The sequence below is a fragment of the Erigeron canadensis genome, chromosome 5, assembly GCF_010389155.1.
Source record: "Erigeron canadensis isolate Cc75 chromosome 5, C_canadensis_v1, whole genome shotgun sequence".
Classification (NCBI taxonomy): domain Eukaryota; kingdom Viridiplantae; phylum Streptophyta; class Magnoliopsida; order Asterales; family Asteraceae; genus Erigeron; species Erigeron canadensis.
Window position 1 is genome coordinate 27,784,360 of NC_057765.1, and position 132,177 is coordinate 27,916,536.

The 132,177-nt window shown below is 31.7% G+C and overlaps 11 protein-coding genes, 2 long non-coding RNA genes, 4 other non-coding genes and 1 pseudogene across 18 annotated transcripts; 9 read left to right on the forward strand and 9 right to left on the reverse strand.

Annotated features, from left to right (window-relative positions):
* Nucleotides 1–12,237: 12,237 nt before the first annotated feature.
* On the reverse strand, nucleotides 12,238–12,384 carry LOC122602468. The gene has a single exon (XR_006324285.1). It is a non-coding gene; the product is annotated as a small nucleolar RNA snoR136 (small nucleolar RNA).
* Nucleotides 12,385–12,432: 48 nt separating this feature from the next.
* LOC122602446 lies at nucleotides 12,433–12,518 on the reverse strand. The gene has a single exon (XR_006324265.1). It is a non-coding gene; the product is annotated as a small nucleolar RNA SNORD25 (small nucleolar RNA).
* Nucleotides 12,519–12,804: 286 nt separating this feature from the next.
* Nucleotides 12,805–12,896, reverse strand: LOC122602462. Its single transcript, XR_006324279.1, has one exon. It is a non-coding gene; the product is annotated as a small nucleolar RNA U30 (small nucleolar RNA).
* A 4,067-nt stretch (nucleotides 12,897–16,963) lies between these two features.
* On the forward strand, nucleotides 16,964–20,882 carry LOC122602064. Its single transcript, XR_006324150.1, has 8 exons — nucleotides 16,964–17,043; nucleotides 17,158–17,324; nucleotides 18,965–19,091; nucleotides 19,178–19,347; nucleotides 19,427–19,723; nucleotides 19,878–20,041; nucleotides 20,218–20,613; nucleotides 20,723–20,882. It is a non-coding gene; the product is annotated as an uncharacterized LOC122602064 (long non-coding RNA).
* A 3,218-nt stretch (nucleotides 20,883–24,100) lies between these two features.
* On the forward strand, nucleotides 24,101–27,192 carry LOC122599412 (phenylcoumaran benzylic ether reductase Pyrc5-like). Its single transcript, XM_043771917.1, has 5 exons — nucleotides 24,101–24,399; nucleotides 25,609–25,743; nucleotides 26,092–26,329; nucleotides 26,414–26,617; nucleotides 26,739–27,192. The coding sequence occupies exons 1-5, from the start codon at nucleotides 24,139–24,141 to the stop codon at nucleotides 26,903–26,905; spliced, it is 1,005 nt and encodes a 334-aa protein (XP_043627852.1). The 5' UTR covers nucleotides 24,101–24,138; the 3' UTR covers nucleotides 26,906–27,192.
* Nucleotides 27,193–28,941: 1,749 nt separating this feature from the next.
* On the reverse strand, nucleotides 28,942–32,261 carry LOC122599545 (protein RER1B-like). 2 transcript variants are annotated; one of them, XM_043772070.1, is made up of 4 exons: nucleotides 32,141–32,261; nucleotides 31,228–31,602; nucleotides 29,780–29,960; nucleotides 28,942–29,297 (listed from the first exon to the last, which is right to left on the reverse strand). In XM_043772070.1, exons 2-4 carry the CDS (start codon nucleotides 31,575–31,577, stop codon nucleotides 29,241–29,243), a joined length of 588 nt encoding a protein of 195 aa, XP_043628005.1. In that variant the 5' UTR covers nucleotides 31,578–31,602; nucleotides 32,141–32,261; the 3' UTR covers nucleotides 28,942–29,240. The 2 variants fall into 2 exon arrangements, with proteins under 2 accessions (XP_043628005.1, XP_043628004.1); XM_043772069.1 differs by having other exon boundaries at nucleotides 31,228–31,597; nucleotides 32,141–32,260.
* A 14,041-nt stretch (nucleotides 32,262–46,302) lies between these two features.
* Nucleotides 46,303–47,208, reverse strand: LOC122601482. The gene is made up of 2 exons (XM_043774238.1): nucleotides 46,735–47,208; nucleotides 46,303–46,650 (listed from the first exon to the last, which is right to left on the reverse strand). The coding sequence occupies exons 1-2, from the start codon at nucleotides 47,206–47,208 to the stop codon at nucleotides 46,303–46,305; spliced, it is 822 nt and encodes a 273-aa protein (XP_043630173.1).
* A 5,041-nt stretch (nucleotides 47,209–52,249) lies between these two features.
* LOC122599512 lies at nucleotides 52,250–56,141 on the forward strand. The gene is made up of 4 exons (XM_043772040.1): nucleotides 52,250–52,476; nucleotides 53,167–54,460; nucleotides 54,623–54,648; nucleotides 55,228–56,141. The coding sequence occupies exons 2-4, from the start codon at nucleotides 53,278–53,280 to the stop codon at nucleotides 55,996–55,998; spliced, it is 1,980 nt and encodes a 659-aa protein (XP_043627975.1). The 5' UTR covers nucleotides 52,250–52,476; nucleotides 53,167–53,277; the 3' UTR covers nucleotides 55,999–56,141.
* A 1,883-nt stretch (nucleotides 56,142–58,024) lies between these two features.
* On the reverse strand, nucleotides 58,025–61,208 carry LOC122599380 (isoflavone reductase-like protein). Its single transcript, XM_043771884.1, has 5 exons — nucleotides 60,897–61,208; nucleotides 60,178–60,312; nucleotides 58,952–59,195; nucleotides 58,638–58,841; nucleotides 58,025–58,535 (listed from the first exon to the last, which is right to left on the reverse strand). Exons 1-5 carry the CDS (start codon nucleotides 61,086–61,088, stop codon nucleotides 58,297–58,299), a joined length of 1,014 nt encoding a protein of 337 aa, XP_043627819.1. The 5' UTR covers nucleotides 61,089–61,208; the 3' UTR covers nucleotides 58,025–58,296.
* Nucleotides 61,209–77,859: 16,651 nt separating this feature from the next.
* On the reverse strand, nucleotides 77,860–77,932 carry TRNAE-CUC. The gene has a single exon. It is a non-coding gene; the product is annotated as a tRNA-Glu (tRNA).
* A 1,007-nt stretch (nucleotides 77,933–78,939) lies between these two features.
* LOC122601483 lies at nucleotides 78,940–83,529 on the reverse strand (annotated as a pseudogene).
* A 5,863-nt stretch (nucleotides 83,530–89,392) lies between these two features.
* On the forward strand, nucleotides 89,393–90,172 carry LOC122601484 (putative cysteine-rich receptor-like protein kinase 20). Its single transcript, XM_043774239.1, has one exon. It carries the CDS (start codon nucleotides 89,393–89,395, stop codon nucleotides 90,170–90,172), a length of 780 nt encoding a protein of 259 aa, XP_043630174.1.
* Nucleotides 90,173–91,459: 1,287 nt separating this feature from the next.
* LOC122601486 (cysteine-rich repeat secretory protein 38-like) lies at nucleotides 91,460–92,242 on the forward strand. The gene has a single exon (XM_043774240.1). It carries the CDS (start codon nucleotides 91,460–91,462, stop codon nucleotides 92,240–92,242), a length of 783 nt encoding a protein of 260 aa, XP_043630175.1.
* A 304-nt stretch (nucleotides 92,243–92,546) lies between these two features.
* LOC122601487 (cysteine-rich receptor-like protein kinase 29) lies at nucleotides 92,547–93,335 on the forward strand. The gene has a single exon (XM_043774241.1). The coding sequence runs from the start codon at nucleotides 92,547–92,549 to the stop codon at nucleotides 93,333–93,335; it is 789 nt and encodes a 262-aa protein (XP_043630176.1).
* Nucleotides 93,336–95,520: 2,185 nt separating this feature from the next.
* Nucleotides 95,521–96,522, forward strand: LOC122599201. Its single transcript, XR_006323883.1, has 3 exons — nucleotides 95,521–95,860; nucleotides 96,082–96,140; nucleotides 96,286–96,522. It is a non-coding gene; the product is annotated as an uncharacterized LOC122599201 (long non-coding RNA).
* Nucleotides 96,523–103,763: 7,241 nt separating this feature from the next.
* LOC122599200 (glucose-1-phosphate adenylyltransferase large subunit 1-like) lies at nucleotides 103,764–107,832 on the reverse strand. The gene is made up of 14 exons (XM_043771661.1): nucleotides 107,278–107,832; nucleotides 106,764–106,886; nucleotides 106,348–106,518; nucleotides 106,106–106,198; nucleotides 105,872–105,955; nucleotides 105,726–105,781; nucleotides 105,545–105,638; nucleotides 105,279–105,464; nucleotides 105,124–105,204; nucleotides 104,950–105,036; nucleotides 104,760–104,864; nucleotides 104,545–104,651; nucleotides 104,399–104,459; nucleotides 103,764–104,199 (listed from the first exon to the last, which is right to left on the reverse strand). The coding sequence occupies exons 1-14, from the start codon at nucleotides 107,521–107,523 to the stop codon at nucleotides 104,098–104,100; spliced, it is 1,596 nt and encodes a 531-aa protein (XP_043627596.1). The 5' UTR covers nucleotides 107,524–107,832; the 3' UTR covers nucleotides 103,764–104,097.
* Nucleotides 107,833–121,858: 14,026 nt separating this feature from the next.
* On the forward strand, nucleotides 121,859–122,959 carry LOC122598824 (defensin-like protein 1). The gene is made up of 2 exons (XM_043771311.1): nucleotides 121,859–121,958; nucleotides 122,645–122,959. The coding sequence occupies exons 1-2, from the start codon at nucleotides 121,877–121,879 to the stop codon at nucleotides 122,824–122,826; spliced, it is 264 nt and encodes an 87-aa protein (XP_043627246.1). The 5' UTR covers nucleotides 121,859–121,876; the 3' UTR covers nucleotides 122,827–122,959.
* Nucleotides 122,960–127,881: 4,922 nt separating this feature from the next.
* LOC122601488 lies at nucleotides 127,882–128,415 on the forward strand. Its single transcript, XM_043774242.1, has one exon. The coding sequence runs from the start codon at nucleotides 127,882–127,884 to the stop codon at nucleotides 128,413–128,415; it is 534 nt and encodes a 177-aa protein (XP_043630177.1).
* The last annotated feature ends 3,762 nt before the right edge of the window (nucleotides 128,416–132,177 follow it).

Here is a 132,177-nt window from a genome sequence, read left to right on the forward strand (position 1 = left end):
GCCTGTTCCGAATCATAATGTGTAAGTTCAACCTACACATGTATAAGTTATGTGTAACTACCAAAAAGAAAACAAAAATTAAAAAGTCGTTAAAAATATATCGAATTGGATCTTTAATGAGAGATAACATAATTTTAAGACTACCCATGCTTTTTGTTTTGTCTAACGATTTACGGTTTGTGAGTTAGAACATTTTGAATGATTTTGGTGAATTTTATTATTTAATTGAAGAGAGAGAAAGACGAAAAGAATGTGTGGTTCAGAATGGTTCTTGAGTTCTTTTTTTTTAGGAGTTTTCAAAATAACTCACCCCTATCTTTTTATCATCATCATCATCGATCAGCAACTTTAAATTTTGAGATCTCACATGTTTTATCTTTACATACATATAATATAATATCCATATATGTATACACAGAATATAAACACAGATTGCAAACGTTTTTTTTTTTTTGAGTTAATTGCATAAATCGTCCCTGTGGTTTACCAAAATTCGCGGTTTCCATCCCTGTCAAGAATTTTTAGTCTTTTTCATCCCTTTCGCAAGAATTTTTAGCGATTTACGTCCTTATTATTAACGCAATTACCTTTTTGCCGTTAAAAGGAAGCACGTGCCTCCCACGCGAGGACTGTTCTGTCATTTTGCTTGTCAGAGGGATGTTTTCTACCAAAACTCTTACATTATGAAAAGACCCTTTATATTCCCATTTATCCCCAAATTTTCCTTAATAAAAACCCTAAAACCCACAAAACCCAATTAAACCACCCCGTTCAATCCCTAAATCGACAACCAAATCATTCAATGAAATTTTAGTGTTTATAATTCGATATTTCACGATGGCAACTACATGGAATATACAAACAAACAACAGATTCAATCCAACCAGAGCTTATGGTAATTTAGGTTTTTTATTTCCACCTTTTTGATTTATTTCCCCCCGTTTTCCTTTTTTTTTAAAATTAAAAAGCAAGGTGATGTTTTCTAATCGATTGTTCACTAATGTGTTCCTTTTTTTTTTGTAGGTTCTAAACTTAGTTTGTTTTCTTTGAAAATTAATCATGGTGGGATGTTGAGTGAGTCTCCTGAAAGGTCAAACATGAATGGAAATGTCAGTTTTGTCGACAACATCGATGGAGATGCTTTCAGTGTTCCTGAACTAGAGTCAATGATACACGACTTAGGGTATGTCTCCAAAAATCCAATGTCTTACCATTTTAAGGTACCTGACACTTACCCTTATATGGAAAGAAATGTAATTAAGACATTAGCCAATGATAAAGATGCATTAGATTTAGTCAGTTATTCAGGCATGTCAAAAGTAATAGAGGTGTTTGTTAATCATGGGAAACAACTTTACATGCTAAAAAGGCTTTATTTAATGACCAAAACAATGCCAATTTGTATGAAAATCCCTTTGATGATCCTTTCTTTAATGAATTGGTTAATAATGACTATGGGGATGGAGATGCTGGTATTAATGTAGAGGCAAGCAATTTGCGTGCAAATGAAGTTGGGTAGGGGGTATTGATACTAACTTGCATGAAAATGAAGTTGGGCAGGGGGGTATTGATACTAATTTGCATGCAAATGAAGTTGGAAAGGCTGCAAGTAATATAGAAATTGAGAAAGACATTGGGCAGGGGGGTACTGGTACTAATTTGCATGCAAATGAAATTGGAAAGACTGCAAGTAATATAGAAATTGAGAAAGACATTGGGCAGGGGGTATTGGTGGTACTAATGTGAATTCAAAGGAAGTTGGAGAGGGAAGTGGGAAAAAAAAGAATGACATTGAGGTTGTGCCATGTGATAATGAGAGTGAGGGTAGTGAGAGTGGTAGTGACAGTGGTGATGATACTGGGGAGGATAGTGACTTCATTGCTGAGGATGTGGTGGACAAGGATGATGTTCAAGTAGACATGACTGATTTCAAAATGAACATTGATGAGGGTGTAGAATGGATAGGTTGTTTCAAGAAACTAACTAATGTAGATGAAGGAGAAGCAATGGATGTTGAAAACTTAGAGCTTGATGATTTTCAGAGTGGGACAGATTCTGAGGATGAAAAAGCTAGGAAGGTAGCATTGGAACAGTTGAGGAGAGATCATAACACCAACCCAAATAAAAAAGCTCATTTCTATTTAAGTCAAACTTTTGGGACTAAATCAGAAATTAAAGACCTTATAACTTTACATGTTGTTGAGACTAGAAGGAATTTACATATAGTTAAAGATGATAAAACAAGAGTTAGGGTTATATGTAGAGGCACAATCCCAATCTTTAGTGATTCTACTCAACCAAAGCCCATTGAACCGATGCTGCATGAAACCAGTCAATCCAGTCAGCCCACTAAGCTTTCTGAACCCTTAATGGCTGAGTCCAGTCAGTCCAGTAAGCCCACCAAACCCATAATGACTGAGTCTAATCAGCCCAATAAGCCAAAAGAGCCCACTGAACCCACAACTCCAAAAGTCAAAGGCATATTACAGCCTATTTCGTCACCAACAGGAATAAATTGGGTTAAAAGAAAGCAAGTTGGTCCTGCAAAAGGCAAAGGGACAAAAGTGATTGAGAAAATCAAGAAAGTGGGTGAGAAAATTAAGAAAGTAGATGGCAATAAAGAAATTACTTGTCCTTGGGTACTGTTGGTGTCAAAACCTATTGGAAAATCAACTTGGCAGGTCAAAACTTTAAAGGAAGATCATAGATGTAATCAAACTAGGATAATTAAAAAGTGCACTGCAGGTTTTTTGGCAAAAGAAATTCAGGAACAAATTGTTCCAAACCACAAAGTTCAAGCTGCTACAATTAGAGACCAACTACAGAAAAAATATCAAGTAGGTGTTTCAAAGCACAAGATTTACAAAGCAAATCAGAAAGCAAGAGGAAAGATAATGGGGGATTACTCTGAGCAATATGGGTTGTTGAAAGATTATATCTTATAATTGAAAGCAAGAAACCTAGAGACCACTGTAAAGTTGAGCTTTGAAAATGAGCCTAATCCTGATAGTCAATCAAGGCAGTTCAAAAGGATTTATGTTTGTTTGGGACCTTTAAAGAAAGGGTTTAAAGCATGTAGCAGAGATCTTCTAGGTTTAGATGGTTGCTTCATGAAAGGTGTGTATCATGGACAGATGTTGACAGCAGTGGGTGTTGATCCAAACAATCAAATCTATCCTCTAGCTTATGGGATTGTGGAGTCTGAAAGTAAAAGCTCATGGAGTTGGTTTCTTAACTGTCTTGGAGATGATCTTGACCTTAATGAGAGGTCAAACTTTACATTTATCAGTGACAGACAAAAGGTATGACTTCTTAATTATATAACTTGTTAATTGTATAACTTTGGAAATTATATAACTTGTTAATTATATAACTTGTTAATTATATAACTTCTTAATTGTATAACTTGTTATAGGGAATAATTCCTGCTTTAGAAGATGTGTTTCCTGCAGCAGAACATAGATTCTGCTTAAAGCACATATGTGATAACATGAAAAGTTCTTGGAGGGGACAAATGTACAAAGACTATCTTTGGAAATTGGCTACAACAACTACTGTGGAACAGTTTAACAGGGTGATGGAAGACTTCAAGACAGTAGATAAAGATGCTTATGAATACTTGAAAAAGATACCTCCAATGCATTGGTCTAGATCCCATTTCTCTGGTAATTACATCCCTTGTTTGCATTTGTTTATACATACAAGTATAAAATAGACAATTGGTTGCATTTCTCAGGTAATTACATCCCTTGTTTGCATTTGTTTATGATCTTAATAGGTAGACCAAAGTGTGATGTGCTATTGAACAATATGTGTGAAGTTTTCAATAGACAATTGGTTGATGGAAGAGAGAAACCAATTATACTTGCATTAGAGTATACCAGGGAGTATTTAATGAGGAGGCTTGCAATTGTGCAAAAAGATATTGATAAGTGTAGAGGGCCTTTGACACCAGTTGCAACTGGTTTGTTTGAGATTATTAAGAAATAAGCTTTTAAGTACAGGGTAATAACTTTGGTTCACTTACAAATCATTTAATTGTTTGTGTTATTTCATAACTGTCACTTTTTATATTGAATAGGCAACCTTTAATGGAGATGCCAAATTTGAAATTGTTGGTCCTTGGATGGATCAGTGTGTTGTCAACATGGAAAACATAACTTGTTCTTGTCGGAAATGGGAACTCACTGGGATGCCATGCAAGCATGTTGTTGCTTGTATCTATGACATGGTAGATAATCAACAAAAGGTTTGTCTACCTGAGAGTTATGTAGATCCATTTTATTGGCTTAATACATGGAAAAAGATGATGAATTCAAGATTGGTCCTGTGACTGGAAGAAACTATTGGCCCAAGTCTGATTGGCCAATTTTGGTAAAACCACCTAAGCATCATGTTCAGATAGGAAGACCCAAAAAGAAAAGGAGAAAAAGCAAGGCAGAGTTGGAGATTGTAAAAAATGGCAAACTTTCAAGACAAGGAAAACATGTCAAGTGTGGAAACTGCCAAGAACATGGTCATAACAAAAGAAAATGCTCAAAACCTCCAAAAATTCCAGTTGGGAAATCAAAGAAGCCCAGTCAAGGTTCCAAAGCTAGAAAGACCAAGAAGGTAAAGGTGGAGTAGTTTTAATTTGTTGTTACTTTTAAAACTGTTGGATGGTGTATTTTTTGAAACTTGATGTGTTATGCCTCTTTTGAAACTGCTATTTTGTAGCAAATGGTATGCCATTTGAAACCTTTAATGTGTACCAGTTTGGTATGCTATGAAATTCCAGCCAATGGTCGTTTTCTTTGTCATTTGGTTATATGCTCATTTGGTATGCAAATTGTTATGCTATGGTCATTTTGTTACATGGTCATTTTCTTATGAAACTGCTATATAGTCATTGTGTCATATGGTCGTTTTTTAATACTAGGCAGATTGTCTTTTGGTAATTTGGTTATATGAAACTGCTATATACACATACAAATTGGTGCAATTTTAATACTTCACTTAACCAAAACCTCTAAAATACACATACATTCATATTCATTAGATTGTCTTTTGGATGCCAAATTGTGTCACAGTAAACAATTGGTGCAATTTTAAAACCTTCATTTAACCAAAACCTCTAAATTACACATACATATTCATCAAATTTGTTACATTATTGATCAATAAAACATCATGTAAACAATAAAAAAAACCCAACTAAATCCGAACATAATCTTATATCTTCTTGCTTCCTTTGATTTTGCTCTAGCAACTTCTTCACTTCGATTCATTGACCGTAGAAAACCGGGTATATCTTCAACAGCCCTTGAACACATTGGTGGGTCGTGCCAACGAATGAATCCACACCTTGATCCCTAATCTCGAATAATCCAGCCATGAACATCAATAAGACGAAAATATGTTCATGATTAATTATCAATAAAATTGAAAAACCGAAACTAACCTTTCTTGAACAGCAGTAGAACCTTCTTCCTGGGTTATTAGGTGTCCATGATGTGCGTATGATGGAAGGAGATCCACATGATGAACAAATCACCATAATTTTTGATGATATGAAAAAGGGATTGATTAATTTAGGGTTTATAAGAAATTGGGGGAAAGAGAAAGGGAAAAAGGGGGAAATTAATTTAGTGGGGGAAATGAGAAAGAATAAGGACGGGGTGGTTTAATTGGGTTTTGTGGGTTTTAGGGTTTTTAGACTTTTGGCAGAAAACGTCCCTCTGACAAGCAAAATGACAGAACAGTCCTCGCGTGGGAGGCACGTGCTTCCTTTTAACGGCAAAAAGGTAACTGCGTTAATAATAAGGACGTAAATCGCTAAAAATTCTTGCGAAAGGGATGAAAAAGAATAAAAATTCTTGACAGGGATGGAAACCGCGAATTTTGGTAAACCACAGGGACGATTTATGCAATTAACTCTTTTTTTTTTTCTAATCAGTAAGTTCATAAATTTTCTTTCTATAATCTTTAGTTTTTAGTAACTCTTTAGTATAATTCATCACACTGATTGGGAGTAGCAGTAGCGCTAACACAGAGATCATTAATTTATAAACGATACGAGCCTTTGTTTTAATTTTGGTGAGACATAAATCAATTTATAGAGTTAATTGCACAAATCATCCATGTGGTTTTCATATTTTTATGGTTATCCCTCTAAGTTTTTTTAGTGAATTTCGTCTTCATAGTAACCTTTTCTAACACTTTACATCCTTTTGAGGGATAAAAAACACGAAAAATGTACAAACTTTGTACAAACACTTTTGGCACTATACATCCATCAAAAAGATGTAAAGTGCTAAAACTGTTTACTTTAAGGACGAAAATCACAATAAAAAAAGGTTAAAGGGATGAAACCACAAAAATGTGCAAACTAGAGGAATAATTTGTACAAATAAATCCAATTTTTATTATCAAAAGCTTATGGAATCATGTGTATCTTGGTTACATCGAAGTCGACTAACAAATTAACAAAAAGATACTCGTATATATAAGCAACATAGATCAGTGATAAACACTTTGACCTCTGGTGATAATGGAAGCAGAGAAAACATTTTATGCAAGGTTGGAGGGCCTTTTCTACCATTTAGGTAGAAAATGGAAGCAGCCGCTCTACTTAAGTAGAGGTAAGGTCTGCCTACATTTTAACCTCCCCCAAAACGCAAAACGCAACACTGGGCAGTTCTTGCTTTATATTTGTGTGTGTATATATATATATATATTAACTTGGCGTGCCCGAACTAATGTTATAGCCTAACAATTCGGTACCAAATAAGTATCGAACCGAAAATCTCGGCACCGAAACCGGTACCGGTTTAGTAGATTTGGTACGATATCGAGATTTGATTTTTGGTATTTTCGGTTTCAGTAAAGTTTGATACAGTTCGGTACACGTACCATACCGAAACCATCCCTACCTTAGACTAGGGATGGTATTAGTACCAATACCGTACTGAACCGTACCAAATATGCCAAAACCAAAACCCCCAAAACGCTTTACCGAATACCGTACCAAACTCTCGGTACCAATACCGGTTTAGGTTCCATACCCGGTTGGTACCGAATTTGCAATAATTAACACAACAAATAAATACGTTAGACCTGACTTTAGTAGAACGATCAACATAAATAACCTAAATTTTAACATATTCAAAGATTTTTATCATAATTCATTTCTTCATCTTTCCTTTTAGTGAAATTCATATTTAACTCTTTTATAGAGTCGTGTACTTCTTTTTCTTCATCATTCCCTTCTGCTTCAAAATGTTTTGAGTTTGTTGGTTTTGTTTCACCAGCATTGACCAAGTTCTTTTTTTCAGTATCAAAAGTTTTCGTATATGTATGTCAAATTATCTATATTATATAAGGTAAGGTTCACGTGAAAACTATTCACATATAAATATAGGTGATTTCAATTATAATTTGATTTATTAATATGTGACAAAATAAGCCACATACACCATTCACATACAAGTTATAATTTAGAGATTCTCATGGTTCTTTCAATTTAAATAGTTCTCAAATGAACATTTTCCTATTATATTATCTATATCTATATCAGTGTGTTAAAGTTTTCATTGGCTTCTAAGGTATTATATTATATTATATTATATACTACAATAAATGAAATGGTTAATGAAATGGTTGTGAATAGTAACTCGACACAGTAATTCACTTGGTGTCGAGTTACTATTCGTCCATGTTATAATGCGCACTATTATTCGGTGGCAAAAACATCCGTTCAAGTTTTCTAATATGAGTTACTTCTTGGTTTTTCCATATGTTTTTCCTTTTTTCTTTCAAATAATTATATTGAAAACGTTTATCCTTTTTTTTGTAACAATATTCAGATTTTATCACATTGAATTCCTTTCAGATTTTATCACATTGAATTTCTTATTGATGATTTTATCATATTTTTTTCTTTTGGGTTTTCAAATAGTATATGAAAACTATTTTTTTGTGGTATTGCCTTTGAATAAATATTTATTTCATATGTCAAAATTTTTAACAAACATATATAACAACACATTATCAATAACAGAACATAATCGTGTCCAGGTTTTCAAATGATATATTAAAAACATTTTTTTTTTGAATTGTTTTTGAATAAGTATATATTTTATATGTCGAAGATTTTAGCAAACATAAATCATCAATAAGAAAAGTAATCGAACTAATTGAAACCGCCCAACACGCAGACGACAACTATTGTGGTTTTGCCCTTAAATAAATATATATTTGATATGATAAACTTTTAAACAAACCTATCCATAAAAGAATGTTTATCAATTCAACTCAACTATACTAAATAACACAATCGTTTCAACACGATAAATAATGCCCCGCAATGCGGGGCCGGAAATTTTCTTGTTCATAAATATAATTATAAGATAAACATAATTATAAGACCAGCAAACTAATTCGAGAACAATACTAAAATTCGGTACCAAACCGATTGGTACCAAAACCGATTTCTTACCATGTTCAGAACCGAAATCGAATCCCCATCAGCACCGATTTTCAGTATCAGTTCGGTTTCGGTATTTCGCTCATCCCTACCTTAGACCTTCTAAACGGAGATAACTAAAATCTCCCCCCATATCTCACACGTCTCCCTGCATAACATGCTATATTAACAATTTCATGCTATCCTTATTGTTTATATTGAACTATTCCACTATATCAGATCAATTATGAAATATCTAAATATATACAATAAGGTTACGATATATCTATGTAAATATGGCCTATTACATGAGATCATTAATTTACCATATCACACAAGAAAACATGTGAGAGATATGAGAAGAATTTAGTTATGCCCATTAGGGTAGACAGAGTGCAGTTGTTAGGGAATAGGTACCGGTCTGGTATTGGTTTGAACACTGCCCCATCCAACCGGTACCGATGGGGGTGGGGAGGGTTGTGCCGGTGTGGATTCGACCATCACAAAAAATAAAATAAAATTATAAAAAATAAAAAATAAATGAGGCCCAATACGCAACGGATCATTCTCTCTCTCTCCCTTCTTCTCTTTTCTTTCTTCTTTTCTGTTCTTTCTGCCGATTTCTTTCTTTCTTTCTCTCTTTTAATTCTTTCCAAAAACAACTAAACAAATTCAAAATTCACTAAAATGAATCAAGGGAAGCTTATATCAAAACAAAAAACCCCAGTTTATTCAGAACTTTCAAGACGTCACAAAAAACCACCACCCCTAAACAATCGCGATGTTATGCCACCTCCTCCAACCAAAAACCCACTGCCGAAAATGTTCATAGACCGCAACCCTTTGATGAATTCTTGAGTCAAATGGATCCCTTGTTTTTCAAAAAACCCACCAGGTTTACGCAATTTGCGAGTGAAAATCAACCTGGGTTTTCGCAATTTGTGGGTGGTTCATCACAACATTACGAAGATGTTGAAGAAGTCGAAGAAGAAGCAATACCCGGGACCCAAGTCCCGGTTAAAGGAAAAAGAGAATGTCGTGTATGGGGGAAGGATGAAGAGTCGTGTTTGGCAAAAGCTCGGTTAAACGTTTCCTAGGATCCATACACCGAAAACGCCCAAACGGCCGGATCGTTTTGGAAAAAGGTGAAGTTTGAGATGGAAAGATACTTGAAGCGTGATTGGGGCCATACCCTGGAAATGCTTCGATTGAAATGCAAGGATTTGAAACATAAGGTTTCAGGTTTTTGTAGTATTTACAATGTTAAAAAAAGTAAGATGTTGAGTGGTCAAAACAACGAGTATGTATTTAAAGCGGTCGTGGCATTGTATATGCGGAAATACAATAACAAGTTCGGGTTTCCACATGTAGAGACGTGACAAGTTTTAAGAACGGGCCGAAACCGGCGAAAGTTCTTACATTGGAGAGGATAGAGGATTCGGGTAACAAAAAGGCAAGAACAGAAGGGTCAATTGTCAATGTCCGTTCATCCGGGGAGGCGTCGATCCATATTGTCTTAAACGAGGACCTGTGATCAAGAGGTAGAAGGTGGGAACGACGTCGATACACCACCACGACCTTCTAGACCCGTGCCCCCCTCCCCCACCCCGGTGTAGAGGTATGCAACCAATTTTATCCGCCTCCACTACATCCGAAGAAATCTTGAAGATGGTCGCCGAGTTGAAATGCGACAATGAAAATAAAAAATGAGTTCGGCAGTAAAAGCTTCATATTCAGAAGGCGATGATGTATAGTTATATGGCAACGTAGGATTCTAGGAAAACACAGGAGGAGGAGATGACAGGTATGGTCCAATGTCAACAGCTGCAGAAATATATGAACTTCATCATCAGGCCACACGATCACCTCACGGGCCTTTGTTGGTGATGGTTTTGGCGCATAAACACGCCATTTGTGAAAATATGGATGGCTGATGACTTAGTTTATATGGTTAAGTTGTATGTTTTAGTTGTTTTGTGTGTTTGAATAAAAGATTGTGTTTTAGTTGTTTTTGAAGTTGTATTTTTAATTTATTAAATAAAAGTTTTACTTATTTGAATAAAAATAAATAGAAAGTAAATTAAATAAAAAAGGGTTGGGAGGGGCGGGGTGGGGTAACCCTTTGCTTGCTTCTCTCCCCGCTTTTTCTCCTCCACCCCGCCCACTCCCTAATGACACGGATTGTTTCCCCGTCCCTCTCACTCATATTAAAACAAATTTCACCAAATATTTTTATATTTATAAAGTTAAACACTTTATAAACATTTGAAACCATACTAAAATATCAAAAATAACAATAATATATAAAAAACAAACAAAAGCTAACATTTTAAGCCACTTTAATAAATTATAAAAAAATAAAGAAAGGTTAATTCGTAAAGTTGGAGCCCTTTTGTGTGGCCTTTTTGCTAATGTTATTTGTCTTCTCCACACACACACCTACAAAAAACACACACACATACAACATATATATATATATATATATATATATGGGTAACATGGTAAGAAGAGTCTTAAAATAAAAACATTAAGGACACATAAAAACATCATTTTGATGCATTAAAAACTCATAAAACCAACATAATGCATAAGTAATTATCATTATTTAAATGTTTAACAATACATTCCATCAAAATAAAAAAAAAGCAAGTTTATTGTTGGACAGTTTGATAAATATGCATCCAAAATGAATGTTCTAAACAAAAAACATTATTTTCTCGATTTTGAAAGACAAATGTGTTGTTAGACACTAAAATAATGATAATTATTTCTAGATTACGCTAATTTTATGGACTTCTAATGAATTAAAATGTAGTTTTAAGCATTCTTGTGTTTTTTTATTTTAAAAAAGTTCTCATTTGATTGTCCCCTATTTATATATTGTATATATATATATTATATTATATTTCTATATATATATAAAGAAAAATAAGAAAAGAAGAAAAAAGAGAAACCAGCAAGGAAACTTGTAACTTTTGAAAATTGGCAAGGAAACCGGCATCACCCTCCTCACTTCGCCCCCACGGTGTTAAAATAGGTACCTGTCGGATACAAATTTCCTCCATTGAGAACTCCGTGCACCTTTACACTATGTTCTTGAGTTCCATTATAAAAGAAAAGAATTGAAATGATGAGGACAAAAGATTTCATCATTCTAAATCATCCAAAATATAAAAGGAAGATCTTTAAAACAAAAAGAACTAAAAAATAATTTCAAATCACTATCACTTTATTTCCTTTCTATCATTAAAAAAAACTCAAAAACTCAATTTATCCTAAAATCATTTGGATTATTTTCTTTTATCTAAAAAACGAAAGAAGGATTATTTTCTTTTATCATTTTCTTTTATCTAAAAAACGAAAGAAGGTAGAGGCACTAAGATAAAGCGGTAGAGGCACCCTTAGAAATCTAACGTATATTGATAAATACTGTACATGTTAGTTAATGTATATAATAAACATTTTTATTATTATTAAAATGTAAAAGATTATTTGTGAATCTGTTCTTAAAATTTGTAACAGAATACGAATTATTATCCAAATCTCAAAGCATCCAACCTAATCATTAAATTTCTATGAAATGACAATCGTGGATATTTTTTTGTGAAAAATATTTAGTTGGTTGAAAATATGAGAAACAACAAAAAGAAAATCGATAAATGCAAAGTTCTATTTTGTTATGAGTAGCTAGAGGTGTTTTTAAATTTCTCAATGTCCATTTGTAGAACCATATGAATGTTTTTACCACAAATGTGACTACAAAAACAAACTTAGTAAAAGTTTCCAACCAAAACAAATGTAGTTTCCCAACGTCCAGATGTTAACACTGATAGCAACATAGGATAGCGAGGGGAACATTTTTTTTAGGCTCCATCGAACAAAAACTTACTAAAAATTAATCAGCTTTAGCAAATCATAAACTAATCTTTAAACAAAGCCACAAACATACTAAAAAAAATCAAACCATATAGAAACATATTTTCTTATAATATGACTCAGTCCCTTAGATGTTCATAATAAGTTGCGATCATTTTCGCAAATCATTACAGGTCTGTATTGGCTCATCACTGTCATCTTATAAATTATAGAAATAGATACAAGTGTATAGAAAAAATATATAAAAATACATAAATATATAGCTGCCCAAGTGTACTCCAATAAAAATTAAAAATCAACTGAAGTGTATAAAATATAAAAACAGCACAATTAATATTGCTTCAAGGGAACGAGTCAGGCAGAAACTAATTTATATTCATGCCGACCAGATTAGCGAAGCCCAAATATTTTTTGTACTAAAAATTTATGTTAAATATATACATATACATACATAAATATAGATATAAACGTATAAAGAGAGAGGTGCTCAGAAACTCTATAAAGAATGGATTAGAGAGTTTATCCTCACAGAATAATATATCGGATTAACGAGATTATAGTTTTACTCATCATTGCACCTTAAAACCAAAATATTTAAATGAACGAAAATAGTTGTATTTAGTAACAGGGAAAATGAATATGTTGTTGGTTGTTGATGGCTGCTGCTTGTTTTCTAATTAGGGTTCAAGATATATTTGGGTTTATATAGGAAGGGAAAGAGGTAACAACGACCCTTAGCAAATTATATGGGCTTTATTTTTGGGCCTCGTATTGGTATAGGGCTGTTGGTCTTTAACTTGATAATTTTATATTTTTCAGTCCAATTTTTATGATGGAATAAAGAGTAAATTCGTATTTAACTTTGTTGATTTTTAAATGTAAAGTACTCAACTTTTTTTAATCAATAAAAGATATTTAATTTTTCAAAACATAAAAAAACCCTCTTTTTGACATTTTCTAGCTGTGATTCCGTTAAGTTTTCATATACGGAAGCACTACTAATATGTTCAAAACTATCCCTATCCGAACCCGTAATCTGATCTGGTTTTATCAAAAAACTTGAATATCTTAAGTCTTAGATATCCGAACTTCATATATCTAACTTTTTGGATTTAGATTCGAATCGGATATTGAAATCCATAATCTAAAACTTTAGACATCCGACTTTAAAATCCTCAATAACTATCGTTTTTTTTAACCACCGATACAACTTAAAATTAATAAAAAGTCGAATTTTTGAAGTTTATGATAATGAATTTCAATCTCCGAATATTTGAATCCAAAAGTTGAATATTCAAGGTTTGGATATCCTTGCTTTTGGTAACTAAATTTTCGGATAAAATCAGATCAGATTATGAGTTTGGATATGATTAATTTTGAAGACCCTATTGGTTCCTCCATATACGAAAACTTAACGAAAATTGCGGTTAAAAAATATCAAAAAATAGGTTTTCTACTTTTCTTTAATGATTTGAAAAGTTATAAATTTTTTATTGATAAAAAAAATTAAATACATTAAATTTAAAAATCAATAAACTTGAATATATTTTTTTACAAATTACTCAGGAATAAATAGCACGTTCACTTTTTTCTTTAAAATTTTTTTTTTATCTAGTTTAATTTGTGCTAAGCAATAGTGCTAAAAGAAAAATGTATTTCGGGATAACTTATATGATGTTAACATCATCTTTGATAGATGATGTTACTCTCACAAACCATAAAACTCATAAGTGACTTTTTGACATATGTAAAAATCGATATTAGTGAGTATGTGTGGTAGGGGGGTAAGAAATGATCCGGAAAGCCGAAAAACCAATCTGAACCGCGTGACCCGAAACTTAAAAAACCGAAACCCGAAAAAACTGAAAACAAAAAAACCGATGTGTAGCGGTTCGGTTACGGTTTTCAATATTCATTAACCGCGATTAACCGAACCGATTTTGATATATAGCTACATATAATCATATATATGTATATTTACACATATGTGTATTACATGAATACATCATTTACATATCTATTTAGCTAATTTTTTGTATATGTTGCCTAAAATATTAACAATTTTACTAACTTTCTTTCACTATCTATGATTAATTTTGGATATTCTATATACTCTTTTTAAGAAAAGTTGTTAACTTTGTCTAAAATATTTATCAAAAATATTACTAATATCATATAAAAGACATTTTAAGTAGTAAAGTATGATAATTTAAATAGAAACTTGCATTGAATAAAAATAATGTTAGAAACAAGTAATTCAAAATTAGATGTAATGTATATTTATTTATAAACAAAATATTAATGTAGTTAAATAACTATTATACATAAAAAAATTAATTGATACAATGTAAATTGACTATTATAATTGAAAACTTAAACTTTATATTAACATAACTTTAATAAATGGTTAACCGAAAATAAAACCGAAATTAACCGACTTTTTCGGGTAACTGATTTGCGGGTAACTGAAATTAATGGTTCAAAATTTCTAACTAACCGAACCGAACCGAAACCCAAAAAACTGAAAGGACTGGACTAGATAAACAGAAAAAGACAAAAAAAATTTTATTTATTTATTTTTTTTCTATACCCCCACTGCGCCGCAGTGGGTTTGGACATGAGGAAAGGCATTTCTGAGCCGAGGGATTCCACTGCGCAGCAGTGGGCAAAATCACCCCCACTGCGCAGCAGTGGGCACCAGATCAGCAACCCTAAACTCATTTTGACACTTGATCAAACTTACAACCTTCAAATTTCAAAACGAATTTCTTAAAACACATTTCAGAGATTACCAACAACTATATAGACACATTTTAAACATAATTACAACATCAACTTGTTTAAAATCTCATGTACACCAATAATGGGTCATTTACCCATTTTGACACCATTTTCGCCTAAATGCAACTATACAAACTTCCAAAAGCTCTACGCTTGATCATTTTCAGAAATTTAGCAAAAGTACGACCTTCAAAACTAAAAGTACCAAGAGCCATGAGGGGAGAGATTTCTAAGCCTATAACCGAAAGATTTTCATTCATCCATGAATGACCTAATACCTTCAAGTCTTGCAAAAATCTTTACTTCTAATACTTCAAGCTTCAACCAACAACTAGTTTCTTCTTCCAGAACTACCTATAAAATGGTAAACAACTAAAATATAAGCAAAGGCTTAGTGAATATACTTGCATACATTTACGAATACGAAGGAGGGCAAAGTACAAGGACAATCACATGTAACCTATGACACCGTCATGCCACATTTACATGCTCACCTTGCACACTAACATGCTATACATGGATCCATATAAGCTAAACAATCATATCAATCACAACTATCGGGATTCTTAGGCCCCGGAGGTTCTTAGGCCTCATATCGTATCAACTATCGGGATTCTTAGGCCTCATAATCACAATGCCCTCACATGGACTTATGCCGCATCAATTACCACACATGGATAAACAAACTTCAACATGATGTGGTCAAACACCACACATGGATAAACAAACTTCAACATTATGTGGTCAATTGATCCAACATATACATAAAGGTATGCAAATATACTCACCTCCTCCGCAACAAGGACAATAACGCTAAAACGATAATGCACAAACAAGCTTCAACCTATGATCATAACATAAAAGTGCATAAGCTTATATTCACAAATTGACTATCTCGACCTAGCCATTCTCAACCACTAGCCTTTTCTAAACCCCAAACCCAACCCATTTGTCATTGAGTTACTTTCATTCTCAACAATAACACTAGGTATCTCAATCTACCATCATCATCATTATGTCAAAAACTAGTAAGAACTCAACTTTCTCATAAATCAAAATTATCACAAGAGCTTATCAATTTCATAATCAACTCAACACGTAACTCAATGACAAACTAGGTTATCTAAGGAATTGGGGAAAATTAACCATAATTTAAATTCTAGCAAAAACTCCCAAATTGGCTCACTCCAAGAACCCTAATTTCAAAAGAAAGATAAAAACTAAATTAGGGGAAATCAATACCTCAACAATGGAAGATAATAGATTAGGGTTTTCAATTCACAATTCTTTCCCCTTTTTCTCTCAATTTTCGGCCACCACCACAAAACCCACAAACCCTAACTTTTGAATTCTTGAATGAGATTATATGATGGTGATGATTATTACTATAAATTCTTCCTTGAACTTAAGATAATTTATCTTTGATTTTGAAAGAATGAGATGGAATGCATGAAAGGAGTGTGAAGAAGAAGAAATGGGAGGTGAGTCATAAGCCAAAATAGATGGCTGGCACTCTTTGGAGATGCCACGCCCCATCTCTCAAATTTGTGGGTATTTTACTCGCTATCCGCTAAAGTTTCAACCAAATTAACCCCATAACTAAAAATAATGCTAGGAAAATAATTAAATATCAAAACTATGAAAAAGGGTTAATTTCTTTTACATTAAAAACATTAGGATGTTACAAAAACGGTTCAAATTTTTTAGCTAACCAAACCGAACCGAACCGTTTACAGCCCTAATGTGTGGCAACATTATGTAACAAAGATGATTTCACATCATGTATCATTTTCCCTTTTCCTTTTGTTATACCATTGTGTCTCTCACTCTCTTTATTCTCTCTATATCTTTGTCTGTAAGTAGAAGAAACAAAGAACCCCACGATAGTTATGGTGACTACCCGTCGCAGTGGATACAAACCGCATTCCCCCAAACGCCAAAAAGTAATACTTTTCTTTCTTTATTCATTTCATAAATTCTTTTATATATGTTTGTGTGTATATATTGATTTGCTTTTGTTAATTTTTTGATGATGAATTGTTTTGATTTAATAATAGTAAGGCTAAAAAGAATGGAGGTGTATCGGACAATGTGATTAAGCCAAATAAAAAACAACATAGAGAAAATACAAAAGGATTGAATGTGGATCCGCCGGAAAATGCTGCTGGAACTTCGCAGCTTGAAGACGAAGGCGACGAGGTTGTTAGTGCTACTGTTGCTGAAGGTGAATGTTTTGTTCTTTCTTTATTTTTAAAAATATTAATGTTTGTTAAATCTGATTGATTACTTAGAAGAGGGTAGTTAAAGAATTTGTTATTAGGTTTTAGAATAGATTTATATTAAATAAAAAATAATAATGAAGCAAGTTATAGGACAACAACCACTAGCTTAAGCCCTAGTGGCCATGAGGATCTTTTAAATTCATTATGTGGGCCCCGGGTGAGGTTACTCAAGGTTTGAAGTTCGAGTCAAATGAATTTTCCATGAGGATGGGGTTGGAGGTCCTGAAAATCTCTAGTTAAAATTGTCTTCAACACGTCTGAATTGAAACTCACTTTACCAAAAAAAAAAAAAAAAGTTTATAGGACAACAACTTATTATTCGTTTGACATCATATATTTTTTTTATTTAGTCTCTATTAGTAATATATCTTTTTACTTATTATAAATTTAGGTTCTTGTGGTATAATACAAGAGCTAAAAAAGAGTCCATATATTGGGTAGAGTGGTGTAATTTTAATCTTATGTAAAGGGTCGGTAGTTCGTATTGTTGTATGTGCATTGTCTCACATAATTGTGTGGGATGATTTTATGAATAAAAATTAATTTTCAAAAAAAAAAAACTTATTATAAATCTTTTATTTATTGTAAATCTTATATGAGTTCTCATTAAAGGTTTCAATCCATTACATAATTTTCTTATTCTCAATGTATCGATTCCCCCTGTGACAAACCGGTGCCTACAATGAGAATTCAAATTTTAAAGATAATGCATAAAAAGGCCATTTAATTATCAAGTTTGTTTCAATTAAAGGTGACAGTGTTCTGTTTTGCCTACTGTCGGTGATTTATGGTCATGTAAAAAATTAACTATTGAAAGAAAATAGTTTATTTTTACTGTTGACAATTTGATTAATTTTTAATCTATTGTATATTATATGTCAATGACTATTAATAACTTACTCTTATTAAAGTGTCTTAAAATTTCAAAATTTAAGACATTCCTTTCCTCTTTTATAATGTAGTAGAAAATAGATTAAATCTTCTATCTTCAGTTTACCAAACGTTGGTAACTTATCACCAAAATAAAGACATTATTACACTTCGGTTGTTTTATGATTCATGATGATAATAGATATGTATTTACGAAACTATTTTAGAATGTCCAGGTTAAACCCAGATTTATTAGTTAGTTTATTTAAATATTAACATGTTTTTATAATTATAATGAAAGTTATGTCCTTTTTTTTTGGAAATGAAGTTACATAGTCGCACCCTCTTAATTACACATTTTAGGAAGTTGAAAAGGTTGGCATGTCTGTTTGTTTTTTTAAATCATTAAGTAATTAAATTGATAAAGTGATTGAATAGATAAATAATGTATGTATAGACCAAGTTAATACAAGTGTTTTTTGTTTATTAAATCAAAAAAACAAACACTTTGGATGACTTAATGAATTTAAATAGTTTTGATTAAGTCATGACTTTTTTATTAAGACCTTAACAAACACTATCATAGTCCTTATATACAAGATTTTTAGGAAGTAAATATTGTCACATCCTAGTCTCCTTATATACAAGATTTTTAGGAAGTTGTATTGTCACACCCTCTCACGCATATCTGGTGGGGCAAAAATGTTGTCAGTTGCAATTTCAAAGAGGAAAGATGAACCAGCCCATTATAAGTTGAAGATCGAGTCTTTCTCTCTTCTTGCTGAAGTTACATATATCAAAATTGAATCTGATGTTTTTATGGCCAGCGGTATGAAGTGGTCAGTCTATGCCTAACCTAGTGCAATATTTACATGTTTCTTCATATTAAACTTTAATGAATAAATATCAATTTATATATTTTCAGGAGACTAGATTTGTATCCAAATGGAAATGATGAGAAAAGTGGTGATAACAACATATCTTTGTATCTTGTGATATGTGACACTGAAAGCTTTCCAAAGGGGTGGGAGGTCTTTGTTGATGTTACTTTTTTTGTTTATGATCATGAAAACCATAACTATGCAACTTTTCAAGGTAATATATTCTTTTTTACTTACTTTATCATATCATTTTGCGATATGTATACTTACGAAAAATGTTCGTGTATATATAGATAGCAATGGCCATGGGAACAGGACAAGGTTTAATGAGAGTAAGAAAATCTGGGGGTTTGACCAACTAATATCACTCGAGTCTTTCAAGGAGAGTAAAATGGGTACTTGTCGAATGATGCGTGTGTGTTTGGAGTTGAGGTTTTTCGTGTTTTGAAGTTTACGCAATTTGATCGATGCTTATCATTTATAAAGCCCCCGGCAGCTACCAACACCTACACTTGGAGAATTGATAAATTTTCAAATGTGACGCAGAAATGTATTTATTCAGATGTCTTCAAAATTGGCAATCTGAAGTGGTATGTATCGGCTTTTTACTTTGACACCATATTATATATATATATATATTCGATTTGCCCTTGAATTTTTATGTTTAAGACTTTCAGCACACGATAATTTATGAGATTTTTCAATGATCTAATGTGTTTATATATGGTTCTTTATTGACGGCAGGAAAATACTTCTTTATCCAAAAGGAATTGATGAAGGGAAAGATACTCATTTATCCATCTTTTTACGAGTACGTGACCATGCTCCGTTTCCGCTTGGGTGGCAAATTTATGCAAATTTTAAGCGTCGAGTGAAGAATCAAACTTATAATGGCGATATAGAGGAAGGTAGAGTCCATGGGTTTTACATTACGAGTACATTCTAACTTATGAACATTCTTCAAAACCACATATTGTGAACAATCTTTTCTTTATTAATACAAAGTAATTGTTTATCAGTAAGTGTTTGTTTTCTGTAATTCCTTTGTATCATATGACAGTTTAATGGCTTTTCTTTGTTGCAGATTCTATTGGCTCGTTCAGTAGCTCTGCTGTTGATTGGGGTTCTTCTAGTTTTGCGGAACTGAATGAGCTCCATGAATCAGAAAATGGCTTCCTGGTGAATGATGTTCTTATTGTGGAAGTCGAGATCTCACTGTTGGGTACACTAAAAAGTTTCATCTGATCAAATAATGGTGTTGGTTAAGTATGGTAGTTGTAGAATTATTGTTTTTAGAGATGGATACTGTATTTGTAATCGACTCAAACTGTATCCTAATCATCCAGCGATCTTGATTGCCCTCCACAGTGATTGAACCCAACTGTTGACGCAAACTCGTAGAGTACTAATTAGCTGGCTCTCTTCAGCTGCATCTCATGACGCCACATCGTTCCATCTATAAGCCACAACTCCAAAGTAGGTAACTCTCTGGTTCATAAGGTTTACTTTTTTGGAGCCCAATTGTTCCACCTATAAATATTGGTTCGCTTTTTTGTAAGCTGAAGGAATCTAGTTTGTGTCTTATATAGGAGATCAAATGCACACCTACTGATCCAAACCCGACCAGTTCCTCCAAACCCCACCCAGACCAATAATTTGATGTAACAATTTCGTTTTTTCCTCCACCGTGTGAAATAGCTCCAGGAACAATATAGCCAAGGGTTTTTCACCCATAGATCCGTGTTTAACACGGGATTTACGATATTATCAATATTAAATCTTCATACATTTAAGTTATAAATTATAATTTTGTAGAAATACGGTTTTAAGTGTTATATTTTGCAAGTTATAGTACAATAATCATAGGTTCGTCACTGTCATTATTAGCCTAGACATATTGATTGATATGTTTGCCGTAGTCATTCCACAAGGCACATGTTATATATAATAATTTTTCTATTATAGAATATTTTGAAACCGTGTGTACTCATAAAGTGATATTATTATGAAAAATATTTAAAAAATTAAAATATAAACATATTTGTGATTCTGTACTTGACATTCAAGTATATGTATTTGATCATGATGCGGACCCATAACACGCATAGGTTTATTTTCAATCACATTCCGTATAATAATTTGATAACAATTAGAATTGTTTTTATATTGTTTCATAATAATTAGGACTCTTGATTTGAGTGACAATTGTAACTTTAAACATTAATACGCAAAACTAATATATAAAAAAGGAGAAAATTATGTACCTTCTTGATTGAGAGATAAAATAAATCTTGAATGGAGTTCATATTGATTTGGATTTAGTATTCAATTAAAGCTCTCTTCTAAATCGTGTTTTATTCTGTGATCGTCAAATGTTTTGTAATTCCTATTGTGTTTAAAATGATGTTGTTATATATCGTCATCTGTTATTATGTTTGAGATATGTATCTAGAGTTTAATTTATGTTTATATTAAATATTAAACTAAATATATAATATTTATAATTTATAAAAATCTAATCTAATATATGTTAATAAGTCATTAGGTTTTGAAATAAATTTTTGTAAACAATATTTCATATGTTGAACTTTTTTTAATTAATTAAATGATTGCAAATTTTAAAGAATTCTCTCAAGTTGATGGCTAAAAAGTGTAAATTATTGATGGAAAACAAAAGAGTGTAAATTAATGAGACTTTTTCTACAAATTAATATAAATATAAATATAATAATATATTTGGATAATAATTATCGGGATTTTTAATTTGTAGTTTATATAAATGATGACATCATCAAAAGTCAATTTAATAAAATTCAGTGATTTAATTGATTAATAAGTCATTAGTTCAACTGTCTTATAGTATATATTAAGATGCTGTTGAAAGTTAATGTTTATGTTATTAAATTGTATGTCATGTATCAATCTTATACCAAAATATATCAAATTAGATATTGTTAATGGGGTGTGTCAATTTAAAAATCAGTTTAAAAGTAGTAAGAGAGTGATGCTAAGGCCTCTCCTTATAGGATACTACTTTTACCCACTTCTAACACTATTAATCTCTTCTAGACGCACCAAGGCCCCACATGTGTACCAAGTTCGTGCGTCCAAAAACGGAAGTAAGCACCAAGACGCAGCCAAGACGCGGACAGTGCTTATAGCGTCTGGTGCGTCGGACGAGGCCAAGACGCAGGTCCGATGCTCTATAAAGACCGGCCTAATATAATAAACATGATGAATAGTGAGACATGTGATTGCGAGTAGGCATGTTCACAGGTCAAAGCCGTTCGACTCATGCAAACCTGTGACCTACAACAAAATTGAATCCATGCCAGGCCCATTACCCTTTTGGGTGGGTTCAGTTTTCGGATTCAAAGGACTTTTATTTTTCACTATTCAAAGCCCGGCGTAGCAACAAATCAAATCCGTGACCCAGCCCGTATTAGGTGGATCAGTTCGGGTTTGGACGGGTCTGGGCTAGGTTACGGGTTTTTGGGTTATACTCCCTTTCCTAATCATTTGTGGATTACTCTTAGACCATCCCCATCGGGGTATTTATTTTCCAGTCGGTTGGTTGAAGTAGGGAATCAATTGGTGGGACCCATATAATACCAGTCAACTTGGTTGTTTAACCCACCATTAGTCGGTCACGCTTTACTAGTAGATTGGATGTTGTTTTACTAAAAAGAAAGGGTCGTGATTTCGTTTTTTCTTTTGTTATGTGATTATGTATTTTATAGTTATTTTTTTTATTTACTTTTTTGTTTTTTAAGTTTTTAATTTAATCAATATATAATGTAAAATAAGTTATTTGTTTTTTAAAATATCTTTGATGATTGTGAATATTATTTTTTAAATTTAGTTGATTCATTTTATTTATGATGATAAATAATTTACTTTTTGAAACAAAAAGTATTTTAATTTTTTATAGATATTTAAGGAAATGTAAATAATTTAAGATTATTATTTATTTTAAAAAATAGTTTGGTTGGTTTGTTGATGGGGGTGTAAAAGTTAAGTTTAGTTGGGTTGGATGAATATAAAAAAAAAAAATTAGTTTTTTAATGAATAATATTGGTGGGTTGGTTTGTGAATGGGGATGATCTTGTCTATATACCAAAAAATATGATACCATTGTGTTTACCCACTCATGTATGTGAAACTAAAAAAATAACAACCAAGAAATATGTGAAGCTAACATCTTAGTGAGAAAGCTGTAATGGGCATGGGCATTAGTGCCAGACATCAACATTGGAAATCAATGTCCCACTATTTGGCATCGGCACGCAACACGCAACATTGGCTTGCTAAATCGGTATATGTATACAGTATACTCATGGAAAGAGATGTTGGGAACGTTCATGTGTTCGCTTTAAACAATACTCTTATCTTTATCTTTATTATTCGATTATAAACAAATTACCCTCATCATTTTTTCAAATAAGAAACCAATGACCCTAAAATGTTGTTCTCCATTTGTAGTTTGTTTACTAAATATCTCCAATAACCCTAATTATAATAGTTACAGTAAATTCATTTACAAGATACATCTATCAATTCTTAAAATAAAATATCTATTTTGCATCAATTATTTTTGTCACCTTTGCGATCATCATCATCATCTCCATTGCTACCGCATTGAATGTGTACGCCTCTAGTGTATACTAATATTAGTTGAGACTTTTGACATTTCTTTAGAAAGGAAATACAACAAGCTCAAATGTATGACAGAAAATTTTGTGATTAATACAATTCTCTAGAAAGGAAAAAAGAAAGTAAAATGTTCCACCTCAAAGTAGGTGGGTGAGATAAAATGCAATTGTGGACAAATGGAATCAAATTATGAATCCGGACACATTCTTGGGCATAATGACTTTTTTTCTAAAAAGGATTCAAAAATAAATATTCTAAATATAAAGGACCCAACTATAAATTCACACTTCTTGCAATTATGCTTTCCATCCTATAATAACTACTCATAAGTAACACACTAGAAGTGTCTTGCATGCTTAAAGCACTAGGACGTTGTTCTCTTTTTAAACATCGATCATCAGATAATAAACAAAAAAATTGTAGAAAGAAAATGGCAGAAAAGAGTAAGATCTTGATCATTGGAGGAACGGGTTATATCGGTAAATTTATCGTTGAGGCTAGCGCGAAAGCCGGGCATCCTACTTTTGTTCTTGTTAGGGAATCTACGCTTTCTGATTCTTCCAAATCGTCTTTGATCGATTCGTTTAAGAAATCGGGTGTTACTTTTGTCACTGTAAGTGTATATAATGTTAATTAGATAAAATCCTGTTTTTAATGTTCAAAAAAAAAAAAACAAACAAGTGATACTCCTCCGTATCAAAAGCCTATAATAATAGTTTTATGCATCCGCTCATTAACAAAGTTACAAAACCCATTAAATTATTAATTATAGGTGTTTACATATTTAGAACTTGGTTTTAATGTTTACTTTTACTTAGCTAATCTACATAAAATTCGAGTAAATAATCTACCTATTTACGAAATTTATACTTTACCAACAGTTGTGCGGTGGCGGCAAGGGGTGAGGGTGGCGGTGCTGATAACGATGTAGTTATTAATCTAAAACTATTTGATGGAAATGGTAGTTATTTTATAGTTCAGAGATGTATCTTTTATAAATAATTTTAATTAATGAATAAAGGAGATAGATAGTTTGGATAAATATGGTTAGAAAAAATATTTTAGATATATATATATATATATATATATTGAGTAGATTTAGTGTGCGAGTTAGAGATATGTTGAAAATTATGGGTATTTTTAGTATTTTAAAGGTGGAAAGTTCGAAAAAAGAAAATGGGAAGGGGAAATATGCATTATAAAAGTAGATGAGGGGCATGTATGACATTCTGAATTTTTAAGAAATTTCCATTAATAAAAAGCCAAATGCTTTATATATAGGTAAGAGTTAATTTCATATATATCCCTTCTAAAGCATGAAATGTACTAGATAGATAATAGATAATAGAGTAATAGATTTATACTTTACCAAGTACCAACAATTATTCTAAAATTATAGTGATGTATATGTGCAATTTGTTGCCGATTACAACTTACAAAATATAGTTTGGTTGTTTATATCTGTAATGTTAACGATTTATAAATAGATCGTCTAAAGACATTTAAAAGGAATTTCACAAAAAGTTTTCTATTAAAGCAGGTTTGAGTCATACAGAGGGGGCAGAGTTTTACCCCAATTAAATGTCATGTCTTTGGGCGGTTTAGTTGAGGGTTTCTCCTCCTACTAGGTATTGAGGGGGATGGGGCTCACACCTTTCAAAAAAAAAAAAGTAATAACTACTACTGAAAATATATCTTTTTTAGGTAAAAGGGATTCATTCTGGTACTACATCGAAAATTTTGTTTACATATATTGTTTTGTGAATCATTTTTTTTTTTTTGGGTGATTTTAAGTAGCAAATATGTGGGGTGTGATGGGCAGGGTGACTTGTATAACCATGAGAGTCTGGTGAAGGCAATAAAGCAAGTGGATGTTGTGATATCGACAGTGGGTCATGGACAACTAGCAGATCAAGGAAAAATCGTTGCAGCAATTAAAGAAGCCGGTAACATCAAGGTATTAATAAATCTCATTCTGCTAGACTATGCTATCATGATGCTAACATTTGCCTCGATCATTGCTTGCTATAATTGGTATAATTTTGTTTACTGTCTATCAAGGACGGAACCATAAAGTTTATCTCAAGAGGACAAAATTTAAAACATTAGTCTTATGCTTTGTATGTATCAATATGTTATACTCTAAAAATAAAATAAGTTAGAAAAGAATTACAATGTACCAAATTTGGAGATGAGTCAATTGTCCCCATTTTCGTTATATAAAAGCGACCCTATATGTGCACTGACTTTCTAGCTAATATCTATCTTTTACTGTTACTAATGTGTTCCAAAATCTATTATCAAGAAATTCTACCCATCCGAGTTTGGAAATGATGTGGATCGTACTCATGCTGTTGAGCCAGCCAAATCAGCATTTGCTACCAAGGCTCAGATTCGCCGTGCCATTGAGGCCGAAAAAATCCCTTATACATATGTTTCTTCGAATTGTTTTGCTGGTTATTTCCTTCCAACATTAGCGCAACCAGGAGTCACCGCTCCCCCAAGGGACAAAGTAATTATCTTAGGCGATGGAAATGCAAAAGGTAAACATATTTTTTCTATTATTTATTTTTTGGCCTGAACTATTAAACATTATAATGTACTATATCTAATCATGTATTATGCAGTTGTTTTTAATGACGAACATGACATTGGAACCTACACTATTAAAACCGTGGATGACCCAAGAACCTTGAACAAAGTCGTTTACATCAAGCCTCCTGGTAACATTTACTCATTTAACGAATTGGTGTCATTGTGGGAGAAAAAGATAGGCAAAACCTTGGAAAAGGTTTATCTTAGGGAGGACCAAGTTGTGAAGAACATACAAGGTATAGTAAATTTGTTCAATTACAAAATAAATGAAAAAAAAAATAATAATAATAAAGAAAAATCCCTTTCTTATATCTATTCATGATTGCGGAATTTAACTATTTGTTGATCATCCTGCAGAGTCTCCAGTCCCGCTAAACGTGGTGCTATCAATCTCTCACTCCATCTTTGTTAAGGGAGATCAAACAAACTTTGTGATTGAACCATCATTCGGGGTGGAAGCTTCTGCTCTTTATCCGGATGTTAAGTACACTACCGTTGATGAGTATTTGAGTCGCTTTGTTTGAGATGTCGTGTCTTGATGGCCCGTTTGATGGTGGGTTGAACTATCACAAAAAAGATGTTTGTATCTATAAGTGTGGATGGTTTCTGTTTTCTAAATCTTTTCTATGTGTGCTGGTCTGTTGCTAAAGTTTGTAAGAATAAGGAGACTTAAGTACCATAGTGGACCCTTTGTAAATGTGTGGAATGCACTACAACCTTTAACTTTTAACTTTTGAGTGTTATAATGTTGTAATGCTATGCTATGAAAAGGAATATGTGGTATGCTACAGCCTTTTGAGGTTTTATGGTATTCCTTGGGTGATAATGGTCAAAGGCTTAGAAATCTTTTGTTCCGATGTTTGAAAATTGGGATATGATTCCTTGTAATTGTTTCCTAGATTTTGCTTTTTCCATAGTCCAATGATTATTAAAACATGTATAAAAAAAGATAGCCAGATAGGTTAAGTTGAATCGTTTTGTGAACAGGCCATATAGACCGGAGAATAAAAGCACATAAGAAACGCGTCAAATGGCTTAAACATGTCAAATGGGTAGAAACTCATTTTTGGACAAAACTCATTTTTTGACATCATAATTACTAATCAACCTTGAGACGAACCAATGTATTAGGCTGGTTAACGCCATTGACATTGCCTTTTACAAGTTTTCCTTAGACGAGAAGCATAGGCTACCCAGTGTTTTTGGTTATCAAGTGGTTGTAAATAAATAAGTTCACATATCTTGGATTGTAGTTCAACTATAAATAGTGTAAATCTATTCGACCATATTTTAGAGAGGGAAAATAATAAGGCTATTGCAATGAGATATATAGGTATTTTTTGTTAACTTCCAACAGTTGTTCAGACTTCAAATGGTGTTTCTATAAATGTCTCTACATCACTACATGATACCTCATCATTGGGCTATCAAGTTATTTATGTTTTGTTATTCTGGTTCCAGGTGTACACACCATCATAACGACCTTTTCCATGTTTCATTTTGCCGCTTGGCTGATACTTTATTACCAGTACAGCTGACAATTTCCGACACGAACCTGTTAGCACGACATGACACGACCTGGTTTTTTCGTGTTTCGTGTTTGGCCATAACGTGTTTCGTGTCTTAACAAGTCCGGACCTGTTAAGACACAAATAGTTATCGTGTCTTAACAGGTCTGAACCTGTTAAGACACGATAAGACAAGTAATATATATATGGACATGTTAACGACACGTTAAATACCTATTAAAGAGACGTTAAAGACCTGTTAAAGACACGTTAAGACACGATAAGACACGTTATCAGGTCCCTTAACAGATCCCTTATCGTGTAATTCTTAACAGGTCTCTTATCGTGTAACCTGTTAAAAATCGTGTCGTTTTCGTGTTTGGAAAAACTTACACGATTAGCTATCGTGTCGTGTTCGTGTTTAACCCTATCGTGTTCGTATCTTATCGTGTTCGTGTCGGACACGATATGACAGCTCTAATTACTAGTTTGTGCTAGTTTCCTTAAACAATGAAGCCCCAAGCATTCATGATAGTATACAAACTCCAGTATATAAAAAAAAATGTGTAAAAGGAACTGCCTTCGACAATGCACCACTTTCTCTTTACTGTTGGGTACTTGGGTAGAACAATGGATTCAATTCAACGCAAGTACATGGGGTCGAGTGATCGACAAATGATGATTGCTTGTTGTGTTTTCTAAATATTCTTCAAAAACTATAGAATCTGAAGGCATTAAAAACTAGTGGTAACCGTTTTCGCACTTTTGATTATTTGTCTCCACCAATTCAAGTAGACCCACAAGCATTTGGATGCCTAATTCATGAGTAAAAGATGATTCGCAACTGCAGAATCATTGTTCTAGAAACTGTGATTTGATATATTGAAATTCCACATTTTAAGCTATTGTTACCATGTTGTCTCAACCTTTTTCCTAAAATACAGGAGTAACCCATTAAAGGGGGAGTATTCATACCCAGATTTGTTGCAGGCCCAAGCATCCTCCATGAACCATGGTGTACCTATTCCCCGGAAAAATAGTCGTCAACAATGTTATAAAATCTACATAGCTTCATAATTTTCATATGAAAACAAGCCAAAATAAACACATATAAATGAACACACGGTTGTCATCATTCGTCATCCCATGTTGTACATCAATTGAATCTATCATTATAATCTACATCTATTACCATTTCCAAATGCTTCCAACGTTTTGAATTCTTTATCATTTCTTTCTTTTTCTTTTGTTTCTTCTACATCAAATCATCCCTTTCCCTTTTCTTTCTTATAACAGAAGGATTAGAGAAACCCCACATTTCCCCCTCCCCACCCCGTCCAAACGTTGGCCTTCAGTCTCCACGTGGCCCACTGCTGCTACCTGCTGAGGATTTCTTACCACCGTATTTCTGTTGCCACCACAAACATGCAACAGTAAAAAGAATGTCAGACAAGGGTGAAGGGGTGACTAAGTTGCCATAATATGAGGCAAATTAGGCAGATTGGGTGAGTCAGCCTAATACCTTTTTTTTTCTAACTTTTTGTGCATCTTCATACAAAAGTTATATTGTATATAAATCTAAAAAATATAATATCATCACTAAGACACTAACCTAAGCTTTCAAATGGAATGACTCACTAGGTTATACGTCTTTAGCATACAATTTGGGCAGCGGTGGATCCATCTAACCCATTTATTATTATTTTTACCCATTTGACATCTCACATATAGAGACACAGCCTAAATCAGCCCATTCATAAGTGGGCGGGTTGAAAGGCCACTTCTACATTCTAACCCAAGGGACACATTGTTAGAAGCTCATTCTTCGGGTAAAAATTTAGGAAAGGATAACGAGAATAATACAAATATAAAAAATAATTCCAGGCTTACCTGCTTTCCAATACTGAATGGTATGTATCTGTATTTAATCATGTGCATGATTTGGCGTTTCATTGTCAGGGTAAATAGCACAAACCAGTAACAAAGTAGTATGGGCCAAAATACAGGGACATCAAACATGGAGAAGAAGGTCATCAAGAATGATATGATGAAAGCCTTTGTGATCGCATACCTGGAAGAATAACAGTGTAAGTCGAAGATGGTAATTACAATACTTCAGAGGTTGAAACAAATCACAACATACAGTAATGATATTATTTTGGTAGAGTTAACATTGGACATAAATCCTTATGCAGAAAAATTAAACAAAATACCCCCAAGATGGAGAAGTTAAAAACATGAGTATAAAGGATGCTTTTAAAATGAAAAGGCAAAGTTAATGCTATGCACCTGATTTTACCATTATGTACCAATTTTATCAATAGTTCACAACAACTACCAAGTAAATAGACTTTCACACTAACAGGTAACACAACCCCACCAGCTACCTAATAGCCCAATCCCAACATTATGTATCAGCTTGCATTATTTTTACCATATCTCAAATTAAGCAGAACATGTACATAGAAGAAACCAATATGCATATCTGAATTCTCTTTCAGATTAACATAGTACATACCATGCCCTTGATTGGCCACCAAGAATCTAATTATCAGTTTATTACTTTATTTAACACAGATTCAGTTGCTCAACAGAATCTCTGCAACAATGAACTACACATACTCAAGAATGTAACTGATAGGGATAACTGTTTGTCTGTTTCTGAATCAAGTTCTCAACTTGCTAAGAGAAAATATCCAGATTTTAGTACTATAAAATCATCATTGCAACTCAATCAATAATAAACAAACCCTATCAGATTTACGATCAGATTCTCCACAAAACCTTTGACACAAAGTGGTAGTATTCTTAACACAAGAAAAATCTCAAATACTTTCAGAAAATGATCCTTGCTAAATTACACCCTGATGCACATTAATATGAGCCACACGCCAAAATGTATATCATCTGTCCTATAACTGACTATAACTACCACAGTGTATACTAATAAAGGATACAAATAAGACATACGATAATATGAAATTAGCAACAAAAAATCATGCTTTTAGAACAGTAAAAACATTCTTAGCTAGTTCAGCTGCATGATGCAACAAACGCAAGAATGACTCATGTGTTCCATGTCATCTTTAAGCTAAGCAATGTAACTTTCTTATAAACACACTCCTAAAAAATGGCCAGAGTTACTTGCATACCGGAGTTTAATGTGCAATAATGTACATGATATCTCACTATGATATTAATAAGTGTCTAGCAAGAAGCACCATAAAAACTAAAAACCAGAAAGGGGGACACAGAATCATAACAAGCCAGAAAAGATTAAACTACGACACCCTCACTTGGGTTACCACAAAATTGCAAGAAAGGCGTGAAACTATTACCAGAACTTAAACTCGGGTAGCCGTCTAATGAAAGGCTTGAATTCATCTGAGCCTTTTGTAGGTAGCAGGGGACCATCTGAAGGTTCCAATTCCGGGTCAACTAGTGGCGATAGAAACCCGATCAACAAGTTCAGTATGTAGATTCCGAGACCATAACTAACAATGTAGAACCCTTGCACGTAATAAACCCTCAGTATATAAAGAAACACTAACGCTGCAGTCCCGCTCCATCTATAAACTGCATGTGGAGTAGTTTTATCCAAGTAAAATTGAAAAAGTCTCGAAAACTGTCTCCACTGATCTAAAGTCGCAGCAGCTGATGCACTACCACCGCCTCCAACACCCTCCATGTAAATTTAGCCTTAGATCCCTACACTAACCAAACACAAAATCGATCAAAATAATTACTACACTAATATTCGTCTCGAAAGTCGAAACAAACACGTATCCTACATCAAAAAGAAATCCTTTTTTTCTTACAACGGTAAATGCAGTTCAGTAATTAACTCGGCAAGTAGAATATTAAAATCGAAACCTCATCTTATAGTTACTATCTACTACCTTAACCTACTATACAAGTCATATTTATAACAGTGTCGTTACTCGAACCGCTCGTAACAAAGTTCGACCGAATTCAACATTATAACGTAAACGAATCGAGTTAAATCATTTAGTAACAACAAACTTAACTTCATCCATCATTTAGAATAACTCTAAAATTAATAAATTAATTAAATTTGGAAAACTAATAAGTAGAATAAAATGCATCTAGCTAACTTCTAAGGATCAGATCTGACTAGCTTAATAACTAATTTTTAGAAACCCTAACTTCTAATAACATACAGTTATTATATATATATATATATATAATATAAAATATTGATACAGGAGATGGATTGAATGAAAAACTTACCTCAGATGACGGGGGGGATGATCGGAGGGGAAGTTGTTGGATGAGAAAATGGGATCTGTGTGTGTGAGAGAGAGAGAGAAATAAAGGAGATGATAGTAAAGACGGAATCGGCTGTTTAATTTTAATTTCCGTAAGTTAAATGTGTGAATTGTGAAAGTCGTATCATCCGGGCGGTGACGGAAGTTGACGTCATAAGAAAAGAATATGCTTTGTTTGACAATTTTATCCAACGTCTATGTGATTACAAATTTACAACCCCATAATAATTTTTATAAAACTATTTAGCATTATTTTTAGGTATTTATGCAATTTTAAGATAATTGACAACCTATGTAATTGAATTTTGTAGTTTAATTTTAAGGTAAATTGCAGTGAAAGATATCCAAGTTTGTTACTTTTTAAATTTAAGGTATTCAACTTTTCAAAACATAAAATTAAACCGTTTTATGACATTTTTTAACTGTGATTTTTGTTAAATTTTCCTATATGGAAGAACCAATAAGGTGTTCAAAACTATCAATATCCGAACTCATAATCTAATCCGATTTTATCTGAAAATTCTTATATTTTAAAGTCTCGGATATCCAAACCTCGAATATTCGATTTTTGGAATCAAATATTTTGAATTTTAGTATTTGAAATTTCAAAAATTTAACTTTATTAATTTTAAGTTTTAAATATCCTATTTTATTTTTCAGTGACTATCTATTTATTCCTGTGGTGTCGGTGGATGAAAAATGAAAGCGTTGTTTCCCGAGGATTTTTAAAGTCAAATGCTTAAATTTTCAGATTACAGGTTTCAATATCCGAATCTAAATCCAAAAAGTCGAATATCCGAAGTTCGGATGTCTAAGACTTCGGAGATCCGAGTTTTAGAATAAAATCATATCAGATTATGAGTTCGGATAGAGACAGTTTTGAAAATCCTAGTGGCTCCTCCATGTATGAAAACTTTAACTAAAACCATGATTAAAAAATTGTCAAGAAAAAGTTTTAATTTTATGTTTGAAAAGTTGGATACCTTTTATTGGTAAAGAAAAAAGTTGAATACCTTAATTTTAAAAATTAACAAAGTTGAATACCTTTTCGTGCAATTTACCCTTAATTTCACACTAATTATTATCATGAAAATTGTCCGGCAACCCCAAAATGAAAATCTTGGCTCCGCTATTGTCCAAGATGATGGTTTATATTGGGAGTCTCGATTATGTGTTTAAGATGATTAAGGATATTTTAGAACTGTTTATGAAAAATACTTAATATGTTTAAAATAAAGGCTAATTTGTTTTAATAGATACTATAACGGTACTTATGTGTTGCGTCGGTGATGAAGGTGGTGTTGGTAGCAGCGGTAACATCAACGAGTAGGATAGATTATTAATGTAATTTGATTTTGATGAAATGTTAAAACTTAAAATTATAAACAAAGGTTATTTGTTTAATAATATACTCTAGATTTATTTGTTTATATTACCCCATGGTGTTGGTTCATTTACATCCTTAATTTTCCATGGATCTCAAGGGCTTAATCTTATCCTTTGGATCATTCCCATGAATGGTTGAAATTAACATTTACTCCTAATTAAAAATAAAACACGGAGGGGTATATTCGTAATTTACACTAAAAAAAAGAACCCTATCTTCCATATCTCTTCTTCTCTTTTCTCCTGATCAAAACACACACACACACACACAAACACACACACTCTCCCTCTCTTCCCCTCCTTGGACGGTGACCACCACCACTACAATCTAGATCTTCATCTCAAACCACTAGCAACAACAATAAATTGAAGATGATGTTTTAGATATTATTATAGTGATATTTTATGAAGTTTTATGTTTTTATATAAAAAAAATGGATAAACAAACCATTTTTATCCATGATTTGTAGCTTTTTTTCTCTTATTTTTGTTTTTTCAAATGATAAGAAGTTGTATCGTTGGTTGTTGTTTAAAGTTTTTATAAATAATATTGCCCACAAAGTGTTTGATGAAATGTCTAAACCAAAGTGTTAGTATTAAATCAAATTTGACTATATACATATTTACTAATTGTACAGCCAATCATACTTGATTGTACATAGATTTATTCTAAATTTTGAATTTGTTAAACTTGTGTTTTGTAATTTGATCACTATATATTTTTGTAAAGTGTTAATAGTTAATTCAACTTTCTTAACTCTGAATGTAGTATTTGTTGTAAACAATGTATATAATAGAATGAATATATAGTGATTTAGTAAATAAGCTATTGAAAATCATAATTGATTTTACCTATACAATGTGAAAATCATAAATGATTTTGTGTAGCACATTGAGAAAAAGCAAAATGAGTTCCATAAAAAGAAACTTATTCAAAATCAAAAATGATTTTATGCATACATTAGGGAAAAACTATACATGATTTTGTGTAGCACATTGAGTCAAAACCATAATGAGTTCCATAAAAAGAAACCCGTTTAAAATCATAAACATACAGTGTGAAATACCGATACAAAATCATATTTGATTTTATTCATACATTTATACAAGACAAATGAGTTTGGTATCATTAAACATATTCAGAATCATATATGATTTTACGCATACATTGTTAAGGAAATATCCAAAATCATTTATCATAAATGATTTTGTATAAGACAATGAGACAAAGCGAATGGCTTCCAAACAAAGAAACTTATTCAAAATCAAAATTGATTTTACGCATAAATAGCGAAAAACCAATACAAAATCATATATGATTTTGTGTATCACATTAAAAATCATATATGATTTTGTATATGCTTCTGTACAAATAAACTTATTCAAAATCAAAATTGACTTTAAGCATACACTATGAAAAATTTATTCAAAATCATATATGATTTTACGTATAAATTTGAGACAAGACAAATGAGTTCTATACAAATAAACGTATTTAAAATTAATTTTGATTTTATACATGTAGTGTGAAAAACTTATACAAAATCATATATGATTTTACACATACATTGTCAAGAAAATATACAAAATCATATATGATTTTGTGTAGCACATTGAGTCAAACCAAATGGCTTCCTTAAAAATAAGTTTATTCCAAAACATTTTTTATTTTACTCATAAATTCTGAAAACCTATTCAAAATCAATTATTTAAAATCAAAAATGATTTTACGCATACATTGGGGAAAAACTATACAAAATCATATATGATTTTGTATAGTACATTGAGACAAAACAAAATGAGTTACATACCATGAAACCCATTTAAAATCAGAAATGATTTTAAGCATACAATGTGAAGGGCCCCGTGATCATACCTCCTCCTCGGATTAGCTTTTAGAATGCAACTTTTATAAAATGTATGCATAAAATCAAAAATGATTTTTCATTGGTTTTTAACATTATACATATGAAATCAACTTTGATTAGCAATTAAGCTTTAGTTTAGTTTAAGCTAACCCTACGACTTCAAACCTAAACTAAAGCACGCGTCGCAGGCCCTCGTGATCACACCTATCCCTCGGATTAGCTTATAGCCCCCAAGGGTTTATAGTTTAGGGTTTTAGAATGCCATTTTTCTAAAATGTATGCATAAAATCAAAAATGATTTTGCATTGATTTTAGGGTTTAGATTTTGCAGGGTTTTTACATTCCTAAACCCTTCAGCGTACCGTATACATCTGTCCCCCTCCTGTAGGCTTTAGTATTTTAGGGTTTACATTTTGCAGGGTTTTTACATTATAGCTTAGGGTTTAGTGTTTGAAGTTGTAGGGTTAGCGGCTAACCCTACAACTTCAAACCCTAAACTCTTAAGCGTACCGTATACACCCGTCTCCCTTTTATAGGCTTTAGCATTTTAGGGTTTAGATTTTGCAGGGTTTATACATTGTAGCTTAGGGTTTAGGGTTTGAAGGCTAACCCTATGACTTCAAACCCTGAACCCTTAAGCGTACTGTATACATCCGTCCCCATCCTGTAGGCTTTAGCATTTTAGGGTTTAGATTTTGCAGGGTTTTTAAATTGTAGCTTAGGGTTTAGGGTTTGAAGTTGTACATAAGACTTCAAACCCTAAACCCTTAAGCGTACCTCAATACAAAATCATATATGATTTTACATTGTAGCTTAGGATTTTCACACCGTAAAAGTAAAATCAAATATGATTCTAGGCATAAGAACACAAGTAACAAAAACCTCACTACAAAATCAAATTTCATTGTACAAAACACAAATCTATAAAATCTATATACAAAATCAAATATGATTTTACACATACAATTACAAAAACAGAAATCTCTATAATCTCTATACATAATCAAATATTATTATGAACATAAACGTAAACAATAACAGATACCAAATTGAGTTTGATGTTACTCATACATTTTCACAAAACAAATGGAGTTTATATCCACAAACCTATACACCAAAAAATTTAGTTATAATCTTCAAAGATCAACATAAAGTATTGCACATACATGTAGTTAAAATCTTCAAAGATCAACATAATCAAATTTGATTCAATACATAAACTTTGGTTCAGACATTTTATCAAACATCTTATAGGCAATATTTCATCAACAACAAATTTAATTCAACAGGTAAATAAATCTCCCAAATTCAAATCATATAACAAACATTATTTTATGTTATCAAACTATATTTGAGTATCATCTGATAAGTTCCAAAATTGACATGACAAATGGTATACATTTTAATAACATAAATTCTTATTTACTATTAAAATCTCCAAGATATATTGACGATGACATAGAATCAATTGAGCAGTATTTTTGATGAAGATGAAGTAGAAAAGGGATGAAGATGATGACGATGATGTTTATCAACGGCGGTGGTTGTCGTTGTCTCGATCTGTGGTGATTTTTCAATTAGGAGTATGGAAAAAAGAAAGAATGTGAGAGATATGATTGTTTTGTGATTTTAATATCTCAATGACGTAAATACCCTTCAATGTGTATTTCTCCAATCTAATTTTGACCATAGATGATAGATGATCCAAAAGCTGAGATTTAACCCTTGGGTTTCACTAAATTATTAAGTTTCTTCTGATTACAACTCATTACCCCATAAGTTCATAAACAACAATGTGATAAGGCAATATATGATATCTATATAAGAGGATTTATGTTTAAATTTTTGAAGATAAACTTCTTAAGACTTGTTAAACAAATATCTCAAAAACGGTTACGGTGATATCTCAATTTTGTCACGCACTCACATATATCTAAATCTAAGTATCTTTTTCTCCCAATACCATGAACAAAAAAAATATATTTTGTTTGCTCGTTTATACTACTTCATAATAAGTTTCACCCGCTTATCTATACTCCCTTATAAAGAGAATAACATTAAGGCATTAAGCATATTTTTTCCCCCTCAAAATACCCTTACCTTATCCTTGAAATTTCAAAATTATTTTTCCACAAAAACAAAAAACTCACACATCCTTACACATATTCACAAACAAAAACACACACACATCCTAAAAAAACATAACCCAATCGTTGCCGCCACCGTAGATGATCATATCCACGAACCGCCACATTTAAAAATTGTTTTTTAACGGGTTCTGGTACAACGTGCGGGCACCATGCTAATATAAATATAAACTTGTATTTGTAAATTCAACATTTGTTCCTTACCATATAAACAATGTGGCTCTGTGTCTGGTTGGGGTTGACTGATATGTAGCAATCAATGTCTCACATAGTCACATGTGATATGATTTTGATTTGGTAAAATGGGTGGTCGGCATTCCAATTCTATCTTAGCATAGCCATATCCAAATCTAGCGTATATAGCCTACAAGCATGAGGATTTATTTCGTTACGGTGGTATTTGGTAGAGGGGTTTCACAGGCGGGTTCTATGGCCTGCTCGTGTTAGAACCAATACGGTTCCGAGAATCGGCTGTTTCCTCCAAGATACACCTTTTTTTTGTTAAATACTTTAAACGAGGGCTAACAACGGAATAAAAGTTTTGTTAGACATGTATAAACGGTTGTTTAAATAGAAAAAAAAATGTTAATTGAAGGTACATTATAATAAAAATAATATGTAGTTGACATAGTTTGATGCACTTATGAAGAACGTTGTCAGATTTATGACATTTCATATTTGTTGGATATTGTTAAAATTTTATCCAAAATTGATGAATGTGACTCGATTGGAAATTTAACTAAGAAGTCAAAAACATCATAGAGGACTACATGTGTACATTAGATATTTAGATGCAAGTCATTATAACGAACTTGAAGATGATCTCATAAACCGCAATACCCTTAATTGTCATCAATTTTTATAAACAAAATGAAGGGGTAAATGAACGAGTTGACAAATGGTCAAAAGTTCTCCAACATTTTGCTACTCCAAAACAACTTCAACTCGAAGTCGATACCTTATTTAATATGTGAGAGCACAAGTCATTGCAATGAGAAAAAAGAAGAAGTTGTTTGATCAATAATTTAATATTATGATTTTGTAAAAGAAAATATTAACCATATATCATAAGAAAGTCCATTGATATTATAAAAGTTGTTGCGACCCATATTCTTGAAGCACATTGTGATGATAAATTGATAATGATGATAGTTTCATCGAGTGTCTTTGAGATCTTAATAAGTTAATATGATAACCACTTCATCTTTGAGATATTTACTTCTCATTAGAAATTAGTAATGTATTGATTTGTTGGTATGATAAAGTTACTTAACTGAATTTACGTTAACAATATAAATAATTTGTACTTACCTTATTCTAGTTAGGTACTTTAATTTGGTAAGAAAACTGATAAATTTTAAACTACAAAGAAAAATATCATTGATCTCATTGGTCCAAAAGTAAATAAGAAGGACGTGGACAATTTGTTGCCAAACTGCAAACGAGCGGTAAAGGATTAGCATCGTGGCTATGTCTCATTGGCAAACAGCCTCACTTGATTTCGGCTTAGCTCAAGCCATCTAACCAAGCCATTTACACTTACTAATTTATGAACTTGCTAAGTAACTCTTTACTTTAGATGCATGGTAATTTATGATTGATATTTTAAAAGTTTCAACTTTCAAGTAAGTTCATGAAATTTCAAACTTTATTTATAATAAAATCAAAGGTTAAAATTAAAATAACTTTTTAAATCATTTTAACTTAAATTTAAATCCTCAATTGTCATATAATTAACGTACTAGATTTAAGATCCATATTAAATATACGAGATATTTATGATATATTTAAAATAATATTTAATATATAAGTAACATCAGGTTTACATAATTACCCTAATAATAATTTACACTAGATCTATCTAATTATCTCTCTAAGAATTTCCAATACATAACTTGCATTTAAAAGCAGTAACTTTATTTAGATCAATTAGTTCAAACAATACGCGCGTAACATCTGATTTTACACAATAACCTTTGTATATCAATTGAATACTAAAACTACAAGGTTTTAACTTTTAAGAACGATTGCTTCGGTTCGATTACACTTTGTTTTATCTCTGTCAAATTCATTTTATCTTATCAACTGTGTGTTCGTTTTTTACGTAGTTCTCATTAAAATTAATCATATATTCAACCTAAATCATAACTAAAAAAACACCCAATTATTGCTATATTCTTACCTAGCTAGAAACATATACTCATTAGTAGAGTTGTAAACGAACCGAACGAACACGAACGAGACCTTGTTCATGTTCGTTCGTTTAACTTAACGAACCGTTAAGTTATAATTAAATTTTAACTCTTGACTTATTAATACTAGAGACATTATAACCTTATATGATAGTTTGTTTTTTCATTAATAAATTGTCTCTTTTTTTTCTCAATTCTTCAACTCTTATTACTTATAATAAGTTATTAACATGAGTACTTCAAAAAATTGAGTTTACGATCCGAAATCACAAGGCTATCTGTCGCCATCAACTATGCTTACAAATTGAGCTACCGTATATCGTACGAGTATTAGGACTAGTGTGTGTGTGTGTATATATATATATGTTTATGTAAACGAACATAATGAACAAATGTTCACAAACATAAACAAACTATTGTTCACGAACAACGGTTCATGAGCATAAACGATCGAACGTCCATGAACAGATTATCGAACGTTCATAAACGTAAATGAAAGAACGAGTGCTTTGTTCATGTTCGTTCATTTAACTATACGAACAAACTTCTTGCCGAATGGTTCATGAACTGTTCAGTTCATTTACAGCCCTACTCATTAGCAATTTCTCTTACAAACCATATACTATTTCTATGGAAAAAATATGGCTGAAATCCACGAACTCCAAACTATTTTATGCCATTAATCCATACCCAAAATCTCCCCATTATGTGTATTTGAAGAAACGAGTCATATGTTTGCGTAATGCGGCGGTGATGATGGTAGCGGAGCGAGGTGGTGTTGGCGATGACGGTGGCGGAGGCGGTTTGTGGCGACATGTGGTGGTTGTGATGGGTGGTGGAGTCAGCAATGGTGATAATTGTAAAGGTAATTGATGTTAAAGGATGTAGTATAGTTATTTTAAGGATTGGGAGGTTTATGTTGTAAATTATTTCATTAAAAAATATTATAGATATGTTAGGTGGAAATTTTAAAATAAACAAATAAAGAAGAATAATATTTTTAGTAGATTGAAGATGTAATTTGAGATTTGATAAATAAAGTTGAAACTCAAAGCCTCTGAATATGAGTATCCATGATTTTAGTAGTCTTTTACTGCCTTGATTCTCTTGAAAGTGCTATATATAGTCTCATTAGTCTTTAAGCTCATTCGGTGGACAGATGTTCTCTCTCTCTAAATATATATATATAATATAGGAGAAGTGAGTATAAGGTTGTATACCTAAACTTAGGTATGGGACCCCTTACATACCATTTTTTTTAACCCTTAAAGTTCATGGGGGCCATGTGATTTATTAACTCTACAACAAATATTAAAAAAATTGGTATGTGAGGGGTTCTATACCTAAGCTTGGATATGAGACAACTTTATATTCACTTTTCCATAATATATATATATATATATTATATATAGAGATAGAAAATGGAGTATGTGGCTGTTATACACCCAAGCTCGGGTGTAGAACCCTTCACGTACTAATTTTTTAATATATATGTAAATGTTTGGCTCTTTGAATTTTATGGATTAAAAAAACAAGATGTGAGGGGTTCTACACCCAAGCTTAGGTGTATAACAGCCACATAAACCTTACCCTCATATATATATATATATATATATATCAAAAGTAAATATCAAAATAATAAATTACAGAACAGGTGAAAAATAACAAAATATGAACAAAAAAAATTTAAAAGAATAAACCATTTTGTAGTATAAGACGAAACCATTATCAAACTACAATTGACAACAAACTAAATTAAAAGAGATGAAAAATAACAATTCAATATCAAATAATAGACAAACGCGAACAAAATATCAAAAATAAAATTAAAGTGATAAAAAAAATCATATGTTTTTGTTTGTTTTTTTTTTGAAAATTTACTGAACTTGATTTCTTTATTAAAGATAAAAAAAAAGAGAAAAATAATATGAATGAGAATGATTAATAAAGATTTAAGTTTTATTGGGAAAGTTTTAAGGATATTATATATCTTTAAAATTCTAAAGGATTTGTTTTGATAGAAAAAGATTTATGATGGAGTTTTAATATAATTATCTATTTAATAAGCAGATAAAAAATATAAAAAAATCTAGAAAAAATGAGAGAGCTCTAGAGTAATTGGGAAGGGATTCTCTAAAGTTGTCCCAACTTGACTGATAACTTTAGGGAATCCTTTCCCAGAGTAATATGGATAGAGTTTTAGGTCAGAAAAGAGTTTTAAAAAGTGTCAAAGTATATCACTGACCTTCTTTTTTAGTTATATTATAGATAAAAATTCTCCATGCAGAATGGAACGTGGAGTTTGTAGCATGAACAAAACCAACTCATAATCTAGAAAAAAGGAGAAAGCTCTAGAGTAATTGGGAAGGGATTCTCTAAAGTTGTCCCAACTTGACTGATAACTTTAGGGAATCCTTTCCCAGAGTAATATGTATAGAGTTTTAGGTCAGAAAAGAGTTTTAAAAAGTGTCAAAGTATATCCCTGACCTTCTTTTTTAGTTATATTATAGATAAAAATTCTCCATGCAGAATGGAACGTGGAGTTTGTAGCATGAACAAAACCAACTCATCATATGGAATTTAATGAGTTGGTCTTTAATTTCGCTCTTGGCAAAGTGGCAAATACTTGACAATTTTGTATGGCTTTCCTAGTGCGTTTATGGTTAAAAATATGAAAAAGTTGTATTGAGTACAGTTTTTGACGGCTGAATCCCACTTTTACTCCAAAATGGAGTTCTTTAGTTCCAAATCAAAGCCAACATTCTCTCATGGGGATATCAACTCTCAGAAGACTTCCAACACAATGCAACTCGAAAGTGGGACATTGATGTTCATTCCCTAACGTGCTCAGTTTGTGATGATGATATCAAAACCATGACACATTTGTATATCAGCTGTGGAGTAGTTACCTCTCAGAACCAGCTCAATAAGGTTATTGGGCTAGGCGAAAGTTTAAGACCACCAATTTTAAAGCCTCCCAATTTTACATCTATATTTGGCCCTGGGTAAAACTAAAAGCGTTTGTATTATAATAATTCCTTGTCGTCTCATTGATATACAAAGGCCCTTTAAATAGGCACCATACAACCGAAATTTAGGAATAGATATACAGCAAATATGGAAAAGATAAACCAAGCAATAATTAAGCAACTAATTCACATAAATCTATTCCTATAATAATAGTGGCATTATTATCGGCTAAGACACCCCCGCAGGTTGAACGGGCGGTGGACAGACGTTCAAACTGGACCGAAATGACTGAAAAAATTGCCGAGAGAGTCCCTTGGTGAAAATATCTGCATACTGTAAGGAAGACGGAACATGAAGCACCCGAATATGGCCTATGCGAACCTTTTCTCGGACAAAATGTATATCAATTTCAATGTGCTTAGTACGCTGGTGCTGTACAGGATTATCTGAAAGGTAAACGGCTGAAACATTGTCATAGTACACAATGGAAGCCTGTCGTAAAGGAGTGTGCAACTCAAGAAGTAGATTACGAATCCACGTGGCTTCGGCAACCGCATTTGCAACACCTCGATATTCGGCCTCGGCACTGGACCATGAAATGGTAGGTTGTCGCTTAGAAGACCAAGATATTAAGTTATTGCCAAGAAATACACAATATCCACTGGTCGAGCGACGGGAATCAGGGCAGCCACCCCAATCGGCATCAGAGTACGCGACCAAAGAAGTGGCGACCGACTGATGTATGTGGAGACCGTAGTCGATGGTGCCCTGCAAATACCGAATAAGACGTTTCAAAAAAATAAAGTGAGGTTCACGGGGATCATGCATGAAGAGGCAAATCTGTTGAACTGCGTATGAGATGTCGGGACGAGTGAAAGTGAGGTATTGCAATGCTCCAGCCAAGCTCCGATAAAGAGTAGGGTCATTAAAGGGAGCACCATCTGTAGCACTTAGTTTGGCTGCCAAATCGACCGGAGTTACACATGGTTTACAGTTTGTCATGGAAGCACGAGCAATGATGTCCTTTGTGTATTGAGCCTGAGATAAAAAGAGACCATTGTTACGACGAGTAGCCGTGATGCCCAAAAAGTGATGAAGAGGACCTAAATCAGTCATGGAAAATTCCTTGGACAACATATCTATAATCTGTTGAAGTAGAGCAAGAGACGATGCGGTAAGCACAATATCGTCCACATAGAGCAACATATAAGCTATGTCAGACCCGGAGTGATAGATGAAAAGAGAATTGTCACATATACTGCTTTTGAATCCCCTTGAAAGAATAAAGTTTGAAAACCGAGTATACCATGCCCTAGGAGCTTGTTTAAGCCCATATAGAGATCTCTTTAGACGACATACAAAATCTGGATGACGTTTGTCTACAAAACCAGGAGGTTGATGCATAAATACAACCTCATTTAAATGGCCATGTAAAAAGGCATTTTTAACATCCAATTGATGTATCAGCCAAGACCGAGAGACTGCTAAGGATAAAACCGTCCGAATAGTAGCCGGCTTGACAACCGGACTAAAAGTATCTTCACAATCAACGCCCACGGTTTGAGATTTCCCGTTAACAACCAAACGAGCTTTATACCGTTCCAAAGAACCGTCAGACTTGAACTTATGTCGAAATAACCACATGCATCTGATTATTGGTCTATCAATCGGCCTTGGAACCAACTCCCAAGTATCATTCACCTGTAAAGCAGAAAATTCGGTTTGCATTGCATGTAACCAATTAGGATCTGCGAAGGCTTTGGCATAGGTAGAGGGAACAGGTGAGATGGATGTAGATATAAAGGTTTGGGAAGTTGTTGGTTGTTGTGTTTTGGCTTTGGAGCGGGTGACCATTGGATGGGTGTTTGTAGTAGGGTGACCAGAGGGTGCTGGTCGCTGGGCACTGTTCACGCGCTGGGGAGCTACAGAAGACTGCTGGGCAGCCGAGGTGGAAGGGGCAGGTTTGGCTTGGCGGGTGTAGGTAATGGGAAAAGTTGTAGTACGTGGTTGGGTCTGGGGTAAGGCTACTGTGGGCAGGATAGGGTTGCTGAAAACAAAAGGGGAGGGGATTGTATCATCCAAAAACTCATAAGATCTGGCAGAGGAGGGAATTGTGTATGGGAATGTGTTCTCGTCGAAGGTAATGTGACGAGAAACATGAACTTTACCAGTGGTGGGGTCAAAACACCTGTAACCACGGAAATCTGGGGGATATCCAAGGAATATGCAGCGAACAGAACGATGGTGAAGCTTGTGTGGTTGTGTGGCAGATGTGTTTGGATAGCATGCGCACCCAAAAACTCGTAAATGGTCATATGTGGGATGACGCAAGTACAGGGCAAATGTCGGGGTGTAAAAGTTTAGACGTTTTGTGGGCAAAATGTTGTGTAAATAGGTTGCGGTGTGGAGTGCTTCGACCCAAAAAATAGGTGGTAAGTTGGCATGAATGAGTAGAGAACGGATGATGTCGTTTAGGCGACGAATCATACGCTCTGCTCGGCCGTTTTGTGAAGATGTTTGTGGGCAAGAAAATCTAAAAAGTAAACCATGTTGATTGGCAAATGTTTTGAAAGCATGGTTATCGAATTCACCCCCGAGGTCACATTGGAATGTTTTGATGTTTCTGTTAAATTGGGTAGCAATTAAGCGGTGAAATTTAGTGAAAGTCGGGAAAGTTTCAGATTTGAATTTCAATGGATAAACCCAAATAAAATGTGAGAAATTATCAATTAGAACCATGTAATATTTATACCCACTTTTACTAGTTACCGGTGATGTCCGTAAGTCACAATGAACAATGTCAAAAGGTGAAAAGGTAAAAGAATTGGAAGCAAAAAAAGGAAGTCGTTTACTATTAGATAATTGACATGAATGACAAAAAAACTTGTCTTTATTACATGGAAAATTGAAAGTACGACTAAGAACATCCAAAACTTGAGCACCAGGGTGACCAAAGCGCTCGTGCCAAGGCAAAGACGTAGTGGTAATGAAACAAGCTGCTGGTGGAAGCTGGGGAGCAGTGAATGGGTAGAGATCCCCGATGCTATTATGGCGCGAAAGAATTCGTCCAGTTGTTAGGTCCTTCAAAGAAAAACCAAACGGGTCAAATTCCACAGAGAGGTTATTATCTCGAGTAAAACGTCTAACAGATATAAGGTTTTTAATGATTTTAGGGCTGTAAAGGATGCCGGGCAAGATGTATGTGCGGTCAAAAACGGTGTGAAAACCTGTCCCAGATCCATATATTGGTAAACATTGACCATTGCCCACCAAAATTTTACTACTAACAGGAGAAGATAAAGGTTGTTGAATCATACCTTGGTCCTGAGTGACGTGTCGTTCAGCGCCTGTATCCATGAACCTAGTGGGGTCTGGTTGCTGTAACTGCATTGTTGTAAAGGCTGCCTGGAGATCGGTGGGGCATAAAGCATTGTACCCGGTTGGCTGTTGAACTTGAGGAGCTGTTGGAGTGAACTGAGACTGATCAGGCTGCTGGTACATGAAGTTAACCTGTGGAGATGATGGTTGTCTTTGCTGACCGGGAAGAGGACCCCACGAAGGCTAAGTTGGGTACGGGCAGGGAGGCGTATTCCACCATGCCCATTGAGGGTATCCTGCTGTTTGGTAAGACCAAGGGCTGTTGATAGGCTGCTGAAAACGTTCACCCCCACGCCCGCGACCTCCGCGACCTCGGTAACCTTGCCTTCGTCCCCTTCCTTGACCTCGTTGGTAACCTGAAGGTGGCAAGTTAGGGTGCTGGGAAGGTTGAGAAGGTGGTGGCTGGGTGGAAGGCGGTTGTTGAGTGTTTTGGGCTTGAGGGGTGATAAGGACCGATGAAGGGCTTTGGCGAGCAGCTTGGCGTATGACCTCATCTTTGAGCATAGTTTGAGCTAGATCCCAGTCAGCGTTCTGTGAATTAATAAGAGAGGCAGTTGAGTCAAATTCTGCGGGTAAACCACGTACCAATTATAACACAAGGCGAGACTCGTTCACGAGCTGATCAACGTCTCCGAGTTGATTAGCAAGATCTTGCAGTTGTTGGCAGTAATCGTCAAGAGAAGAGCATGCCGACAGTGTAAGGTTGACAAATTTTGTTTCCAGGGCAGCCGCTCGTGCTTTCTTGTTGCTTAAGAAAATCTTCTCAATCTTGACCCAAGCATCCCGTGCTGTTGAGTCGGTTTCCAAGACCCGAACCAGAAGATTATCTGATATCGTGCTATAAATCCACTGCAAAACCAGGGCATCAATTTCTTTCCAGGATGCATAATCGGCTGATGTCTCAGGTGGAGGTTCGGTTTCATCAAGATGATCACTGACCTTATAGGCCACGGCATGGAGCTTGAAGAGTTTAATCCAGGATGAATAGGTCACCTTGGAGCCGTCGAGGGTCCGAATCTTTGTTTGAATGTTCGTGACCGAGTATGCTGGGTGAAGAGGGACAGGTTTCTGAGAGGGTTCTGCTGCCATGGGATCAGCAGTGAAACAGAAAAGAAAAGAAAAGAGAGAAGAAAAAAATCGGAGGTTTGTGATCTAGGGTTTCAGAACCGAAGCTCTGATACCATAAAAGCGTTTGTATTATAATAATTCCTTGTCGTCTCATTGATATACAAAGGCCCTTTAAATAGGCACCATACAACCGAAATTTAGGAATAGATATACAGCAAATATGGAAAAGATAAACCAAGCAATAATTAAGCAACTAATTCACATAAATCTATTCCTATAATAATAGTGGCATTATTATCGGCTAAGACAAACTACCACACCTTTATATATGTGAGTATATGACTAGAAAACATACTAGTCTTAAATCCAACACTACCAATCACCAAGTTTATGTAACTACTGTCCAAGTGTCCAGCATTTAATTTCTTCTTAAACTAATCTTTATTTGTGTTTTTTTCTCCTTCGAATGGTGATATTAAATTTGTTTCTTTATTACTTCTTTTTAGTTAAATTAATTGAATTAATATACTTATATATTTGTAATTATATTATATATATATAAATACTTTTCAAGTGTATGTACATGCATTTTAATAAACTATTTTTGTTTTTGTTTTTTTTTTCAGTTTTATTTTGCATAAAGACTTAAAAATTTTAGTTAATGGCTTTATAAAAGACCCCCAAATTAGTTTTGCTTAAAGTCTCCAAATATGTTAAGTCGGCCTTGTTACTCTCTTCTTTCTATGGATATATATCTAATAAAAGTTGTAAAGTTAGGCTTATTTGGCTAGACTGGATTACAATATTTCCACTTTTACTTATTTGTATGTTTAACTATTTAAACTAGCATCTTGTTAGTTGTTTTGATACAAAAATTGTTTAATTAAAAAAAAGCCTAAAGTTGCCGAATTATAATAAAAGTTCGATCAAAAGTATAGATATTTTTACCCCAATGTCCAAAAAAGAGCAATTGATTTTTTTTTTCAATACAAGATAACCTTAATTTCATAACAAAATGACTCACATTCTCATCTCATACAAAAGCTAGGGACATTTATAAAAAGAGGAGCCAATTAAGAAATGGAGGTCAAATCTGCAACCGTCACTTTCTCTAATTTGTTTGGTGGATCTAGATGTTGCAATGTTGCATAATATAATCTTTCAACTCGTTAGTTAATTGAATTTTTAGAAAATTTTTATAAACTCCTCTCTTAGTTAGCTTGTAGCTTGAAACTGAAATGTGACTATATCCATTGTTATAAAATTAATGTACCCTCTACTAAAAAAAATAAATTAAATTTGATTTTCTCTTTTTAACCATTTGTCCATTACATGCAATAATGAAGATTTTGGAATGGGATGCTTTTTATTTTTAACCACACAATCTAAAAATATATGCGCAACCTCTACTCACTCAATATATAACTAGACCATGTAATCTCCTCACTTGAGCTTCGTGTCCTATAACTACAGGCTTGATTTGATTTATCTCCATGAAAGCAAGAAACACGTTGGCCCTTGTTAATTTATTCGTGTTGGTTTCAATGTATTTTACTATTTTAGCTGATTGTTCATCATCAATCGATCACCAAGAGTCCAAACATTATATATTGCAATGAAGTTTTTTAATTTAAGTCATATTTCTGAAAGCACTCCTAGTAGGAGTAGAGTGTATTGGGAATGTATTCACTTGAATACTATTAGGAGGGGGTGTATTGAGAGAAATTGTGGAGGTGATCATGGCCTCTTTAGGATTTTTTTTATTCCTTCTCTCACAAACATAGTATTTATTAATTTAAATATTGGGTGTTGGAATGTATGTATGGTATGCATTGAGTGTGAATTGAGGAAGAATGTTTGGGAAGAGGCTTTGCTGAGTTTTTGACGTTAATGTGACAGTGTATTTGACGTATTGTAGAACCTTTGGGGGTGCTTTTATTGTAATTAGTTACAAGTATTTAGAGAAAGGATGACCATTAAGTGGCTAATTAAGGATTCTAGCATCGTATATATGTAATATGTCATGCTAAATATTTGTAATGAAAATGGATTGGTACGTGGCCCATTCGTAACGTTTTAGACCTTGAAAAAAATCCACCCGAGTTCGATAGTTCTGGGTCTCATTCTAGACATGCGTGGTTCGATCTTCGCATACTGCCCAACTTTTTTTCCTCTTAAATATATCTACTTCTCTTTCAGATTAATTATCTTTACATCAATTAACCACATCATTTGTCGCCACCACCATCACCACCACCAGTCAACGACACCACCACACCGCTATTGCCGTTGTATTGCACGAATATCATGCTATTTTAATTATATATTTCAATTAATTCTAATCTTTAGATATATGATTTGCATCTATTTAAATTCTTTTATTACTTTTTTTCGGTGGTAAACTATTAGACTCCACACAATATCCGCACATACTTGCAAGTTGGTCACGTAATCACTTGAGAACCAGGATCAAAACCTTCGGATCGGTCATTTAATATTTTGGCATTTTTACCCTTGGAGTTTGCTTTTCCATTTTTCACTTTTATTTTCATTTTCATAGATGACGAATTTATTTTACTTCTTATTAAACTTTTTTTGAACAGAAATAAAATTATATTAACTAAATGATAAAGTTGACTACAAGGTGCTAGTGATCAATTACAACATTCCAGAAATACAACAATTACACAATCTAAATTCATCTTGAAACTTTAACTGCAAAGGTTGTAAAAGGGTTGAAAAAAACCTCTCGCCAATAACGGGAAACCAAGACAAGAGAAAAACCCATCAACGAAGGCCAAACCATCGGTTTTTCACTTCATGATGTTTTTGATGCCACCCCATACGATTAGTTTCGAGGTCAAATAAATACATGAAAAACTGAGTTACTTCACCATTGGTTTCTTGATCCATTCTTTCCATGTCAAAGTGTTCTTCCCATCTCGATTTGCTATCCAAAGATATGTATAAGAAACAATATCATTAAAGATATCCAAACTTTTTTCTTTACTATCGTTGTGGACTTTATTGTTTCGAGCTTTCCGCATACTCCACCACCACACAAATATACCGCTTCAAGTCTTTTATTGATACCCTTCGAAAGCTTCAGTTTATCACACCAATTAATGATGTAAAACTCCTTATTAAACTACCTTAAATAATCTTAAACTAACGCATATCAATGCATTGGACAGCTTTTTTTTTTTTTTTTTTAATTTATCAACTATCCTATTGCAAAGCACAAATATCATAACTCTTGTCACTCTATTAAAACTTATATTCAGAATCCCAACAGATATTAGATAAATGATAAAATGAACATATAGCTGTTAATACGTGATCCTCTTCAGTCACATTCATTCAACTTGTGATATAATATCTGAATAGGTCCTACAAGTGAAGAATACTTTAAACATAAGAGAAACGAGAGAGTTCATAGGTTCGTATGTATCCATAGTATCAAACAAACAACCAATTAAAAAATTATAAATTTTGTAATGATACTTTAATGACGTGGAAAAGGTTCAACTTGGGCAAGATATTTGTATTTTTATATTAATTTAAAATATCTTGGATCATAAAATAGACATTAGTTAATGTCTAATACGAGTATAAAAATGACAACTCGGCAAAAGAAAAGTGTTGCATTATCTTTATTCAAATGTTTTCCATTTTGTCCCCTTGTACGAGAGGAGATGTCCCGTGTTAGATTTTACTTTTCATTTTCATTGATGAGTTTGTATTAGTCACAAATATTTAACTATGATATAGTGTATTGAGAAAAAACCAACACGGGAATTGAAATACTATACAATTTTGATAGATAAACTGAAAAAATCTTGACCTAATTAATAAAACTTTCTTGTTAAGTTTCATGTTACAAGTTTAATGTGTTATAAAGTTCAATTAAAATATATTTAGTTAAGTTGTCCAAGTTACGAGTTTAATGTCTCAAAGAGTGTGGTCGTGTGGAACTGTGGATACTGGATTCCACAGCCACTGCACAAATCTTGTCAGTTTTTTAGGTTGGTGTCCAAAATCTAGGTTAGTAGGTCTTGAAATTAGTGTAACTTGACCAGCAATTGTGGGTGACAAGTCCAATTTCACTCCTATTGAAAAAAAAAACCCCTAAGCTATGCATCTACACATAGTTGTCAAACTCGTACGAGTCACGAGTCGAGTCAAAACAAAGGGTAAACGAGAACGAGGTGACTTGATGTGATGACTCGCTTTACTCCAGGCTTGTAACATGACTCGTGTTGTGGTGTGAGTCGGTCCGAGTCATGTTTCGAGTCACGAGTCACAAAATAATTTTTAATTTTTTTTAAAACATAACTCTATTATATGCTTTTAAATGTGATTTTATTTTAATAGTATCTTCTATTTTTAGCTTAATACATTAACACATTACAATATGTCTACAATAAATACTTGCACATAATTATAAAAATACCACATTTTCAAATATCCCGACTCTTACGATTCGAGTCACGAGTCGAAAAATCATATTTCGAGTCGAGTCGAGATTTACGAGTCGACAACTATGAATTTACATCTATATCTATATATATTATTTCATTAACCATCTACACTGTGTCTTAAAAATGAAGAATAAATATAAAAATGAGATAACGAGTGTTTATACAATTTTTCGAAATCAATGTTAGACAATATAACTTTCATATTTAAACCATACGAAAAAGTGATTTTATCTCACATTATGAAAAAAAAAATTATTAAAAGTTTTTCCCTATAGTTAAACTTTTTTTTTTATTATTATTAAAACACATATCAAATTATTAAAAAATAAATAAATAATATGATATAATTAAAAAACTATTAAAAAATAAATAACATGAATTAATACCATTACAAAAAGTTTCTTTTATATTAAAATAACGGCTGGGTGTATCAGCTGCTATTCAGCTCGGCTTGATTGGTGTTTGAGATATACTTCCCTCTTTCCCCATCTTTGGTCACCTCCACTCTCTCACCATCAATCAAATTATACAATACAATTATACATATACATATATAATATGTATGTATATGTGTAAGTAACAGGGCATCATGGACCTCAATACACTTTAGTATGGTCACACACACCACCACCGCCACATATATATTTAATGTCTATCCTCCCCCCCGTCTTCTTCTACTTCCATTCGTACGACTTATGATTCACTTTCAACGGAATAATAACATTTATTAATCATATATATATATATACTACCACCCTTCATAATTCATTTTCAATTTTCTCTGTAATTCTCATCATCAATTTCACTTGTAAGTTTTTCATTTTAATTTTTATTTCTATCACTAATAATAGTTGTTTGTATCAATATATTATAACATTTCTGCATATATATGTATATATATATATATAATTGTAATTTATATTTGATTATATAATTATGTGTAGATTTTACTTTTATGCATTCTGTTTTGAGATAGCTTATTTAAAAATTTTTTATTCATTTTTTTAAAGTAGGTAAGCGATAACAAATACTCTATCAGAAACTGCTTATTTTTATAATAAGAAATAAGCATCTTTCAATTAGTACTTATTTTTTTTGAATCAGATATATTAGAAAAAGTCTGTTGGTGAAGGTGGGTCAGTTAGTTAGTTAGGCTATAATCCGAGTCGGCCGCTAGTTGAGCTTGATTTACTAAGGAAGTGAGTTGTAGTTTGTGAAAATCGAGTTTTAGGAACTAGATTTTGTTAATGAAATGTTTAGGGCAAATGAACTGAGTTGGATCAAATGTAGTATGGATTCCGATGTCTAGAGGTGGTAGCGTAATTTAATCGTTTAAAGCTAAAATGGTAAATGATTTGCTCTTTAGATTTCAATAGCCGGGTCGTAATATGTGGAAAAAAAGGGAGCTACTTTGTAACCATATTTGCTAGATTTCGGTTGATGGCATTTTGTTCTATGATTAACTTTTTTCTTTTTGCTGAATATTTCGATAATTAAGGTGGATAAGGTCTGAATTGGGCTGTCCTAAAGTTACTTTGCCGAAAAGTCTAGTTAGCTTATTGTCAGACTTGGAGTTGACCTTGGTGATGTTAAGCGAATTCTGATCGTTATGTCTGGGAGTGGAGCAAAAGTGCATGGGAAAGCGGTAGAAATAAGTCCGCACCAATCTGCGTGGTTGACGCATTGGACAGGAACAAGTAGTACACATGATCAGTTAACTCAGCTAAACGATCATGATATTAAGAAACACAAGAGTGGAGTTAAGAAAGCGGCTGATGAATTTGGTTATTCGAAAGGTGTGGATTTGACCATGAGTTTGAAGAAACCAAGTAGTCAGTCATTTCCATTTTTCAAGATTGGTCAAGAACAAGGAGAGAGTAAAGGGCTGCAAAGATTAGGATCTCAAGTTTCTCACAAGAACTTGACGAGTGATTTTAATGTAGAAACCTTGTCGAGAGAATTTCATCGGCAACCTATTGAGGAGGTGAAGTATCACATGTTTTTTGGTGAGAGTAACTACGCCTGCTCACGACCTTCTGATCAGGGAGAGTACAAAGTTGATAACCACACAACTCGTCGACCTGCAAATTTCCAGTACCTGACTTCTGCTTTTGATTCCAAAGATTACTTGCCAGAAAATGAAAAGTCGGAAATGGCCTCGTTTTTAAGACATAACAACACATCCTATTTAAAGACTGGCCCTTCTACGAGCAGCCATCATTCACCATCTTTGGTTGAAGAACAGTACAAGAGAATGCAAAATCATATCGGGATGGGATTATTTCCTCATCAAACTGGTTCTCCTCAAAAAGCCAAACCAGAAACGATGCATCATGGAGAATGCTCATTTCAAAATGTTCCCCATTTTGTTCATGACGTGGAAATGACAAGAATGTGTTCCCCCATAAATTCTGCTGAAATTTTAGCAGGTGGTATTCACAGTTTTTCTAGGACAACACACAGTTTATTGATCACGAAACAGACTGATGTGAAAGTGTATCGAGAAAGCCAGATATATAGGGAGTCCAGGGTATCCACCCATCATAGAGGGGAAGCTCTTCGGGAGCTTAATCACAGCCCTCCAGATTTTGCTCAGGGTCAACAAGGATTGAAGATTCAACTCTTAGACTCGTCGGATGATCATGAATCACATGAAAACACTGAAGATGTAAAAGATGTTCAGAAAAACGAGTTGTCAGCTGTTGAAAATGTAAAATATGTTCAGAAAAATGAGTCGTCAGCTGATACTGACACCATGGACATGGAATCATTCAAAGATAATCGCCTTTCTGGTAATCCTTATGCTGAATTACATTCTTCATGCGAGTTATTTTCATATGATTTGATGATATTGATGTGTGTATTTCGTAGTTGTCCTGCGGATTGTAGTGTTAAATGTTGTATAATTCAGCTACTGTCATCATTTAACTTATATTTCCAATCTGTTGTGACAGGTGTACGTTTGTCACCGCCAAACAAGGTATATCGTTATGGTGCATCCTTTGTACCTTTTCGTTTCTCTCGGTTTTGCTCTGAAGTTTAGGTGTCACCTTGGTAGTTCAATTTTAGCTTAACTATATGTTGTCAGATCAATGGCCATCGTTCAAAAAACAATCAATGGCTACCTTCAAATAAGTTAGGATGCTAAAGTAGTCAACCCAAGGAAACACATCATATGGATTAAAAGTCGTTAAAAATTCATTCAAATACGTACAACCTAGTTATCTCTTGATGAAGAATAAACTCGAATTATTTTTGTTACTATATAATATAGTTTTTTAATTATGTGTGTGGCATTAATTAACTAGGTTTATAACTTTAACACTTTGATAAGAAGTATTTGTGGTCAGCCCAACTCGGCCAAGCTGTGTTAACCAACACTATAAACTATGTGCTGACCCTGTTTGATCTGTTACCTCCCAGCCCATCTACATAATCAATCTCTGTTGTATTTAGAAGTGACGTATTTGACAAAATTACTAATATAGAACTTGCGCATTTATTGTTGAACTAGAACTCACAATAGAATCTAATACCTTATTTCATGCCAACATCATAGGACCTTATGGTGGAGTCAAATAAACCCCCTCTACCTCTGTTTGGTTTATCAGCTGAGAAAGATACACGCAATAAACGAAAGGTAGAATTACCCGATATGAACATAGAGATTTCTGCTCAACCGGCTGCATCAAGCTCAACTGATAATGCCGAACCATGTACATCAAGAACTCAAAGTTTGGACATGAATACGCTTCAGTTCAATCTTGACCGTACAGGTAAATCAAACTCTAATGAATGTTCTAACAGTAACCTGGGTTCAGAACCAGGAAGCAGATGGATCAAACGTCTCAAGCTAAATGCTTCAAGTTCTCATGCTCTTGGCACTAAATTCTCAAAAATGGCCGAGCCATCGTCTCAGGGTAAGCTCAACAAATTATTTTATGGAGTTTTGGATAAGCGTCATGGTAAAAGGTCCGAATCTTTAATGGGTGAATCCCACCATAAGAGATCAGAAATCCAGATAGGTGAATGTACCGGGAAAGGTGATTCATCTTCAGTAGAGACAAAACAGGAATGTAAAGAGATAACACTTTCGAATTCTTGGATCCAAAGGTGGAGTCATAACCAAAATAGGAAGAATCCTGATACTGTGGAAACTTGCAAACAGGAGAATTCTAAATTAGCAACCGATGAGCTTCAGAAAAAGCAATTTCCAAGCATTGCGGCAATGGCACTAATGGGAAAGGCTATGACTGGTTTCCAACAGTGTAAATTCCAGAAAAGGGAATCATTTGTTGTTTGGAATGCCAAGACTTTTGAAGACTTGTGATGAAGGTACCACAAATTCAGTTTTGTTTTGGATTGGTTTGCCAAATCAAGAATTTATCTGTTATCTATCTACCCTATTATTAGTTTTAACTCTTGCTTGTATCTATCTATCTATCCCTAAGATAACTTGATTTTGGCTTTGAATAGTGTGTGCATGCTGCTTCTATGAAATAACCAGCTCTTTGTTTTTTTGCTATATAACTGTTTATATTTTGACACTCAAACTGACTGCTAATAGTTTATTTTAGCAAAAATGAACAAGATTTTTATCAAAAAAACTATAACTGTGTCATTTTACGTAAAACTATAAATATGGTACTATTGTTTATTCAGGGGCTGAACGAACAGTTGACACACAAATGCAGCTGTTAACTCGAGCTTCATGTATGAACTCGGTGTTGAAGTGTGAATGTGAGATGTGTGAATTCAAGATGTTCATATATTGCAACTTAGTGTCTAGTTATTGTTAAGCTATAACTCTATTTTATTTGTGACATTTATCATAAAAAAAAAGTAAAGAATGTATAACTCTGTTATTATATACAAGTATTAATATGTTACCATCGATGATCCAAATAACTAATTTTTTAGTAGTGAATTTGAAATAAATATAGTAACCCTGTTCACCTATTGCATTTCCATTAGGAAGGTAATGTTAGAATATGAACACCTAAACAAACATAATCACGAGTATGCGCAACAGAAGAAATCGAAACATATATGCAATCAAATTAATTAACAAAGATTAGAATTGAGCCGTGTACCTTATGCAAGATCCAATAAAGAAAATAATAATAAGATTATTATTAATGCTTAGGGTTTAAGGCAAAACCTCTCTACGATCGCACACTAGACACCCCGAATAACGTATGCTAGTACTCGATCACAAACCAAACAAACCTTTTGCTTTAACCTTCAACTTCAAAGTCGAAACCCCTCTTAGAAGAAGGAATTTCGGCCACTTCAAAGCAAGGAAGAAAAAGAAGAGAATTTGCTTATGTGAAAAAGTATGTCTAACAACCAAAACCTAGAATTAAGCTCTCTATATATAAGGGTTAATTAGGTTAAACAATCTTGGAAAACAAGTTAGACAAAGGCTTACAAGGCCTTTGTCATGGCCGGCCCCTTTAGTTTTAGGGCCCAAATCCATTTTCCAAGTTTCACATATTAATCCTCCTTTTTTAACTAATTAAATATAATTAACCTTTTAATTATGTTTAATTAATTATTTCGTGATCAAACTAATTAATATATTACTTTAATATATCAATTAATATTATCGAGTTACCGTGTCATTTCGTGTGACCCCATAGGCTTAAATTATTCCCGGACATGCGATTTATAATAAAATGATCACACTCCAACAGGTAATCCTACACAAACACTAATTAACCATACACAACAATTATAATTAGCTAGACTATTTTACCCTTACATCTATTTTAATATTTGACCCTTCTAATTTTTCCTAATATATTGTTAAATGTTAAGGGAAAATTAAGAGGGTCAAATATTAAAATTAGATGTAAGGGTAAAATAGAGTAGCTAACTATAATTGTTGTGTATGATCGATTAGTGTTGTATAGGAATCACCTTCCTTTCCGTTACAAAAGATAATAACATTGCCTTTCTGTTGTCGTGGCTCTGCTTATCAAATTTTGGTAGAAAATAACCAAAACAACTATTATTATGTATATATATGTACGATACTACTGTATATAAATGATTTGGCATGTGTCTTAAAATCTAAAATTTTTCAAGAACACATTACTTTTAAATAACCTATAACAAAATAAAGTTTTTTAGTCAAATTTATTGTTAAAATTTATTTTACATCACAATTGATGCAGTTAGCACATCCGGCTTCACACCCTTAGTTTCAAACTGTAGAACTTTACGCATTACGTGGGTATACTTCTAGTGTATATATGTGTATATATGCGCATAAGGGATTCTGTTATTGCAATATGTCGGATTGGTAAAAACTTATATGGAAAATTTCTATAGAAAATATAAACAAGTGCATGAAAAACTAAAAAACAACAGTTACATTAATAATACTTTTGGTCAATCTTCTGAATAGTTTTCAAAGCAAAACATGACAGGAATTAGCCCATGTTTCCTTATTCTTTTAAGCAAATGCAACCATATCTAAACATGTGAACATGTAAACAAAATGCAAGACTAATCAAAAGATGCAGGAACTACACACGTGCAATTGGAAATAACTTAATCACTGAAATGGGCCGGCCTTTTGATAGTGCATTTGGGCCTTTCTTCATGGGCTGTGTTTGACTTATTACGTTTCTGTAAAAATGCTCCAATAAGGTGCGAACTTGGATATTGACGTGCTGACGTGGCTGACACATGGCGAAACAAAACCATTCAGGTACTCATCTACGGTAGTGTACTTAACATCCGGATAAAGAGCAGAAGCTTCCACCCCGAATGATGGTATTATCACAAAGTTTGTTTGATCTCCCTTAACAAATATGGAGTGATAGAGTGATAACATCATATCGGTTGGGAACGGAGACTCTGCAGGTTAAACAACAAATAGTAATGTTCTGTAATCATGGATTATAAGGAAAAGGGATATATTTTATTTATTTTTTTGATGTTGAAAAATATTTACTATACCTTGTAAGCTCTTCATAATTTGGTCTTCACTAACATAAACCTTTTTCAAGGTTTTGCCTATCTTCTTCTCCCACAACGATACCAACTCGGTATGTGAGTAAATGTTACCAGGAGGCTTGACGTATACAACTTTGTTCAAGGTTCTTGGGTCATCCACGGTTCTAATAGTGTAGGTTGCAATATCATATTCGTCGTTGAAAACAACTACATTATACAGTAGATGATTAGATATATAGTAGTACAGGAGTATATATATATATTATAACACTTGAATAGTAAGTTTAGACTAAAAAAAAAGAGAAAAATTTAATTACCTTTTGCGTTTCCGTCACCTAAGATAAAGACTTTGTCCCTTGGGGGAGCCGTGACTCCCGGTTGAGATAATGTTGGAAGGAAAAAACCAGACATACAATTCGAAGAAATATATGTATGAGGGATATTTTCAGCCTCAATGGCACGACGAATCTTAGCCTTGGTTGCGAAAGCCGATTTGGCTGGCTCTAAAGCACCATCAGTACAATAATCCACATCATTTCCATACTCGGATGGGTAGAATCTCTTGATATTTTAGATTTTGGAACACATTAGTAAGAGTAAAAGTTAGAAATAAATTAGCTTAATTCATTTAGACAATTAGTATGAAAAATCAAATATGACAAACTGACTTTAAAATTACAAGGATCCTAACATGTACGTACGTCATCATTTTGGTCGTAAACGACCAGAAGGAAAATATTTCGAAATTCACAATGGGTAGTTGGTTCAAAAGGTCATTCAAAATTTTACAATCGTAGAAACTTCAATTCTAGCTTCTATTAAAGTACTATTATTAATTAAATTAATTTAATTTGTTTTCTCATCAGCCTGAAGCAGAAACTAGGCAATCTATACTACCATCCGCACATTTAGAAATTTTAAACTCTAATCAATTAATTACTGTCAAACATGTACCAGGGGCGGAACTATATGGGTGTTAGGGGTAGCCCAGGTTACGGGTCCGCTAAATTCATGTAGTTCAAATTTTTTGAAAAATGATGTAATTTTATATTGGTGTTACGTGTTAGATAAATATGAGATACCGGTTAATTTAAGCAACTTTAAACTTTTGAAACACTTTCCTATAATATAACTTATAAAAACGTATTTATACAACTAAATGATAAAAAAAATAAACTACTAAAAGTGCCAAAAATTCTTAAAATTCATTAGAGATAGCCAAAAATTATTTTAAAAATGCTAAAAATCGTAACTATTTAGTCGTTAACGTTGTTATCGTGACCTTATACCGGTGTAAGGCTAGAGGAAAAAAATTATGTTATGGGTCACTTTTGATTCTGATTCCGCCACTGACATGTACATGAACTCATGAAAGTTATAAGTTATAATTAAGATGACAAGGAATATTATATTGTTTAATTTGTTATAAGCTAATTATCTAAATTTACCATAATCTTGTCGCTCGCGCGCCTATAAAATTTATAACAGATAGAAAATATAATATATATGTCATTTTATAATTACTATAGAGTATATATATTACCTTGACATTACCAGCTTCTTTAATGGCAGCAATGATTCTAACTTGATCCTCGTGATGGTCCTGATCTATCGCTGATATCACCACATCTACTTCCTTTATCGCCTTCACCAAACTCGAGTGGTCATACAAGTCCCCCTACGTACGTACAAAGAATTAATATAAACATACATAATTTAAGAGTTTTCAAGATACTTAAAAAAAAACAATTCTCGAAATAAGGAAAGTCTGTATATTTACAGCAACGGTACTTAATCCCGGGGGATGTATATACATCTTATATATATATATATATATATATATGAGCATGCATGCATGCATGCATATATTACACAAGGAGGCTAGGAATTACTCCTTCCGTCCCATTTTAATTGTCCTATTTTGACTGGTCAAGTCTTATCCTTCCGACTTTGACCGTAAATATTTTTGTTTGTGTTATATATTAGTTGATGAAAGTTATATTAATGAAAAGTACATTTATAAACTCAATCATATCATATATGTTGTATCAAGTGTTATATAACACAAACAAATATATTCACGGTCAAAGTTGAAAGAGTAAGACTCAAAAAGTCAAAATAGGACATTTAATATGGGACGGGGGAGTATATATTAACATAAGATATATTCAAAAAAAAATGTAACGAAATTGGACGTATATATATGATATGAATAATATAAATATAAATATATATATATATTATTAGTACTAAAGTACGTACAGTGATGAGAGTAACGCCTGATTCCTTAAAGGAGTCGATGAGTGACGATTTGGAAGGATTGGTGGTGGGGAGAGTTGATTTTCGGACGAGGATGAAAGTAGGATGACCATGCTTAACACTTGCCTCCACCAAGAATTTTCCCAGGTAGCCTGTGCCTCCAATGATTAAGATCTTGCTTTTTGTTACCGTCATTTTTACTGTAATTTCTTTTTACAAAGATGAATTAAATTTAATTAGGTGATGATGGCAGAATGAATTGAACAAGCTAGCTAGAACAATAGACTTTAACAAACAGCTGGATTTGATTAAGCAAGGATTGTATGCTAACGAGTTTTTATAGGGGATTTGAGGCCCTGGCCGGCTATTCTTTACGGTCAATTTAACGCATTTTTTTATTAACTATGAAAGGGTCAACTAATTAATTTAATGAAGTCTTTAGACGACTACTATTAATTGCTAGCTAGAAGATGAGGGTTGATCAGTAGAGTTTAATTTCTCAAGTCCCAGTCTTGCCGTTACCGAATGGAAAACAGCCACCTATGTTGGATCCTGGGAGTTGGGTCGATCACGGTACCAGGAAATAAGACCGGTACTGGTACCGTGTTTTAAAGATTTTTGGGATTGATACAAGTAGGGATGGTTTTTCGGTAAGGTACTCTACCAAACCGTTTGCTACCAAATTAAGTTGTGGTTTCGCTACTGGTATTTTCGGTACCAATATCGCTTGCAACCAGTTCACATGGAAGTATATTTCAAAGTCAACAAATATAAAGACTAGCTATATATACGTACCTTACAGATAATTTTTCGTTTATTGTATATTCAAGTTTTACTATGACATATGAATGTCTTGTTATAACTTTATATACAAATTTATTTAATATACACATCAAATTAATCGAACTTAATATATATACATGTTAACCATGTTTTATCAATCATTGGTAGATGCAAACTTAATATACAAAATGTCTAAGTACTACGAAAAAGATGTAGATTTTTTTCTTTTACTCGAGTTGTTTAAATATTTGGTGATCATAATAAATTCGTAAGGCTACTAGCTAGGCTAGTGTTGTTGATAAGTTGGAAGGAAACTCAAAGGGGAAAAGAGTGATGTTGCTATCAATGATCGAGGAGTGTATACGAAGGGGCCTGTTTGTGTTGTTTTGGTAAGAATTCTGATGAAATTCGATCTAGAGACAAACCAATTTTGAGTAGGATCTTACCGATGGAATTGTCAATTACTTCATAGCAAATATATGCAAGTAAATTATGAACTAATGTTATCATCATGTTTCAACAATAAATGTTAAAGTTATAAGTTGAAAAGGGATAAAAGTAAATGAGGATTTTAGTCTAGATAAGGTGAAAATGACTCTATGGCCCAAAATTGACAATCGTAACCATATATAGTATAGAAATATATATATTGTGGGCTATAGCTAGAATTTGAAGATGGTATGGTTATGATGTAGCTCACCTCTTTGGTCTTGTATGACCCGAATCGAAATCTGTCATTAAAGATGTCATAATGCTTGAACCGGTCACATATAGAGTCTCGATCTAACTAGTTGGGCACTTGGACCTGACGATTTAACAACATTATTGGTGTTTGAGTATAATAAATTACTCACACTAGGAAGAAATGATTCACATTTTATATATAAACAAAAAATCATGTTTGTACCCCTAGTTAAAATCACGTTCGACAGGGTTTTTTTTTTCTAATCATATAAAGTATAAGTATTAATATTGTCATTTACTAAAGATGAAATAATTAAATTTAATCTAATGGTTCTAAATCACAAATGAAATTCATCCAAAAGTTCCTATTTGTTTAATAATAAATTTAGAACACCTTTATAAACGGTATATAGAATTCTTACGAGTCATTAAGTTTCTTTTCATATAAGTAGATAATCAAGAAGAGTGTTACCTATAGAAAATGAATGTTTTATTGTTAATAATGAATATACATAGATACACATGTTCATTCAAAAAATATTTATGTGATTTTGTAAAGATATAGTTAAAAGGAAAAACAAATTTTGTGATATTTGACATTACATATCTGATCGATCACATGCTTGACTATCTTAAAAATTAGAGTCATTTTAATGGGTAAGTTACTGTTCAAAATACTTTGACAATTAAAAGATATAAAACTATTTATATGTCGGAGTTTGATTATTAAATGAAGAATTATATCCATAAATAGAATTGTAAACTATTGCCTTGAAGGCAATGTTTAGAAAACCATTAACTTTTAGTAACGTCTTTAAGAAAATCTAAAAGCTGCCACCATAACGTCTTTAACTAATACATAGTCTTTTATGTAAAACGGTACTTAAAACGGGGGAATGACTCACATGTGTGTCAGACCACGTGTAATTCTCCTTATAGTTTTTACTATCTATACACCGGCCAAACGCGACGCTTTACATAAAACGTGGCGATAAATGTGACATTTTACATAAAATTGGGCGTTTCGGATATGTTTTTAGGAACAGTTGACGGTGCATCTATAATAGCACACTTAATTAAACAATATATTAAGTTATAACTAATTTATATGTGAGAGTCATAATAATAGTAATAATAAAAAAAAAATAACTAAAATAGAAATAACTAAATAATAACAGTAATAATAATAAAAATAATAATATTTATTATAAAAGTAAAGTAAAGTCATTGGTATATACTAGTAAATAAATGTAAGTTGTTTTTCGTTGTAAATAAATTAATATAAATCCATTAAAAAAAGACGGACAACAAATTTTATGGTACGAAATATACTCTAACTCGAATCTTATTTTAATCTTGAGATATGTATCACCTATTTATATGACATTTAGTTATTATTTAATATACATTGAGCATTATTTAGGGAAAAAAGTATTAATATTAAATATTAAATTAAATTTAAAATATCAAAAATAAGCAAAAATATTATGACATCTTGACAAATAAGTGAAAATCTTATTTGTCATTTAAAAAAGAGTGCAACATAAGCTATTTTATATTCTCTCTTAGTTATATAGAAAGATGCTATTACATAAACTGATAAACATAGCAAATGAGTTGGTTGCCTATTTCTAAGGTCTTAGATCTTGGGGGAATTACCAGAGTTCGAATCTCACTTCCTATATTGTAGGAGTGGATTATTGGTGGTGGGGGGGGGGGTGTTTCGAGAGTTCTGAGCTTCATCCGAGTCAAGCGTAGTTCGAGCTTTACATACTGCCCAGTTGGATATCATGATGATGTCTTAAATGCTAACTATTAACTAATAACTACTAACTTACTGTTAAAAAAAAATGTTATTACATGCATTAAAAAATGTACATTAAATATTAATCCATAGATGGTTATGTTCAATGTACAAGTCATGAATACATAGTAATAACATATTAATACATCTAATAACATATTAAACATAACTCCCATTTCCCTTAGTTTTTAGGGACCAATCTGATAAAACATAGAAGACCGCAATGGTATAATTTCCCATCATGTAAATTGTGAATTTCATAATTGATTCTTATAAAGTATATTCAAGTATATCCAATGACCAATCTTGTCGAAAATAGATCGTAATTTTATATTGTCTTGGCTTTTTATTTTCTTTTAACAATGAGTTATTAAGTAGCAGTTAGCATTCGAAACATCACAGTGATATCCCATTAGGTAGCATGCAGAGCTCAAACCACGTATGCTTGGAATGAAACCAGGGTTATCGAAAACCCCTAATAATCCACTCCTACAAATGTAGGAGGTGAGATCCAAACCATGGTGAATTTTTCCAAGGTCTAAAAACTTACCAATGGGCCACCAAGTTAGGTTTCCTTGAGCTGCAACATCATATCCTTACAAATTCTTACACATCTTTATAAATCCTTCAAATCCTATAAATTTATCTCCAACCATACAAACATCCTTACATATCCTTACCTCCAAATAAAAAAAAATATATTAGCTAAGGACAAGTAAAGACATTCCGTTGGGTAGGGGCATCCTTCAAAAAATCCTCAATTTTGGACAAGCTTCAATGACAAAGGATATCCAATAACACCTAAGGGCGCATAAGGGCAACCATTGGAGATAACCTTAGGGGAAGTGAAATGGTGTTATTACACACCAAGTTGGGTGCAATACTTCTCACATTCTAATTTTTTTTTAAATGGATAAAAATACATCGGGATCAATTATTTTTTCATTTATATTAAATATTAAAAAAATAGGATGTGAGGGGTATTTTATCCAAATAAGTGTTTGATAACATTAGCTTCAATTTTCATTATATATATGAGTAATTCTAGGTTTATATATTATCAGGGACGGAGCCAGAAAATATTTTACAAAGGGGCAAATTTAGAAGTCGTATGTCATATTTATTAGAGCGTAAAACAAAAAAACTTGGGACCGTGTTAGAAAAATTTTTACCCTAAAAGAATTAGCTTATACTCACCACACTGAACCATTTTTAACATTAACACTGATGTTAAAATCTCAATAGATTTATGTCATATTTAATAATTATTAGTAAGGAAGTTCTTCAGTTTTTGGATTTGAGGACAGCCAGGTTAAAGTCTAAGGAGGGTATGGTTTTTCCCCTAATATGTTTTCGTGCTTTACGGCGGACTTTTAAAGAGTTTTTTCTTTAATTAGGTATTGGGTGAAGGTAATCTCTAACGTGGACACATTTCAAACAACAAAATCTAGATCCTCAGTTGTAATATTTGATGGCACCTTTCTAAAAAAAAAAAACTATAAATTATCTAAATTCTTATAATACTTTGTAATCAGTTTATATATACCATGAAACTTCAAGGGCTGAAATAAAACTTAAATAATACATATGCTTTTTCAGTTTTTCCTATGGCATATTAGTCACATGGCTGATTAATTGTATTCACTTTACATATATAAATAAAAATAAAAATAATATATAATACTAAAGAAAGATTCTTCTTCTTCACAGTTTTCTTTCCCAATTCACTACCCACATTTACGACCTGCAATTCTAACCAAAGTAAAATTTTGTTGCTGAAAATTTTAATAATAGAAAAGGTTAAGCTTTCATGATCAATGAATCTTCCTTATTTTTCTCTTTTTTCAGAAATTAAATAACAAATATACCATTAAAAATATTTTTTTTTAAGTTTCTTTCAAAATTGAAGTGGGGGCATCTGCCCGCCCCCATGCTAAATCCGTCTCTGTTTATTACTTTGGGGGAATCATATGTATAGCGGGTTGTACATTTATTTGGGTACTGCAAGGTTATATTCAGGAGACATACATGTATATTTATAAAATATGAAAGTTGATTTTGTAACTTTATTTTTAATTTTTGTATATACATTACCTAATATATAGGTACAACTTTACATGTAGGAGTTAAGAATGAATAACATTATAACTTAGCAGTGATAAACTGATAATAAAATATATAACTTTATTTAGCGTCAAAAATGCAATAATATATGACAGTATAACACCATCCTTGTAATTTCTATAGGTACAACTTAGGTATAACAATATTTTAATCTTTGTAACAGAAAAATATTTGAAATTAATTGATGTAGTTAAACAGAAGCGGTACCAAAAAAAAAAATTCTTAAAAGGGCAAAACTAAAAAATCTATGAAAAATAAATTTTAAAGGGGTAAAATATTAAAAATTTATAAAGAAAAATTAAAAATCCATAAAAATTTTAAAAATACATGACAAAATTTAAATTTTGAAAGGGGCCATTGGTCCTTTTTGTCCCCTTTAGTACCGCCCTTTTAAGTTAAGTGATTAAAGTTATCCATTGAGTGACGTCTCAAAAAATGTGATTGCTTATTAGTTCATTAATCACTATCCAATGTTTTAACATAATTGAAAAGAAAATAGAACAAAATATTTCATGAACATATTTTTGTAAGTTTTTTTTTTTAACGGTAGACCTTTATATCTAATACTTATAATACTATTTTATAAAGCATTTTACTTTATTTTTTAAAAAAGAAAAAATGATTTAAATTACCCTAAATACCCATATTCTTTATTCACTAATTTAACATCTCTATCCAATATATTTATAATAACCTTAAATCTCAACCACTTATTTTTTTCCCTCTCATTCATAAATCATTTTATTCCTCTAATTCATTCAAAAATTTTTATCTCAAAAACCGTATATCGATAAATTATAAAAACTGTATGGGTGTTCTTAAATTTCATGTTCTTTCATTAGAGATGTCATCCGAGAAATTTTTAAATCTGAGGGCGGAACCCAGACGGCTAAGACATTTGGCTATCATACTCTATGATTTGACTTATCACCTCACCATCTTACCGCCGCAACGCGCAGACACAATCTCTCGTCATATCAAAATACACAACCAAATGATAGGTTGAATAGCACTCAACCAAGCACATAAGGAAAAAAAATAAAACATTACAAGAAGAGGGGGTTCTTATCCACTCATTAATCACTATCATATTTTTGTGAGTATGCAACTACAAAAGAAAATTTATAAACAAATTAATATGTGACAATAGCTTTTCAACTTTTTTGTGAAAATGAAATAATTTCCTAACTCAAAACAAAAATATGTTTGTTGTAAAATTTGTTTTATTTTGCAAAAATTTAAAAGCCTTTTATAGTTCAGTCGCTTGCACCAAAAAATCCAGGTAACAACTAGCTTTTCAACTCTTTTTAATTTTTTTTTTTTTGTGAATGAAATAATTTCCTAACTTAAAACAAATATATGTTTGTCGTACAATTTGTTTATATATATAAATATTTAAAATTTAAATTTAAAATCAATTCTATAAATTTTAATTTATAGTCCGGTTGGTTCAGTCTGGTTGGACCGGTTGAACCACAAATCCCTACTTAGTCAGGTTCGACGTTCAATGACTTCAATCCAATTATGAAGACATTGCAATTTACTTTTCTATATTTAGAATGCGTAGCTTTTCAACTTTTTTAATTTACATAATTCAGTTGGTTTTTGTATTGTTGTATGAAGTTAGTTAAGATGAAAATATAATTTAAATCATAATATAAATATAAAAAAACGTATATGTTAAAATTACCAATTGTGAAAACTTCATACATAACAGATGTATTGACGCGAGTACGCTACTACCAAAAGAAGGTTGCTTTAATGACTTAATATTACCCGGGTTCAACCCGAACGTTTTAATAAAAATTATAAAACTATAAAATATGCATGTAATTTTTGTTATTAATTATAAATCGATATGAAGATGATGAATTGAAAAACATAATAATTATAAAAAATTTAATCACATAATAATTATTAAAAAATTTCTTTATTTGTAATAAAAGATTAAGAACTTTAAATAAGTATTTAGTGAGCTATTTTTAATTAAAAATATTGTAAATTATTTATGACATCATAATTTAAATTAAAGACCGTTTTTAAAAAAATATACATTTACCACATCACATTTTTTCTAAAAATACTTTTAAAAGACAATTGTTTTTTATTTAGTATAGAGATAGAGATAACCAATCTCTTTAATTTTCTAACGAGAAAGTAAGTACTTGTGCGTTACGACGGTGAGATGGTGGATGTGATAAGTCATAAAATGTGATAGGTCGTAGAGTGTGATAGCCAAATGCCTTAGCCGTACGGGCTCCGTCTTCAGATTTAAATATTCGTCGAAAGTATATCGAATGACATCTCTAATAAAAGAGCATGCAATTTTAAGAACACCCATATAACTTTTATAATTTATTGATGTACGGTTTTTGAGATAAAAGATTTTGAATTAATTAGAGTAATAAAATGATTTATGCAGGAGAGCAAAAAAATGAGTTATTAAGATTTGGGGAGAGAGATGAAAATGAAAGTTGAAAGTTCTGGGGTATTGATATATCATGCATTATCATGTGTACATTGTTGAAATTGAAAGTTAAAAGTTGAAACCTTAGGTCGCGTTTGGTTCACGGAATGCTTTTGGAAGGAATGAAATCTATCAAAGGAATTGGAATTTGATGGAATGAAATTTGACGGAATGTTTTTGATTTTTTGCAAATTCAAGTGTGTGAAGGAATGAGATTCATTTCTCCATCCCTAAGGAATGGAGATTCCATTAAATGATGTAATGTTTGCATTCCTACATTCCTGTGATTCCTCCTTATCTAAACAACAAAACACACTAAGCAATGGAATTCAATTCCAATTCCATTAAATTCTGTGAACCAAACGCACTATTTGCTTTATAATATAATATAAATATAAATATAGAAGTATAAATAGTAATATAATAAACGATTTTGTAAAAGAAAAATCATGTAAATCATATATAAGACAGTTAATTTTAAGTTGCTATAAACAAAGGGTCAAACTTGTGTATATCAATTTGGATTTTCAAGGGTCTGGTATGAACTTTAAAACTTTTGTCTCTGGCATCATTATCATTATCAACTTATATGCATGAAAAATTATTTATAATTTATTATGATATTAAAATATACATTATATTAGTTGTAATGTAATTTGGCTCACAAAATTTTCTAATTCTTAAATCTTTAACTTATAAAAGCTAGAAATGAATCTACCGTTATAAAAGAAGGTTCCAAATACTTTGTTCATAAACACAAGTCTCAGTAAACGGTCGTTACCCCTGGTTAACTTGTATTAATCACAAATAAGAACATGCAACATGGCTGAATGCCAGTTGATTTAAACATTTACATAGTAAATGCCCTCACGGGTCCTCCCGCAAAAAAAAGAGACCCGTGATGCAAGAAATGAATCAAGTGAGTAACTGGACAGGCTTAAAACACCCAAGAACAATCGAACTAGCAATATAAACAATAAGAATGAAAAATAAAGCTAGTAGTCAATAATTTTAATACGCTAAAATAATTTTAATACGTGTGATAGCATATTTGACTCATTATTATTTATCTATTTTATTCATGAAACTAAAGTTAACTTTATTAATTAAGCTATATGTCATGAAAAAAAAACATAAAAAATAACAACTAAAGAAAAAAACATGCTTATTAATTCAATGTTATATCATCACTACCAGTTATAATCATCATTAGACCATTGTCACCGTTATCATTAACGTATTATATGGACACCATGTAAGTAATTATATTTTACCATTATTTAATTTTTGAATAGTAGAATATTAATTATAGTGGATTTAATTAATTTTTATTGTAATTACATTTGTTAGCATATATCTATGTAGTCTTATAATATAATAAGAGGACTATATTTATAATCACAGCCGGCTTTACTATATTTAAAGGTCAAGTAATTGTTTTAGGCCGCCAAAATGCTAAAACCCTAATTTTTTTGTATAATAGACTTAGTGTTTGAATTTTGAGCTAAGTATCATTATATGATTTTCATTGCAGTAACGCCTTTATTGGTTTTACATCAACCTTTATACCTTTTTTACCAGTAGTTCAACAACATAATTTGAGGTATTTTTGTTTACTTTGAATTAGTATGTTAACTAGATTTTAGACCCGTGTTCAACACTGGACACGAGGCTTACGATATTATCAATATTAGATATTCATACAATTAAGTCATAAAAGCTTATAATTTTGAGGGTTTAGTATCCGAAAGCGTAAGGAAGTTTTACACATTTCCTATTGTATGAATGAAACTTACATTTGGTGCATTGTAGGAAGAAACTTTGTAAAACTGTTCAAATTATGTAACATTTTTATATGCACCAATCAGAAACTTACACGTGGCAGCTCATATCTTTTGTCACGTATACAATTTTACATTTTTTGAACAATTTTCGAAAGTTTTTTCCTACAATGCACCAAATATAAGTTACATTCATATAATAGTAAAAGTATAAAAGTTTCTTTCACTCCTAGATACTAAACCCTAATTATGAATATATACGGCTCCAAGTGTTATACTTTGCAAGTTGTAGGACGATAACCACGTGTTCGTCACTGTAATTATTAGCTGAGACATATTGAAGATATTGTTTGCCGTAGTCATTCCATAAGGAACATGCTACAATACTTCATCCATTGTATATATATTTTTTAAACCAGTTATACTTATAATGGTTATATTATTATGAAAAATAACTAAGAACTAATATATAAACATACTTGTTATATGTACTTGACATTCAAATATAAGTCTTTGATCATGATGCGGACCCATAACACAAATAGGTTTATTTTAATCATATGTCCCTTGATAATTAGATAAAAATTAGGATTGTTTTATATTTTCTGATAACAATTAGGATTCTTGATTTGAGTGACAATTGTAACTTTAAACATTAATACGCAAAACTAATATATAAAAAAGGAGAAAATTTTGTACACTTCCGAGTGAGAAATAGTATGAATCTTGAATAGAGTTCATATTGTACGCGGATTGTTTATAAAATTTTTAAGGATAATATATAGTATTAAATATAAAAATTTTAATGTAAAAAATGTATGTAAAAATAAATTTAAAAGGATCTATGAATATCAGTTAATTTTATAGTCATGTTTGTAGGGAATTGACTTTAATGGGTTTATACATTCATGACATGCAATAGGAACAACTTTATTTTATTGTTTTTGTTTGTTGTACTTTTAACTTAAAAAAAATTCGTTAAGCGTTAAATTATAGTTATATTAAAAGTTTCCCCTCTTCAATTCTGTTTATGTTAAGTTGCAATTGAGCCGAAAATGGTAGCTTTATGTATATAGATTTTATTTGGAAAGAGAAGTTCAAAAACTTTTTAGGTTAGATACATCTTGAGCCATTTTAATTATATTACTCTCATATATGATCTGTTAGATATTTTACATTCATTCATGTATCTATATTTTTTTTTCATGAACTTATTTAAGTTTTATTTACCTTTAGAACTTTTATATACTCCCGTATATTTATACGAGTCTAAAATTTAGTATACTTCTATAACATTGAATACATATATTGAACACTATTGGAAATAATATTTTATCTTACATGAAAGATATATCTATATGATAGAACATATTATTGGATATATATTAGTTATTATTCTGTTTGATTTTTATTGGATAAATATTAGTTATTATTCAATCGGATATATATTAGCTATTATTATTATTTATATTTATTTATTATATTAAAGTTATTCGGTTAAATGTGTAAATTTGTGATGAAAAACAAAAAAATGTAAATTAAAGTCAAAATTGAAAACAAAAGTCAATTTTGAAAATTGAAAGTTGTGATTGGTCGATAAGTTATTAGAGCAACTATGTTTTAGTATAATAAAAGATTTTAATAAACTAGGTCTTAAAGTTGATCTTGTTTAAGGTTATAAAAACTTTAAATTGCTACCGTTTATAATTAGTTCATAGTTTATGTTAACTTAGTTCTATAAATTTCTTTGTGCTTATTTTATAGTTGCAATCAATAAAATAATAATTCGATTCAGTTACGTTTTCGTTCGGCTTCCTATTACGGTGTCTGATTCGAAGATTAATTCTTCGTTTGATTCATAGTCATTGAAATTGCAAATTCATTCAGTCGTTAGATTTTTAAAAAAATTATTTCATCTACATACTCTATTTTTTAGCCGCCTTTGAAAAATCATATTTTTCTTCTATTGCTTTCAATTGGTCAGTCAACATTACTACTTTCTTTTTTTTTTCAATTGTTTATTCTATTTCGTGAGCAGCCACATTCTTCGAGCCTTATTTTTTACTATTATCCTTCTTTTCGTAGATAATTATCTTCTGTACGGACTTTATTCCTATACGATATTTGACTTTTCTATACCGTGGCTCACCTTCAGTTACGTATACTATCTTCACCCTATATCCGTATTTTTTTTTATTTTTTTTTATTTTCTCTTTCTAATAATCAGACTTATATATTCTATTCATATATATGTTTTTCGATTGACACTGTTATTTTTTTTTCAAATCAGCGACGGTTTAATTATTTCTTGATCAGATCCTTGACGGTTTTTTGTTCGCACCAAACTTTTCTTGATTTTAATGGATCCTTGGTATTCAATTCGATTAGCATTTTTTGGTGGAATTAATATGTTTATTTCATTCATTATTGATATCTTACTAAAAAAAAAATCACTTGTTCTTCTACCTTTTTTTTTTACTTCATATTGATGACAAAAATATGCTTCTTTTTTTTTATTTTATTTTTTAATTTTAAATGTTCACATCGTCATCTTCGTTATTCGTTGTTTTTCATCTTCCATGACCGTATTTTAGGGCACCTTGTTCTTCTTGGTGACATCGTCCGGTTCTCGGTAATTGTTGCTCATTCTTGGTGCTTGCATCATTGTTTGTTGATGAGTTGCTACTTTAAGACCACTCCAACAAAAAATTCAAATGACTCACTGTCTTACGGTGGTTCCACACTTATCACATCACAAATTCACATGTTAGTCCAAATTGGAGATGTCAAAATTTTCATTCTCCAATTTGCGGAGGGGTGTTAGTACATATGTCTATAGTATTATAGTAGTAGTCTTAGAGGATTATTATTGTATAATTGATAGTTTATGTTAAACTAGGTCTATATATACTTTCTTTACTGAAAGTGGAAGAATTATTTCATTGATTTCAAGTAAATACAATACAAAGTAGGTATTTACGGAGCTAGGTTAACATCAATTATCATGAAATTACAAAGATAGTCGAGTACGATACCCATACAATGCGACGATGGTCATGGCGGTGACGGTATGGTGGTGGTGGGGAGTGGGGACAACTATTGGTGGTAAGGTGACTTCGAGTGGTGTAGATAATTAATATAAAAGTTAATAGAGATATTTTAAAAGATCTTAATATATACTATAAGACAGTTGAACTAATGACTTATTAACCAATCACATTGTTTGATTTCATCAAATTGACTTTTGATGATGTCATCATTTAGATAAACTACAAATTAAAAATTCTAATAATCATTATCCAAATATATTATTATATTAGTATTTATATTAATTTATAGAAAAAGTCTCATTAAATTACACGTTTTTGTTTTCCATCAATAATTTACATTTTTTAGCCTGAATACTTAATTTATATTTATTTTTAGCCATCAATTTTTTTTAAAATTTGCAATCGTTTAATTAAATAGAAAATTTTTCAACATATGAAATATTTTCTACAAAAAATTATTTCAAAACTGACTTATCAACAACTATTAGATTAAATTTTTATAATTATAAATATTAAGATTTAGTTTAATATTTAATATAAATACAATGTGACCTTTAGATATATATCCCAAACACGATTTACAACAGCGGGTTACTTGAATTCTAAATCCAAATTAATATAAACTCCATTCAAGATTCATTATGATGCATAATTTTCTTCTTTTTTATATATTAGTTTTACATATTAATGTTTAAAGTTACAGGTGTCACTCAAATCAAGAGTCATAATTGTTATCAAATAATATAAAAACAATCTTAATTGTTATCATATTATCATAGAATAAGTGATTGAAAATAAACCTATGCGTGTTATGGACGCGCATCATGATTAAATACATATACTTGAATGTTAAGTACAAAATCATAAATATGTTTATATCTTTTATTCTTAATTATCTTTCATAATAATATCACATTATGAGTACAACTGATTCAAAATATTCTATAATGGAGAAATTATTATATATAACATGTGGCTTGTGGTATGATTACGGCAAACAATTCCATCAATATGTCGAGGCTAATAATGACAGTGACAAACATATGATTATTGTACTACAACTTGCAAAATATAACACTTAGAACCGTAACTTTTCCAAAATTATAAGCTTTTATGACTTAAATGTATGAACATTTAGTATTAATAATATCGTAAAACCTATGTCCAGTGTTGGACACGGGTCTAAAATCTAGTAAAAGACTAATAATATAATTTAATCTTTAAGAGTATCTTAGACAATTCTCTTAATTTAACTTTCAACAAGGAATATGTCTTTTTATAAATACAAAAGATACATATATACAAACAACACTAATATAAAAACCTTTTTCCCCGGTGTATAATAAACATAAAAATAGAGAATAATATAATAATATACCTGATGATCTATACATCATCATTTTCAAATGGTATATCACAAAAATTGTTTTAATGTGTTGTACACTATAAAACACACTTGGTCATAGTGAAAATAAATATACATTTAGTATTCTTCGTGCACAAATTTGAATTGTCTCTATCCTCCGATCGCATTTAGTTATGGAAAATGTTTTCTAGTTTTCTATTTCAAATTTTCTAGAAAATGAAAGAGGTTTTTCATCTCTAGAAAACAAATAAAAATTTTAAAAACGCGTTCAAAACTAAAAAATGGAAAATAATCTCAGGCTTTTAAAATTTAGAAAATGGAAAATGAAAAGTGAAAAACAATAAAAATGTGTATTCTACTTTTCTATAGACTGGAAAACAATGCTTTCTGTTTTCATGAAAAATATTTTTAAGAAAACTATGATTTGAACACGTTTTTTGTTTTCCATATTTTCTTAAAAAACAAAAATGAAAAACAAGGGGTGTTTTCCCTACACCCGAATTTTCTTTTCAAATATCAACGTCTAATTTTTAGCTGGAAAAAATGGCAGTCAGATTGGGCTAACCTGAAAGTCCATTTTCTAGAAACGGTTTAGTCTATATTGGATATGAATCTTAATATATTATGGAGATCTTTAATGTTGAATAACAACACACAATGGCAATTTTCAACCCATTTGACCCAATCGGGTCATTTTTGTATAATCTAAATTCCATTGGTTTTACCCATTTAAGACTTTACATCATTTAGCAGCTTGGTGAACAAATTCAAACTTTGTATTCGAATTTTATGTCAAAGAATTTTACCTGGACTTTCATGACTGCAGCAAACATAGCAGCATTAAGATTTCCTTTTTATTATTTGGAGAGAAAATTACACTTTTGGTCTTGGAACTTGGCACGTTTTTCACTTTTAGTCACTAAACTTCAAAAATTGCAAATTATATACTGAACTTGTCACTTTTTTTTTTCACTTTTGGTCACATCGCCCAGTTTCATTAGTTTTGCTCCATTAAGTTGCCCAGATTCGTTAGTTTTTTTTTCTTCCACTTTTCATCCTTCCCATTATTGTATAACTAAAATCGATAATCGACAAACTTCAGTGATGAAAAGTGTAATTTACCTAATTTTTTTATGTATACCTTATTCGTCCAATTTTAAATGTTATTATTTTGATTTTTTCTTAGTATATTTTTATTTTTAACTTTGACTCCAAACATTTTTATTTGTAATATATAATAGTTGGTGTAAATTAAATCAATGAAAAGTATATTTAAAAATTAGTTCATTATTATATGTTTATAACAAATTTATATAACACAGACAAAAATATTTACAGTTAAATCAAGGCGTTATAGATTATCAGAAAAACCTACAACACGTTACTTCAGATAAACATTACAATATCATTTTTTTATTTTCGTTTATTAATAGTTAATAAAATGAATTAAGATAAACTATATAAGTTTATATAACACACAAAAAAAAAATTACGGTTAAAGTAGACATAAGAAGACTCAAAATTCAAACATAGTCACTAAATAAATCTATCTTTATAAATAAAAATTTCAATAACAATTATTTCATCGTCGTTTAAAAAAAACAATTATTTCATCTAATCAAACTACTATATAACCAATAAATAGTAAACTGTAAACATAAAAAATTTGTTTCAAAACATAATAAATGAATATGTATTTTCACTAATCGGCCAAAACAATATATAAGACCTGAAGTTGGACCGATTATCGATTTTAGTTATGGAATAACGGGAAGGAAGAAAAGTGAAAAAAAATTAACGAATCTGGGCAAGTTAACGGAGAAAAACTAACAAAGTTGACGCAGTGACCAAAAGTGAAAAAATATGTCAAGTTCAGTGTATAATTTGTAATTTTTGAAGTTTAGTGACTAAAAGTGAAAAACGTGTCAAATTCAGGAACCAAAAGTGTAATTTTCCCTTATTTGGAAGATTAAAGTTAGAATGATCAAAATGCTTACTACATGAATGTACAATATAAATGATCCCATTATTTGGAGAACCTAGAGCGAATCTTGATTACTCGTGGTTTCCGGCATTTACCTCTTGAGCGTGTGGATATACGTGTTATCACTCATGTTCTAGTGTTATCACTCATATTGTACAAGAGTGCGCGAGTTCCAACTTCAAACATACTGCCCATCTTAGGCTTCGAATCATTAACATCTAACATTTGTTATTTAAACAAAAATTATCCACTTGTTGAGCGTAAAAAAACTAACAACATTGAGAGGTTATTTTTATAGTTGAGTGTGGCATAAATGCTAAGATAACTTGCATGATTTCAACAGAATCGTACTTGGAATAAGTACTTTGTGGATAAAGTTACTTCTCATGTGTCTTTTTTTGAGTGGACATTCAACATGTGGCTTTAACAATTGGAATTTGCAACATCAACTTGATAATCAAATCAACCGAGATAAAGTTTTGAAATGAATTAATCATCAGTCAAATTAGACTGCAAATGACACCAAAAATGCAATTATGACTTTATCATTCAAACTCAGAATTTTAAGGAAAACTCAAAAACAGACACATACATATAACCAAATGAGCATAATAATATATTTACTTTCTAAAGTTATGTTCAAGTCCTAAACACACTATTTAGAGGAACTACATAAATCACAAGCTGATATAAAATAAATCAACTGATTTCATGCTATTTAAAATTCAGTAATTCACCGATCAATTTTAAATAAATTAACAAGTAACAATTCATGATAACAACAAAACTATATGAAAAAGTACTAAGCCTTATGATAAGGAACTTTATAGAATCAACATGCAACTTATCATTCAACAATTGAGACAATAATTCACATCACCAGTAATCTGAGATCAAATCCACAAAAAAGAATGGAAAAGGATTTCCGTTGCCGGGACTTGAACCCGGGTCTTTCGGGTGAGAGCCGAATATCCTAACCAACTAGACTACAACGGATTTTGTTGATTTTTGTTAGTTGTCTTTCTCTAATATAATCTTCCCACTGAGAGTCATCCTAAATGCTTATATGCTCTTACTTTGTTACTTTTCTTTCATATTTTTTTTATATAGATAGTTATAAATATGTGTCCCAAATTCTGTTTCTTAATCTCATCGTTTCATAATATAATGTCATGTTCAAAGCATAAGGAAAGATACAATAGCAATATACCTACATGATATAATAGTGACAATAACTAATTATTATAATTTCAAATTTGTTTGATATTACTATAAATCAATATATTGAGATTTATATATATTTAAATGTAATTTTAGCTCGTTAATAAATAATTATCTTCTTTCGGTTTCTTACACTGCTCATACACATCGAATAAAAAACATACAGAAGTGTAAAATTCATCCGATGTTATTAAAAACCCAACAAACTATAATTAAGTGAGCATTGTGCTAGTGTATAAAAGACAAATTTAAGTTTCATTTACTTTTTGTGAAGATGTTTTACATCAACCTCATAGTTGTTGTAGGAAAGTGTAGTCGATAAAAGAAGTTACAGTCTATTTACCTTCTTTAATAGATGTCATCGGCCTTGTTCCACTTCGGCCACGTTGCTATAATGAGTGTTAAACGAAAGTAACCAAGTAAAACCCCGTATTTCATCCCAAAACAATAAAGTTGAGATTTGGACAGTTGTTTCTATCTAAGGTAGACTAAAGTTTCATGTTCTAACTAAGAAAGAAAAAGACCTCCGACCTTACAAGGAATAATAACGAACCTTTAACCTATTTCAATTATTTAGAGTTCATCTTTTTTTTTTTTTTTATTTACTTTTTTCAGTGAATGTAAATGTTTACATCACCTCTGCACCCAATTTGTCAAGTTCCTACCATAACGCCACATGTGTATCTAACTTTAAAACAAAAAACAATTACTACAAGAAGTGGTTTGCTTGTTAGCAGTGAACTCAAATTGAACAAAAAAAAAAGTTATAAATATTCAGAATAAAATGGAACGAGCTTAACAGTTGTTAAGATCCTAAATCAGTTGCAGGAATTCATACAAACCAATAAATTTACAGCCAACTGAATTGAAGGAAATGGAAAGGCAAAACATAAAACCAAAATTCTGATGCATCAACTTTGCTTATCATTGTCGTTTTGACTTGTTATATGACGACTTTTTGTTCTTCCCGTGAAACTTTTCGACTTCTTCCTCTCCATCACCCCCTCTTTTTCTTTTATGGCCTCCCGTTTCCTTCATTTTCTACAAAAAAACATAAATAAAGACGAACTTAATAACACCTAAAAAGCTACTCACTCTGAAAATAAAAAAAACAGCTCATTTTTTTTACCATGACTGATAAGCGTTTGGCTTCAGAGACTCGTTTCAGGAATAGCAAAACTTCCTCTTCTTGGGCTGGAAATTCTGGCAACTTTTTTCCTGAACCAGTCAATGATGAAAGTTGTCAAAGTTCAGACATACCAGCCATATCTTCCATGCAAATGGGCTTTAGTAGTGGGTAAAAGTGGTGAAGTCAAAAAGCTGGGTTAAAAAACGTCAAGGTTAGAAGCAGGCATCTTTTATGGCCCATAACTTATAGGCTTTTTAAACAATAACTATTGTCAAATATTATATTATATCAATGATAACATTTTTGGAGAAGTGATCTAAGAAGTATTATGCATTAAAAAAGACACAGGGTGATATTTGAACAAAAATTTCAAGCCATTCTCTTTAATTTTACAAGTTAGAGATGCAGCAAAACCCAAATAAAACGGGTTAAAAATATCATATATTCTAGCAATTTTACCGATCAGTTTCTCAATTTAGATATACCACTCCAGCTCGTATTGATTCACCAATGATATAGCAACCCCGGATCTCCCCGCACGAGCAGTTCTTCCTACTCGGTGGATATAATCCTGAAATCCCGTATAACAATTCAGCAAACATTCCAAGTGTCAATAGCATTCTACAAAAGATCATAGTGCCATATTTACCTTTGAGTTCGTGGGGATATCATAGTTGATGACCACATCAACTGATGGAATATCGAGGCCTCTGCTAGCAACATCGGTACATATAAGGATATTACATTCCCCAGACTTAAATCTAGTCAAGGCACCCAGTCTTTTATCCTGAATTGACAACGTTTACAGATTAGGAAAAAAAAAACAAAACAGCAGAGAGTAACACTTTTTAAATATCAAAACCGTACCTGGGACATCTGTCCAGATATAGGAATAGCCTGGTATCCAAGATTCCGAAGCATCAACGCTAAAAGACGGGTGGCTTCACACGTACACGTTAAAACCATTGACGTACTTCCAGCCTTTTTCATTCATGATATACACAAGATAGCAGTCCTGTACACATAAAAAATTTTATATTTAGAAACACGGTAGAGATGCAACTGTATTCTAGTATCTTGTTACAAACCTTGTGCTTAGCCGGTACAAAACGAAATTGTTGCTTCAAGGTGTCAACTGTAGAATATTTGGACGCGGCTTCAATCTGACAAAATATTAAGAATAAATTAACACAAAAAATAATCAATATTGGAACAATTGCACTTTGTATTAGTGTTCTTTTTCTTTACCTTGACAGGATTTCTTAAGCATGCTCTCTGCAGCTTAAGGTGTAGCCTGGGCAAGCCACAGGCATAAACTCTGTCAACATGTATGTGAAGTGCATAAATCAAACACTTGTATATGTCAAAATTGAGAGGGTAATTTTACCCTGACAAAAAAATTTGCTAAACGTTTTAGTTCTCTACAAAATAGTTATTGGCAAATGAGTACAGAAATTAGATTAATGTGATAATAATATAATCAATTAAACTATTAAAGAAATAAATATTTATGGGGTTTAATAAATTAAGTTACAAATTTACAATTCAGGTTATTTTGTAGCTATTTAAATTTCAAGAATACTATTCAATTTTCCAATTGACCCGTCAAAAATAAGACCTAAAACATACACTTAACATGTGTATCGTATGAAGTAGAAGCAATTGTCATTAAAGGCTTGAAACGACATGAGTTCCTACTGTCTTTTCCCTAAACATATCATTCTTATACTTATTTATATTACACACAAGAACTTATAAGCTAATTAAAATGTCATTTTGGCCGGAAAGATTTGAACTTCTAACTAAAAAGTATCTGTTTTATGTCATATGTTCCTACCGATAACTGGAGTGGTCTTAGGCTTATAACTAGAGAATATCTGTTGGTCCTGATAAGTTATGTTTTAGTTCTTTTTTGTTTATGTATGCTTTTAGTCAACATCAAAGCGTGGCTGCTACATCTTCTATCATACAAATTATATTCAAAATTTAGTAGAGCCTGTTTATGGTGAGCTAAACAATTTCATTAATCAAGCCTTTTACTTTCTACTATCTAACCTTCTAGGTGTGGCAATAAGGGTGGATTGGGCAGCTAGGTTAACCTGTCTAAACATGTAAAGTTTTTAATCTCAATGTGCATAACCAGAATTATTTGAGTGCAAGGGTTAACGAGGTTTTTTACACTACGAGTGCAAACAGATCCGGTTCGGTAAATTGGATGACCTGTGAACAATTTTTGTTCATATAAATTCTTCATTATAATTTAAAGTATCAACTAAGATCAAAAACATTTTTTCCAAATATATTGTAATTCATCTTAATAAAGTGATTAAGTAGTCTTTAAACAATTGATATAGCAACTTCTATTTTAGCGGACTTCTAGAACTTTACAAGTTTAATATATTTGCGGTAAAATTTGATAGTATGCCTTGGTAAATGTGTTTGGGGCAGAATGTGTTTAGGGTAACCAAAGCACTACACACCTAAATTAGTTCTTTAAATCTAACTCGCAAGAAAAAACCCATGGTTTAGGCAGGTGAGTCTCCAAGCCTAGGCATGCTTTCAACAACCAAGACAAAATAATATACCATCCTCAAGCAACACAGAACTTAAGCTAACCATAAAACCGATTTACCAAGACAAAACATATATACAGTATGTCAAGTTCTTACCGAGTACTTAATAGAACGAAGAGAAAATCCTTTGGTATTGGACAAATGATCCACAAGACGTCCAGGAGTTGCAACCTGAACCAACAGAAATTTATATAAGACGTAGCAAGCGAACAATACAGGCAGGGTCTAGTGAACAAACGTTTGAACATTCATATAGTCATTCAACAAGACTAACCAGTATGTGTGAAAATAAAACTGAACGAAAACTAAATATGGATCAATAGCAAATAATGCTTACAATGATATGTGGTCGTTTGCCTAGCAGAATACTCTGCTGTACCATATCTACGCCTCCAACAAGCTACAAAAATGACATACAAAACATATTAACTAATCTTTTTGTCCGACATGGATAATCCTTCGTCATGTAATGTAAAACATTTCCAAGACCTCAAACAAACATAGCGACCCTTTTTAGTAATAGCTCACCACAGCAGACTTCACACGAATGCGAGAACCCAAAGCCTCAAACTGCTCAGAGATCTGAATGGCAAGTTCCATACAAAAATTAAAACATTACATTTAAAGCAGCATAAAAATATATATATATATATATATACAAATGAAAAAGTGCATACCTAGTTGGAGACAAAACTAAAGCAAAGAAGGCAGGAGCAGCTCGATCTTGAGCTTGAGCTTCCCATGATGACTGAGGTATTGGCAGAGCAAATGCACCGGTTTTCCCAGAACCAGTCTGTGCCAACCCAATCAAATCCTTACCTATACATACATACATACATACATACATACATACATACATACATACATACATACATACATACATATATATATACATATATGGGGGATGGGAATATAAGGCTGTTAGGTACCTAAGCTTAGATGCCAGACATTCACATATTAATTTTTTAAACCATAAAAATCATGGGGGCCCAAGCATTTATTCATTAAACAATAAATAATAAAATATTAGTATGTGAGGGGTTCCACACCTAAGCTTAGGTGTCGGACAGCCTTATATTCCCTTTTCCCTACATATATTCATTATACACAACAATTATATATACAGATATGCAAGATAAACAATATATTCATCCTACACAACAATTATACATACAGAAATGGAAGATAAACAATATATTCATTATACACAACAATTATAGATACAAATATGCAAGATAAACAATTTATATATATATATATATATATATATAGGGTCAATCAAATAAGAACACCTTTAAAATAAGAAGACGGTGAGAACACTTAAAAACTTCTTTTTGATGCATTACAAGTCCATAAACTAACATAGTATATAACTAATTATCATTATTGTTTAACAATACATTGATCTGTCAAAATCGAGAGAATCATGTTTTTTGTTTTGTGCATCCAACAAAAAACGTGATTTTTTTTTTATTTTGATGGATCAATGCGTTGTTAAACACTTAAATAATATATTTGTAAGAAAGAAAACCTTGAAGGGCATGAGGAATAGCCTCAGCTTGAATTTTGGAAGGATTTTTCCAGCCTAAACTATCACAAGCTTCAATTAATTCTTCAATTACTCCCAATTCTTTAAATGATTTCACTTCTTCTCTCTCTTCTTCCATTTTTCCTTTTCTTTTTTTTTTCAATCTGAAAAATTTCCAAACAAAGAATAATGATAAGTCATATTGAACAAAAACTATAATTTACAACTTAAGAATTATACCTGACTGAAAGCAGACTAAACTTTTAAAAAGATTAATTTTCGGTTTTTATATATATATATATGTAGGTTTTAGGTAAAAAAAATAAGTATTAAAGTAAAACAAATAAAACAATAGATTTTCCTTCACTAACAATCATTGTGCATCGTCAAAATCATCTTGTATCAATATATATATGTGAATCTCCGTACATCAATTTTATCATGATATAAGGGACAAGACTTATTTGTTTTACTTTAATACTTGTTTTACAATAACTAACCCCTATATATATATATATCCTATCAGAAAAAGGTAAAGACTGTAGTAGTGTAAGAGAAAAGAAGTCTGTAAAAAAAGCTTGAAAAAACCTAAAGAATATAAACTAAACATCTTATATCAACAACAAATTATAAAATATGCAACAAATAAAGAAAATTAATTGAACAAAGAAGAAGAAGAGAAAAACACAGTGCCATAGGTCGAAAGATATTCAGAAACAAATATATATATATATAGATACACACTGGAATACACATTGGTATACACTTGATAAAAAGCGGGACGAAAAGGTTTGGCTGGCTGGCTGAGGATGAAGGCGGTCAGGTTCTGTAGGTGCAGCCGTGCGGTGTGTTTTGTAAATTTTGCACTATGAAAATGTTAATATTTATCCGAGTTACGGTTATAGTCCAAAAAACTTTGTTCCGTCAACAGTTTTAGTCCTGGCCATAAACCTCCGGTTAAAACCAAGTCACGTGATTCACATGTGATGGGTAATTTCGTAAATTGGCTTAATAATACCCAGAGTTAATTACAGAAATCGTCCCTGTTATAAACGGTCTCTTGCAACTTTCATCCCTAACTTTCAAAAAATTACACTTTTGGTCCAAAATTTTTATCCTCAATCTATACGAAAAGAAACATTTACACACACAAAAAAAAATCCTAATTATCCAACTTCTTCTATTTCTATCAGATATAAATTTACAAACGATCCTAACTCACACCCTACTCTCTTTTTGAAAACTAGAGATTTGGACTCTCTTGGATTTAAGTGTTTAAGGGTCTTTAAGTAATTGATATATATTTTTTTTACTTAGTTTTATTTTTGTTTTGAGAACTTATAAAAACAGATGAAGTGCTTAGAATAATAAAGATGGTGAGATTTTTCTAATATTTTTTTGTTTGTGAGTTAATTGTATATAAATAATAGATCTAACATATATAATTATATGTTATGTTTGTATATGTTATGCATTAGAAATCCAAATGATTTTGTGTTTAATTTTATTTTTGATTTTGGACCAAAACTGTAATTTTTTTAAAGTTAGGGATGAAAGTTGCAAGTGACCGCCCACAACAGGGACGATTTCTGTAATTAACTCTGGGTATTATTAAGCCAATTTACAAGATTACCCATCACGTGCGAATCACGTGACCTGACTTTAAACGGACGTTTATGGCCAGGACTAAAATTGTTGAAGGAGAAAAGTTTTTGGACTAAAACTGTAATTTTTGAAAGTTAGGGATGAAACCTGCAAGCTGGGTACCACGACAGGGACGATTTCTGTAATTAACTCTATTTATCTTTTGAAAATGATAAATCCTCTTAACCAAATAGCCTAATATTCTCCAAACTATATTTGTGGAAAATGATAAATTCTCTTAACCACATAACCTAATATTCTCCTAACTATATTTGTGGGCTTTTAAAGACTAATAGGGTGTTTGGGATTACATGTTGAAGTGATTATTTGATTATTACGTTTCTAAAATGCAGATAATCTAAAAAAGTGTTTGTACGAAAAAATGATTATGGACTATAAAAACGCAGTTTTGGAGAAGCATGTCTATACATACTTTTTCAAAATGCAGTCTAAAAACGCATAATTTATTTTAAAAACGCATAATTTGTTTTGTAATCGCAATAACAAACACCCATTAATTAACTATACAACCTCTGCTTTTTAAGGGGGGGGGGGGGGGGGTGAAAGGCTCATCCTCTCATCTCCCTCTAATTATTCAATCAAATTACTCCACCTCATTTTAACCCTACAACTTTTTTTTCAACCTTTTTTTAGTGACAACCATCACTCCCAACCTTTTATTTACATTTTAATAATTTATCCTTTACATTATAAACTTTACATAATTAACCCTTTTAATTATTCATAATAGCTTTTAACCTTTTTAAATTTTAAAGTGAGTTATAAAAAAACTTTTTATTCAACTTGTTCATAATAATTCAAGTTTATCACAAAAATACAAAGTATAAATTTAAGTTATTCATAATGATTTTTTAACCTTTTTAATTTTTAAACGCAAGATAAAAAAAAACTTTTTTTAACCTTTATAAATGGATTATTTATTAAAAAAAAGAAACACAAACACTTTATGATACTTCTTATTAGCCGATTTACATATATATATATATATATATATCAAACAAACAGTGGCTTTATTTTAGCCAATTTATACCTATCAATCTATATAAATAGATTATTTTAGCCGATTTACACATATCAATCTACCAATAAACTAAAAAAGGGTTGAGATGTTCTTGAAACGACATGTGGCGTAATTCTTTGATCGACACGTGTCCTTTTTTAACTTATTTTATTAAATTAGTATTTTTAATTGTACAAAGATTCAAATTTCCTTATTAGATTTAGAATTAAACTCTAACTCTTGACTTATTAATACAATAGACATCATAACCTTATTTAGTTGATCGTTTTCTCACTAATAAATTGTCTCTTTTTTTTAATCAATTCTTCAACTTCTATTACTTATATCTATACTATATTATAAAGCAGATCTCCCCTGTTTACATTTTAAGTTTCAACATTTACTTTCCCAAAATGCCCATATTTCAATTCTATATTTACCTAATACTCATTCTCTCTCCTCAAATCTCAACCAATCATTTGTTTTCCCTCTCCTCCATAAATCATTTATTTATACAATTCATTCAAAATCTTTTATCTCAAAAACCGTATATCGATAAATTATAAAAATTATATGGGTGTTCTTAAAATTTCATGCTCTTTCATTAGAGATGTCATTCGATATACTTTCGACAAATTTTTAAATCCGAGGGCGGAGCACGTACGGCTAAGGCATTTGGCTATCACACTCTATGACCTATCACCTCCATCATCTCACCGTCGCAACGCGCAGGTACTTGCTCTCGTCACTTATAATAAGTTATTAACATGAAGACTGTAAAAATTTGAGTTTACGATCCGAAATAACTCCAACTATGCTTACAAGTTTTGATTTTGATGTGATTTTAAAAATTTAAGGTAAATGTAAAACTCCAACTAAACATATTTTATATTTATTATTACTGTTTATTTATAATTTAGCTTTGATCATCGATTTACTTTAACCTGAATTTATTTCATACTCACGAATCATGTATGAAACATATTCAAATTTCTTTATTTTACAATCTATATAGCTACCGTACATTGTACGAGTATTAGGACTAGTCTCTCTCTCTATATATATATATAGGAAAAATGATCCGTACTGCAGACTTTACCTAAGCTTAGATACTGCCACATTAAAAAAAGTTACCTATTAAACCTTTGAATTTAATAAACATACATAACCCCCTCTGAATTTTACATAAACTCCCCCTAAATCTGCTTAACTAAGATAAGTATTGCATGTTTTACCTAACCTTTCCCCATATATATATATATATATCAAACAGTGGCTTCATCAAAACTATCATATATATATATATCATCAAAACTATCAAGCCACTGTTTGATATATATACATATATATATATATATATATATATATCAATCTATAAACATAAAACGGAAACACAAAACAAGTTCGTGGTAGAACTCATTCGCACAGAACGGAAACAAAAACAATGGAGCTTTGTTTTTTTTATACAAGAAGAAGCCTTGAAGTTTGAAAAATATACAAAACACCCCCCTAAAAATCTTTCACTTCACCCCCTACAACGGTCAAGTTGTGCAGCCTTCACCCATATCCCTGCGAGCTAGAAGCTCGCTCACCCCAGCTCGCACCCAGCTCGCGATCGTGGCACCCGAAGCTTGCTTAGCTCGCTGCAGCCCTCTCCATTTCGCACATGAGCTCGCAGTCGACTCCCTCCCCCCTAAGGAAGGAACCTGTGTTTTTGTAGTGGTTTATATTGTTTTGAGGTAAATTCTATGTTGGGTTTAAATCTGAAACGAAATATGACCGAGATATTGATTCGGCCCATATTGTATTTTAATATTTTAGTACATAAGCAACCAATGTTATGTGGTAAGTTAAACATGTGTTTATTCTAATTGTATTTTTACTTTTTTAGTTAGGAACTAATCAAGGCCGGTGTGAATATGTGATATCATTACTGTTATTATAAGTCAAATTGATCAAAGAGTTCATCACGTTTGTTTTATGATAGACTTATTAAATTCCCACATGTATTTAATCCAAATAATACTTGTGATGCCTTACGCAGTTTGTTTCTTTTTCCACATTCGAAGATCTAATACTGAAACGTCTCAAAAAATTTCAAGAGATTTAAACAACTTGTTAAAATTAGCTCAGAAACTAGACAAAACTAATTGAAAAAAAGGCAGCCCACCACTTAGGTATACAGGAAAATGAAATTAACACTATATACAAGTTAAAAGTATAATTAATTGATTAGTAACTATATATATAGTGGAATCAAATAAAATTATGACACAGCTTTGTAATTTGTAAGTAGGCTATTTACGTGATATAAATTTTTTGAATTGATACATGTAAACTAAACAAGTGTCATCTTAGTTAGGTTGTAGGATAAAAAAAAATTGGTGCAGGATTTTAAAAGTAAATAAGCAAAAGACCCGAAAATCCACACCTGACGCGGAACCGGTGCGAACCGACCCACTGAAAGCCCTAACAGGCCGGGTCACGGGTTACGTTTTTAGCGCATTCGCGGGTCACAGGTTGGACGGGTTAAACCGGATCGGGTCGGGTGAAGTCAAAAACCGAAAAATTATGAAGGAAACCCGTGACCCGACCGAACCCGATCCGAACCTTCACGGGCCGGGTCACGGTTCCATTTTTCAGGCTCTCGCGGGTCACGGGTCATCCCTGTTCGGACTGGGTTTCGATCGGTGAATCACATGACACATTAAGATTGCCTCAACCTTTGTTTTTTTTTTCCTTGAAGATTGTCTCAATCCTCTGTTAGTTTATATTAGTAGATTGCCTATATAGAGAATAACTATAATTTATTATTATATGATTGTAAGTTTACTAGATAGGTGTTCGCTCGTTGCAGCGAACCCATTTAAAATGCGATGGTTAAGTGTGGCGGTAATGGATATGGAAGGCGATGGTCGGGGTGTCGGTGATGATGAACGTTGTCACACCGTCACATTAGACAATGATAGTATGAAAGAAAGGGAGACAAAGAAGTGGTGTGAAGTGAACATGTTACTTATTATAGGGTTAAGGGTAATTTAGAGATACTGTAAAAAATGCTTAAAGTCTTAAATCCAGTTCTATTTCTATTTATAAGGGTTTATAGATTATTATCAAAATTATATAATTGTTACTTTTTTTAGTTATAGTTGTCAAAAGAGACCGCTAATCAAACTCAGACTCCATTTATGAGACGTTTTATTTTACAACTAAAAAGTTAGAATGGTTTAAAACTCCTACTCTATTGTAATAGAGTTGCGCGCGTTTTAAAATCTAGATAGTTTTTGGTTTATAAAACGCACACGCCAACTATTACAACTTATTAATGTGAATTGATCTAATGGAAAAGAGATCCATTTATATATTTCTGTTTCTGTTACAAGCAATCATCCATTGTGTTCATCCCATAATAGCGCAATTACCACGCCCAGAAAATGTAATAACTAGATGCAAAAAGGGTGATTTCAAATCCGACGCTTACAACAAGAACCTAGACTTGGCACTCAATTCCCTTTCCGGTAACATTAGCAATCCGGAGTACACAGGGTTCAAAAGTACCCAGTATGGCAATCCGGGTGAATTGGTGAACGCTGTTGTCCTTTGTCCTCCATATATTAAGGCGGAAGATTGCGCAGATTGTATCAAGAAATCAACCCAGCTTATAAAAAAAGATTGTCCTAAAAAAAAGGAAGCAGTAGTGTTTACTCTCATATCGGACTTGACTTCATGCATGGTGCGTTATGGGGATTATAAAATTGAGGGGAAGTTTGATGATTGGGCTTGGGTAAGCTTCCAAAGTCCTAAGAGCGGCGCAGATATTGGTAAGTTGCAACCAACCTTTAGAGACATGGTTAACTCGATAAAGGAAATGGCGGTTACAGGTGAACATGGGATCCGTTATGCAAAAGTGTCTGCAAGTTATGGGAATAGTGGGCAGCGTGTTTACTTGGCACTTCAATGTACTCCTGATATATCGCAACAGGACTGCTCCAAATGTTTAAATTCAGCAGCATCGGGGCTTAAGAGCAATGGAATTGATCAAGGAAAAATGTCTGCTAGAAGGTTATCTACCCATTGCTACGCAAGGTACTCGCATGACCCTTTTTTTCCAGAGAAGTGATCAATGCTTCACCTAGTGATGGAGCCAAAAAATTATCTCGAGTTGCCAAGTATATTAATCTCGAGTTGGCAAATTTAATTAGATCGTTAATCTTATGATTTGTATGTTTTCACTATATTTATTTTCCCCCCTTTTTGACATTGTACTTCGCTGGTGGGTTCACGGAGTATATAAGGCAAATAATAAATTAATGTAATATAATACAATTAGGAAAATGTTAAACGCAACTCTAAGATTTGTATTTAACGAGCATAAAAAATTTTACTTTCTATATCAAAAGCTCACCCTCTGAATTTTATGGTAATAAGTGTACAACGTAACTATTTAATGTATCTTAATTGCAGCCCTAAGAGCTACGTTTAGCAAAACTCATACACTAACCATAGACTTATTATATTTGGCTTTGTTCCGACTCTACATTGTGATTGATGAAACAACATTAGCAAAGCACGATATGTTTTCTCGAAATCCTTTGGACATCTTGAATTTATCTTCTTTAACGAATGTAAAGATCAATTGAGCACCCCGCTAAACTACATAAAGCGTGTACTATATATAATAGACGAGACGGCATTTTGATCCCTAACCCTTACAAAAAAAGACGCCTTAGCTAAAGTGTGTACTTGATGATGAACAAACTAAAACTTGTTTAAGATTAACAAATTTGTCCTAAATGCTTAATGACTGTAATTTATCAAAAACTAATCACTTAAACTTGTTATATCTCAAAGAAAAAAGTAATGTGGGTTTTATTTTTTTGTGCATGTTGATATATTTTTCTTTACATTTATAAAACTTATTTCATCTTGCTTCACTTTTTTTTTTTATGAGATCCACATCGATATAATGATGTGATTTATTATTAGTTTTGTTACTTAAGATATCAATATTTTTAAGTTTAATCTTTGTGTATTGTATATGTTTTACAGATTTTGAGATAACAAAGTACGTTCTTCTCTAGTTCTTTTGGTTATCATTATTCTACAAAAATTTACAATTATGTGTTTAATATTTTACACGTTGTTTATTATTATGTTTTGGTTTGTGTCTTTTTCAATTCTAAGATCTCGAAAATTATGGAATTCTTATTTAAGGTCTGGTACCACGAGATTAATCTAGTAATTTAGAGAAAAAGATTATGATTAATGACACGTTTTGTTTAACAATTAACACATTAGAACTATCTAAACTCCTAAGCCTGTTCTAATAGAGTTGCGTTTGAAAACATATACTTTTGGTTTATAAAACACACACCAATTATTACACTTAGTGTTGTAAGTTGAACAAATGGAAAAGAAACCTAATTATTTGTTACTGTTTCTTTTACAAGCAATAATCCATTGTGATCATCTCATAATAATAGCGCAATTACCGCGTCCTGAGAATGTAATCACTAGATGCAAAAAGGGAGATTTCAATTCCGACGCTTACAACAAGCACCTAGACATGGCACTCGATTCCCTTTCCAGTAACGTTAGCATCCCGAGGTACACAGGGTTCAAGAGTACCCAGTCTGGCAATCAGGGTGAAATAGTTAACGCGGTTGTCCTTTGTCCTCCCTATATTAAGGCGGAAGATTGCGCAGATTGTATCAAGAAATCAGCCCAACTTCTCAAAAGAGATTGTCCCAAAAAAAAGGAAGCTGTAGTGTTTACTCTTGTATCAGACATGACGTCATGCACAGTGCGTTATGGCGATTATAAAATTGAGGGGAAGTATGACGATTGGGCTTGGGTAAGCTTCAAAAACCCGAAGGATGGTGCTGATATTCGTGCGTTACGTCAAACTCTTAAGGATATGTATTACACGATAAGAAAAACGACATTCACAGGTGCAAATGGAATTCGTTACGCAAAAGTGTCTACAACTTATGGGAGTAGCCGGCTCCCTTTTTACTTGGCTCTTCAATGTACCCCTGATATATCGGAAAGGAACTGCTATGATTGTTTGAATTCGGCAGCTGACGGACTTCAAGAGAATGGAGTTAATCAAGGAAAGATGTCTGCGAGAAGGTTATCTTCCCATTGCTATGCAAGGTACTCACACGACCCTTTTTTCCCGGAGAAGTGATCGATCAATGCCTCACCGGTCACATATATACTTTAGTGTCATCGGGTTAATTAGTTTGGTTGTGTATTGGAAATATAAAGAATTATGATTGTTACATTTTTTTGGCAGTGATAGTTGTTAAATAAGAACCCAATCAAACTCAAACTCCATTTATGACACGTTTTGATTAGCAATTAAGAAATTAGAACACGTACGTACTCTAAGACTTGTTGTTATTATAAAGTTGCGTTTCTAAATAGATCGTTTATTGGTTTATAAAATGCACGCACCAACTATTACAAGCAATAGTTGGTGATTTGAACAAATGGATAAGAAACCCATATATTTGTTTCTACTGTTTTATATACAAGCAATCATCCATTGTGATAATCTCGTAGTAGCACAATTACCCCGCCCTGAGAATGTAATCAGTAGATGTAAAAAAGGTGATTTCAAATCCGACGCTTACAGCAAGCATCTAGACTTTGCACTCGATTCTCTTTCCAGTAGCATTGGCAATCCAGAGTACACAGGATTCAAAAGCACCCAGTCTGGCGGCAATCAGGGTGAATTAGTTAACGCCGTTGTCCTTTGTCCTCCATATATTAAGGCGGCGGATTGTGCAGATTGTATTAAGAAATCAGCCCAGCTTCTCAAAAGAGATTGTCCCAAAAAAAAGGAAGCTGTAGTGTTTACGCTCGTATCAGACCTGACATCATGCACGGTGCGTTATGGTGATTATAAAATTGAGGGAAAGTATGATCCTTGGGCTCGGGCAAGCTTCCAAAGCCCTAAGAAGGGTGCCAATGATCTTCAGTTACGTGGAACCTTTAGAAATGCATTTGACCAAATGAGGAAAACGGCAGTAACAGGTGCAAATGGAATTCGTTTTGCAAAGTTGTCTACAAATTATGGGAATACTCGGCGCCCTATTTACTTTACGCTTCAATGTACCCCTGATATATCTCAAGAGGATTGCAAAGATTGTTTATATTGGGCAGGACATGGACTTGAGAACATCCCAATTGATGAAGGAAAAATGTCTGGAAGAAGTGTTTCTACCCATTGCTATGCACGGTACTCGCATGACCCTTTTTTCCCAGACAAGTACTGATCAATGCCTCACCGGTTATAAATGTGTATGCGAAACTATATATATATATAGAATTATTTTTATATAGAATTACATAGAGTATATAACAAATTAAACTGTCTTAAGCAGAAGGTATAACTGGAGTAGTCAATAATCCAACCTTGAACTGAGCTTGATGATCCCGAAATAAGAATAGAACAAAACGAAAAACCGTGAAAGTAATAATCGGGCTTATGTTTGAGTGTTTGACACAATTCCCAACTTAGACTCGTCTTGTACATATCTGATCTCTAATGGTTTGACGTAACACATGAATATCATCAGCACCATCCTTAGGGTTTTGGAAGCTTTCCCACGCCGAATCGTTATACTTGCCCTCGATTTTATAATCACCATAACGCACCGTGCATAAAGTAGGGTCTCACACAAGAGTAAATACAACAACTTTCTTTTTATGGGGCGGCAATGTCTTTTTAGAGGCTGGCCTGGCTGTTTTTTTAAAACAATCTACGCGCCTTAATATGAGGAGGAAGAAGGAGAATGACATTAACTAATTCACCCGAATTGGCAAATTGGGTACTTCTGAACCTTGTGCACTTTGGATTGCCAATGTTACTAGAAAGAGAATCGAGTACGTGCCAAGCTAGTCTAGTGCCTGTTGTAAATGTCGGATTGCCCTTTTTGCAGCTAGTGACTACATTATATCAAGGCGGAGTAATTGTGCGCGCTATTACGAGATAATGATAAAATTGGATGATCTCTTGTAAAAGAAACACAAGCATATAAATGGTTTTTTCTCCATTTGTACGTATAGTGCGTGTATGTGATTTATTGATGTAGGTCCAAGTGTTAATGAGAAGACTATAATGTATTAATTAGAGATTCAAGATATAGCTACTAAGATCGTTTTTGTTTCACAGAATTTGATAGAATCTGATGGAATTAAAATTGAATTCCATTCCTTAGTGCGTTTGTTTGTTCAAAGAATGAGGAATCTCATTCCGTAAGAATGTAAACATTCCATGGGGATAGAGGAAGGAATTTCATTCCTTCCGTTACTTGAATTCTCAAAAAATCAAAAATATTCCTTCAAATTCCATTCCTTCAGATTTAAATTTCTTCTAAAGATTCTATTCCTTCCAAAAACATTCTGTGAACCAAACGCGCCCTAAAGGTGCATCACTTAAATGGCCTAAAAAAAGTCATTTTCTATGAGTTATCAACAACCTTTATATATGTTTTTTAATTTGGACTTTGTATTTGTCATAACTTTCGACACACTTCTTTTTTTAGGTTAATTCGAATTTTCCACTATTTTATATGTCATTGTAACCCCAAGGAGATATTAAATTTTTAGTTTTAATAAAAAAAATTAATGTTCTCCTTATACGCAAGTTTGTGTTATTATAAAAAGCCCTAATTTTTGATATTGTATTTGAATATGTTTAATTATTAATCTCGAGTTTCCATCTATATCATTAATTAACCAAAACTATCTATATATGCTGGAACGCAACTCTATTCACAATAGAGTAGGAGTTCTACACCATTCTACTTTGTAACGTGCCATAAATAGAGTTTCATTTTATTGGGTTCTTTTTGACAACTACAATAACCAACAAAAAAAAGTTACAATCATAAATTCCTAATTATATCTAAAAGCATAAATAAAACCTAACTAATCTAACAACACTAAACTATTTTTTCTACTTTACACTACAAAAAAATTACTATTTAATGGCATACACTTTTAGTGGCATATTTCTAATGTGTCAGGATTTTAGTGACACTTCTCATATGCCATTATTTATATGACTGGTTTTAGTGGCACTTAACTACTTTATGTCACTAATATTTTTTTTATTAATAGCACATGACTTCATCTGCCAGTATAGTCTTCTAGAATTTGTGGCAAAAATTTCATTTTTCCTGCCGCCTAACATGATTGTAAATTGTTTTTCGTTCCCGCTAGTCTCCAACTTCAAAATTTCTATGAATTAAAAGAGCGAGTCTTTATATAAGTTTTTCCCTCTCCTTTTTTCATATATCCCCTATCTTGTAAACATTCCCCCCACCATTTTCCACTTATCAGTGTCAAGCATATTTAAAAATCAAAATCATCTCCCATGATTACTAACCAGAGTATATATTGAGAAACCACAAATATATTTGGGTTTTACCTCTTAAATTTCGGCCCAATCATTATTAAGTTGAATTATTATCCACAAATATTTCTGAAGTTACATAGATTCTTATGCTACTTTTGTTTGTAACAGAAATCAATTGTCAATGAAGAAATCTTCAAGATAATTATTGAGCAACCCCATTCAGTTTTCAAGCTTGAATTTAACAGATCTATTGTTCATTTGTTTGGATCTACTGTTTAAATTTATTGTTCCAATGGATCTATTGTCAATTGTCAGATTCGTTTATTTTTTTTAATAATTGAAAGATGTGTAAATTTAGGGGTTTTTATATATATATGTATAAACAGATCCAATTATTGGAGGAATTAAATGCTAAGCTCATTGGAACTGTGAAAGCAGGTATAATATCTATATATAAATTAGTATATTTATACATAGATTATACATAATGATTCATTTTTTGGGGTATTTTTGTATTTGAATAATTATCTTTTTTTAAAGTTTGATTACCTTATAGAAAAAAAATATACCATGGTTTTAACTATTTTGTGCAGATTAAAATTTGTTAATATGTTGTCAAATTTGAAACTCAATCTAATGGTTTCAATTACTTTGTGCAGCCTGCTAATTATCTTGAAAATGGAATGGAATTGAAGTGTATCGTCCAAATCACAAAAGGGTATAATACTATAATCTTATTTCCCGATAATAAGAATGGACTTTTTTTAATTACTTTATAAGCTGTAGTTTTAGAGATGGCTAATCAGTGGTGTCCAGTGTCCATTACTATTATAATCTTAAAGTGTCTTTGTTTCCTTTAACAGGATATTGCTGGTATTGTTTATGGAAAATGAGCACACACTATGAAACTATCTTGCATGAGGTGCGGGAAGATGATGATGAGTAGTTTGTTTGGTACTCTTAGATTTTTTGTTTAGATGTTCTAAATGTATACGCAGGTATTTTGATAGCCTAATGTAGTGATTAAGTATTTGTATTCAATCTTTGATTAGGAAAGTGTTGTAAGACTATGATTCTCATTCCCGGTAATAATAAAGTTATACGAGTAATTTTTATACTATGTCTTTTTAAGTTTCTATTGTTTGCATTTGAACCAACATAACAAATTAGTGTTATAAGTTGCTATTATAATTGCTTAATAATGTGTCACCAAATGTGGTGTAATGCTTCAAATGCCAAATAATTAGTGACACAAATTATGTGTTGCAAAAGCTTGAATTGTCTATTATGGCAATAATAAAAGTGCCACTAAAGTAATGAAACTTTTTAATGGCAAAACTAAAAGTGTTACAAAAAGGTTTTAGTGGCAGCAATAATAGTAACACTTTATTTTTGTGTCACTCATTACCCGAGGGGCTTTTAGTGACACTTTTTAGATAATTAGTGATAGATTTTGTGTTCCATTAGATGGAAGTTTTTTTTAACCATTTCAAACTTTTTATCCAAGTTTGTTGTTTTACAAATTACAAAGCACACACAAAAAAGGTAGATTTCGTTGTTTTTATGCGACAACAAAGCACACACAAAAAAAAGGTAGATCTCGTCGCTCAACAGTAAAAGAGATTCTATTAACTTTGAAAGATAATTGACTTTTTGGAATGTTGTCGTTATGTCATTTCCTTTTTAGTTAGCAATTCATTGGATGACAAAATGGAAAAACTTTTAGACTTTTTGCAATGACATTGTCGTTGCTAAAACTATTTTCCCAAAAAATATACAAAGTAAAAAAAAAAAATGCAAGAACTTTTACGACGATATGTCATCACTAAAAGTAATTAACTTGAAAATTAATCATATTATATTACAATGAAAATGTCATCGATAACTAATTAAAGTATATGATTTTCATTATTTATTTGGTTGGAAAATTAATTTATAAATAACTGAGTGAAGACATTGTCATCGGTAAATAACATATTATTCTCATTTTCTTTTTATGGCAAAAGGTGTGCCACACATATTTTCATCACAAAATGCCGTTGTAAGGTACATTAGGAGACGCGGATATAGCAGGACGACAATCGTCGCTATAGACCTGTGCGACGACAAAAGCCACATATGGTGACAATAAGCGTAGTCCCTAAACGATGTTTTTCTTGTAGTGGCCGGTTGTGTTATAACTTTGTTTGAATGGACAACCACAAATTTTAACTCAACAGCAAATAGTCAGTTATCTAAACCTGATCCCGCTAGCACGAGCTGAACAACGGTGTCGAACGAAAACCCCACTAGGCTTCACTAACTACTGAGTTTTAATATATAGAGTATCAACTTACACAAGACATGATTGGACCTCTACCTTATAAGTAAACCTGGGTGTTTCGTAATTTGAACCATATATCATTGACCAAAAATAAATAAAATAAACTATGATTTGATACACTTAATTAAATCTATTTTGTATAAACTAATTACAGAATTTAAAGTTCAAAAGATTAAGGCTTGAGCAGATTTTGTTTTTACTAGCATATATTGTTGACTAGGTATATATAGTTGAATAGAGGCATTTTCGTGATTGTGTTTAAAGTCTTTCGATGGTCATTTCCAAAACATTACTTAAAAAGGTTCCATTAAGAGACTTATGAAGATGTCCAAGTCTTTTACCACTAGAGTGGTTAGATATCACTTTATTAATCATACAAAAATGCTCATTCATATTACTCTATTAATTTGGGTACGGCATACCTTTTATCATAGGGTTGAACAAAAACCGAACCGAAAACGGAAAAAAACCATGAAAACTGAAAAATCCGAACTGAAAAACCAAAACTGTTTTGGTTTTCTAAAATCCGAAAGTTATGGTTCGGTTTTGGTTTTTAATGAAAAACCAAACCATAAAAACCGAACCGAACCAAAAATATATATATTGTTTACTTTGTTTTATATTTATATCATTTTATTATTTATTATTGGTAAATATGTTAACTTATTTACAATTTTAGGAGTATATAATAATATCACTAAAATGTTTTAAGTGAAAATACACAACAAAATTGATTTGTATTAATAAATGTATAATTAAACACGCGTAAAAGATATAAATAGTTATATATATATTTGTTTGAACTTTATACAACTTACGCTTATGGATTTGTTGTCATTGTTGTAGTGTTATTGTTACTAATATTGTTTTGAAAACTTTTTGAGATTAATTATGGTGTAATTATAGGGCATAAACTTATAAACTTTTCAAGCTCAATTTGACCCAAACCACAAGTGGTTAAGAACCGACTAAAGCCGAAAAACCGAACCGAAATAAACCTAAACCGAAAAAACCGAAACCAAAAAAACCAAAACCCAATGGTTTTAGTTTACAAAAACCGAATTATAACGGTTCGGTTTTGGTTTTAGTCAAAAACTGACTCAAACCGAACTATACTCACCCCAACCTTTATGTAATAAGTTAATTGCATTAATATAATACATTTACTAGAAATTTGATGCAAGAAAAAGGGAATGTTGTCGCCATGTTGTGGCCCTTAATTTGTATGGTTACAACCACTAGTCCTTGAGAATAATCAAATGATCCATGGTGCTGCCTGGTTCACCTTGGTCACATGCAGAAACAGTCTGCATTTTTGCATCATCTCATTACTTGTATTATACTCTTCATCTGTCACAAGAAAGACCTGGATTGAGATTCCCTAAAGTTAATATCAATTTTATAGGTAAAGTTGATAGATGTGGTCGAGATGATCCTAACTTTACCTATAAAATTACTATAACTTTGAGGAATCTCAATCCGAAAGACCTTCATATAACAACACCATCATTTATTGTAGCTTTTTCAGTATAACTGTGATCCCAGATCTTATGTAGAGTCCTTCATCTGCTGTAGATGGATTGCTTTGGGTCGACCCGCCAAAACTTTTCTAGCACATTTCGTTCTAATTACATAAAGAACTTTTTTAGTGTTTGACTTATCTAATTTCCTTTATATTAGCCTTTGAACATCACCCTTTGGACCGAGACATATTAGAAATAAAACAACACTTGGCTTACATCTTTCTCCTTGATCATCACATCACATCTGATCTTTGCGTTCTTGTCTACTCCAATGCAGTTTCAAAGTGTCATCAGACCAAATTAAAGACTTGACAGTTCCAATATCTTCCCAATAATCTCTAAATAAGTAGGCCTGCCACAAACATCAAGATTTACATAAAACGATAATATTGGGGGATTTAATATCACCAAAAATCGATTATTTCCTTACTTAAACATTAATTGTGTTCTGTTACAGCCACAGGCAGAATTTCGGATCCAAAATCATTAGATGTCGGGTATCTCCATCTTAGAAGCTTTAACAAGACATCTCTAATTTTGAACACGTAGACTTGCCATTGATGCAATATATGGTGATGCTTTAGCATCTTTTTTGTGATAATTCACAAAGATGATTGTAACTTCTTAAAGAGTTTGGTTGTATATATATGGCTATATAAAGAGTTTATGATTGTTACTTTTTTATTTGGCAATTATAGTTGTGAAATGAGAACCCAATTAATCAAACTCAAACTCCATTTATGGGACGTTTTATATATTAGCAATTAACAAATTAGAACAAGGGTCTAATACTCCTAGTCTGTTGTAATTATAGAGTTGCGTTTCAAAATAGATAGTTATGGTTTGTATATATAATTAATCACACACAAACTATGGAGTACAAATTAGTGTAAATTGATCAAATGGAAAAGAAACCCAATTATATGTTTATGTTTATTCTACAAGCAATTATCCATTGTGATCATCTTGTAATAGCGCAATTACCCCGCCCTGAGAATGTAATCACTAGATGCAAAAAGGATGATTTCAAATCCGACGCTTACAACAAGCACCTAGGTTTGGCACTAGATTCTCTTTCCAGGAACATTAGCATTCCGGGGTACAGAGGGTACAAAAGTGCGCAGGCAGGCAACCAGGCTGAAATAGTTAACGCCGTTGTCCTTTATCCTCCCTATATTAAGGCGGAAGATTGCGCAGATTGTATCAAGAAATCAGCCCAGCTTCTAAAAAGAGATTGTCCCAAAAAAAAGGAAGCTGTAGTGTTTACTCTCGTATCAGACATGACGTCATGCATGGTGCGTTATGGTGATGATAAGATTGAGGGGAAGATTGATGATCCTTGGGGTTGCGAAAACTTCCAAAGCCTTAAGAAAGGTGCTGATATTCGTGAGTTACGTGGAATGTTTACAACCGCGTTTTACCAAATGAGGAATACGGCAGTTACAGGCGCAAATGGAATTCGTTTTGCAAAACTGTCTACAAATTATGGAAATAGTCGGCGCCCTATTTACTTTGCGCTTCAATGTACTCCTGATATTTCGCCAATCTGTTAGTATGTTAAATATTATAAATATATCAAATTTGGAGTTTACCATTTGCTTGTTATACTTTATACAATTAATTATATATCATGATATGAATAGATAAATTAAAAGTAAATCAGCACAAACCCCTTAATCATGTGTATTGCTTTGGTACCCTCACATAAACAAGGTGGGACCCACAAGAAATCGTCGCAAAATGTCGTCATAAAGCACATTAGGAGACGAGGATATAGCAAGGACATGAATATGACGACTATGTCATTGCTATATACTATTTGCAAAGACAATTTAAGGCCACATATAGCGACAACAAGTGTCGCCGCTAAATAATGTTTTTCTTGTAATAGTGATAACGGTGCTATAGTTTTGTTTGAATCCAATATATATATAATTTCTAATCATGCTATAACTTGTATAGTCTTTCCCTCTCCTGGATACCTAAAGCCATCTCCAATGGTACAATCAATTTGCCCAAACACACTAGTCACCTCAACAATACATCAATAAACTGTTCGAGCACACTAAACCAACAAATTAAACTCATTTTGCTTCTAACCCAACGTACTGAAATTCAATTTGCCCATACAAACATTTATATTAAATTATAAAAAATTCAATTTGCCCATACAAACATTTATATTAAATTATAAAACATTTTGCAAGAAAACAAAAAAATGGGCCCACATGATAGTTTGTTCCAAATTTGCTCCCACACAAACTCAATCTACAAATTGTCATACAAATCAAAAGACAATTGGAGATGGCATAAGTGGCAAAGGAATTAATGCCTTTTGTGTGTAGGTCCTTAGCACTTTAGCAGTGTTGTCAAGTTCAGAACTTCTAACAGGTTCAATCTCTTAAAATTATTTTGAGGAGTTTCAGTATTAGATCTTCTAATGTGGAAAACGAAACAAACGGTATGAGCCATCAAGCATCTTTCTAAATTATATATAATGGGGCAGTATTCCAGCATACCTCCTTCTTTCAAAACTAGGGTGGTCCTTTTACTTTTTTAATTTATTTGTTGTACCAAAAAATCAGTGGACCACATGTTCTTAAAAATTACATCTCTTTCTTTCATCACTATTTTCTCCTTAAATTGCATCTCCTTCTTTCATCACTATTTTTTCCTTCCCAAATTTGATATTAATGTAAATGAATAAATACAGAGTATATTTTTGGATAATTCAAATAACCATGTATCCAGATTAAACTTCCCTTGAATTGTGTTTTGATATCTTTTGAAGACAATTTCTAAAACCTTGAAATTAACCCAGTTCATCATCTAATGCCTTCATGCCTCTAATAAAAACCCAAGTTCAGGTGTTGACTGGGTTGCCTCGCTTCCCGTGGCTGATGAGATTTCGTCTTGGAAGGTTTTGATAAATTGAGTTGAGTCCTGGCTCGTCCGAGTCCGACCTGGTTTTCTCTTGGAACTGATCAGTGATCCCATTTTGTTTCTTTTATGTATTAAAAAAATAAAAGAAAAATAATGGGATGTATTTTGTGTAGTTTGAAATTAAGAAATTTGAGAGAAAAACAGAGACAAATAATGGGATGTATTTTGTGTAGGGGAAAGGAGAAGATATGAGAATTTTATGGAGGTACAAGTGTTTTAATATTAAAAAGAAAAATATTTATGGGACTGGAAAGATACTTCTGCTTTTTTGTTTTCCAGAAGAGAAATTGCCCAAAGAAATGTACTCCGTATTGTCTATTTTACTAACTAAAAAAAATTATGGTCATGTCATTAGGGTGGAGGGAGTACTCCATAAGTACTCAACTCTACCCAATCCTTCCTCTAATCAAAATTCTTCAACTCATAGATACCCAATTCTATCCAATTCTTACTTAAATCAATGGCAATACATACCCAATTTCTTTTTTATTTTTTTATTATATAAATGTATTAACTATATAAATATTATCTTAAAACATTTCATTAAATAGAAATAAACATTACACAACACTTTTAAAAAACAAAAACACAAAACAATACATAACAAAGCTATAAAAAACAGGGTATAAAAATAAAATTTCTGAAATTAATATAACTCATTTATCAATGTAGCATTAGTTCATGGGGATATAATGTAAATTTTGCAAATGTGTAACACATCCTCCCTTTCTTCTTCGTTTGTCTGCAATAGAGTACACAACCATAACATATTTTCAGTTTCTTTTTTTTTTAAAAAAATTTTGAACGGCAGATTGGCAAAATTGAGGCACTCCCAACTGTTGGAAGAGTGGGCCCTCCACCACCACGATTCTCTCTCTATTTCGGCTTCACTACTCGAATTCCTACCCGATTTTCCCTACCCGGCTCGTGCCCGACCACCGAGGGTGATGTACCCGATCGTGGTCGGCTTACCCAAGGCCTTACCCGAAGGGTACTCCCTCCGCCCTTATCTATAAACAGGATAGTATGATGGAAGATAGAAAATGCCATACTTTTCACAATTTTCGATATTATTACATAATAGTTCATGTTATATTCATGTGGTCCGGTCTTTATAAAATGTCTAATGGGGGTGTACTCAAATAAGCGCCTATATAATTGGGTTGTAAAGAGGTCTATTGTTGTATCAGTTGACCTTAAATCTAAGTGGTTGAAGTGAAATTCTCAATGACTTTAATACAAAGGTTTTAATCGGTCCAAGTAATAGAGATGATCAAATAGGTTATAACATGTTAGTGATCCCAATTGCCATCAACTTTTTTAATATATATAAAACTATTAATTTTCGTTCACATAGAAAACAATCCCATGAAAGAAGACAAGTTCATTGGTCTAAACTTGTGCATCTTGGGAATGTCATATATTCATCATGTCCATGTTTATTAGGATATATCCATCCTATTGGGAATTTAATCACAGACTGCACACTCTTCTATAAGCACATCAGATCCAATATCTTATAGATCCAAAAATAAATAGATAAACAAAAGAGTGGTTAAATAACTTTTTATTAATCATACAGGAATTCTCATGCATATGATTAAATATGGGTATGGCATACCCCTTATGTAATAACTAATAAGTGAATTGCATTGTCATTTGTAATCACAAATATAATACATATACTACAAATTGTTGCAAGAAAAAGGGATTTGTCACCATGTTGTGGCCCATTGTATGGTTACAAGTTACAACCACTAGTCTTGGGTCCAATCAAATGACCCATGGTGCAGCTTGGTTGATCTTGGTCACATGGAGAAATAGTATGCACTTTTGCATCATATTATTACTTGTATTATACTCTCCATCTGTCACAAAAAAGACCTTCATATAACAACACCATCATTTATTGTAGCTTTTTCCAGTATAACTGTGATCCCAGATCTTATGTAGAATCCTTCATCTGCTCTATCACCTTCTTCAACTCCCTGTCAAAAACTATTTTTATCAGCATGAAATGGATCGGTTTGGGTTGACCCGTCAAAACTTTTCTAGCCCATTTCTTTCTAACATACAGAACTTTTAAAGTGTTTGACTCGTTTCCCTTTTAGACTTCCCATTGGACCGACACGTATTAGAAACAAAATGGAACTCGATACAAATAAGTGAAAACAACACTTGGCTTACATCTTTATTCATGATCATCACATCACATCCGATCTTTGCGTTCTTGTCTATAATGCAGTTTCTGCAACAAAAATGGCAATGTTAAAGAAGATAAGGTTTTATGGTGCTTTGGATTTTGCTATTTGATGCTTTTAACTAAATTGTACCTAATCTTTGTGTTACTTCCGACACCAATAGGGACCTTTCCGTCAGCTAGCAAAGATGCTATCTCGAATTCTGTCTGATAATAATCTGCCCCCAACATTAGTGTATCCTGAAGCAGGTTGTAATCAAGAAAGTGTATTTTTGTTTAGTGTTTGGAATGAATAAGTAATGACAGTAATTTAGGAATAAAGAAAGCTCATTAACTTGTCAAACTCACTTTAAGCTCGACACCAGAGTCCAAACGTGAACGTTCACCAACTATCGAGTGTTCGATATTGCATTCTCTTAAGAAACAACCATGCGAAATAATTGCATTCTTGATCTAGAAATCATGGAAAAATAACCATGTGAAACTATTGTGAATGCACAGCACCTTCTAAAACTACCAAGTTTCAGAGTGAGTTTACCTTGCTTTTTTCGATCTTTGATGGTGGCAAAAACCTTGGAGAAGTGAAAAATGGAGTCTTTGGATCATAAAACTGAAATTTAGGTACCTTCAAAATGACATCGAACCAAATAAAACCTCAATCAAATAACATCAACTTTTACATCAAAAAACACAGCTTTGATGATTAGATCACCTCATCTGTAAGCGCCAAATTTGCATCATAAAAAGACTTAATAGTTCCAATATCTTCCCAATAATCTCTGAATAAGTAGGCCTGCCAAAAACATCAAAATTTAAATGAAACGATGTTAGGTGGTTTAATATCACCAAAATCACTTATTTCCTTACTTGAACATTGTGTTCTGTTACAGCAGCAGGCAGAATTTCGGATCCAAAATCATTAGATGTCGGGTATCTCCATCTTAGAAGCTTTAACAAGACATCTCTTTTGAACACGTAGACCCCCATTGATGCAATATATGGTGATTCTTTAGCATCTTTTTGTGATAATCCAAGTAAAGTTGTATCAACTCGCTGCAAAAACAAAAAACTAATCAGGAAACGACTTTGATATAGCAGTTGTTTCTTGTTTCTCTGATGTGATGCTTGCTCACCATTTCTTTCAAATCATCGCCTTTCGGTTTTTCAGCAAATTGGATGACTTTACCCTTGTTATCAAACTTTAATAGTCCAAAATCAGGTGCCCTACTGTAAAACACAACAGCACCTTTCAGATTTGATAAAAAGACACCGAAAGCAAAATGAATAAGAGTATAAAGATCGACATTAACAGACCTTTCACCCACTGGCACACAAGAAACTGTAATATCAGCATCCCTGTCAATGTGATTCTGTTTGTAAATATCATACAGTTAGCGATAACAAATTCAAAATTATTACCTTTCACTTCATGATGCTTAAAAATTGAAGTATATGCATACCTGCAAAAGGTTAAGATAGTCCATACGGTAAAGATGATCACCAGACAAGATTAGTATATCCTCGATATCCTTGTTTTTGGCATCCTACAGGAACCAAAAAGGTCAACACAGAAAAGATTGAAAGGGTGTTTATAAATACGTCAAGTCAAGTATAGACTCAAGTTAGTTGTCACCAAAAATAAAGTTTTTTTAGACTACATTCAATCAAGAAAATGTAAGAAAGTACAAACTGACCTCAAAAACCCACGTAAATTGTCTAACAGCGTCTGCAGTTCCTTGGAACCAATTCATTCCCGCTTCACCTGGTGTTTGAGTGGCAGCCAACACCTATTGAAACTCAAATGTTTAGTAAATGATAGCTAAGAAAAACATTAATCAGATCTTCATTTCAGACACTTCATATGTACAAACTTTTGAACATATGTATCTTATTAATTTATTAGTATCCAAGATTGTAAAGGTTGCAAGTGTCATACCTCCACAAAACCATCTCCGAAATTCACACCGTTGCCAAAATACGTTCGAGAGATGTGACGATTAAGTGAAGCAGAATTAAACTGAGTCAGAACAAAAATCTTGTTTATGGTGCTATTTATACAGTTGCTCATCGGGATGTCTATAAGCCTATAACATCCTCCTACAGGTACCTGCACAATACAATTTTTAAGATCACAAAAACTTAACCATCGAAAACTAGAGATGGCAAAACAAACTCGCCAGACAAGTCCGGTAACAGGTCAAAACATGTTCGGACAATATGGGTAATTTTGAAACGGGTCAAAACCTGGTAGGAGCAAGTTGAATTTACCCAAAATACTTTTTGACCAAATTTATTCTTACAGAAGCCTGAATCTTTTTATGTATTTAAATTCACAAAAACATTAACACTTACAGCCGGTGTGGCGGTTTTTCTGGTAAGAGGAAATAGTTGAGTTCCTGCACCACCACCAAGTATGATTGCAGCAGCATTTTTCGAATTTAACCTTCTTCTCTCAAATCTTGGTGCTCCCATTGTCTATCAATTGAATTATATCAATTTTTTTTGCAATTAAAGATCCAAGATTAAACATATGAAAGAGAAATAAAATCATTTCTTTTTTTTTTCTTAACATACTTCATCAACAAACTATAATGCATCCCTTTGATGGGTAAAGAATCTTGATGATTTATTACAACAACTTATAGTCTATTTTTCTAAACTAAATTATTAGCAACAAACGGACTTATGCTAAGTAAGCCAAACAATAATAAGCTAATAAGTTCAAAAATAAGCCATCCTTCCCAATTTAGAACAAAAGAGCATGAACTATCTTTTCCATCATCATAATCATAATCATAATAATAATAAATAAATAAAAATTCAATAAAATATTATAAAAAAAAAAATGCTATAATGGAATGTTTACCTCAAGCATAGTTTCATTGCCATTATCTGATGTAATAACAGAGTAAGCAACCCCATGTTTCATAATCTTGCCACTTTTCTTCTTATAACTCAACCTTTTTGCAACATTATTAACCAAAACGGTGCCGTTTAAACTCCCTCTAATCTTTTCACCTCTCAAAAAACCTTCATGATCACCATTTCTAAAACCTCCATCATTTTTTGCGAAATGGGCATTGCTTTTTATTGTTGAACAACAATACTCCATCTTTAATAAAACAAAATTTTTACTAATAATACTAATGATCAAAGATTTTTAAATACTAATAATTACAAAATTTTATATATGTATATGTATATAAACTTTTTATTTTAAATATAGAAATGGAGATAGTATAGCCACTAATCTAAGTTACCAAGTAAAGTATAGATCACAATATCACATGAAGATACTAAATTTCAGGTTACTCATAAACAAAGGTATCTCTTTATTTATTTTTTAAGTTAAACTTTTTATTCTTGAAATGGGCTAATATTGAAGTTACCAAGGAAAAAAAGTTTCTTTTTTTTTTATAAAAACTTTCTTTTAAGAATGTTGAACAGGGTTAGATTTTTGTTAAGAAGTAAGAATTAAAGAAGCCCAGATGAAAAAGATTGGATTTTGAGAGTACCCAATTGGTAATTATGCAAAAAAGTTGGAAAAAGTTTATGAAATCAAGATTTTGTGGGAAATGTGTGATGAGGTGTGGAAATTTATTGAACTTGTGACAATGAGCTCTCTGTTGTCACGAGATATCTGGTGTGGTTTTGCAGGTATATATATATATATATATATATGAGATATGATTGGTGTGTATGTATATGTATATAGACTTTGGAATCAGTAATGTTCATTTTAGATTTTGTTATTAAAGAAAAAAAAATGATAAAGTTGCAAATATGTACGACTACCCTCCCTCCCAAAATAATTGTATTAGATAAAAGTTTATTTTAAAGGGCGCAGAAAATTATTTTGAAACGAAAGATGTAACATATATTTATGGTCTACTAGAGTTCTTTCTATGCCACAAATTTATCCACAGTCATCAAAATGTTTTTTCAAGGGCAAAATTATATATAGCACATAAAAGATTCAGAGCTCAAAACATAAGACGTATTATAATTTTATATATATATAATGAAAAATGATATATAAATGACATCTGATAAAGCAAATGGTGAAATTAAGAACAAGAATAAATAAATTACGTTTGTCATATAATCAAGTGATATATCCACAAGATTTTTGATCACTGTTAGATGTTAATGTTAGAAAATAAATCTATACTCCGCCCCAACCATCACCTTGAGTTCCATGCTTCTAAATTTCTAATTGAACTCCTACCCAAACTAACATAATAGCGCTAATAACACTCTTATGAAAGGACATTACTAATAATTATACAAGAACATAAACTATAAAAATACTCTAATCTTTATTAATAAACAAACAATTTAGATGGCATACCCCACAAAAAAAATAATAAATAAATAAAAATAAAGAGTCAAGAAACACATATTGTGGCTACAACATCAATGTTCACAACAAAACACAAAACGGGTCGAGAATAGTGTTAAAGTTATAACGTCACAACGCCAGTACCACTCCGTCTACTTCAAGTTGCTTTTATGCTTAGATACCGTTTGTGGTCACCAAAATGGTTTTTGGTAAATTTTGAACATTTCAAAACCATGGCCCTCATGGGTACCCCAAGGTATATACTTTCTAAAACGGGAAAGTAGCGTTTTGACCGATAGTGTTATCAACTTGAAATCATGATAATAAGTAACTAAGTAAGACATTAAATTTTTGGGTAAAAAGTAACTAAGTTACAACCGAAGTTTTATTATATATGTATCGATATATGTTGTCGTTCCATATATTATTAACTTATTACGTGGATATACTCTATTTACTAAGTGACAGGCAGAGTATATCCACATAATAGGTTAATATATATAAACAATAGATTATGAGGGATTTGTGTATCTATCTTGTTGTTTATAGTTCATAGACCAAAAGTCGAATTGTGAAACATCAAACATGTGAGGTCTTGTGTACGTATCATGATTTACATTATAATCAATACACTGTAGCTCTTTTATTTCTCATGACAATTTGGGGTGTACAACTGTGCATGGTTCATGGTTGTGCCCACATATCGTTTAAACTTTGAGGCTCTACCACACATTTATATTGGTTTTTGTATTTGGTTTATCAATGACATATTTTTGATATATATAGCAAATTTAATTTACTTATTAATACAGATTTAATGTTCTAGGGTACTACTAAAAACAATTAAAAGCTTGATAGAGAGTGTCTATTTTTTCGTGATTCGAAAAACAGAAGCAAAAAATTCAAACTAAACGACAAGAAGAAAAACAACTTAGGCAAGTCCATTTGATTGAAAAGATCGATTTTGACAACATTTGGGGCTACCATTACTGTAATTAAACAAGTATCGAAATAGTCGTCACTCAAATGATGCATAACATATAATCAATGAACTAGAAAATTTTTATGCACGTTAGTGAAATCTTTAATGACTTCATTTAGTATTTTTTTTTAATAAAAAACGAGCATGCTATCCGTGCGTTGCAACGGATATCATTGAGAGAGTTTCGATTGTTGTAATCTTTAAATCTTTTAATATCGTTAATTACGACCTCCTCTTGATCTTGAAATATTTTAATCTCGTTAATTACGACTTTTGCTTGATCGGGATCCATATTAATAGATAATGTACCGCCATAATTCCCGACTCCATATGAATATGTTGTGTGTGTTTTAGGGTATAGAGAAGAGAAATTTTTATGTTTAATGTGTCTGCTTTTAATGAAGGGTATTTGTATTTATTAGAAGATATTTATTGAAAGAAGGAAGACTAAAGGGGTGAGGAAGGGCAAAAAAGTAAAATTGCATGTCCTAAATCTTGTAAACTTTCAACATGGGTTGATAATTTTTAATTAAGAGTATAGAAGTATAGATGTATTTATTAGAAGATATTTATTGAGAGATGGGATACTAAAGGGGTGAAGAAAGGCAAAAATGTAATATCACATATCCCAAATCTTGTAAACTTTCAACATGGGTGGATAATTTTTAATTAGGAGTATAGATATAGATATATACGTAAAATGTAAAATATTAGCTATAAATCATAAATGCATAGTTATCCGTGGCGTTCAGATAATAAATTAGTATTTCTATCCAAAAGTGAAACCAAGTAATGTCTATATGTTATATCTTTTATATCGTTTATATCAAGATTGGATAAGTTATCGTTGTTGTATGATTAGATAGAAATTAAGTGGTTCTAAATATACTATGTGGGCTTCAGATGTGAGTTTTGCCCAAGGTCTAAGGTTCGAGTCTTAAGATATTTTTCATGAGGATGGGTTGGAGGTTCATCAAAATCGTTGGTTAAAATTGCCTCCAATACGTCTGAATTGAAACTAACAATAAAAAAAATGGAGATATAGTAATTTCTATGTAATCATACAAGATATAATGTTATTTCTAATGTAAAAGAAAAACGTACCCCGCGAATTTTCTCATATAAACAAATACATATAATCGAAAGCTACAAGTTCCTAAAGTGTCAACTCTATCTTCTTAGCCACTCAATTCAAAGTGTCACCAAGGATTTGGACAACATTGAGTACACCAATAATGCCTAGCTAATAGAGTAACATCAACAGCCAACGAGGAACCAACAATCATTTGAAACAAATTGCCCACCATGCATTACAAGAAGAGTCACTTCCTTTAAGCATGGGATGTCTATAAGAATAGTAGAATACATACCTAACCTATTGGCCATTTTGTCAATGGAATTTACAATCAAAAAAAAAAACCATACCCACATGTTGCATGCTTTAGCAATCATACATTCATCATTGTGGCCCAATGTTGCAAGCTTAATTCTTTTTGGGTTTTGCTAAATGTATGTGTCATTACCATAAAATTCAGGGGTGCACTTTTGATATGGAAAGATACAAATTTTTTATGCACATTAAATGCAGCCCTTAGAGCTACGTTTAGCATTTTCTAATTTTTTTTTTTTACTTTTTATCTTTCAATAAACAAAGTAGTTGTTTACAAATAATAGAAACTTCATAATAATTATGTGGTTTTTCATCATAATTATGCGGTTTTTTTACTTGTGGTATTGCTATGAAAAAAAAAAAATTAGATGGGAACCCTCGAATCCCATGTACTATTTGGTATCCACTAATCCTCAGTCAGGCTAGTATCCAGGTGAATCTCAACCACTTAATAATCCCCTGATTATCTCAAAAAGTTTGTCTTTCGTAAGATTCGAACCCAGAATCCCCTATGAATTGACGGCTAGTGGCCAATGAGTTATTACCAAGTGGTTATGGTATTGTTAAGCAGTAAATCAGTAATGGACTAGTTCATAATATATACCAATTTTTTTTTTCTTAATATATAGAGTTATATACCAAATTCTTTATTGAAAATAGTAGATAGAAGCTCTACAATGGAAATTGGGAAATGCATCTTTAAGAAGATTGTATATAGTAAAGTTTATGATGCTTTGGAGACGAAAAAATATGTGTCCACTGTCCAGTAAGGCAAAAATGGGGAATAAATGGGCTAAAGTTGTGTACATGGGCCAAGAAGAGGCTACTAATATATCTGATTTCAGAACGGAAAAACTCCAAATATTAGAGGATCTTATGGGCCACCTTGGCTTCCTTGCTAGGCCAAACTTTTGGGAGTATTCTCAATCTTTATTGTTTGGGTCTTTGGGATAATTTAGAGTAGGAATCCATAACTGAATAAGTACTCAATCGAAAGAGAATATATAACAACTAACAAAATCATATTACAATTTACAATACAACAATATATATACACCAACACATTTTATTTTTATGCATTACAATCACACGAACCGATTATTACCATCCATTTGATCATTACTATCAATTGTAAATCGTGATGCACCATGTTTCATCCGTTATTGATCGCGTTATATATAACATTCTAACAATTGATATAGCAAAAGCATGCCATACCAATTCCTTGATGGTGACAAGCACCATGCGCTGCCCCTTCCCAATCGCGACACTGTTGATTGCAATGGTCCGTGTTACCGCAGAACCCCGACCATGTCTTGCTTCTCCGGCTGCATATCTTCTTAGTAGTCTCTAATTTGGCACCCATAATTACCTTATTATCTGCAATGACTTTCATCAACAAATTAAGTTTACAAAACAAACCAGTTGAATAACACATGTTATATTTTAAAGTTATTAGAAGGATTATTAGGCAGAGTTTTAAAAGGTTTATCATTTTGTTATATATAATACTTCTTCCGTCTCATTATATGTGTCTTACTTTGAATCTTAAAGTCTTCATTTTACAAGTTTGACCATAAATAAATTTAATTGGGGACCATAAATAAATTTAATTGTGTTATATAATATTTGATGAAAGTTATATCAATGCAAGAACATCTAAAACTCAATCAATTCATATAACTTTTATAAAGTATCATGTAACACAAACATATATATTTAAGGTCAAAGTTGCACAATAAAAAACTTTAAAAATCAAAAGTGAACACCTCTAGTGTGACGGAGGGAGTAGTAGTTAAATAGATAGCATGTAATAAAGTTATATAATAGGAAATTGTAAGACATGTGACAAATATTATCTATGTCAAAATATATATAGCACGTACGTACGTACTCTTTTCTCACCAGCTGAATGGACAATTAGGAGGAAAACAACGAGAAAGGCAAAAATAAAGCAAAGGACTTCAGTGTTTTTGGCCATTTAATTTGGACATGAATATTGACAACTTAAGCGTACTTATTTATGTTTTGCAATATCATTACCAACTGCGATTGACACGTGGGAACTCTTACTATACGTGTAAGTGTGTAGCAAAACCCCCTATGTGTTACATTCCTCCCTTTTTGACCCTATCTTGAATTGTTCTACTACGAACTGTTCCTTTTTGACACTCGGGGAATTGAAGTTGTCCCGATAAAGACATAACATCTACTATATATCGTAACATTTAAAATTTGAGAATAGCAAAATACATATTTATAAACCCTTATAAAGTTATTGAAATTAAGTTTAAACATTTTTTTCATGTCCAAAATACCTTCATATTTACATTATATTCAAACGTCCTATTCTTAATTGTCAAAGTTACCCTTACAAACAAATAAACCCACAAATCTTTATCTTAATTTATCTTTACTTTTTTACTATATTATCTATAATACCTTATAAAAAGAAATTGGATTCCTCCCTTTAGCTTAATTAAGAACTTGATAAGACAAAAATGTTCTTAAAGAATCTTCCTTGCTAAGCACCCTCTCACGTGATATACCAACTATGCCCTTCAACTATTTTCATCTCTAGCAAAGTAAAACTCCATCACCGCCGCCGCCAGACCGTCTTCCCCACCACTGCTGCTGCATTGCGCAGGTACCATGCTCGTACAAGTAAAGCATTTTGGATTTTTATTTATGGTATGTCTTAAGAAATTAAACATATTTTTTTTCTAAAAAAGCCTCATTCAGTATATTTATGGCTCCAAAAATGGGTCTCCACATACTACAACACTAAATTACCATATCTGCCCTTATAACAAATTGTCACTCCTAAAACAAAATTTCGCTGTAACGTACGAATATTATGTTCGTGTATAATTAACAATACAAAATATGTAAAAGAGACCGGTTTTAAGAGGTTAAAAAAACCTTTTTTAACAATCGGTTTTAATTGCACGAATTTTTGCTAAAAAGTAAAAACTTAACCAGTCTTCTTATAAAAATATAAAAATCCTTTTCTTAATCACCTAACCCGTTTCTTTAATATATTTAGACACCATTTTTATTTGTAAAACCGGGTCCCTTATGTACAATGAGTATTATCTCGGTCGTACTTATTAAATACTCATAGATAAATGCTTGATCGCTTGGTCAAGGGGAAGATTGTTCGAACTATGACAATCACTGATCATCTACCATTTATGATATTATAATTGATAACTGAAATTCATATGTCTATTTAATTACTCTTAAAGACAAACTATAAGGTTTCTCATTAGGTGATTGGAACTATGAGGATTAGCAGTGCACACATTAAACACCAAGGGGTTAAAAGATTCTAAATAATCTAAAAATAAATAAAAGTCATTAATCCTAATTAAAGGTTAATTACTAATCACATCCTAATTTCTCTAATCAAATTCAAGTGTCTCTCCTTTGATTTGGAATAATTCCAGCCGAGTTTTTAATCCCATCATACTACGATATTATCTTGTTTTGGAAACCCATAATTAGTACAAACATGTTTAATGCATGAGAACTGAAATCTAGGCCCAAGACTCATTGGTGGAAAATAATGTACGTTTTTTCAAATTTGTATTAATGCAGAAAGAAAAAAAGTCCTAGCCGCAATAGTTCAAAATAATGTTTTTCTATTAATTTGTACCTTTATGCAGAAAGAAAAAGAAGCGTATCTATTTTGTTTGTTAAGTACTTAAGTATATTACCTCCGATATCAATAGGACCAATACCTAAGCTCTAATGGCTGTTATTAACTTCATATGGAAAAAATTCCTTAAATAATACGTAAATTTTAATATAATGGACGATTAACCTAGCTTATATATCCAATTAATAATTAACGATCATATATGAAAAAGTTGTTCAAATAATTCAAGGACATATGTAGTTCAATCATAATAGTACTCAAGATTATTACCACTCAGAAAAAACATAGTGAAAAGTTATTTTAAAAACCAGCATATGTTATATGTCAGAGCTCTTCGAGATGTCTGCCGCGCCTTTTTTTTCCCCTTCTTTTCATCTTTCCGCAGGCGCCGCCCATGTATACTACACTTGGTTCCTTCAAATTTCACAGATGATGAAATCAAAGGAACCTAAGTGGCATCTCACTTTGTATTTATCCGTTTTCTTCAAACTCAACTTATAATACCTCATCTTAACTCTCATATACAAATCAATTTCATAAACATCAGTCTTGTTATGTATCAACTTATCATCCAAACTAAGCACCACTAAATGCTCTCCTTTAAACATAATGTCCATATCACTATTCTTATTCTTACGCCCGCCTCCTTGAATCTCCGTATTTGCAAATCGAGTATCATGATACGACGCTTCGGCTTCAATATTATAATGGTACTTATTCTTCCCTTTACCACGACTAGAAGGGTTTTGACTAGGATTTAAAATAGGGTGGAGTGGAGTGCAAACTCTGTCTTATCTATTTAAAATATATATGTAATTATTAGTTAATGTGTTTACTAGGATTACAAAACAAGTTTTGTAATAATATTACAAACACAAAATTATTACTATGATAGTACAAAGGTTTGAAGTTTGAACATATGGAAACCAGAGGTTGTATGATTTAAAAACAAAATAATCTTTCACTGAGTTACTGCTAGCTATTTATTTTTCCTTGTTTCCCTAATAGCTAGGTTATGAAATCAGATGAAATATAATTCAAGGGTGTTCAAGTTCCATGAGGTTTTCTCTGTTCATGTTACTAGGAATCGCGAGTAGTCTTTTGACTCCGATGTATGAGGCTAACAAGAATATTTCTGTGGCTGTTTCTTAACCATTAATTTTCGTGGCCGGCCAGCCCTAGATGTTACCTAACGTAGTGAGATTTTGGAACTTGAGAACTCTTTTGGGAAATCAGGTATCCTGACCACTAGGCCACCTTGGAGGTGGTTTCAAGAGGTGTTAAAAGTCTTTCTTGAAATTTTGTACTCTCACTTGACCCTTGTGAACTGTTAGTCCAACACAATTTCATTAATGATACAAACATGTGACTATAGGTTTCTTTCACTAATTTAATTAGTTTGATCAGTTGATAGAAAGATGAATAAAAATTATAGCCACAAAGCAAAAAAGAAACAAAAACATCCCAGATTTTAATAATTTTGAAAGGTTTTGACTTTTTAACATTTCAGGATAGTTACCCCGAAAACGTGGAGAGAGATCAAGATCCCGAATGTCCTCCTTCACCGGTGTCAAGCTACAACAATGCATTGCTCACTTTAGAAGATTTTGCCGAGAAATTCCCTGAATTGCCGCCGTTGCTAGAACAAATGCCTCTAATAAATCAGCAAATTTCTTCCAAGAACCACCAACGAGCTCTTCAGAAGCCTTTATCATCCAATTTGAACCATTTGTATATAAAGAGAGACAACGACAATCAACCCATTGTTGCGCGCCTTGAGTTCATCCCAGAGATTTCGTACCAAATTTGTGACCACGCTTCTTTACAAGCCATTCAAGAAAGCAAGAAAGTAAACATTTTTTTCTCTCATTTCTTGCTGTCTTCTGTTTTTTTGTTGCAGGATTTTCTGAATTTCTTTAAGTCTTTTGAGGTTATAAATCAGGACAAAGATAGGATCATAGGATTAGGATCATTTTTGAGTCTTCTGTTTTTTGTTGGACATTTTCTCAAGTTTCGATCTCTTGAACATGATTTTGCAAGTCACTAGTCAAAGACTGAAAACGGCTACCTACAAAGACTGAAAATTTGTCCTTGCAACAACATGGCTTGTAACTGTTTTACTATTTTTCTTACCTTTCTTATAATAGAACAGTTGGACATGAAACTAATAAAGCACCAAATTAATGGATAAAATAGCTTATAAGCGTTTTGATTTTAATATCTCAAAAGGTTTTTAAATTCATAAAATAGTAATAGCAAAAAAGAGCTTCTAGCAGACATTTCCCAATGTCATAATCACAATTATCAAGTTAAACATGCATGGGGCTGTCCATTCACAAGTTGTTCATTAGCATTAGCAAACTTTTTTTATCAGTTGTTGTCTTTCCTTTTCCATTGTAGTATACTAGTATCACTATAATTGGTAATTCCTCTTTCTTTTTTTCTTTTTTTTTGTGTTGGTAGAATATAATCGAATTCCACATAGTAATGTTTCTTTTAAAACCCACATGTTTGATTCAGAAAAGCTTCTCATATGACTTATATCAAACAGTTTATGCACACTACAATATGTAATAATAATCTAACAATAATACTAAAAGAGCATCTTAAATTCTAAAAGAAACAAAAAACCTTTGGATAAAATTTAACTTTAAATAAGAGTATTTGGATAAATATGATGATGTCACATTTGACTTAAGAATTAGTCAATGTTAATATTAATCCTTTAACTTCATATCATCTATTAATATATCTTAAAGTTTTAAGTAAGTATCCAAAATTAGCTTCAAACTAATTAATGACATTGAAATTTTACTAGTAAATATATGTAATGCAATAATCATTCTTATAAAACTATTCTTTTTTGTCTTTCTTTTTCAAATTCTAAAATTTTCATAGCAACTTTTTCATATATTCTTCTTTAATTTAAAAAGATGTAGGCATAGATCTTCACTTATCACTTTTTTCCCTTAATTTTCGGTTCAAATATCTAAAGAATGATGTTGATGTCATATTTTTTAGTACATAATAATCACTAGTCAATTAACTTGGGTTCAACTCGGTCATATTAATAAAAGTTTTATAAAAGCATATCTTCGCACTAAAGTTCCGACAGTCTAACGGTACTCATAACCTCGAAATAGTGTACTTTATATTTCAAATAAATATAATTATCTTATTAATCCGTATAATAAAAGGATAATTAGAAAATATGTTTTGACAAATTCTTTTAATATAACTTAAAAGATCATGTATAAATTATTTTAAAAAATACAAATATTTTTTTGAAAAAATTTAAATCATAAATAACAAAAATAAAAATACAATAAATTTTAAGAAGAAAAATATTTATGTCTTTATAAGTAAGTTAAATAGAAAAGAACTAAGTTTTAATTTTTTTTAAGTAACAAATAAGCTATTTTTATAAAAGGATGATGTAATAGCAATTTTTTGTATTTAATATAGAGATGAGTTATATAGCTACATAATGGGAAAACTTACACAATGGTATATTGCTTGGATTCATGATCAAAATTAAGAAAAAAAACTATAAATATGCATAGATAAAGAAAAAATAATATATCACTTGAAACCTTTAAGAATTTCTTTAATCAAGTTCAATCATTGATTATTCTTTACATTGGTCAACTTAAAGAATAATGGCAGAGGTGGTGGTGACGATGGTGGGACGGCAGTGGGGGCGATAATGGTGGTAAATGTAAAAGTAGTTGATGTTAAATGTGGTATTTTAGTTATTTTAAGTGTTGGGGTGTAAATTTTCATTAAGGGTATTATAGGTATATTAAATGGAGATGTTTAAATTAATGAATAAAGGCAAAGGGTATTTTTGGTAATTCAAAGACCAAAAGTTTAAGGAAAAAATGGGTGGTTTGTTTTATTAGATAACGAGCATAGTGCTAGCGCGTTGCAGCGGCGGTGGAGATAAGGCGTTGGTTGAGATCGAGGGAGGCGGTGGAGAAGGAGGACGACAACGGAGGGTGATAGAAGGTCGATGAAAGTGTGTTAAGATTAGAGAGAATGGGGAAGGAGGTATATAAGGGTTTTATGTTTAAATAAGAGTATTTTAGGAAGAAAAAAATATGTTTAAGGTATATTATGGGAATACTGAAAAAAGTGCTTAATTTCTAAAAATAAAAAGCCAATATATTTTATAGAGGTTTATAGATATAGGTACGTGAAATATTTATGAAATTTTCTAGATAAAATTTAGGAAAAAATCCATAAAAAGGTAATCTATTTACACAAATTTTCTATTAAAAGTAACCTACTTTGTTTTCGTCTATTTAAAGGACTCTATTTTCAAAATTTTCCTAATAAAGGGTATCTCGTTAGTCTTTGATAGATGACGCCCGTTAAGTGCTACGTCACTGATGCCACATCATCAGATTTGCCCTAAAATTACCCCTCCAAAATTCGTTTGATTAAACCGAACGAATATAGGTTAGTCAAAGTCAACTGCCACGTCAGCAAATCTGATGACGTGGCATCAAAAACGTGGCATTTAACGGGCGTCGTCTGTCAAAAACTAACGAGATACCCTCTATTAGGAAAATTTTGAAAATATGGTCCTTTAAATAGACGAAAACAAAATAGGTTATCTTTAATAGCAAATTTGTGTAAATAGATTATCTTTTTATGAATTTTTCCCTATAACTAATTATCATATATGTAAACTATGTTAGAACTCGTGTGATGCACGGTTGTGTTATTTATGAACGGATTTTTTTGGTTTGATTTGTAACACGACTTTTATCTTTATCTTTACTTCATATAAAATAAATTATCTCTCTCATTTTTCAACTTTCTATTTTCAAAAAACCTAAAATACCAAATTTCAATACATTTTTAACCCACGCACTACATTTACCCAAAATAATCCTAAAATATTTTTCAATTCTATCTATTCAAACTATCACTCTCATTTATACACTAATTTAAATATTTCCACCTAATATATCTATAATACTCTTAATAAAATTATTTACAATATACATCACTTAACTCTTAAAATAACTAAACTACTTTTTTTACATCAATTACTTTTACATTAATAACCACAACTGTCACTACTGGTCGTTGTCACTGGCGATGCACTACGCGGATACTTCTCTCTTTGTCAAAAATCAAAACTGGCTTTGAGTCCTTGCTTTCTTTTAATTCATGATGATAAAATAAGGTAACATTATCCATGGTTTAAAAAAGTTTTAGCTTTACAATATTTGTCGACTTAAACACGTATATGATGCATAAATCTATACTGTCTATTAAAGCGAAGCCTCCATTTTTATTTTTAAAACATTTTATCTTTAAAATGTCTAACATACCCCTGAACTTTTATATTACCTACACACAATGCACACTAAACTACTAAAACTACTCTTATAATTTTCTTATCCAAAAAACACACAACCAAAAAGAAATCACACAAACTCCCCAACCAAAAAAACGACTATCGCCGTTACATGGTGCGGGTTCCCCTCCAGTATTTAAGAATAAAACTAACATAAATAGAACTGCATTTGTAAGAGTGGATTATTAGGGAGGGTTTCGAAAGTCCTGAGTTTCATCCCAGGCATGCATGATTCGAGCATCGTATACTGCCAAATTGGATGTCACTGTGGTGTTTCGTATGCTAACTACTAGTAACTCGCTGTTAAAAAAAAACTCATGACAATTTGCAAACATATAAATTCGATCAGGTAATAAAGTGTGGCCTTCTTGTTATTTCTCCATTTAATTGCTTTATTTTGTTGTTTAATTTGAGCAATCCTAAGCAAACAAAATGAGGTTTAAAAATTAATTGACTTTAAAAAGCCCCTTATTTTACAGTGACAGAGCATAATTTTATTATCTATAATTTATTGTCAAAGTCAAAATTTAAAACTTAATAATCCTCCTATATATGAAAAAAATATATATATTTCTATATAAAAAAGATATGAAAACTAACTGTATATGTTTAATCCTCTTAGTTCAAAAACTGAAAGTCGAATATTTGTTATATATTTAAACATAGTTTTATTATTTATAGTTCGATGGGTTGTTACTAGCGTATATAAATAGTTTTATGGATTTTTATGAAAATAAAATGTAATTTATAAATAGAGAAACTTATTAATGATAGTTCTAATGGTTGTTATTATCGTGTATAAAATTATATATTTATTATATTATTTAGAAAAAAAATTAACTTTCTACATAAAAGATATAATTTTTCATACTTCTTATTTATTGCTCTCTAACAAAATTCTTAAAAATAAATGGACGTCAAAACCAAACTAGAAGTGTACATGCGCTGCTGCCCAATGCAGCAGCGGTGATAGGTAACGGCGGTGATAAGTGAGGACAGGTTGGTTGAGAAAATTCAAAGATAGAAAATTTAAAAGGGGACTTGTTTGTTTTATAAATGAGTAAAAAAATCTCATTAAATAGCCGTTGGAAAAACACACTTGATCAGTATTAATAAAGTTTTGTGAAAAAAGAAAATCAAAGTTAATTATATTGGACGATTACCAATATGGTATTCATACTAAATTACTAATCTAGGGGACTATATGAAAATGAAGGTCCTAGCTATGCAAAATTGTACCCCTTTTAAAAGGAAAAAAAAAAAAAAAAGCTATGCGATTGTACCACTTGTATATTCTCGAGGACGACCCAGCCTAGCTAAATTAGCTCTTATAGAGACAACAATGGAGTATTATACAAGAAATTGCTCTGGATAAACTTGGCATGGATATATACAAGGGAAAGAATAGCGCAGTAATTGCATAGAAATTTCAAAACAATTAACAAGTCAACAATATTATTGATACCACGTACATCGACTTTTATTTGACATGGTGTAGATAACAATGTGTAAAGCATTTAGTTTAAGTGTTTGACGTTATCCGATTTATACCATAATGTAATATATACATACATATATAGATAGATTTCTTTTCTTGTCACAAGGTGTTGGACATCTAGTGTTTACAAGTTTTGATCAAATTTTTACTCTATAAATAAGCATTTAGGCATCAATAATATATACCTCCATATCAACTAATTAAACGAGAGATCAATCTACATGCAAATAATGGCGAAAAACACTAAAGTCAATACCTATATGTATGTGTTTCTCTTTGTTTTCCTCCTCCTTGTTCATTCAGGTAAGAAAAGTGTTTTGCAACAGATAAATTTATGAAGTATTTGTTGCGATATAAAATTTTGATTAAATTACATGGATCGTTGATGTAAGTTACAGTAAATTTCACATATCTCTTCATCTTTACAAAATTACATTGGTCATCCATACTTTTAAAACTAGTTTGCACTCACAGTTCCTACTTTAAACGGATGTTTAAATCTCACGTTAAAACACAGGGACTGTGAGAGCAATTAGTTTCAAAGTAGAGATCGTATCGCGAGAGCAACGAATTATAGGGACTTTTGGTGCAACTAGTTGCAAAAGCAAGGACAGTCAACGTAATTTTTAAAAGATAAAGATGACAGGTGAAATTTATTGTAAACACAAGAAGTTCAGAGATGGTACCGGAAAAAAAATATCTGAGGTGGCAAAAGTAAATAATTCATGAAAAATAAATATAAAAAAGAGCAAAATGTTAAAAACTTATAGTAAGTTTTTAAAAATCTATTAAAAATTTTAAAATACATGACAAAATCTAAATTTCGAGGGGAGCATTGGCCCCTTTTGCCCCATGTAGTACCGCCCCTCATAGGAACGATCCATGAAATTTACTCTAAATTTTTTATCGCGAAAATAGAATTTACATCGAGTTAGTTGTGAGATTAAAATGTTATAAGTACGTTAATATGTTTTCGAGAGTAATTGCAGATCCGGTGGTTGGTATGAAAGAGACGAATGGCCTATGCAGACGGAGAAGCAAGACGTGGTCAGGGTACTGTGGGGACTCGAAGCATTGTGATCAACAATGTCGCGATTGGGAGAAGGCGGAGCATGGAGCATGTCATCAGCAAGGTGTCGGCAGAGCCTGCTTTTGCTACTTCAATTGCTAAATATGAGAATATATATATGGGTTTCAAATTTATAAATCATGGTTCAGCTGTTGCATTTCGATTTCAATAAAAGAATTTGTGGGTTTTTGTTTTGTTAGTGAATGAATGAAATAAACTAGTGTGTTTTTGCGTATTTTAGCTTTGTGTTTTTAGTGCAGATTGTAATTAACTTTATTTGTGATTTAAAACAGAGTTAATTACTTAAATCATCCATATGATTTTTCAAAATTTACATGTTTCATCCATATCTTTATTAAATTATGGTTTTGATCCCTAATTTTGGAACTTCATCAATAGTTTTGGTCTAAAAGCTTTAACTTTTTGACCACATTGTTGATTTTCTACAAAAAGTGTGGACGTAGATCAAAAGTCAGGGATTAAAACTGTAACTTATGAAGAGTAGAACCTGTAATTTTTAACAAACTACAGGGACGATTTTTGTGATTAACACTTTAAGATATTACTAATCATTTTATAGATTTACATGTGTTAAATAATTTGAAATTGGTGGTCGTGAAAGGCTTAAAGCTGGTTGCGAGCCATGGTCGCTAATTGCCGCATGTACTGATTGGAGTTTACGATTTTTATAATTCAGTTTGATCAAAACCAAACTAGAATATTTTTTGAGAAAATAAAAAATTAACACCGTATATATATTATGCGGATACAATTCTAACCCTTTAAATGTATCTCACTTGTAATAAACTATAATGTGTATTAAAGAGGCTTGGAGTTATTGGAATAAAAAAAACAAAAAAGTTATCGAGATGTGTTGTACGTGTGTATCATTGTTATCGAAATGTCGTTATTGTATTAAGTTAATATGACCATGGTACCCGTGCAATGCGGCGGCGATGACAGCGACACTGATGTGGTAGCATCGACGGATGGTGACGGCGGCGGCGACCGTTGGTGGCGGCAGATGCGTCAAGTTGTGTAGGTATTTGATTTAAAAGAGTAGCACTTTTAGGGGGTGTTTGGTATTGCAATTACAAAACAGAATCCGCTTTTTCAAAAGAGATTATGCGTTTTCAAAAGTGCGTTTTGAAAAAGCATGTAGGTACATGCTTCTCCAAAACTGCGTTTTCATAGCCGATAATCACTTTTTCATACAAACAATTTTCTAGATTATTTGTGTTTTACAAACGCAATAATCAGATAATCACTTTATAACTCAATCTCAAACACCCTCTTAGAAGATAATGAAACGATTGTGTAAGTTAATTAACTAAGGATAAAATGGTAATTTCGCATGTACCAAAATTTTTGACATTTCAACATGGTGTTATAATTTTTATATAGTAGTATAGATAAATATTATGTTACAAACAATGAATTTTATTTGGGTACCAAAAAAGTTGCATGTGCTTAAAGGGATCACATCAATTTACTTTTTTTTTCACCGTCTAACTTTGGTGGGATAACCACCAGCCGCCAATCTTAGGAAAACCCAGGTTTGAATCATGTCAAAGGCAATATTAAATTATGGCTGATTTACTTTAATACTATCCTTGCTCTATTATGTGAGTACCAAAATGATATATGGGCCTAAAAAGTTCCTATCAATTTACGAGTACTTTTTTTTTTACAATGAATTTAGACTTGGAAAAGAAATACCCACAACAATGCGAGAGCACCCATTTCTACTCCTTTATACTAGTATGTAACTTTTGTTATCCATTCTATATCTCTACAAGTATCATACAAAAGTCTAGCACTATCAGAAAAAAAGATAAATATTCTTTTCCATAAAAATGAGTCAATGTCTCCACACTCCACAATGCAAATAGTGTTTAATTACTTGGCATGTACAATATGACCCATAAAATGTCAATATATTGATATATATTGATTCAAAAAGAACGCCACTTTTGGCGTTAGGCTTAATGTGGCAAGCATTATCTTAGTTAGTAAGGAAGGAGAGTGACAATGGAGAGTCGGAGACCCCATCCACTGTGTCTACATTGTGACCATTGTTTTGCCACGTACTTAAAATGGTTCAACACCTATAAATTATCTTTACTAAATTGCTTTGATATAGTTAACTTTTATCAATAAAAAGTACTCGTATCATACAATTAAATCAAACCACGTAACCTTTTCAGTTACTTCAGCAAATACACGTAATACTTGGTGTATTCTCTTAAATCGTAATTGATTAGATTTTACTATATATATGTGCTTTAATGAGAAAACAAATAAGGGTATAACCCCAGTTTTTTTTTAAGAAATACAGAAGTTATATATATATATTCTTTATTAAAAAGAATAGACCCCCTTGTTGAAAGTTACAGGGGAGAAAATGTCAGAATTACCCTCCATTAAAACAATATCTTATAAATACAATACAACCCCACTCTAAATGAAACAAAAACACCATTAGTCCCTCAACCTTTAAAATAACTATACTACCCATTATATTAATTAGATTTACATAATAGCCCACACTACTCGTCGACACCACCATCAGTCGCCACCGCCGCCCGTCACCATCGCATTGTGGTCACGCCGCCGCATTTGCGCGGGTATCATGCTAGTATTATAGAATTGTAATTGAGTTTGTAAATTGGCTTATATATAATCCAAAGGTTTTAGCATTTAAACTTTTGCATATAATGAATATTACAAAGTACTTTGTATTTTTTAGTTAGAAGTTTTAATCAATTCATTTTTGTATGAAAAAAAATATTCTTGAGACGTTAAGATAAGTTTCTTGTAAATAATAAAGTTTTTGTGGTGTTTGTTTTCTCTGTTTATATTATTATTGATTATTATGTGTGTGTTGCATTTTATTATTTGTAGTAATCGGTACCAACAATGTTGGGTCAGGGTCGAATATGTCTACTTGTCTAGTACTACACTTATTATTATCTATCTATATATATATTTTTTTTCATTTTAAACTTAGTTTCGATTTAAACGTGCTGGAGGCAATTTTAATCAGTAATTTGCTGGACCTCCAATCCCCTCTTCATGGAAATACCCTGAAGATGTGAAACCCAAAACTCGATTCTAAGACCTTGAAAAAAAACTTACCGTTGGAACCCACATCTATTATATATAGTTTTATATACCATAAAATCTAGCCCTGTTATAAATTTATCTCTTATATCTATACTACCTAATAAAGCAAATCCCTCTCCCTATTAACTATTTCTGTCTTTGAAATACCTAATTTGCCCTTGGACATTTTTTATTCTCATAATACCCTCTCCACCCTAAAATCAGACACACTCTAACCACTGTCCCTCTTTTGTAACCTGCAATTTTGTTAACACTGATATGGAAATTACTACCATCAACCGCTGTCACTTTCGCCCACCGCCACAGTATACCGCCGCTGCATCGCGCGGGTATCCATCTAGTAAAGAAAAGAAAATTGCGATGTTGTCTTTTTATTAAAAGAAAAACTACTTGTCATTGTTAGATATTTTCTTATTAATTATTTGTTTTTATTTAATTAATTTATCACATCATATCTAATTAAATTTTGATTTCTATTCCTTCATTAAATATCTTTACTTTTGAATATTTTAGTTTGTTACATGCGAATGGGTTACATGCTTTCTTTTAAATTTTATATATATTTTTTTTTATTATTGAACTACATGACATATACAAACACTTTCGGTATATTAAAGTAAAATTTTTCTTGATCTACTCGCATAATATAAGGGTTACTAATCTAGTAATATTATATAATGTCATCTTATGATATGAATTAAAAGGGGAAAGAAATAAAATAGTGAAGAAAAGGATTAAATTACCAGTTGTTGCCACATTTTATCAACGATATATATTGGGAGTTTAAATAGGAAAATGTTAAACTCAGCCATAAGGTTGTACTTAACGTGCATATGAAATTGTACTTTCTATATGAAAAGTTCACCTTTTGATTTTAAAATAAATGTATAATTATTTAATGCACTTTAACAATAATCCTAAGGATTATGTTTAGCACACCAATTCAAATATTTTAAAGGTATATAAAAAAGTTGTCAATTGTATGTCTTAAATAAAAATACACCAATGTAGCAATAACCGATTGGTATCCTAAGTCCCTCAATGAAAGTTTGGCATGTGTAGACCTACCTTTTGAATTCAAGAGGGTGAAAGTTTTAGTTTACCTTAATTAATTGTAGTGACATTTTGCGGGCTATTAAGGTTTTTCCTTTTAATTTTTGCGGTGGCATGCGCACCAAAATAGGCGTATAACGGCTCTGCCATCGAATGTTAAAAAAAATGCACAACAAATTTAATTGTGTTTACTAAAAGTTTATACTAGTTATAACACCTAACATATATAATTACCTAATAAAAACTATTTTTGTGTTTTAGTTGTTTTATCATATTTTTGTTTTACACTCGACTGTTTTTTTAAGCTAAGACGTTAATTCTTTTGAATAAGTAGAAAAATAAAAACCCATATTGAACCAAAATTAATCTAAACCAAACAAAAGGACCGACAAACCAAACCAAATAACCAATCAAATGGTTTTTGGTTTTCAAAAACTTAAAACTTTATTTGGAGTTTTGGCTTTGGGCCAAAAAATCCTCTATAGTCTAAACCTCGTCTAAAGTAGAAACCAAATATAAACAATAAATATAACTTTAAATTTAAGTTTATCGGAAATTTTCATATTGCTAAAGTAAGAAAACAAAAAAATTGAAAAGAAAATGGAGAACAATAATTCAAATTCTTTTGGGGGGCTATAAAAGCACAGTCCACCTTCGAATACTTTCTATTCCAAACCATAATAACAAGAGGGGAAAACCAAAAAACACCCATACAACTTAATTACTAATATGGCGATCACTACACTTTTTGCACTAATGATTCCTCCCTTCAAGCCTTTCATAACTTAAAAGCTCCATCAAAACACACCTAAAACCACCACTCTATCAAATTTTGTACACATGACTACAAAACAAGTATCAAAAATGAAATCCTTGGATATAAAAATCAAAAAAACCAACTCGATTTTTAAGTACAAAAAGTTTCAAAATCTCACAACACTCTTTCGTTTCATCGAGATGTTTGTTTTCTTGCTCATGATGTCTAGCTTTTCATCTCAAGTACCATCCCTTGTCAAATTTTCAAGTGATTACTTCAAAGGGATCACTTTCATGGTATCGAGTCCAAAGTTCGTTTTCGTGATAGGAAACATGATCATTTTGATCCTTTTTTTACACTCTAAAGTTTTTGAAAACAATGATAGTAACCAAAAAGATGATATGTGCTATGAGTATGTCAAAAATTGCAACAATAATTTAGTAAATTGTACCACTCTTGTTACTACTACGAATCCTACTACTAATAAAAAGAAGATATGTAGAAGTAAATCAGAAAATAGAATTAGAGTGAAATGTGAAGGTGATCAAAGTATGCACAAGGAATTAAGACGATCAGCGACGGATATAAGCAAGTCGAAAAATGATGGTTATGGTGATCAAGTGATGGAGAAAAGTCATGTGAAGGAAGAATTGAGTAGTGAAGATTTCAGGCTAACTGTGGAAGCTTTTATTGCAAGGCAACAAAAGATATTGAGAGATGAAGAGTTTTCCCCTATGGTGTATATTGGTTCATAGAATATGATAGTAATAAACTAATAATGTGTGTTCTTGTTCTTGTTTTTTTTCTTAAAAAAAAAAATAAAAAATTAGAGAGTTTGGCAATTGGCATCCACTTGTAATGTTTGATATATTTGAATGGATAACCACGTAAGTTGGATGTTTTCTATTTTTAATGTATTAGTCTAATCATCCTTAAAAGATACGAGAATTTAATTAAATAATCAAGTCACTAGATAAAAGATAATGTTAATGTTAATTTGTGCTTTAGGACATACATAAGTTATAGGACTATAGGGGTGGGTTATTTTGAAAACCATCAAAAGAAAAAGAAAGCGAGAACCAATCTGGGCCACACATCTCATCTCCTTTTTTCTCTCTCATCACTTTCATCCAAATTTTTCAAAACGTTTTATCTCACAAACTGTGCATCGTTAGACGAAAAAAAAACCATGGGTAGTCTTAAAATTTCGTCCTCTTTCATTAGAGATGCGACTTGATATACTTTTGACAAACTTTTAAATTTCAAAATTTTTTTTTTTTCGAATTTTTTTTTTTACCTGCACATGTGTAAGATGTGTATGATGTATACCCTACACATGTCCTGCACATGTGTAGGATTATCGCTAAAAAAAATTTTAAAAAAAATCGAAATTTAAAAGTTTGTCAAAAGTATATCAAGTCGCATCTCTAATGAAAGAGCATGAAATTTTAAGACTACACATGCTTTTTTTTTCGTTTAACGATGTACGGTTTGTGAGATAAAACCATTTGAATGAATTGGGTGAAAATGAGGAGAGAGAAAATTAAATATTATCAAGATCAAAATCAATGGTCAGGATTGGTTCTCGCGTTCTTTTTTTTTGATAGTTCTCAAACTAACTTTCCTCTAGGACTATAACCGGTAGATGTAACGGATAAATTAAATATTTATGTTCGGTTAATGATTTTAAATAATACTTGTCACAACTTCATATAAAAGTTTGATTAACCTTTTAAATATAAAAAATGCTTTGATTAGTTAAAATGTTATGTCAAAATAGGAGTTAGTTAAGAAAAAAACATAGTTTATGAATAATTATCTTCTTTTTTTTTGTAAATGACATATTACTCTCCTCTTACTTATAATTATATAATGTCAATCTAGAATGGAATCCAAGCACAATTCCAAAAAATCCTCGACTAATTTACCTTCATAAACGAGGAAAGTAAGACTCGAACTTATATATATCTTTTCAAAATAAAAAACCACACTAATAAGAATAGGCGAAACTTTGAACATTATTATAGAAGGGGTCAAAATTTAATCTAAATTAAATCGGATATATGTTTTTTAAAATTTTTGAAGGGGATAAATACATAAAAAAAAAAAAAAAAATTCCATAACATTGCTAATTTCATCTCAGAATTCTGAAAGGACGAAAACTCCTTTTGATCCTACTGATCTTTCGTCATTGCTTATAAGCCGTCAGTTTTATTGGCTTATGAATAACTTATATTGATTTTACGTGTATTATAGTTGTCTTTATCTTATTGTCAATTCATTTAGTCTTATAGATATGGTTTTAGAAGTTAACTTGGTATATAGTAGAAAAAGTTTAACTAAATATTAAAAAATATATATACTTATATATTAATATTTTATGTTATAAAGATATGATATATTAATTATTTCACATATTAAAATTTTAAGCAATATATAAAATGGTTATAAACTTTTTACAATATTATATATATATATATATATATATGCATTTGAGGAAGTGTTTGTTTTTGTCTTTCTAAAATAGATTATGTGTTTTAAAACTGAATTTTAAAAAAACATGTCTTTACCTGCTTTTTCAAAACTGTGTTTAATAAAAGGCTGATAATCACTTATTTTGCTAAACACAATTTTTTCATTATTTGGGTTATGCAAACGCAAAAATCAGATAATCCGTTCAAAACGCAATCACAAACACCGTCAAGTTATTTAATTTTGGGTTTCAAAAGAGTAAAAATTTGCATTACTATATATAATTCATTCAAGTAAATTTTAAATTATATTAGTAAGGTATTAAAATGAATTTTGTCATATTTTAAGAAATAATTACACGATAACATGTGCTTAGATGGCTCGTACAAGTTAGCAAAACTTTTAAATAAGATAAATATCTATCTTGAAAAATGACAATATTTGAATTATTGATAGGTCGAATTTTGTCTTGAAATGATATTTAAAAACTTGGTGATTATGAAAATAATAATAATGTGTATATGCGTATAAAATATACATGACACATTTTTATACACTTTTTTCTCTATATAACTAAGAGCTGATATGTTTTTTTTTAGTTAGCAATTATGGGACTACAATAAAAATATCATTTATTCATACTTACTTATAAGAAGTGTGAAAAAATATCTTAATTTGTTCACACTTAAAAATGCTTAAAATGTATTCATATTTAAAAGTGTGAACAAATATGAAAAATTATAACTTTTTCACACTTATACATGTGAGGAAAAAAGGTTCACACTTTCAAGTGTGTAAAACTATATCAATTGTTCACATTTAAAAGTGTATGAATTAATTTGTAACACCAAATTTCTTCACACAAGAAAGGTGTGAAGAAATTAGAGGGTGTTTGGCTCGTGGAATTCCCTGGAATTCATGGGAATTGAAATCTGAATTCCATCATTTACCATGTTTGGTTGGGAAATAGGATGAAATTAGAATTGAAAACTTTCCTTTGAATTGTCTGAAACATAGAATTCAAGATTCCTTCCATATCTTGAAGAGTTGAAGAAATGTTTAACATTCCAATGGAAAGTGTATAAATTACCCAAAAAACCTCAAACAAATAGACTATTATTATTATTATATTATTTTAATTATTATTTTTTTATTAGAAATTCATAAAATTAAAATATTATAAATAACATAAATATACAAAAAAAAATAATAATAATAATATAATAATATTATATAAAAAATTTAAATTAATAATAATATAAATAAAATAATATTATTATTTTCATATTATTTATATTATTAATATTCATACACATTTATATTGTTATTATTTTTATAAATTTAAAATAAAATTATACAGTAATAATAATTAATAATAATATTATAAAATAAATAAATAATAATATAAATAATATTATACATAAATAATAAAAATAATAATAATATAAGTGATATAATAATACCATTGTTAAATTATTTATATTACTAATATTTTTATATATTTATACTATTATTATTTTATATATTTACAGCAATATTATATAAAAATAATAAATACCAATAATATAAATAATAAAATAATAATTTTATTATTTCTATTATAACTATTTATTATAATATGATATTTACAATATTGTTATCGTTAATTTATATATTATATTAAATTATATGTATTTATAATTTTTTTATTTAATATAGCTTTTATTAGCATTATTTTTATTTATTCTTATTTTTATGATTATTAAAATATTAGTTTTATTATTTTTATCATTATTTTTCTTATTATTATATTATTATTATTATTTATATTATTAACATTAGTTTATTATTCTTGTTTATATTTAATTATTATTAATGTTTATATTTGTTTTATTATTAATAAAGGGTAATCTTGTCATTTTTATAAATTAAATTCAGATTCTTTTAACTGATTTTCATTGAATTCTGACAACCAAATACATGACAGATTTTAAAATTTTCAAATTCTAATTTCTCGAAATTCGAATTCCTTTAACAGATTCTAATTCTTTTTAAAAATATTCTGT

Excerpts from the sequence above, each read along its gene's own strand:
- LOC122599412 (XM_043771917.1), top strand. The coding sequence starts at position 24,139 with ATGCTTAAAGCACTAGGACGTTGTTCTCTTTTTAAACATCGATCATCA. Across the intron at positions 26,330-26,413 it reads AGGCGATGGAAATGCAAAAG|TTGTTTTTAATGACGAACAT; the intron begins GTAAACATATTT and ends TGTATTATGCAG. Across the intron at positions 26,618-26,738 it reads AGTTGTGAAGAACATACAAG|AGTCTCCAGTCCCGCTAAAC; the intron begins GTATAGTAAATT and ends ATCATCCTGCAG.
- LOC122599545 (XM_043772070.1), bottom strand. The coding sequence starts at position 31,577 with ATGGAGGGTGTTGGAGGCGGTGGTAGTGCATCAGCTGCTGCGACTTTA. Across the intron at positions 29,961-31,227 it reads CTACCCGAGTTTAAGTTCTG|GTATGCGATCACAAAGGCTT; the intron begins GTAATAGTTTCA and ends TTATTCTTCCAG. Across the intron at positions 29,298-29,779 it reads CATTCAGTATTGGAAAGCAG|AAATACGGTGGTAAGAAATC; the intron begins GTAAGCCTGGAA and ends TGGTGGCAACAG.
- LOC122601482 (XM_043774238.1), bottom strand. The coding sequence starts at position 47,208 with ATGGCAGCAGAACCCTCTCAGAAACCTGTCCCTCTTCACCCAGCATAC. Across the intron at positions 46,651-46,734 it reads TCGGAGACGTTGATCAGCTC|AACGCTGACTGGGATCTAGC; the intron begins GTGAACGAGTCT and ends ATTAATTCACAG.
- LOC122599512 (XM_043772040.1), top strand. The coding sequence starts at position 53,278 with ATGTCTGGGAGTGGAGCAAAAGTGCATGGGAAAGCGGTAGAAATAAGT. Across the intron at positions 54,461-54,622 it reads CAAAGATAATCGCCTTTCTG|GTGTACGTTTGTCACCGCCA; the intron begins GTAATCCTTATG and ends CTGTTGTGACAG. Across the intron at positions 54,649-55,227 it reads GTTTGTCACCGCCAAACAAG|GACCTTATGGTGGAGTCAAA; the intron begins GTATATCGTTAT and ends CCAACATCATAG.
- LOC122599380 (XM_043771884.1), bottom strand. The coding sequence starts at position 61,088 with ATGACGGTAACAAAAAGCAAGATCTTAATCATTGGAGGCACAGGCTAC. Across the intron at positions 60,313-60,896 it reads CAGGCGTTACTCTCATCACT|GGGGACTTGTATGACCACTC; the intron begins GTACGTACTTTA and ends GTACGTACGTAG. Across the intron at positions 59,196-60,177 it reads AAGAAGCTGGTAATGTCAAG|AGATTCTACCCATCCGAGTA; the intron begins GTAATATATATA and ends TAAAATATCAAG.
- LOC122601484 (XM_043774239.1), top strand. The coding sequence starts at position 89,393 with ATGGAAAAGAGATCCATTTATATATTTCTGTTTCTGTTACAAGCAATC.
- LOC122601486 (XM_043774240.1), top strand. The coding sequence starts at position 91,460 with ATGGAAAAGAAACCTAATTATTTGTTACTGTTTCTTTTACAAGCAATA.
- LOC122601487 (XM_043774241.1), top strand. The coding sequence starts at position 92,547 with ATGGATAAGAAACCCATATATTTGTTTCTACTGTTTTATATACAAGCA.
- LOC122599200 (XM_043771661.1), bottom strand. The coding sequence starts at position 107,523 with ATGGAGTATTGTTGTTCAACAATAAAAAGCAATGCCCATTTCGCAAAA. Across the intron at positions 105,639-105,725 it reads TGTGTGCCAGTGGGTGAAAG|TAGGGCACCTGATTTTGGAC; the intron begins GTCTGTTAATGT and ends TGTGTTTTACAG. Across the intron at positions 105,037-105,123 it reads ATTTGGCGCTTACAGATGAG|GTACCTAAATTTCAGTTTTA; the intron begins GTGATCTAATCA and ends GTCATTTTGAAG.
- LOC122598824 (XM_043771311.1), top strand. The coding sequence starts at position 121,877 with ATGCAAATAATGGCGAAAAACACTAAAGTCAATACCTATATGTATGTG. Across the intron at positions 121,959-122,644 it reads CCTCCTCCTTGTTCATTCAG|ATCCGGTGGTTGGTATGAAA; the intron begins GTAAGAAAAGTG and ends GAGTAATTGCAG.
- LOC122601488 (XM_043774242.1), top strand. The coding sequence starts at position 127,882 with ATGTCTAGCTTTTCATCTCAAGTACCATCCCTTGTCAAATTTTCAAGT.